Here is a 144,179-nt window from a genome sequence, read left to right on the forward strand (position 1 = left end):
TCATTATCATCATCATCATCCCCTTGATCGTCGAATTTCTCGAGCAGTCTCAGTAATGTCTCCATTTGTCCTAGCCCTGAGATTTGAAAAGCCTCTCTTTACTCATCCTTCTCAATGATGCTGCATTGGAGGCTCTTTCAGGGTCAGGGGAATGAGACCCATCATTGTTACTGGTTTTGGCATATGAATACACCATATTCATATGGGGAGTTTGCGAGTCTCTCCCAGGTGGACAGGGAACTCTCAGTAGCTTGCCAAATTCTCCCAGAGGGAGAACTAGGCTATAAGATGTCTTTCGGGAGCTTGGTTTTAAGTCTCTGGGTGTTGGCCATTGGTGGGATTACACGGTATCAGGGGTGGTCCCTGGGTGTGACCGCCTAGCTGTTGTAAAATGGGAAATCTGGGTGGAAAAGGCCCAGTCCCAATCCGAGCAGCCTTGGAGGTCTCAGCCCTGGGTCCCACACACCTGGGTTCCTCTGCCGGTACCTTCATGCGTGAGGCTCATCCAAACATGTGCAGAGGGGCCTCGAGCATGGCTGTGGCTAGGCTCCAGAGGTCTTCGGAGGTCTGTCCATTTGATAGAGAATTAAAAATATGAAATAAAGAGTTGTACAGTGTTTACAGGGCACTACATGCATTGTAGCACTGTCATCCATTGTTCATGGATTTGTTCGAGCGGGCAACAGTAATGTCTCCATTGTGAGATTTGTTGTTACCATTTTTGGCATATTAAATATGCCATGGGTAGCTTGCCAGGCTCTGCCCTGTAGGTGGGATACTCTTGGTAGCTTGTCGGGCTCCCTGGGAGGGATGGAGGAATAGAACCTGGGTCGGCCGTGTGCAAGGTAAACGCTCTACCCGCTGTGCTATTGCTCCTGTCCTTTAGGGCACTACATATTTAACCAAATCTTTTTCCTTCAGAATCACTCATTCCTTCATTAAACAAATATTCACTGAGCACCTAGTATGCCCTATGTTCTTAGATAAGCAATAAAAGAAGCAAAAGAACCTCTCTACATTACAGTTCTTATTCTGGAGTTACAATACTCTTCGTATTAGTATACTTATCAAAGTACTGATGGACATGTCCAATTAACAGGTGTATGTTGAGGAAAATGTGAAACATTAAATTCAAAACATTCGAGGTATGGCATTTGTCTTGCACACAGCTCACCTGGATTTGATCCCATCTGGTCCCCTGAGCATGCCAGGAGTGATCCATAAATGCAGAAGCAGAAGAAACTCCTGAGCATTGTCAGGTGTGTCCCCAAAACAAAAATAACAACAAAAACTAAAACTTAAAACACTTTTGATAATTGAATTCACTAGGGTTTTCATTACATTGGCATCAAACTATAGAGGAAACTCTAAAATTCACTATAAAATACCCAGAATTGGGGGCTGGAGTGATAGCACAGCGGGTAGGGCGTTTGCCTTGCACACGGCCAACCCGGCTTTGATTCCCAGCATCCCATATGGTCCCCTGAGCACCGCCAGGAGTAATTCCTGAGTGCAGATCCAGCAGTAACCCCTGTGCATTGCTGGATTCAATTTTGACTCAGAAAAAGTATGTTTTATGAGCGTGAATTATAAAATCTGAATTATTTCAGTACAAGTTACATAAAGTATAGATAAGAGATGAATTCATTTTCTTGCCTAGGAGATGGCCCTGTGGCCAAAGTGCCTGCCGGGCAAGTTTGAGTCTGTCGGTTCTGTCCCTGGTGCTGTCCACACTCGTGACCTTGGCAGCTCTGCTGTCTGTGCTGTGATCACGCTGGCCACCCAAACAGTTTCAGGCTGGACCATAGTCAGACGTGTGCATGTACTGGAGCTAAAAAGAGCAACCCCAAGTGAGTACTGCGAAAAAGACATGGACGCACCCCAGCTGGAAGGGCAAGTGCTCTGGCGAGCTCTGCACCCAGAGCACACTTGGGATCACAACTAAAGAAAGCGCCTTTCAGAAGAATTTGTGTGAACTCGGGAACAAGAAGAAACCCAACCGCAGAGGCCACTACAGCCGAATGCAGGAGAATCACAGCTAAGCATATGACCCCTGGCCCCTGCACCAGCATCAACGGAAGGAGGGAAAGGGAAGTCATCCTTTGGGCTCATGGTTTATGGGCATCTTGGTTCTATGTCCATTGACAGACACGTTTTTGAATATTGATAAGAGTAGACGCTATCTTTTATAGGAATGACACCCATATCTAGTTTTCTTTTTGCTCATGTGACATAATGTCACTAGAATGAATTGACTGGAAATAATGAGCATTTTAATTAATTCACAGTGATAGCACAGCGGGTAGGGCATGTGCCTTGCACATGGCCGAACCAAGTTCAATTCCTCCGCCCCTCTCGGAGAACCCGGCAAGGTACTGAGAGTATTTCGCCCGCACAGCAGAGCCTGGCAAACTACCCATGGCATATTCAATATGTCAAAAACAGTAACAACAAGTCTCACAATGGAGACGTTACTGGTGCCCACTCGAGCAAATCGATGAGCAACGGGATGACAGTGATACAGTTCTGTAAGTTGTTGGAAGCATCTTCAGGACTGGCTTGCTGGAGCTCTGTTGAGCGTTTGCTCATGCTGAAGGCTCCTGGAAGAATGACTGGTCATGTGACCCGTGGTCAGTAGAATGATTAGATAACATCCTCCAGCTGGAAGGGGTTAGCTCCTCTCCTGACTGCCTCTCACCTCCAGAGGACTGACCTGCCTTCTTCACATGATAACCTCAAGATTCTGAGGCACAGGAAGCTAGTGCAAGTGATTTCCTTGTGTTTAAAGTCATGTGGATGACACATTTACGTCATGAGTTTGACATACTTAGGTCAGAGAGAGAGTGCTGTGCACACTGGTTTTATACGGGGATTGTCATCATCTGTGGTCCATTAAAGACTTAAATGGACATGACTATCATGGCCATAACTCCTTAGTCTTTGCCAGGAGGTGATCTAGTGGGAGGAGGATGGACATTCTGTAATTATTTCCATTATTTCTTAATTATAACGTGTGTGACCTTGAACCTTAGTCCATGAAAGCCTTGACTTCTGCATTTGTATTTGTCAGCACTCTCCAGGGAGGCTGGTACAGATAGACATGGGGGAAAATCAACAGAGTTGGGTTGATTTTAGGAATTGGCTCACACACTTGTGACGACTGGCGAGTGTGGAAAGTGTAGGACAGGCTGGCAGGCAAGATATTGTAAGAGTTGATGTTGCAGAACCAAATGAGACAAATCAGAGCTCCATGGGACAGCAGGCTAGAAACCCTGGCACAGTTTCTATTTTGCATTCTTGAGGATAATTTTTCTTTCTGTTGGGGGAGAGGTGGAAACGGAAAATTTCAAGAACTTCATTGATTGGATGAGAGGCACCCCAATCAAGGAATATTTATCCAATCTTTAAAAATTAAACTCGAGGGCCAGAGACAATATAGCAGTTAAGATGTTTGTCTTGCTTGTCACTGACCCCAATTCAATTAATCCCCAGTACCACATGGTCTGCTAGAGCACTGCAGGGAGTTCACCCCTCCCCAATACATCCACCAAACCAAACATGCATCAATAAGTAAAAAAACCTTTGCAGCAATATCTATATTAGTGTTTAATCAAACAACTGTGTACCCACTGATAGCCAAGCTGACACATATGAACAATCCCAACAATCCCAACATCCGCTGAAGGGAAGAAAAACAGTGTATGTGTCAGGGCTAGGGATGTGACTCAATGGTAAATTGCATGCTTTGCATGCATGAGACCTGGATTCGATCTCCAGCAATACACACAAAAATAAGAGCCACAAAACTTACACAGGAATGAAAATATTCCAAGCACTGATACTGGAATCATTATTCTTACCCAGATCCTATTGGCACAGCTCAAGCTGGTGGTCATCTGTGTAAATTAGGACTACCCAGTGTGGGGAAGTGGTAAACAGGTTTGATGGATTTATGGAGGCAGGTGGTTGTGTCCCACACAGAATCAGAGCAGGGCGTGGGGGGTGGGGTAATTTTAAATTGATGTTTGTTTTCAAAAAGAAAAGGAATTTAAAGAGCCCTCTGATCCTTGCAGACTAAACCATTGCTTCAGAGACCCGCGACCTAGCCACAGGCAGATAATGCTTTCCTCCAACAGGTAAACCTCTGGCTTATCTAATTGAAATTTCAGGCTTCCTGCCACACTCTGGAAAAACCATCATTTGAAAAGGATCAAACCGTACATGCCAAACAAAAAGTCAGCTTTCAATGTGCTGCCTCTCAAATGGCAGGCTAATGAGATTTTCATTGGGAGCAGAGGTTTGAAGCTTTACAGCTCATCGTTTAAGATGCTTTGTTCCACTGCATTCACTGAATTTCACACGGACCATGGGAGGATTCCATTTTGACTCCTGTCTGGGGATCAAAGATAAGTGTTAGAAAGAGAAACAAAGTCTAAATGGTAAGAAAATAAAGACTTATCTAGACTTCTCACCAGGTTGGGTTATCTTTTATTCCTCCCTCCCTATTCCCTGGCCCTCTCCCTGCAAATTTATTTCAAATGCAATCCATTCTCCTCCCCCAAATGATGCTCATTTGAGGCTCTTTCATTCCACTGACATTGCCCTTTCCAGGGCTCCTAATTGATCTCCCTGACCAGATGGTCCCCATCCTAATCTACTCTGCACACAGCCGGCCAGTTTATTCCCTTTAAGACACAGCCTCTCCTCATTTCACTTTCTTTGCTCAAAATGTCAACGGCTTGTAGGATGGCAGGCCAGTGTGATTTAAAAAAAAAAAAAAAAATCCAGGTATCTGAAAGAAATAGTCAGACTTTCACATAGTGCCAACTAAGAGATGCACTATTGCACATCAGATAGAACAGCTTCTTGGCTGAATTCGATTTCTGCTTGGCTACCCTGACCTGTCAGCCTCGTGGCCAACTGAGGAGAGTTCCGAGTCGGCCTTTCTCCCGACTCGTCTCACCGTTGTGCGGGATGCGTGAACCCCGGTCACCTCGTTGGGAGCTAGCGTGCCGTGGTACTTATTGAGGAAGGGAAAGTAAAATATCTTGCCCTCCCTCCTCCACCATCCCGACCCCCCCTGGCCCCCACTCCCACCCTCCCTGCCATAATTTCACTGTGAAGTAATCGCCGTGAGCTGCCGATACGCTGGGAAGAGCTCTGAGAAACTGGCCAAGATTCATTCAACGCCCTTTGTTGAGAGCAAATGGCAGAGGCCTCCATCGACGATTCACGGCTGGGCGAAGCGCCTGTCTGGAGCTAAAGGACTCTTCGGCCTTCCAACCCATTTGCTTTTTATTTTGTTTATTGTGGGGAAATTTGCATAACATTTCTGTGAGCCACTTGAAGAGTGCTGCTCAGTGGCTTTAGGGACATTCACATTTCCACACAAATATCACCATGATAAATTTCTAGAATGTTCTTCATGGTTCCGAACAGACCCTGGGTAGCCGCCCATGAAACAGTACTCTCCGGGACTCTCCCTCAGTCCCTGGTAAGCTCTGTTCTCCGCCTGTCTCTGTGAATTTGCCTGCTCTTCATCACTCAGAGAAGTGAGTCATTCATTTGGTTCTCCTGGGTCTGGAGTAGCTCATGGGGCATGACCTGTGAAGACCCATCCATGTGTTAGCAAATATCCTAATTACTTTTTGTTTCTATCCTTACTCTGAAGTTTTCTTCAGCCTTTTCTTATTTCCTTTTCAGATTACCAGTATTTGAATCCTGGTGCCACTCTCAAGGAATATTATTAGCCTTTTGGTGTCTTAAAATACTCATCTAAAGATCTGAGATAATAATAATTTACATATATGTTTCTATTTAATGTTACGTGCCACGTATATGCCTGGGCATAGTAATACAGCCATACCCATTTATTCAGTATTCATTTTTTTAACCATTTCATTTTTGTGAAACAGAGCTGATTTTATATCAATATTACTTGTTTGTATTTAAATAATCTAAGTGGTTTATCCTTCAGGAAAAACTCCTTGTCAGTAAGTACAGACACTTGGCTAACTCTGTAACTCCTGGGGACCCAGGGCTACTAATGCCAGGCTAATTTCCTTGTGAAATAGTGACTCCAAACTTCATCTTTACCCTGAAGGTAAGGGGCAGAGAACGCAATGCCCGAGAGACCCAGGGGGACTAAGCTGACAGAAAATTTTGGAAGCAAAAAAGAAAGGAGAAAGGAAGGCGAGAGAAGAAACAGAGCCAATAGGTGTGAAAGGTGCAACCCACACTGGGACCAGAAATCCTGACAAGCCTGGGCTCATTCCCCAGTAGCTCAGCACTACCCCAGGGTACGGGGCAGGGAGCCCTGGCGGGGGAGACTGAGGAACAGCCCCCCACCAGCTGGAGGGAGAGAAGCAGGAGCCCGCTCAGGCTCACACACTCCAGAGCAAAGGGCGCCTCAACAGAGCCCAGTGCAAGAAGAGAAGAAGGCATGATGCTCTGTCCTGCCCCTCCCCTTCTCACCCCTCCAAGGACCACTGACCCCTCTCTTGCAGGGTCAGAAGGACCCCAGGGTGTCCTCAGCAGAGGGGCGTTCTCTGAGAATCATGGTTCTTGAAAAAACACACTAGGTTACCAGGAAGGATCAGGAAGAGATTCAGCCAGAGGCATGAGGATCTCCTGACGGGCATTTAACCCGAGTAGTACGATGAAGGTGTGGAAAAGTGTTCATCCTTACTCTCAGGGACATGCAAAACAACAGTGAGGTGTCGCCCCTCACACCAGTGACAATGGGATAGATATATACCATATATACATATATACATATATATACATATACATATATATATGGTCCTTGTCACTCTCACTCTCACTGTCACCCCATTGCTCATCGGTTTGCTCAAGCAGGCACCAGTAACATCCCCATTGTGAGACTTGTTACTGTTTTTGGCATATTGAATAAGCCACAGGTAGCTTGCCAGGCTCTGCCGCGCAGGCAGGATACTCTCGGTAACTTGTCGGGCTCTCCGAGAGGGCGAAGGTATATTGTATAGATATATATGGGATATATGTGGTATATGTATATACTGTATGTGTATAGATACACACACACACACACACACACACACACACACATCTGGAACAGGCGGGGATGTGCCTAAAAAGGAACTCTCATTTACTGCTTGTGACAGTGTTGTCTGGTCCATCCTCTACAGAAAACAATTTGGAGACTTTCACCCCAAAAAGAGGAGCTCCCGTATGACCCAGGAATCGCACTTCTTGGCATTTACTCCCCAAACATGAAGGCATTAATTTGAAAAGACATATGCATACCTATGTTCATCGCTACACTTGGTACAATAGCCAAGATCCGGAAACAACCCGAATGTCTAGGGGCAGATGAGTGGACCAAGAACTGTGGTCTAGAGGCACCATGAAACACAAGAAAAGATGGAACTGTTAGTTTGTTGCTGCATGGTTGGAATTGGAGGGTCTGTGTGTGGAGCAAAATAAGCCAGCGGCAAAAGGACAAGCACCAGGTGATCCCCCTTGTCTGTAGTATATGGAGCAAAGAAAAGAGGTCTGAGCACTGAACCTTGGCACTGAACTAGTGTATCACGCAGTATCAGGTTGGGTGGAACAATGAGGTTGACCAGAAGGCACACAAAGGCACTAGTAAAGGGCCTGGGGCACATTAGTGGAGGTAAAGTGAGTATACGCATCCAAACCTACAGCTGTCAATCAACAAAACAATGGTGGGGTGGGAGTTGGGGGGCTGAGGGAAAAGGAAGATTAGACCCAAGGTCACCTAAGGATGAGGACAAGGACAGAGGCTCTTGGGCATTTAGGTGCAGTAACTCGGCACTGTAAGCTTAAATACTATTGTAACCGTATTACTTAAACCATAATTTAAGGAAATTAAATAAACCTGGGCAGAAGCCAGGTGCTCCTCTGACTCTTCTCCCACTCTCGTCTCTGCTTTGTTGGGGTGGGGGCGAAGGGGCGGGGCCATGTTTGCACACATGGCCTTGGAGTTCATGCTTTTCCTCACACATATGCTCACCAGGACTCACACCCTGTAGTCGAGGTGCCCAGGCACATTCTAGCTGCAGTGCTCACCAGTGCTGGACTCGAGCTGCAGTGCTCATGCACGCTTGCCTGAGTGCCGGGCCACACAGTCTACACGTGTGGGAGGCCCCAAGGAGCAAACCTGCAGCTTCATGCCTGAAGGCAAGCCCTCTGCACCACAGCGCCCCCCCACCTCACCCCTACCCCACATCCCACCCAACCCCAGCCCTGCTACTCTGACAATTCTTTAGAGTCGTTCATTCCACAGGTACTTAGTGAACCTTCGCTGATTAACTGAAGTATTTCATCCTTAGAGTTCTCCGCTCGGGGAAATATTTGCCCCAGCTTCATTGTCTTGCTTGATCCCAAATGGACTGCAAGGTAGCAAGGGCTTGTTTGTTCGTTCACAATTATTTTTATAGGCGCAGAAACTGGGGTTCAGAGAGGGGAGCGCCTGGGCCCTGCCCCCCACCAGAAGCAGACAGATGAAAGCACAGCCCGGCCCAGCCCGAGCGCGTGCTGACACCGTGTCCGCCCCAGGACACCATCAGCTCCAAACAATTTCCCTATTTATGCTTCTGCAGGAAATGAAAGGCGGCTTGGCTGTGGGGCTGGCCAGAGGGATGGAAAATTTCAAAGAAAGCTCCCACTTTCCGCAGAGTGTTAGATGCTCGGAGTCATTGATCTAGACACAGATGACCCAGGAAATGGGAAGGAATGCGCGGCCGTGTCTGGTTTGTTTTTTAAATAAGCAGCGGATCCACTTATCCACACACAGGGCTCTGGCACAGTGCGCAAGGAGGATGGATGTGGTGCCCGCCAGGAAGCCTGGCCTCCTTCCTGCTGCCAGAGCAGATCTGTACCGTCTGCGCCTTCCTGGGGAGGAGGCTGGCCCCGCCGTGAAGCTCTGTCCTCATCACAAGGCACAAGGGGAGGGAGGGGGAGGGGAGGTGTGGGGCGGGGGGGGGGGAAGCCTTTGGTGACCCATTGAAGCGACCACCACGGTGCTGAGCCTCCTGCCTCCAGAGGCAGCCCGTGAATACATGCAGGTTGTGCACTTTGTGTGGCCTCTCCGCGTGCCTGGTCCCGAATGTGAGTGTCTCCAAAGAGAGGGGCCTCAGCTCCCACCTCTGCTCAGATAACCCCGTCTCCCGCACTTCCTGATTGTAAAACTGTTTTGCTTTGGAGTCAACTCTGGCCGATTCCCCCAGTCTGTTTATCCGCCCGGGTCTGCGTGTAATTGCTGGAAAAAGAGATTAGCCCGCCTGTCGTAATCCTTTCCGTTGCCAGAGCACTCGGGGCCGAGAGACCCACTGAAAGCCACGTTGTCCCGAAGCGGCTGGGACACAATTGGTCGCTGCATCCCATCAACCTTTGATGATCTGGGGAGCGGAGGAGCTAGTGCAAAAGGCCGGAGCTCGTGTGTCTGATGCGGGGGACCAGGTTCATCCCTGGGGGAACGACCTCGTTGTCTGCCCAGCACCCAGCCCCTAAGCCAGGAGTCATCCCCCGGTGTGTCCCTTCCCCGAAAATCTGTAAATCTGACAAATGGTTTTTGGGCACTCTCACCCCACACGCCCCCGGGCGGGGATGGGTCTTACAGAAGAGCCTGAAGCTCCAGGGAAGAGCCCACCAACAGAGCCCCAGGGGAAGGACGGAGGACAGCAGCGGGGCCAGAAGCAGCTCAGCCCTCAGGAGAGGGCAGCTCGGAAGTCCGCTTCCCCCCCAGAGCTGCCTCGGGCAGGCCTCGATACTGCTGCACACAGGTTGGTGCAGCCCCAGTCTTGCCCTACAAGTGAGGCCCTGGAGGGAACATTCTTTAGAAAGCCAAGCACAGAGCATCCTCCTCATTTTCCAGATAAGAAAACCTGAGACAGAGGTCAGTAGAGACGAGGTGACTGGCCCAAAGGCCAGCGGCCAGCGAGCAGCCACGTGGGCATCCCAATGGGGCTGGAGGCTCAGGAGGGACCGGAAGGAAGGAGGGGCCGAGTTGGGTTTTGCTTGCGCTTATGTTTCTATGTCAGGGGGCAGATCTTCGGTTTTGGTTGCTCTCTGCTTTGTTCCTTCCATGTCATGGGAAGTGAGTTCTATTCGCCCTTTTGGAATCCAGGTTGAAACTTCTAGAGAGGTTTCAGAGGCCTTTCCCCTTACTGAATCCTTATATAAAGTGGCCTCTGGAGGGCAAAGGTTAGAACTTTGCAGAGTTTGGGCCCCCCCACCCCCCGCACTGCCCTATACGGGACTCTCTCCGACTCGCCCAGGACCTCCTACTTTTACAGGCAACCAATGAAAAGGCACGTGCTTAGAAAGGAAATGTCCAGATCCAGGAAAACTGCATGCAGGGAGAGAAGGTCCTTCTGATGAATGTGTTTAGGCTGTTCGTTCCCCATCCATCTTTCGCCAGTTCTTGTTTGCCTGTCCCATCTTAATCATTTCGAGGTGCCCACAATGCCTGGGTAATGGGCGTGCGGTAAAAATAAATGGGATAAATAAATTAGTCTCGAAGCTTCACAAATAAATCCAGTTGAATCAGCCTTACCAAAAATCACTCAGTCTTGAAGAGCGAAGTGGAGGTTGTAATGAAATAAGAAATGGATCTTTTGTTTCACAAAAAGCAAGAGGGGGTGAAAAACCTCACTCCGAAGGCATGAAAAAGTTCAAGAAAGAAAAGGGAATCCTATTTGCAGAGAGTTAGTCATTGTTCTTTTCTTGAGGCTTTGTGGCATCTCTTTCTACAGCCTTAATTCACCTTGTATTTTGAGAACTCTCCATCAGTATTGAGCACAGGTCCTTACAAGAGCAGAGCTGGCAACATCCTACTTGACAGCTACTTTATATGCCAAAAGAGATCAGGTGGCTTCAAAAAATTGCCTCTCAGAAAGGAGGAAGTAGCCCAAAATTTCACATTTTTGCTTTTCCTAGTATAAGGTCCGCGGTTGCTACTGGGTTAGGCACGGGCTGAAAACACATACATTTACACACACAATCATACATCTACACATATATGCACACATGCACATATACACAGACCTATAACACACCCTTACACTTCCATACAGTCATCCTCGCACGAGACAGTGCAGTGAAGGAGACGAGGCTTTAAATCCTTCATTTGTGTTCACAGCTTCATGATGCAGTGTACAGGAAACTGCTGGCTGCACACTCTTATAGAGGTCACCTGATAGAACTGTGGGTTTGTTTTTTTTTTAAGAGGCTAGCAGAAGAGAATCTCTCAAGATTTAAATGGATGATACAATTACGGCAAATTGTATTTCAAGTAGACCTTGGACATCTATGCCTGTAAAATGCATCTATTCGGGTTGGCTTATATTGCACGTTTTTGTACCTTCTCATCAGGAAAGCCAGGGGCATCTTGCGACAGGGATTATTTTCTCCAGGGAGAGAGAAGCAGTCTCCTACACATGCAAGATCTCTGGGGATGCTGCTGGGGAAACAGAGGCACATCTAAATCCAAGCTTCAAGACATTCCAGTCCACACACACACACACACACACACACACACACACACACACACACACAGTGATTGGCTCGCAGTTGCACATGCGCTCACACATGGTCATGCTCCCAGAAATTCTCATTGATTTCCATCCTCCGACTCCATCATCCTCTCGGATTTCATCCATGAGCTCCCACACTCACACACACCATTTCGCACACAGGCTCTCACAGACACACCTCACACATGCCCGCTTCCTCACACACCGATGCACACACAGTCGTGCTCACCCTCACCAGCCATAGTCACATCAATTCTGGTAGTGACAACCCACTCACTTACACTCAGGCTCCAGTGCTCGCCCAGACTCCCACTTGCTCACACACGCTCTGATTCATACATGTTCTCACACACGCCAGCTCACATATGCCCTCCCCCCCGCCCACCAGAGCCTGGACAAGGGTTAGGAGAGGGTTAGCTTCTTAAGGATTCCCCCCCTGGATATTCCATTTTTCTCATCCTAATTTGTGGTATACCCCAGACTTACATAACTCTACAATCCAACACAACAATGTGTGTGTGGGAGGGGGTCAATATTCAAACAAATGGCTCTGGGGAAGACACAACACCTGTAGGTGGTCTAGTAGACTTGACATCCGTCCATTCTGATGAACATGCCGAGTTGCCAACTCCATCCACCTTGAGCAGACATTTAGGGGAAAAGGAAATGACTTTATTAGTGGAAGACAGTTGAGTTGGAACAGCTCATTAAAAGGGTTTAGATGGGCAGGAAGGAGAGCACAGAGCCTGTCCCGCAGCAGTCGTAAGAATCTAAGTGCAGACAGCGATGACATCTGCGAAGAAGAGAGCACAGCCACCCACTATTCTGAAACTGTCAGAGCCATCCAAGCAGGAATTACTCAGCAGACATGGTGACTCATCCCCTGATCCATTCAGCAAAGACTGACCAAGCAGCCAGCCCTCCACTAGGCTCTGGGGGATGCCACGGAGAGTGCGAGGCAAGGAGAGCTCACGACCTCTGTCAGTGATACCTCCTCTGGCAAAGTCTCCTGGAAGGGCGGGAGATGGCTCAAAGGCTGCTTTGCACGCAGGAACCCCAGGTTTATTAAGGGCACTGTGGGGTCCCCCAGAATGCAGCCCAAAGTTAGCTCTGTCCCCCCCAATATGACCAGTTGTGGAGAAGAAAGGGAAGGAAGAGAAAGAAGGAAAGAGAAAGGAAGGAATGAAGGAAGAGGGAGAGAGGGAGGGAGGGAGGGAGGGAGGGAGGGAGGGAGGGAGGGAGGGAGGGAGGGAGGGGGAAACAGGGAAGGAGGAAGAAAGCAAGCAAGAAAGTTAAGGAGGAAAAGGAAAAGAGAGAAGGGAGGTAGGGAGAGAGAAAAAAAATCTCTCCTGATTTAGCCCCATGATAGCTAATTATGCTTCTCTTTAAGAGTTACATATTTAGCCCAACCCCTTCTCTCTTTTTATAGCAGAAAACCATTTTTTTCAGAATTGTAATTTACACCATTCTGTAATTAACAGTGGTCTCCAGGAGAGTAAAAACCACCCAATACCTGTCTGGAGAAGATTGGGGAGCAGCACCGGGATTTGGGAGGCAGAGCCTTGGATGAAGGTGCCATCTGCGGAGGGAGGAAGAGTCTCCTGGGGAAGGTCAGGCCGCGTTCTGGACCGCCTGGCATAAAGCAAGGCGGAAGTCACTGGTCCTAGTGCTGGGGTCAGGGGGAGAGTTTAATAGGAAGCTTAGCTGTGCAGTAGGGGACTGACGTGTTTAAAAGACATAAAAACTTTATAGAAATTTATGGAAGTACGGAGAGTCTTTATATTGCCTATATATCGAGTATATTTGAAGGTAGATTTTACAGCTATTGACTTCATTCTGTGAAATTTATATTTCTAGTAAAATAAGGTTTTATGAAATGGAAAATTGATCTATCTTTCATGCGTGTGTTTTGCATATGTTTATAAGATCCTGTCTCTGTCTCTGCAGTTCCCTGCACGGGGGCTCAGGAGGTACTGCCCTCTATCCCTGTGTGACAGCAGCATGCCCCCGTCCGTCCCCAAACTGATTCTGAAATGCCTCGACGAGACCAACTCACTAATAATGGCCATCTATGTTTTTGCTCAATTTGGGCATTTTGGAACTAAAAATCAGTACCACTTAGAGTCCAAAGAGCTTAGACTTGACTCCCATTTAGTATTTTACCAAATGCATGTTTTGCTGACATTGTGAGGCTCCCGGGGTGCTTTTGCATATGCAAATTGTTGAAATTCCCTCAATTTGGAGAAAGGATATTCATGATCAGTACTGCCTTGGATGATCGTGTTTTTGTTAATTGCTGCTCTTCTTGCTTCTTAATAGCAAATTATTGTTAGTTTTGCTCATCATTATCAATTTGGTTTGTTGTGGGTTGTTTTTAACCCCACAGTACGCAGTAATGAATATTTATGAATTTTTAGACTATAATTTTCTCAAACTACTCTGGCTGTGTGCTGTGTTCAAGTATGAATCACCCACAGCCCTGTTGCTGAAACAGATGTATGCATCACCAGGCCCCGGTTTGCTAATTGAGAACATTTCATTGGTAATGTGTGCGGTACAAGGGATTTTAGCATGCAAAGTACTTGCCATGTACCACCAAGGTAAATCTAATTCAAGTACTGGGCAATTTTACAATTCCATGAGATCATTGTAAAACAGAAGACAAACACGTAAGCTAATGCTTTGTTCTTATTACAGAACTAATAAGTGCTCAAGGAATTTTGGGGCATGATATTCTAATTATCTGGGATAAGTCAATTTATCAATTGTTATTCAAAATCATACTTTTCGTGGTTGGTCTCAGTTCTACCCAGTGTTAACAGATATTCCTCACATCATGGGTTATTTAAATATATCGGGAGCGATGTATACTACATTCTGCTTTTGAATGTTTGGAATTGAAAGATGGCTCAAAGGTCAGCTGTGCTCAGGGGTCACTCCTAGTGGCACTTGGGGAACCACACACGGTGCTTGGGATTGAACCCAAGTGGACATCTTCAAAGCAAGCATTCAAGCTGCTCTACTACTTCTCCAGTCCCACAAAAGTGAATTTCTGTGTCAACTAGGATAGGTCATAAGTACCCAGACATTTTAGCAAGCACTGGTCTGGATATGGTGACCACATAATGATGTTAATTTGTGCGAAAAGCAAACTGTTTTGCACTCAGCTGAAGAAGTATCTTAGAAGGCAAAAGAAGAGGGCACTTAGGAAGAGGAAGGTCCACTACAGTCTCACTCGGCCAGGGCCACTCTTCTCTGCTCTGCTGTCCACTGACCTTCCCTGGGGATTTTGGATTTGCCAGGCTCTGGCAAGTACACGCGCTAATGCTTAAAAATAAGCCTTTCTATAGCTGGAGTGGAGATGTCTTTATAGCTATCTGCAAACATACCTAAGGCTTCTGTTTCTCAGAGGATCAATACACGTGGTACAGGCTCCCGAGTTCTACAAAGGAGAAAGCAAAACCTGTTTAACTCAGTGTCTCCCCAGTTTATTTACAAAACAGTCTCTGTATTGTACCTATGAACAGCTCCCCATGAGAGCCTGTGAAACCTTAAACAGAGGTTGATCTGTAGTCCGTGGCACGAACACTGACTCGAAGGGCATCTGGTTCAGGGAATAGTGCAAGTGCTGGAACAAAAGATCCCGTGTGTCCTTTTCTTTGGCACACGGAACAGGCAGAAGGAAATAACCAACAACGGGTTCTGTGAGAGCACGGAGGCAAACACCCTTGGAGCTGGCTGATAGAAATACTGACCCCGCATTTGTGGAAGGTGCCTTGGTGGGTGTTCTTTGGATTGACCAGCCATCCGGCAGGACGGTCAACTGCAGTAACATGGCACAAGGCAATACACACATGATAGGGAGCCTGGCACAAAAGCCAGTGTTGCCCCCTTGGTGTTTCATGGTCCCTTCCTGAATGCTCCCATAAATCGTTCCCACTGACCCCAATTTATGCTTCAGATCCGATCCCAGAAGTCAACTCCTTCCAGAAAGCCTTTCTGAGTTATCTCCTTCCCAGCCCCAGGTCAGCACTTTCCTTGTTGCAAACTATTAAGCACCACCACACAGCTCAGCTCAGCTCTGCTTTGATGGGAAACAGCTTATGTATGAGACGCTTCCAAGCCAGCAGCCACTCTCCTCATCTCCAAGACCCCAGTATCTGGGGCCAGTGGGACAGTAAAGGCACAGTGACTGAGGGATCTTTCTTTGCTCTCCTTTCCCTCCTGAGATCCTTTCTCTGAGGTCTAATCAGAGTCCTTTCCTCTACTCAGATCTCTCTGAAGATAGGTGTGTGTGTGTGTGTGTGTGTGTGTGTGTGTGTGTGTGTGTGTGTGTGTGTGTGAGAGAGAGAGAGAGAGAGAGAGAGAGAGTTTGGGCCTCATCTCACCAGGTTAACCCGTGCCTCTGTGCTCACTCAGGGGTCACTCCCAACGAGGATCAGGGGAACTATATGTGGTTCCGGGAATCAAACCTGGGTCATCTGGATGCAAGGTAAGCACCTTATCCACTGTACTTTCTCCTGGTCCCCTTTATCTGGTGTTTTCTTTTTTCTTTTTTTAGCTTTGAGAGCATACCCAGTGGTGCCAGGGCTTACTCCTGGCTCAGGAAGCACTCCTGGCGGTGCTTGGGGGACCATATGTAGCACTGGGGTAAAACCCAGGTCAGCTATATGTATGCAAGGAAAGTACCTTAACCCCTGTCCTACCTCTCAGGCCCAAGATCTTGACTCTTTAGTGGGGAGATATATGCCAGGAGTCCATGACACACATATACCCATGCCTGAGTACAAACACATGCATGCATCTACAGATTCATTTTTGCAAATAAATCTGTTCTTGTTTTAGGGCTTTTCCTGGCTTTGCACTCAGGAATTACTCCTGGTGGTGCTCGGGGACCATCTGGGGTGTTGGGGAGCAAACCTGGGCCAACTACATGCAAGGCAAACACCCTACCACTGTACTATTGCTCCAGCCCCTGCTTTTGCAAATAATATTAAAGCCATTTTTATTAAGTACTCTAGCATGCAGCGGGGTGAGAAAGCAGGGAGCAGGTTTGGGGAATGAGACTGAATCCAATTACAGCTGCATCGTTTTCTGGGTCAACTAGAATTGTGCAAAAGTTTTCAACCTATAAAAAGAAAAGCAGAGACTCAGTCTAATTCTAGGATCAGTTCCCTTTCCCCCCCAGCTGCCATTTACCCAGCCGAGTGTTGCACTGTGTCCACTGAACATGGGGTTTCATTTCCAAGAATTACCACGGAAAGCAATAACGCATTGACACGTTGATCGGTTTTATTTCAGGAAGTACGGCTGAGGATTTAGGTTCTGCCTTCCCCCCTCAAATCCTTAGGGGGATTCCTTCTCCACAATGCACCCCACTAGGTTGATAGAGTGATTGAGACTATATATTATAGTTACATAGGAACTATATAACTATATAGAGTTATAAGCATTTATAAGACTGTAAATGCAATCTGGTCCTGGGCTGGAGGAGCTAAGATCCAGATACACAAAGACTCTACTGCAAATGCACTTCCCTAGTCGGTGCAAAGCTCCAGACGGAGCAAGGAGGTCTGACAAGAGGGAACCAAATGGAAGGCTGGAGCCATAGCACGGTGGGTAGGGCGTTTGCCTTGCATGCACCTAAACTGGGTTCAAATTCCCAGCATCCCATATCCCCAGCACGGCCAGCAGTGATTCCGGAGTGCAGAGTGAGGAGTAACTCCTGTGCATCTCTGGGCAAGACCCAAAAAGGAAAAAAAAAAAAAAAAAAAGGAGGGAACCAGAGCTCTACCCAGCCCCTTTTTCTTCTTCCTCTCCTTGAGACCAGGGAGATCCTCACCAGAAATTCTAAACTACTGAGTACGGAATCATAGTAACCTCTCTTCCTTTCTTAAATATTGTCTTAATTTCCCCCGAGCAAGCCAGAGCAAGTTTACATTAGCATCCATGCGTGTCAGACCATAGATAACCCCTTCATTAAGAACAGGCCACCTGCTCAACAAAATTGAAATTCGTTTGTGTTATCCAGAGCTATTCGAAACAAAACAGGATGCTTCTATCAGAAAGAAACAAAAACAAAGAGTTTCCAGAACAGCCCACCCGCTGATGAAAACACTTATTGAAGGAAACCTTCCTGGCCTCAGAGGCCATTGTCAGTCTGTCTCTCGTCACATAAGAACTGCATTAAGGACAATGACAAGGTCCACCTGGGCCCTGACTCACTCAGCATCACTGCTAAACAGTGAAGGTCACAAGTAGGGCCACCAGGAGCCAGCAAAGACAAAACATGTTCTGACGTAGTTATTACAAATCGATCCTCTGGCTTTTCAGAGAAGCCACTTGAACATCAACTCCACCTAAAATCCTTGGCTCGGCAGTTTCTTGTCACTTGACCACCCAAATCTGCTCAAATTCGGAGAGAAGCTGATGATAAAGTTTCCCACCCTCCTCTCCCCTCTCCGACACACACCACCCACCACCCAGATGAAGTGAGGGGGAAACAATGACCAACACATGAATCTATTTGAAATCATTTTATGAATTTTAATCATAGCAAATGTGTTTGAACAGTAGTCATAAAATCAACATTACCACATATACAAAGGACAAGACACCAGTTTGGCATACAAAAATACCATATATTAAAATCGGGTTCATTGGAAAAACTCAGGACTTGCTAAGACACCATCTACAACAGAGAGAGCAAGCAAGAATGCTTTAAAGACATTCAGAGTTATAAACAGCAGCTTGATATCCCCCTTACGAAGTCAATATTTGGCAACATTGGGACAATATTTTCTACACAGCCCAGTAGCTCATTAATCTGTAGGGTGGTTTTTGGCCCTTTAAAAAAAGAAAAGCTCCTAAAATCCATAATCCACATAATTGCAAGTGAAACACGTCCAGAACTTGAGTTATCAGCTTGGGAGCAGCATTCATCTAAGTCGTCGGGCTAGAGCACGAGTTACCAATAGGCTCGGGGGGCCACCACAGGAGTCGTAAGAACAGTGGGAACCCCAGGCAGCAGCTGCAGGGCTAAGTGAGGAGTTCCCATCCACTCCAAGGTGACACCAGCCACCAATACCCCAGCCCACCGCCAGCACTTGGGCAACCATCAAGTGAAACAGGAACAAGTGGCAGAATCAACGTATGACCACCACTGGGAGGGGAACAAAAATACTCCACTAGTCTTCCCAACAGTGGCCATGAACTCAAGTGAAGGTCCTTGCCATGGTTCTATGGTTTCGAGGTTGCTAGAATTTGTGGGGGGCTCAGCACCACAACTCCAGAGCTGCCTGTCACATAACCTGGTGTGCTCACAATGACAGAAGGCCTCCCTGGACCCTCTCATCCACTGACCACACTCCTCCTATAACTTTTTAGCATCCCGAATGGAGCGACAGGCCCCAGGGGTGAGAGGACACCCGTGCCAGGCAAAATCATTGCTGGTGGGCCTGTGTGTCTTTTGTGTTTCCATCGTGATTGACCTTCAGCTCCTATTCCATCTTGAAGAAAACAAAAAAATGGTGGTTTGTTTTTTTGTTTTTCATTGTTGTTGTTGTTGTCACACCCAGCTCCGCCCAGGGCTTAGTTCTGCCTCTATGCTCAGGGATCACTCCTGGTGAAGTTCACAGGATCATGTGCTGCTGGGGAATGAACCCGGCTTGGCTGTGGGCAAGGCAAGCACCCTACCCACTGTGTTTGTTCTCCATCCGTTCATCTTGGAACTAAAAGTTCCATGATGGGTTTCCCTCACTTTTTATGGAGGCCTCCTCTCACTCACTGAGACTGTGTGCCGTGCTGTGGCTGTAGAACCAAGGCTGTGTCTACACCTTGCCCCCACAGTAAGAACTGCTTCATGGTTGGGGTGTCCCTCAGGCAGGAAAATCTGCTCAGGAATGTTCTGAAGCACTATTAGTAGATGCCAGCTACTGTGTTCCCCCCGCTTTTTAGACATGGATGATATAGGCAGCAACTAGCTCCTCTTTAATGGGTGTTTTTTTTTTGGGGGGGGGGCAGAGAGATACTACAGCACGTAATGTGTTTCCCTTGAACATGACCAACCTGGGCTCAATACCCAGCACTCAATGTTCCCCTGAGCCCACTAGGAATGATCCCTGAGCATACAGCCAGGAGTAAGCCCTAAGCACTTCTGGGTGTGGCCCAAAAACCAAAACAAATAATCGAAATATTTTAAAGGGTGTATGTGTCACCTCTTTCCTTCTTCTAACTGTGCTCCTTCACCACCATCATATTCAATTGTCTACTTCTGGATTCTCAAAATGCAAATATCAAACTGACAACAAAACATCCCTATGGAAAACTCACCCTTTCTGGAGACTCTAAGAAGCTTTCCTGTAGGTGACTAGCCCTCCTTCCCATGGTGATGACTTTAGAACATGTTCCAGAAAAATAGGGCTAGCAGACTGACAACCACCCCCAGAAAAACAAAGAAAATACCTAGTATTGTAGACTTCAAGATAGCCCTCAGTTCTTTGCCCCAAGTATTACTAATTGTCCCTAAAAAGATCATAATATGAACAGTATCAAAAACCTTAGACTAAAACAACAAAGTCCAGCTAATGAGATGAGAATTTTCAAGCACCACTACATCATAAGTGAGATATACTTAGTGGGATACCCCAGGCAGTGAGTTTGGAAAAACAAAATCATTTGGCCTGAAAGTACAAGGAAATCTGAGCAGAAAATTGGAGCCACATTGCAAGAGTTCAGGATTAATGGTGCTCTATATACAACCACTTCAGCAGTGTCAACCAATAAGCTCTTTTGTAAGCTATCGATAAGCTATTTTGCAAGACAAAAATTAAAACCCCCACCTGCTTGTTTCTCTCAATGATCGGTGCCTTTCTACTGTAATGTATACAGTGGAACAATCTCTGCATATAAATGAAAGTTTAGACAGAGACACACCAAAAGGTGGCTGGCCAGTCCTAACATCCACAGCATTTAAAAAAAGGCGAGCATCTCAAGACAGTGTTACATAACCCCCAAACTGGAAAGCATTAAGTTTTTATACTTGAATTTAACTCCAATTACAATCGTGTATTTGGATTACATAGCTTTCTATACAGATTCACACGGTGAATCAATTATGTCAGAGAAATCAAAAGGTTAAAGTTTCACTTATTTTGTAGATGTGTTTGATGTCGACAAAGTTCAGACCCACAAGACGTCAGCATCTCTGTTGAAATAGACCACTACTTTCAAAACAGTGACTAGGTCATGTTGACATCGCTTTCCTTTTATGGAGTTTCTGTTTGGGTGAGGATTGCCTTACGGGGGCAATATCGGGTTGAAACGGACTAACTGGCAAAAATCAGTTTCTCCGTGTCAGGATGACAATACTCATGTCAAAACTCAATGCTGACTTATCAGCAGCAGCATCTTTGTAAGGAAAAATAGAAATTCAAACCTTTGGCATTTTATCCCTCTCATCTCAATAAACATGAAACCTTCCACTTCCTAGTAAATCTAAAAAAAAAAAAAAAAAAAACTACCAATTTTGCCAAGAAACAAGAACTTTGAAAGATAGGTTAAAAAAAAGAACAGTCAGACTCATTGATGAGTTCAATAGCAAAAAAGAAAAAAAAAAAGCCTACCCAATTCTGCCCAACAAAACACAATGCAAAGCAGTGGTTCACAGAGTGAAACACACTAACCAATTGTGACATGGTTTAGGTCTTCAAATTTAAAAATCTAGACTAGAATAAATACAGGAAGAGTCAAATCTCTAAAAGCAAATCTCAAGCTGAATTCCCTGCTTCCCTTTACTCAATTAAAAAACAATCTTATTACCTTAAATAACCCTCAAGTCTTTAAATTTCAAAGTAATTTTTTTTATGCCTTTGTACAAGGCTCTAAATCTCCAATTCGGTAATAACTTAAATAAAAACCCAATAAGACTAACACAATGTTGAAGCTCACTCTGAAAATAGTACTTTTGTTTTCATCTGGCATCAGAAAAAAGATGTGGACATTTGCCCACACCATATACAAAGACAAGCTGTCTGACTTCAAGGGCAAATGGCAACTCTATGAATATAAGAAACATGCTTTCTCTTGTATATCGCACCTCACCGATGCAGCAATGAAGTTTGGGTCAGATGTCAGATGTGAAGAGGGATTTCATTAGACCTTATTTTTACCTACAACATTTACTTTTTGGCCACAAGACCCTAAACATAATTTCACAGTACAGGTCATGCATAGCTGGCAAGTCAAACATTTTAGAGCGACTGTCTAACTACTAATTTTGGACAACAGGTTCACATGCAGCTAATGATCCAGAGAGAGACAGGGACAAAATAAAGCACTCTTCATCCACTGATCATACGTTGGCCCAAAGTATCTAAGTTACAACCTCAGAGGGCAATCAATGAGTTTTTACTGTCATTCTTGAGATCGTCTATTTTTTAAGCCCAGAAAGGATATATATATATATATATATATTTCGGTCAAGTGCATGTACTAGACCATAAACCGGTCTTTGTAATCTATTACTCCATTAGCACTTTGATGCTAGATCCCATTGCACAACCATCCAGAACTGTGTTGCCCAACATGGTAGCCACTAGCCACTCACCAAGTAGAAGTAAAATTAAATGGAAGTCTAATTCTTCGGTCACAGCGACCCTATTTCAATTGCTTAATAACCAATGTGGCCAGTGGCTACTGTAATGGGCCATATAAGCAAACGGAACATTCCTGGAATCATTTAAGTTCCAAGCAATGCCAACTGACAGATCCTCAGGGCTGCACCAGCACCAGGTTTAGCCCACAAGGGGCCCACTCCTAAGTCATATGTAAGATTAAACGTAAAGAAAATGCCTCATAGCTTTCTCATCATAAAAGTACGACTGGAACTGAGAACTCATTTGTCTTTTCATTACAACTTATGCCCCAGGTCATGATACAAAAATTTTCCAAAGACAACATTTTTGATAGCACACTTGGCTCTACTTAACATATTGAGCATTCCCTTGCTTATGTCAAGATCATTAATAAAGAGGAAGATTCATGCTTCTTATAGTTTACTATTTACACACCTCTCATCGTTCTTTACATTGAGGGGAAGGAGTTGGGAAACTAATGTTTTATACTTTAAAAAAATTCAAATCACGGAGTTTTCGTGAAACATCTGTACAGGACCCTAATCAGCCCTCCTTCCATGCTTTCATTTCCCAGAGAGGTAGATGCTAAAGAAAATGAATATGTAAATCTACCAATGAAATCAAAACCCAAACAATAGCTGAGAGAGGGTATTCCTCCACCCTGAAAAAACATCAGAGCCTGGGAGCGATGTCAAAGTGCGATGTCTCCCTTTCGCTGCAGAATTCCAAGCCGCCTAGTACCTCTGGGGGCCTCGGTGCACTCACGTACAAAATGAAGCCTCCAGAGGGTGCCTTCAGCTCCAGCTTTCTGTGCTTTCAGATGTGATTTTTTTTTTTTCCATCGATGTGCCACTTGTGAGTGCTGGCCAATTGTGTCACTGGATTGGATGAGCTGTTAGTGTCAGGGGTAAATGCCAGAAGAAGCTGGAGCAATGGTATGCAAAATAACATGAAAACATCATAAAGTCTGTAAAAATTCTATCTGGCAGGCTGAGACATCACACACACACGCACGCACACACGCACGCACTCATCAACAAACAGATGCATATTAGTAATGCAGGCAGAACCCACTGAATGTTTCTACATCAGTAAAACTCACACGCAAAAGTTTGATTTAGGTGGCTGTTAACTTAAATTGTAAAGTCAAGAACCTATCATAGACCAATTTAATTTTGCACTGCTTTGTCGCAGCTCTCGCTCGGGATTGTCTTTAAGTTCAAGTTACTTGGACATTTTTACTCTATAGCTTTGCACTAAAAAACAGAGGTTGATGTATGGTGACACACTTAGTGTCTACATATAATGTAATACACACTACACCGCAGAAATGGTCAAATCATCTGCACACTAACACAGCAGATTGCATTCACAAAACTAACTTGAATGTGGCCTGGCTTAAAATGGAAAAGGTGAAATACATTAGAAATACTGAATAAAAAATGCAACATTTCTGTGAGGGTTATTTTTCCCACCAGAAGGAATAAAAATTAGGTCAGACATGCATCAGGGCAGCATGAGAAATTCTGACAAACTGACACTAACCCACCGATCTAGTTTTACAGAATAGAAGATATTATTCAGCTAATACACCAAATTTACTAATACCAGAGAAATTCTAATCATTGGTTGTATAATGCCCAATAGCTTACACAATAAAATAGCACTTTACCTAATTTCTAGTTTGAGCTTTCAAATACATCTCCTAGAGGCCTTATGACAAATTTGAAAGATTTGAAAAACTTGAGCTCATATATTCATATTGAATCCTCATGCCAATAAAACAGCTTTGACTCTACTCATTTGATTGTTGGTTCCCCCACCCCCACCCCAATTAATCCCATTACTCTGATGTGTGCATTTTGTAAGGAAATTAAATTGTTTTGATCTCATAGGGCTCTTTCTAGTCTTGGCTTTTGGAACACGCTACTGCTTATCTTTCCCACCACTGTTTTCAGGGGCTCAGTGGGACAAAACCAGACCTATTTATGAATAGAGTCCTTACAACATACTGCATGCTTCATCAATTGTACAAAAGAAATTAGAAAACTGGAACGCTCATGCCCATTTCCAAACGCACGCATTTAACACGGGCATTTTTTTCACAAGCATCTATCGACCGTGACAGATTTAAGAATATCTGAGGATTTATGGCAAACCAGTCCTCTGAAATTGGAATGTGAATTGTTGGTTTCCCTTGTTGCTTTTCTTCCTACAAAAGTACCTACAAAAGTTTCAAGACCCTTCCTCACGGGTATCAATGATTATCCTGTTGGATTTCTCAAATGATGTAAATCTCATGGAACAGAACTTTCCAGCACGTGACCAGGGGACTAGTTACTGAAACACCCGTCCAGTTGTTAGCAGTGAACAACATTCATGACTTTTAAAATAACCCCAAACTGGAAGGATAAGATAGACGCTTCTGACGCTATCCATTTGCACATCACAGAATACAGGAGCAGAATACAGAGAAGAAGAGACGGGGTGATAAGTTAGTGGCACCAGCACGAAGTGAGTCCCAGGGCACACAGGTTGGCCTCTCGCTCCAGACCCCGGGTGCACTCCTGCCCACAAAGTCTTACTCCCAGGATTCCTCTAAAAAGATTGAGAACCTGAGGTAAATGACACATACACACACACACACACAACACCCAACCCCTTACACAAATACACAATATTTACATTTAAGATTCTTATTTTGTGAGATGGCTTAAGAAAAATTGATATGCAGGTTTCCTGTGGGATTTAGCATTTCCCATTATTACTCAGCATACGGCTCCCCTGTTGGGCTTTCAGTTTAATAAACACGGAGCAAGCTCTAATTACAAGGAAAGAAAAATGAAGGTACATGACAAAACACGGCATATCGCAAACATGGGCTCACATATTTTTCTTTGGAAGGGGAAAAAAAAAAAGAGAACTATCTGTTGAACTAATTTTAATTTGGGTGCCATTTGAGAAGTAGAAAAAGCCTTAGCAATGGAATGAAGAGTTTTCAGTTTAAAAAAAAGAAAGAAGTAAAGACTCAGCACTGCCCGTCTTCCCAAAGCTTCGGGCGGATTCTCAGATCCATCTGAGTCTGCTCCTGGCCCACAGACCAATTTTGTTCTCATCCACAGACGTCCACATCGGATGCTACTTGCAGTTCCACATCTAGGGAGAAAAACGTCGATCTGGAAATGTGATTCTGACAAGCCGTTGAGTTAGAGTCCACGGAGGAGATGAGGAGGAGGAGGAGGAGGAGGATGCATGCAATCAGTGTCGGAGCTGTAGCCGGCAACACAGCAGAGGGGTCTGTCGCCTCTGGCCGACACCTTCCCTTCTGCCCTGTGTGTGTGTGCGTGTGTGTGTCTGTGTGTCTGTGGGTAAATCAAGTGGCAGCCCACAGGCAGTGCCCGGCACCCAATGATCAGCGTTGCCCCCCCCTGTTTCTCACCGCGATCCCCTCAACCAACACCTGCTCCGCCCCTAGTTGGCACCCACAGGAGACGTCCCCGCGGCCGCCCTCAGCCACAGGATATCACCGTGAAGCGCTTGGAGATGCAGGACATGTTGTGGAGCACGATGCCCAGCAGGAAGACCAGCACGCAGGCCACCAGGATGACCGTGCACACGCCCGACCACGTGGAGCTCTTCACCACCCCCGCCCGGCGCTCGGGCTCCTCCTCGGCGGCCTCGGCGGGCGCCCCGCCCTGCAGGGGCTGCTGCTCGGCGGGGATGGTCACCACGGTCACCGACTTCTGCTGGCCCCCGGGCAGCAGGCGGCAGCCCAGGTCCCCGGGCAGCAGCGCGCGCTCCTTGGAGACGGGCAGGGGCAGCATGTAGCACCCGTTGCTGGGCAGTTTGATGAAGACGGGCGTGTGCTCGGACGCGTGCGGGATGGCGATGACGGCCAGGACCTCGGGGTCGTCGGGGAGCTGCGACACGGAGAAGCCGGGGGGCAGCTTGGTGATGCCCCGACACCAGGGGCAGCGCACGTCCTTCTGGCTGGTCCTCATCTGCTGCAGGCACACCGAGCAGCACGTGTGCCGGCAGTCCAGCAGCTTGGGCCGCCGCCGCGGGCTGTAGTAGTTGAAGCAGATCTGGCATTCCAGCAGGGAATCCTGCGACACCGTCTCCATCCTGCAGGGCCCAGGGCAAGGCGCGGGGGCTCGGGCTCCACCGCTCCCGAGGGGGCCTCCTTCCGGGCTTTCCAAAGTGGGCAGGCCTGGTGGGAGCTCAGGCGCATCTACAGGCGTCCGGCCGGGTGTTTTCTGAAGGAGAGAAAAAAGGATGCCCGAGTTAATGCTTTCAAACCAGCGGAGACACCACCATCCACCTATCTGACAGATCTGTCCCCACGGCTCTGGTCTTGGGAAAGTGTGACCACTTCCCACCCACAAATGGCCCGGTGGAGCCTGAGGCATTGCCCGTGGCGATCTGTGCTGGCCAACCCACTACACAGTGCTCCCATGTTTCAGAGCCCCTGCTCTGTGTGCGACCCGGACGCTGGCTGTCTTCTCAGACACACGGAGGAATTCTCTCTGCAGCATCTCCTAAGCGTCCCGCCCTTTTCCTGAGGTGACCTACCCTGCAATCAATGGCCAGCTGCAGGTAACTTGACAAATCAGGTCATTGGCTTACTCATCTTGAGTTAAGATCTTTCCTCACTCAGTGGGTCATTAAAATGCCACCCAAGGAACACAGGAAGACACCTGATGTCTTTCCCACCCAATCCTTTGAAGTTAGTTCTGCCCAATTCTGGCTTGAAAATGAGACAAAGCCCAAACCCAGAGCAGCACTAATCAATCACCCTTCGGGGATCCTGAGGACCCCCAGAGGCCCATAGGGTCAGGAATATTCTGATTTTGGGTGCTTTTTAGTACACTGCTATTTCGCAGCGTACCAAGAAACAGAACTACAAGCAACTAACTACTATTCATTCACTGCTCACGCTCAAGCATTAATTACATAGTGAATGTGGTCCCGGCACGGCAGGCATCTCTTACCAGGAGAAATAAAGAACAGCGTTGGCCTCTTGGAATCAAGGGAAGCCCTTAGTTCCGTCCACCAAGCCGGTGTGAGGAAGCCTTGAGGTTTTAGCAGGGTTTCATTATACACTGTCCCCCTGGGTTTCCCACTGAATGCGCCCAAATTGTGTGTCTCAGCAGACTCTTAAAAGAACTATTCAACTCTATTGTCAAAATAATTACTAGACTTAGGGCTCCACCTACACCCTGAGGCAGGATCTAATAACACAGAGAAGTGCCTTCAGATTTCTCTTAAAACCCTTTTTTTTCTTTCTAGTTCCTTTGTGAAATTAAAAAAGCAGCCCCATGATACATGATTTGTTAAGATCAAAATTCAGAAAGTAGAAAAAAAACCTAAAGTCTAAAAAAAATCTCAACTGACAAAAGTTCCCAGTGACCATCAAATGATTTCAAAGCTGACTAGACCACAGCATAGCTAAATGAAAAAGTAAAATAATATTTAGAAAAATTATATTTAGAAATATTCAAAATGTCCATAGAATCTTTAAGACCCGACACAGCATCATTTTTCAACCAAATCAAGAACAAATCTTACGATTTTATGTTCTGTGCAATAGGAGTCCCTTAGAATTAGATTATTTGACTCAACATCCAATTCTGTCTAAGTGAACTTTACTTTTCAAGAAGAAAATAATTGAAATTTGCAAGTAAGTAGAACTTAAATGACCACACTGCACACCCCCCCAAAAAGAATATGCGAGATTATGTTAAAAAATAGATGGGGGAGAGGGGTCTGGACTGGAGAGATAGTACATTGGGCAAGGCACTTATGCTTCATGTGGCAGACCTAGGTTTAATCTCTGGCACCCCATATGATCCCCTGAGCCCTGCCACAAATGATCCCTGACCTCAGAACCAGGAGTAAACCCCGAATAGAGCCACTGTGGCCCCAAAATCAAAACAAAAAGCTAAATAAGAGGATTCTTTTACCACTCTGTATGTATATCAAACCTCCCCGATGTGTGTACTTTATTTGACCATTAATTGTATTTCACTAAAACTGAATTTTTTTTTAAAGAAACATGTATGAAGTGTTTGTCCTACATATGGCACCATCCTAGAGACAGTAGGGCAGAAAGATGAATCACATCCACTTCCTACTCATGCATAATTCAAAGTCAGGAAAGAATGAACAGAAGAACATATTATCTTCCACTCTGGCTCTTCAAACCAGCACTGAATACCCTATGTCAAGCATTATGATATTTACTTTTGTTTGCTGGAAGACCTCGTCTCAGAATGGGAAAAGACAGCCTGGAGGAACTTAAACGCTGATAAATACCAGGTGGTACATGCTGTCCAGAGGCTCGGGCATCAGGGACGGCTCAGTGGAAAATCTGGATGGATTACTAAAGGATTTAAGTAGGTAAAATCAGGGGACAGATTAGGTTCAGGATAAGAAACCAGCATGAGTGAAGGAAAGGAGGGGAGAAAGGACAGGATACTCCCAACACTCGGCTCTGACAGGCTACAGGAGTGTCAGGCACTTCACTCAGAGTCCAACAGCCTTAGCTCTTAAGCTTCTGTCTTTGACACAGACGCCTTTTAAAGACCCAGAATCCCACAGGGACAGGACAGATGAGCACACCCAGGGGACGCCACAAGCCGCAGACCACAGACCTCGACCGCAGACTGCCCCGAGGGCCGGCCCAGCAGGACACAGAACAAGGCTTGGCATCTGCTTCCTCTCTGGCCAGGGAGGGATGATGGAGTTGACGGAGTTACACAGCTGAAGCGGGAATGCCAGGAGTTCATGCAGGGCCAGGTCCTGACGGGCCCGGCAGTACCGGCTGCCTCCCCAGCCGACACTCGTCCCAGGCGGGATCACCCCACACTCCTCCTCCCCCCTCAGAGCGCTGCCATCTTGAACAGCTTGGGAGGAGGGCTGCAGGCCTTCTCCTTGGCCCTGCCACATCATCATTTTTCAACAAAACCAATGTGCACTTTTATTCACAAATTTATGTTCCAAGTAATGCTCACTTAATTGGTGTTGAGCTCCCTTAAAATTAAATTATACGACTCAATTTCCAATGCTCTCCAAGTGAGTCCTGGGCTGTATAGCACGGGCAGAACTCCAAGGCAGGAAGGAACAGCAGCTCCTATTTTGGGATCGGTCAATTCAAGTGCTCTTGACTCCAGCCCCCTCTGATTGATATTCAGATTTGATCTATATTAAGCCAACCTGCATTCCTGTTTATTTTCTGAAGCCTAATTAGTAATGATGATGATTAGTTAGGTAAAGAGAAGAAAATTTATGAGGCTCTGGACCGAAGCGAATGATGAATCATTCCTTCTCCCTTTCATCATAAACTCGAAAGATGTTGAGTCAACCACAGAAGAAAGAAAGGGAATAGGAACAAGGTTTATGGAGAAGAGAAGCTCGGAATTCCGGGCCTAGGGAATGTGACACAAATACACAGTCACTTGGCGAGTGCTTTAGGACTTGCCAGGATGTCTGGCCTTGCTTGCATTCCTTACAGCAGTGAGATCTGAAGCGAAGATAAAATATTCATTAACTCTAAAAGGGAAGAGGACTTTGGCAGAATGCATAAGAGCAAGTATATACGGAAATATCCTGGAACAATTTTTTTAAATGTCACTACAATTTACTTTGAAAGAACTTACAGCAGCGATCAAAGAGAAAAGCACTATATAAAAAAAAGGAAGAGCCGTGAACGGAGGGCGTTCTTAAAGCAATTATGACATATAAGATAGAATTTATTTTCACACATCTCTTCATAAAATGGCACTTAGATCCATAAATATTATCAACTGCTCAACACAGAGATAAAAGGCCTTGAGTCATCACTGAACTTGATATTTATGCATACTTTGGTTTTTAAAGACCTGAAAAGGAGACGAAGATTTGTGTTTATGGGGGAAAATGTGTTGTGGGGAAAATGTCATAAACCAAAGTGGTGCGCATGTCGGGGTTGGTTGGGGGACACTGGAGATTTGGTACTTTACAACAGCCACATTTTTTCCCACATTAACAAGCTTTCTTTTCAAAAAAAAAAAAAAAAGAAGTTGCAAACACCTTTATAAAAGGAGCGGATGGCAGGGCACACTCCTATAAATTTAGCTGGAGCAAATGGTCTCCAAGACTGTTTATACTCCAAGACTCCTCAGATGCACCTAAAAATTCAGGAATATGTGGATTAAATAAATAAATTGGAATAAATAAAACTCCAGATTTTAATTTTTTTGAAAAATAATTTTCCTCTGTTGAGACTCTTTCTGTATTGTGATTCAGATTTATGATGGTTGCGTAAGTAAGAAAACCTCCCCTTGGAACAACAGAAGACCCTACATTCAATGGTTGTGTTGAGAAAAATTTCAAAGAAAGAGACCAAACTCCACCTTATTCATACTGCTTTCTTAGCCTATTGAAATAATGTCTTTCTGATGCAGGCCATTAACTCAGTTCTTCAAGAAATTGTACACAGTTGAAATGGGAGCAAACAAAATAATTACGATTCCATTTAATTTGGGAGTGCAGTTGGCAACACCACTTGGTTCTACTGAATCTTACCAAGTACTCTGAAAAGTGGCAAGAATTGGACTAGACTGGTGTGGTGGTGAGAGACTTCAGGACCTTTGGTAATTGAGAACAATTCTTTTAGGACACAAGAAGAATGTCTAACACAAGCAGAGTTCAATTGGTATGATTACTATCTTTGTTTTAATAAAAAAGGGCAGCAGACTCCAGGGCCTTGAAAAATCTCAAATGAGAATTTCTTTGGCCTGAGTGCTACGATTTGGGCTGCTTCCTCCATTGCTGCATCCTGTTTGCTGCTTCGGAAAATGAGAAGAATCCAGCCTGTGGGGATGTCACTCATCAGTCCCTGCACCATTGTGAGTGGGGCAGGGGGCAGTGACAGATAGTCCTAGAAGCAAGCAAGGTAGGACAGGGATTGTCTTTGTTAACAGGAAGAGAGCAGCAGATCAGCCAGATGCCAAGGTCAGACGAGGTCAGCCCAGGGACAAGGATGCTCAAGGACTGGCCCTGCCGGCCCTGACCGTTGGAACAACAAAACTCTGGCCTCCGGAAAATGCATTTACTTTAGGAGCATTTCACTGTAGACAAATTAGGAAGAAGATGAATGAATCTGGCCCAACCCTGGTTTGGTGGCACATAAATAAAAATCAAAGTACCTTAGAATCAAGAAATTTTTAGGAAATAAAGTCAAATTCTAGTCTAGTCAGGAGTGATTGTTTTTTGTTGGTTTTACTACCAGAAAACTGCTACTATAAGGTCTTCAGAGATAAAGATTTGGGCTCTAAACCTGCCCCTATGCAGATTCCCTCACTCACACCAAATCACCTGTCCGTGGGTTGTCGTTTCCTCACCTGCCAAGAAATGGAACCAACGGTTCCTAAAACACCTTCTAGTAAAAATCACTGCACGTACTTGCTCACTACACAGCTGGGCTTCCAAGGCATGCGAGGCTGTCAGGCTTTTGTTCCGTGCTTGTAATACCCGACGGATAACTGATAAATAGCACCTGCTAATGATCTTGCAAGATAGAAGCTTTATGGGAGACAACGGGCATCTTCAACAAACGAGAGGCAACTGACTCGAGATATGTCTTCTTTATGCCTCCAGTGTCGTGAAAGAATCTAAATAGTAGCTCCGTCCTATTGGAAACAGCCACATCTTCCATTTTAAACAAGCACAAGAATAACTCTCTGCATCAACAATCTCAAGTCAAGAAGAATATCCCTATGATCCAAAGTCGCTCAAGCAAAGGTGGTCCCAACCGCCCCCTCCCTTGAAAAGAAGCCCACACATCTGTCGAAGTCGAAGAGGCCAAGGTTAACGCATTAATCAGTCACAGCTTCCCCTTCACTCGTTCTGATCACCCAGGTAGGGTGAGGAAGAAGTTATGGATGGTCATAAAATCAGAGAAGAGACATAAAGGCCTGTCAGGGGAATCCCCAGGCTCCCCAGAGAGAGGAGATGATAAAAGATACTATCAGACAGGCAGGCAGAGTGAGGGAAAATGATCAATTACCGCAACTCTTAGAATTCTGAGTAGAGTTGAAGAAACGGATGGGTCAGGTGCCTAAGTAAAGCCAAACAAATGGAAAACAAAAAGTCCAGTCTGACCAATAGTTGGATGTTTACTCAGGCAAAACACACAGAGGTAGGTACACCAGTATATTTACTGGAACCACTGGGGGCCGAGCATTCCCCAAGGCACAGGAAACACCAGTGTGTGCTCAAGAGGCTGGAGCGTGGAGCTGAAGGTAGAAGAACAGGGAAGGGGCAGACTCCAGAGACAGAGACTCTTGAAGCGATCAGAGACATTCAGCTGATCTTGCACAGAACCCTCTCAGAACCCGTGAGCAAAGAACTCTGGCCGCCGATTAGAGGCAGAACGGATATTGGAACTTGAACAGCCAGGGTGTTACCCCACTGTTCTTTTTACTGCAGGAACGCCGGATGACAAGACATTGGAAGGAAGGACACTGAAATTGCCTTTATCTGATTAAGCATCACATATTACCCGGCGTCTTTATCCCGGACAGAGAGGCAGGCTCTGAGCCCAGGAGGCCCAAGTAATATCTCAAGGTTGACTCCGGAGAGAGCCCAGGGCCAGAGAAGCACATTGTGGGGGAGGGGAGAATGACTGTCATGGTTTGGGGGCTAGGAATTATACCTTAAACACTGAGATTTCCCCCCCACCTTGGTCTATGGTATAGCAGGGCTTGCCCCCAATAACTTCCTGTGTGAATGTATACTCCTAATATACATGGCATCAAAGTTCTAATTTCTAATCAACTGACATTGAAAGAAATGACCTTCTTTGATGATCTACTTGATATTACCATGAAGATAACTTTACCTCTCTTCAAACATGCCTGTTGCTCTGATATTATGTGCCTGACCTAGGTTATCTAGCGAGCTATAGAATAAAAAAGGTTTTCCTAGAGATTGGAGGGAGGGGGGGGAGGGGAGAGACATCAGCTTCAGCATTCCCTCCTCTTAATGACTATTTCTAGACAGAAGGAAAGAGACTTTGCACAAAGAACAGTAGCAAGCAACCATCATTTGCTTTTCCCCACTCAAGACCACAAGCGAGAATACCACAAAATATCAAGACCACAAGTGAGAACCCCCCTGTAAGACCCCACACTTGCTTCACAGGTAGCAGTGCCAGAATCATCGGCATAAACGAGCTGATTCTGAAATTCACTATGACAGCTAAGAGGCAACTGCTCCCTGGCTGAGACTGCAGGGACATGATGATAAGGCACCCGGAACCTGTGCTTATCTGCAATGTGACAGTGGCTACCGAGTGTCGGGACAAAGATGTGGCTAAACAGATGGATCTCAGCTCTCAATAGCAGCATGATACTCAAAGGGCACGCGTCCCGAACTACCTTTCTCCCGAGGGCTGCAGAACATGTGTGTTTTAAGACAAGAGCTCTGTTTATCTGAGACACCTTTGGGGCTGAGAAGGGGAATCAGGACAGGAGAGTCTTGTCTCCATCACAAACCAAAGGGACCAGGGTCCGGAGCAATAGTACAGTGGGTGGGGCATCTGCCTTGCCTGCGGCCAAGCTCCAGCCTTCCATATGGTCCTCCGAGCCCGCCAGGAGTAAGCATTGCTGAGCATGCCCCCAAACAACAACAAGTAATAATAAAAACAAGAAAATCAAATTGTTAAGACTCATCTACTTTTATGCTGTTTAAAATATATATACATAATCTCTTCATTCTCGGCAATGGAAAATCTCTTCATTCTCGGCAATGGAAAACAAATTATCAAATGCTTTCTTTTCAGCAGATCGACTTTAGGGGGGAGAAACTCCAAATCAATAATAGTGACTTTTTTGTTGAACTATTGAATGTAATCAAAGTAAAGTGAAAGTAAAGTGAAATTTACCAGTTACACATGCGGGGTGGGGGGCTGGGGAAGTGGGGGGAAGGGGAGAGGTATACTGTGATTCTTGGTGGTGGAATATGTGCACTGGTGAAGGGATGGGTGTCGAGCATTGTATTACTGAGACTTAAACCTGAAATAAAGCCTTGTAACTTTCCACATGGTGATACAATAAAAGAATAAATTAATAAATTAAAATAAATAAATAAAATATATATGCATATATATGTATGTATGTAAGTATATGTACATATGTATCTCAAGTTCTCTTTAACTTACCCAGAGACTATTGTGTATTAAACACTTGACAAGAATGGCACAGTAAAAACTGATCGGATGTTTGACAAATACCTCTGTGTAATATGTCTATTCGGAAGCTCATTTGCACATGATTGTCTTTGAGTAGAGAGTGTTTATGGCCGCAGTCTCCCTACCTAGCCTCGTATCGATGATTCATTGCAGGAGTTAAGCCTGAAAACTGAAGTTGCAAAGAATTCCTAAAGGCATCGATGCTAAAGGGAAATGCCGCGGCGAGGGTGCTGCTGGTCACCCCTCCCCGCGGCTTGTTCTTCCTTCCGGCTGCAGCCGCTCAGCGAGGCTGATTTTCCATGTAGCGAGGTAAGAAGGAGCAAAGAGCAAACCCCCAGAGCAGATACTGCACAGCAACGACGCTATCAACCATGGAGACATCCCGTAAATCCTCATGGGAAATTCACATGATCCCCCCCACTCTAACTTGCTTCCTGATAATTTGGGGTGGGAGGAGGATGAGCCTCACCCAGCTGTGCTCAGGGTTGACTCCGGGGTCTGTGCTCAGGGGAGCACTCCTGGTGATGCCCGGGAGACCCTCTGTAGTGCCAGGTCTCAAACCATGATCAGGCCAGGCAAACTTCTGATCTACTGTGCAATCACTCTGGCCCCTTCTGATACTCATTTTTGAGTCACCATGGAGGTGACACTTATCCACGCACATTTCCTAAGCATTCAGTTGAACAACTTTTGACAAATGGATGCAGCTATATAACCACTAGCTAGTCCAGCCATTTTCTTTATTTTATTCTTTATTTTACTGAATCACCATGTGGAAAGTTACAAAGCTCTCAGGCTTATGTCTCAGTTATACAATGCTCAAACACCCGTCCTTTCACCAGTGCCCATATTCCACCACCAAAAAAAACCCCAGTATACCTCCCACCCCTGCCTGCATAACTGATAAATTTCACTTCATTTTCTCTTTACCTTGATTACATTCCATATTTAAACACAAAACTCACTATTGTTGTTGGAGTTTCAACACACAAATTGTTGTTGGAGTTTAACCCCAGAAAATACGGCCCTACTGACAAGGAAGCATTTGATAATTAGTTTTCCATTGATGAGAATGAAGAGATATGAAGTCTACTGACAAAGAAGCATTTGATAATTAGTTTTTCATTGATGAGAATGAAGATATATGAAACCTAAAACACAGTTTAGGTTTTCTGTATTTTAGTAATTAAGCCCAGGGAGATTTATGTTGGAAATTGCATCATTTCCCTTCCTGGGGCAGCATGGGGCAAAGGCTTAGTTCACAGTCTGGAGACATGGCTGCAAGCACTTGCTGGGACCAGAAGTAGTGTAGCTGGCTCTGGATCTTGGTCGTTCAGCAGCAAAGCGGCCGTGCAAAAGCATGGCCACCCAGGTCGAATCTCGACAGAGCGCGAGCCGGTATCGGCCCCGGCCCAAGACTGCCCAAGCATCCCGCTGTTTCAAGTTCAAAACACATTTTTTTCCTCGTTCCCATGCCACCAAGTTCATACCTGCTTAAAAGTTCCATAATATGGCGTAGTCCAGCCATTTTCATCACCTCAAAAGGTCCCCTGGTGTCTTGTCCTGTCCGTATTTCCAACCCCTACCCTGTCCGCCAGCGGCCAATCTTGTTGTGTGTTTAGAACTGCAAAATAAAGGGGATGTGGCTACATACATTCTGCGTGTCCTCTCAGATCACCTAATACCATGTGGGGTTTTGTTTGTTTGTTTGTCGTTTTGTTTTTGATTCTTGGGTCACACTCGGCTATGCACAGGGGTTAGTCCTGGCTTTTGCACTCAAGAATTATTCCTGGCGGTGCTCAGGGAACCCATACGAGATGCTAGGAATCAAAGCCGGGTCGGCTGCCTGCAAGGTAAACACCCTACCTGCTGTGCTCCAGCCCCTAGTACCGTGATTTGGGCAGTAAGTTCTTTATTCTACCACACATTCTAGAGTAATCAATACCATCCATGCGTGCATTCAAATAAAACTCCTCTGGCGAATGAGGCACAACTCTGGACTGGAACAGTGTGAAGGGGGAAGAAGAGGAATCCACCCCAACAAAGGGAGGGTGGGGAGGGGGTGCGAGGAACTGCAGCTCAGCTAGCCTGCGCCGCACAGGAGCGAGCAGGCAGAAACAGGAGCACCTGTGTGGGTCTGGGGTGCCAGGAAGTAATTTTCAGGAAAAGAAGCAGAGGGAGCCCCCGAAGAAACAGAGAACAGTGGTCGGGAGCCAGGACTGGCATCTGTCATCTAGCAAAGGCCTCAAGTCCCTGTCAAAGGCCACCACAGCGGTGGCTGCCTCCAGGGTGGGGGAGATTAAGCACCTTCACAGGCTACGGCACTTGGAACGGTCCTGGCGCCCGGCTGCCTCTTCTTGGCATGCTGCTGAGGGGCCAAGAGAGATAAGGGCTGCCGTGCCGGGTGGCGGCATTGGACAGGTGTCAACCAAGCCACCGGTTGGGCACGGTCCTTCCTCCAGACTCTGAGCCTGATGGAGAAGCAGCTGGAGGAGCAGGTGGGAGGGGGAACATCCCGGGCTCCTCGGCCCGGGCCAGACTGGAGGGAGCAGCCGGCTCCGAAGCCGACATGGCACTTCCTTCCTCCGCTGGCAGGGCCCAGGGCCGCAGGCTGGGCAAGGTCAGTCATTAGGTGGCAGCAGGACTGGAGAGCAAAACCTGCACCCCGGAGAGGGTGCCCAGGTGTGCCAGGGGCGGGGACCAGGCCGGGTCCTGCCTGATCAAGACTATGATTTGCTTTTGGTTTCTCGTTTTGGCGCTTTGGGCCACATTCGGCCATGCTCAGGGGTTACTCCTGGCTCTGCACTCAGGACAGTGCTCGGAGGACTACAAAGGATGCCAGGGATAGAACCCGGGTTGGCCGCAGGCAGGGCAAACACCCACCCCGCTGTACTATCGCTCCGGCCCTAAAGACTATGGTTTGAACCCCAGGCACCTGGGCTCCCGTGATTAAGCTGTCCCGCTAGCCAGTCTTCAAGTCTTCATTTATGAAGGCCACAGCCAACTTTGGACCGCTTAGCTCAAGGCTGAGCACAAAGCACGAGCAGCAAAAAGGCCTAGTTCCAGGGACCACGCCCTGTGCACCCTTCCTCCTCCCCCTGGTTTCTACGATTCTGACTTTGCCAACGGAGCCAAGAACAGCTTCCTCGTCGCGTGCATATTCCGTAGCTAGCAGAGTCCTAGAGCCACAAGCATGCATTTCCGTGAAAATAGATTTCTCACAATCATTTGATGGTGCAGGTCACTGGAATCAGGTTAAATTGGTTATTTGAGACAGCGGGCCCTCTTTCAGAAAATAAGTCTTTCATGCTCTCCCGTACTTGGGAGGACCTTAAAATAAAACAAGGTCAAATTTAACTAACATGAAAAGGAGGCGAGAGGTCACAATGCCTCAGTGAAACGCAATTCTCAGGTCAGATGGCTGCAAACGCAAAGCCAGAAAACTCAAGACAGGCAGCGAGCAGGGACACAAACCATGCTCCTGACCAGTGGAAGGGCAGGGAGACCACAGAACCACAGACACACAAACACCATTTCCTGCGGAAGTGATAGTCAGCTAACATCACCGCACATGTGGCTCATCATCTATTAGTTTGTTTTGCTTCAGTGGATGGGAAGTTTTCCCAGAGCTCTCTGGGGGGGCCGGAGGGACTGTGCATTTTTCAAATGCCGTCTATGCCTGAAGCTGGGTTTTAATAAAGCAGATAAAGAAACAGAAGCATCCTAACACAATTTAAAGAGATTTTTCCTTCCCATCCATCAATCAAGAATAGGGCCAAACATCCTCCAGATGACCCTTCCCAATTATGGCTATTTCCATAATTTGATTTCCATTTGCATAAATAAAATTCTGTTTCATCAATGAGAAAAATATCAAATACACTGGAAACATGAACTGTTTTCGAATGTGGCTAGCCAAGCGCTACCAGCCAAAGGCTCTCGTCCGTGAATCAGCAAGTCACCATCCGAGCCATCACTGGAACCTGAAATCCCTGGAAAAGGACCAGATCCACATCTGAGGCAAAGAAACTCTGGATCATCCTAGTGAAGCATCGTGTAGGGAAGACAGTGATAGGTCTGACAGCCAAAACAGGCAGCCAGGGGTATGCAGAGCGCCATTAGAAAGCAAAAAAAATCGGGCTAGAGTGATAGCACAGTGGTAGGGCGTTTGCCTTGCACACAGCCAACCCGGGTTCAATACCCAGTATCCCATATGGTCCCCCGAGCACCACCAAGAATAATTCCTGAGTGCATGAGCCAGGAGTAACCCCTGTGCAACACTAGGTGTGACCCAAAAAGCAAAAAAAAAAAAGGCAAAAAAATCATAAAGGCGATACAGACTAAGGTCCTGGGTCTTCCCCAAATTCCTATATTGGATCCATAGTTCCCAGAGTGCTGAATTTTGAGGTGGTAGAGGGGAGCTTTGGAGAGGTAAATAGATTTACATGAGGTTTTTACAGTGAGAGAGAAAGAGAGACAGAGACCAATGAGAAGGCGGCCTTGGCAGCCCAGTCTCCTTCTTTGGTCTTCCCAGCCTCAAGGCAGGAGAAGCAAAGGCTGATTGTTTAAGTCACCCACTCTAGGGTATTTCGTTACGTCAACCCAAGCTGACTCTGGCAGAAGTGGTGTTTTATAAGAAACTGACTGTAAGAGAATTGGTGAGTTCACAATGCTACAGAAAGAGAGAGGAAACGAAAGGGAGGAATGGAGAAAGGGTTTTTCTTCTTTAACTGATGAATTCATTCCTCTGACGATGGACTGGAGCAATAGCACAGTGGGGAGGGCGTTTGCCTTGCACAAGGCTGACCCGGGTTTGATTCCTCTGCCCCTCTCAGAGAGCCCGGCAAGCTACTCAGAGTATCCCGCCTCGCGGCAGAGCCTGGCAAGCTACCCGTGGTGTATTTGATACGCCAAAAATGGTAACAAGTCACACAGTGGAGACGTTACTGGTGTCTGGTTGAGCAAATCGATGAACAACAGGACAACAGTGCTACAGTGCGACAACTGATGAACGCTAGCTTACAGATGAAAACGAATGATTAAATTCCGAATACCACCACTTGAGACTGACTTTGGCCAAGAGTGTCAACAGATGCTAAAATCGTTGTGTGGTTGAAAACCAAGAGACTTACTTGCCTTGGCGGTCAAGCTCACAGCTTGCATACAAAGTGGGAAAGGGAAAAGCCGTAATTACCACAGAGGGCCTGGCAAGGGACCCCCTAACCAATGATCAACTTTCACAGCTCCAGTATTGGAACCAATTGGCACCTCATCCCCATGGCGGGCAGGGACACGGGCAGAACATGGCCTTAGAGATGGGGAGCCCAGCCGGGGAGTGGAGCTTGAATCTGATGGGGAGGGAGTGAGCCGGGGTGGGGGTGGGGTGGGATGGGGAGGGATTCTGAGAGCAGCAACGATGGACAGGACAGCAGAAGCAAAGAAACTGGCCGCAGCGACCAAATCAGGATGCAACCCAGCCTCTGGGGGCGGGAGGGAAGCCCGCCTCAGTGCAGCCACTGCTGGACATGGGTTATTTGAACTGTTGGGACCACCCGGGGGATTCTCGGACATGAGAATGACGTGGCTTCAGGAGCCCTGGACCTCAGGAATGAAGGCTGGAAGAGAGGCTGGTTGCATCCTGGTTTGGTCTCTGCTTCTGCTGTCCTGCAGGGAGGCACCCCAGGTCGGCAAACGTGGCCAAGCTGACATTTACTCTACCCCTTCCTTCCTTCCTTCCTTCCTTCCTTCCTTCCTTCCTTCCTTCCTTCCTTCCTTCCTTCCTTCCTTCCTTCCTTCCTTCCTTCCTTCCTTCCTTCCTTCCTTCCTTCCTCCCTCCCTCCCTCCCTCCCCAAGCTGACATTTACTCTACCCCTTCCTTCCTTCCTTCCTTCCTTCCTTCCTTCCTTCCTTCCTTCCTTCCTTCCTTCCTTCCTTCCTTCCTTCCTTCCTCGGCAAACGTGGCCAAGCTGACATTTACTCTACCCCTTCCTTCCTTCCTTCCTTCCTTCCTTCCTTCCTTCCTTCCTTCCTTCCTTCCTTCCTTCCTTCCTTCCTTCCTTCCTTCCTTCCTTCCTTCCTTGTATGCTTAAGGTTTACTCCTGGCTCTGTGTGCAGGGACAACTCCTGGTGGGGCTTGAGGGACGGTCTCTGGTGCCGGGGACTGAACTCAGGCCAGCCGGATGCAAGGCACATGCCCTATCTCCTGGCTGGACTAGTGCTCCAGCCCCTGATGATTCTGTTTCTGAGCAAGAGGCGGGAGGAAGCCTCAGTTCTGGTCCAGACAGACTCTCCTCTTAGAACTGCTGCTAATTCCCCTGTAACAAACCACAAGAAGACCGCCACCAACAGCCACCACCCCTGCCTCCCGGGCCCCTGCACTGTGAGTCCCCCCAGCCCACGTTGGTGCCCTCACCCTTGTGTCCCTCGGAATGTGGGGATGGGGCACTCTGGGGTGGGAGAACCTTCGAAGGGGCGCCTGTCTGATACGGAAGGTCCTGGGTCCAGGTCCAAGCCCTGAGGACCATGCGCTATCAGAAGGGGGTCTCTGGGCACAGTCACGCAGAGGACACCCCATGAGGTCACCCCAGCAGGCTGGGGAGCTGAGGCCTCGGGGGAACCCACTCACCCCATGCGACTTCCGGCCCAGACCTGCGAGCACACACGTTTCTGTTGTGTAAGCCCCCCAGCTGTGGCCACCGAGCAAACCCCTTTAGGCTGACTTTGTCCTTCGCTTGATTAATTTTCTATCCTGTCAGCAGAGTCCTGCAGTTCCCAGCTCCCTGTCCCGAGTGAACTCTGCCGTCCAGACTCAGCGGGAGCAGGGGGCAGGGGAGGGGGGGGAGGGCGAGGGGCCCCAAAGGTCCTGGGCTCCGACCCCCGTTAATCACAGAGCCTGGGCTCCCCGCCGCAAGCCACACCCCTGCTCGCCTCTGTGTCTGGCTGTAAAGAAACACGCTCGCCCTTCCTTCCTTCTGCAGCCCTCAGGAACCCGGAGCTCCGTGCCTCAGCCCTGCATGAGGACCCTGGGCCGCCGCCCACAAGGCGACAACCTCTGGCCCACACAAGGTCGCACCCGAGCTCAGCCCCTGGGGAGAAAGAAATCGTGTTCTGTATCCCCATAAAACACGCAGCAGATCTGTGATTAATTAGGTGAACAGGAAACACCAGCAAGCCCACCGTTTCCCGTCAGACCCTGGCTTTTCGGGGGCTTGGCCTGTCCGGGACCAGTTGGAGGATCCACAGATGGGCTCCACCACCCCCGAGTCTTGCCCGGCCTGTGCTTCGAACCTGTCAGGTGGGCAGGTGCAGAAACAGTCTCAGAGGACCAGAGCCAAAGGCAACCTCGGGGCGAGGCGAAACCAACTCCCCACTCTAAACCAAACTGCTGCCACGCTTCTGAAGTCCCCCCTCTCTGCCTCCCCAGTCCTGGCCCCAAAGCACCCGCAGACAGCCATGGGTTGGGGGGAGGGTGCCGAGAGAGAGCACTGCCATGCACGGCTGGGAAGCAGAGGAAGATCCACCAGCTACAAGGATGGCCCACAGGATCCAGCACAGGTGAGCACAAAGGTGGGTGCACATCAACTGACCCGCTGCACCCCCCCCAACACCACCAACAGCTAGGCTCCTCCAGGCCCCACCCTGCCCCTCCCTCCCGCCTGAGCGACCTTCGCCCTGGGTTTGGTGCCTGTACCTCGAGCCTGACCTCCTCCACCCAGCTTCATTCTTGCCCCTGGGGGTCCCTGTTTCACTGCTCCACGCTGCATATCTGCCAGGGCGGGCGTTCTAAGGCTTCGCACGGGCTGCCGTTCCAGCTGACCTTTGCCACGACCTTCCCCGCTTGATAAGGAGCAATCACACAGAGCCAGACTGCTGAAGGCGGCCACGGGCCCCGCACCCCCAGACTGAGTACTCAGAGGACTGCGTGCAGCACCCGAGCCCCACAGCGAAGAGTCGGAAGTGGAAACCGCAAGCCTCCCCCTGGCACCCCCCCCTGTCATATGCTTCCCCCCCAAGCCCCCCACTGAGGCCTGGAATCTGGGTCCACGTGCCAGTCCCATGTCAGATTTCTTTTATTCCCTCTCTGTCTTGCCCCTCTGGACTTGGAGCAACTCGCCAGTCTTGAAGATACCAGAAGCTTTTCTGGGTCCCTGGGTCTGAGTTTGTCTGAGGGCCCTTGATCACCCTGGTGACCCTGACACTCCACAATAAACTTCCCAAGATGTTGGTGCTCTGGGGGGGCCGGAGGGCCGGGGGCCACTCGATACTTAATCAACAGGCCCGGCAGTTCCGTGCTGAAGCCACAGCTGCGGAGCTGGTCCAGCTGGGTCACCTCGGTGGTGCTTGGGGATCCTTATTTGTGCCAAGGTTGACACTCAGGTGCCATGGGCCCAACTGCAGTGCATGCCCCCGCCGGACACAGTTTTATAATCGCTCCCGCCGCCACAGTTCTATAATCGCCCCCGCCGCCACAGTTCTATAATCAACAAATGCTTCAGACAAAGATTCTCTGCAGCTATGTAAACATCTTTACCCTGATCAAACTTCTGGTCACTGATTTTTAAATTGTTATCCCATCTCTTGTCTGAATTATGACATTCGAAATATTTGCCAAATGGCTTTGAATCCTACCTTTTCTTCTCCATTTATCAGTTGACATTGCATGGAACAGAGACAAGTTCTCTTTTCCTTATTGCTTTGATGCATTTTCATTCGGACTCATGGAGGTTTCAGTAATAAATTACAACCCATTATTGCTATTTGTCTTGACTGAGGAGACTCCAAGTGTGGCTTGCACAGCCCCTTCCAGCAGGCTGGGTTCTTGACAGGTAGAACAATAATTTGTGGTGGAAAAAAGACATGTTGGGCTTAGCAGACACTTCCCTAAGCCCAAGGCCAGTCATCTCCCAGAAGGCCCGTGCTTTGGGTGCGAAAGAGCAAAGAGAAAACCCAAGATCCAGAAACAAGTGTGCTGGAGACAGGGGTGGCGGGAGGGATACTGGGAATGTTGGTGGAGGAGAATGGGCACTGGTCGGGGGATGGGTACTTGACCATTGTAATACTGGAACAATCACGAGAAAGTTTGCAAGTCTGTAACTGTACCTCCTGGTGATTCATTAAAAAAGAAAAAAGTAAAAAAAAAAAAGTGTGCTGGCGAGTCTCATGGGTCAGTGGACACGACCTGGACATGGCACCTTCCAGGAGACTAAAGGTCTAAAGTCTCTCTAGAAGCAAATAAGGAGAATTTGCTCAACATTCGAAGAATGCCCTAGAATCCTGCCCCTTGGACTGCGACGCCTTTGCTTCATGCCCACAACCTCGAGGAACTGTTACTTTGAGTCTGCGTCTGCCCGTCTGTCCCCGTTCCTCTCCCTCAGCTCCAGTCTGGGGGGGGGGAGAGGGCCCAGCACGGCCTTGCTCTGGGGTCTTCCTCCTTCCCCCTGGGCTTTGCTTCTGATTTCTGCAGCCCAATCAGCATCACCCTGTATCTTTGAGTGTGTACATGCATGTGTCTGTTACATGCATGTGTGTGTGTGTGTGCATGTTACATGTATGTGTCTGGCCCAGCTCCCAGAGGCTGGGACCCTCAGGACATGTTTATCTGTGATGAAAACTCCCACTGGCAACAGCCAACTCAGCCCTATGTGTCTCGAGTCTACTCCTTCACACTCTGCTTAGTGTCTCATGGATTTAAGTGTTTCGAGAGAACAATATTTGGGGCCAAAGGACAGCAAGTCCTACTTTTTTTTTTTTTAAGCCCCCTTCCTTTCTCCACCAGGAACAGTTTTCTAGTCGCACCACTGACTATTCCTCCCCCTTGACTGATCTGCCCACATGGAGCTGGGGCGCAGTTATCCCTCCAAGTAGCTGAGGGGAGCACGACCCAGCGGATGGGGGTAAGAGGACACACAGGAAGTTGTCACACAGGCAAAGGGGACACAAGGCAGCTTCGCTCCTGTCCACATTCCCTCCTCAGTGTTTCTGACCCGAGGAGTGGGCTTTGTGCATGTGTCCGTGTATATACATGCACACACACGCGCACACACGCACGCGCACGCGCTGAATGTTTAATGACGCTGTCAGACTAATCAGCTGTGATTTCTGGGGGGCACAACTAAAGTCTCCCAAAACTAGCCCATCATTTTGGGCCTCTGAGCTCTCGTTTCTCCAAAGTGGGGGAGAGGAGCGTCATAAATATCTCCGGAGCCACAGTGTGACATGACACATTGAGCTATTAAGGCTCAAAGAACCAATATCCATAAAACGGCCCCTTCTCCATTAATAATCATTACAGAATTGTCAGATCCCAGGCAGGGCTGGGCTGCAAATCTTCCGTTCTTTATTTACCGATACATAAGGATGTGGGCCCAATGGCCAGCCCAACTTCCCCGGGAGGGAACCAACCTTTCAGATGGGAACCGATGAATTCTGAGCCAACGCCTCCTTCTTCCAGCCCAAGGATTCTTAACCTTGGGAATTAAAAAGCCCTTGGAGAAAAGGAGACAGGGCAGAGGCACAGAAAAATGCCAACCCTGTCACGCACAGCCTGTTGACTCAAAGAGCTTAACTTCCTTTTCTTTTCTTTTCTTTTGTTCTTGGGGCCACACCCGGCTGGCTCAGGGACTCTGGTTTTAGCTTTAACGCGTGAATGAACCATCCAAAGGCTACTCGGAGCACCAAGTTCAAGAACACACACAACTTCCTTCTGCACAGAGAAAAGAAGGGAATATGTGAGTGTTGGTGGCCATCTCGTACTCTGTCCCTCACGACTGTTAGCAGAAGGCAGTCTCAAACAAAACAACTAAATGTGAAGCCCGCGTTCCAGTACAAGTCTGATTACAAAACCAGGAGGCAGACAGGTCTGGGCCCAAGGACCCATCACTAAGCCACTCCTCGTGACCTTGACAGCCAGTCCCATTCCTTAATTTTTTCCTACTGAGCAACTTCTTAAGAACAAGCCATTGTTCCATTTACCATATTCAGTCACAACGAGGAGCCGGAGAATGCCACCTGACAAAATGGCCTGAAAGTAAGAACCCCGTAATGCGGGGAGAGCTCGAAGGGCTGAGACGCTGTGCAGGTGGGAGCCCAGGGGTCAATTCCCAGGACTTCATGGTACCCCCACCCAATCCCCACCCGAAGCACAGCTGAGTGTTCACTTCCCTCTCCGAAATAAAAAAGAAATAATAATTTTTAAAAAAAACCACTTCTTTGGAGGTCCAAGTGGCCCATTTGTCTTCCAGCTGCTGCTACTATTCATTCTTTCAGGAGCCTGGCCACAGGGATTTGTACCCCATGCATGGCACATGAGCCATTTCCCCAGCCTCAGGAATTAGGGCCAGGAGAGGTTTGTCCTAGCCCCTCCCTCCTGACAAAGCTACAGCCACGGGTCCCAACTTGGCCGACAAAGACTGAGCGCCTTCTTGCGTGAGTTTCAGAGCCATTTCCTGTTTCCATCTCTTCTCCTTCCCACTACCCACCTCCTAGAAGTACACATGGACCACCTGCATTCATAGCATCAGAGCGGCCTGCCTTGGCACACTGCCACGGGCACGCTACTATCAGTGTGCGCATGGGGACACCTCCCCAAAGTACCCCAACAACTGCTCCCGAGAGACGAAAGAATGATTTTCCTCTCAATTCACGGGCACCCTCACCAGCTCTATCATGAAATGACTTAGGCAGACGGGATGTCTCCAGATGCTTTCCTGGGTGTCTCACGTCAAGCCTCCCCCAATTCGAGAATTGTCTTGATGCTTGTTGGCAAAGACTAAAAAACCTGGAATCCAGAGGGGCTGAAAAAGCACAAACTCTGCAAGGCAAAGCGAAGCCTGTCATTCTGGAAGAAGGCCAAAGCCCAGATCCACAGACTTAGGTAAGATCTCATACAATGAGTCTGCAAAAGCCTGAGTATTGAAAAAATAAAATAAAAAACACAGGAAATCAGAGAAATGAGGAAGCCATCCCATTCTTACCAGAGTTTGTGGGCCAGAAACTTGTTCCTAGCAATAGGCTACTCAGGAGCGTTTCTTACCTAGAAGATCATCTTTTTCTGAATTACCAGCACAAGCCATCCAATAGCTTATTTATCCTGCATCTACCCAACAGTGGGTTTAAGAAAGAATAAAAGTAACAATAAGAGGGGTTGATAGGCCAGATGTGTTTAAGACTTATGTTTTCATTGAGCACGGCAGAGCCTGGCAAGCTACCCGTGATGGATCTGACATGCCAAAAAACAGTAACAACAACATTGCTTTTTGTGTTCCTGGAATGAGCAGATGCCACTGGGCTATACTAACACGCAACAGGGACAAATGAAGACGATACTGGTGCCCGCTTGAGCAAATCGAAGAACAACAGGATGACAGTGATACAGTGACTTTCAATGAGGACAGTAAGAAGCAGTGCAGCTTGATTTCTCTGGGGAATGTGTACAACCCTGGATTTTCAAGGCACTCAGATGCCCTTTCTCAGTGGCCTTGCAAAAAGGCATTTATGCACTGATTCAACCCTATAATAAGGAATTTATGTAGAGCAACATAACACCATGCCAACTCCATTTACTTTATGCCCTCTGTCCTCACGAGGGTAAGAAGTAAATCCAAGGGCAGGAATGCAGGTGACAGGGAGCATTCTTACTCTAAAAGAGAGACTAACTTAAGGTGAGTTTCTTACTTCTCGGCGGAGGGAACATTCTGAGCTGTCAGGGCTGGGTACGATGGAAAAGATGCAGGATTTCAGATACAATCTAGTTAAACAATGAAGAATAACTCAGTCGGTCAGATCTCTCGCCAAGCCCACACACCGGTCTACACCAGCTGGGCACCCTTCCCTAACCTACAGAACCACCTGGGCGCTTCTGTGCTGGAAAACATCAACCTTTCTCCTACTTAGGGGCTGAAGCGTGAAGTTCAGAGTCAAAAAGTTTCTTCCCTTGCCCAGCGGATGGTCCCAACCATTTAAACCTCCACTGCAGGGTTCATCAGGAAATTAGGGTTCATCAGGAAATCCACTAATCTGATTGGACTCTCAGCTCTTATCATTCGTTTGCCACAAAACCTCGTACAAGTCATGGAATCTCATTGACTACTGGGTTCCTTATCTGTTCAGTGGGAAGAAACTCAAAATACTGTTTTCAGGGGCCAGGAAAATATTTCATGTGCTAGAGAACATGGCTAGCATGTAGCAAGACCCTGGGGGGTTTGGTCCTTAACATGATTGCATAGTCTCACGTACTATCAGGAATGCCCTGGCAGCCGCAAGAATCTGGTGTGGCCCTGTATGTGAACACAACGCTCCCACCAACAGACCCAGCCAGTAAGTACCATAAAGTCTCCAGCAAGTCTCCAAGCAATCACGTTCACTCTTGTTCCTGGCCATTTGCGAGCCTTAAAACAAATCTCCAAAAACTTCTCTTGCGGAGGAGTGGTGGATCACAAAATAAAAAGGCAAAGGCACAACAGCCTTTTCGATCAAAGGGTGACCCAAGTCTTGGGGCCCTTCTTTCTCTCCGCCCCAACCCACTGATCCCGAACAACCATCGAATCCCATCAGTCCCCCCTCAGACCTTCGGGCACGCTCTTCCTCTTGCAGGAGCCTCCTTCCCATCCCCCCTGGCTGATGACTGTCTGCTTGGGAGGCTGAGATGCAATGCGAGGTGGTGCCCCACAGGGGTGAGCACGAGCCTGTCCCTTCGTTTCCTCTCTCTTCAAAGTCACTGGACTTCAAGTCTGCTGGAGTGTAAGCCCCACAAAGGAGGTGCCCACTGCCACCAGCCGCCCACGTGGCCCTCATCTCCGGAAACACGTGTGCAGCCCACAGAGAGATGCCAGGCACACCTCCTCTTCTCCAGCGGCGAGATGAAAGGCAGCCAGAGGAGCACTGACATCAGAAGCACTGAACTGGCAAAGAGAGGACTTTGCCAGGGCAGAGCCAAGGCCTGGACCTTGGAAATCCACTAATCTGATCGGACTCTCGGCTCTTATCAGTACCGGGCCACGTGGACTCACACAAGTCATGGAGCCTCCCTGGCTGTGGGTTCCTCAGCTGTTCAGCAGGGACAAGCTCAAGAAACTGTTTTCAGGGGCCAGGAAAATATGTCACGTGCCAGAGAAGAGCCGAACATGGAGTGAGACCCTGCATTTGGTCCTTAACATTGCATGGGTCCCCACGCACCGCCAAGAATGGCACTGGTATCACTCTATCACTGTGTCCCTGCCATCCCGTTGTTCATCGATTTGCTCAAGCGGGCACCAGTAACATCTCCATTCATCCCAGCCCTGAGATTTTAGCAGCCTCTCCTTACTCATCTTTCCCAATGATTGGAGGCTTTTTCAGGGTCGAGGGAATGAGACCTGTTATTGTTACTGTATTTGGCATATCAAATATGCCACAGGGAGCTTGCCAGGTTCTGGTAGCCCCCAACAATCTGATTTGACCTTATATATATATATATACACATACATACAGATACATGCACGTATATATATATATATATACACACACACATACACAGATACATGCACGCCCATATATATATATATATACACACACACACACACACATACACACAGATACATGCACACCCATATATATATATATATATATATATATATATATATATATACACATACACACACACACACACACACACACACACACACAAACACAGACAGATACATGCACACCCACATTGTTTTGCTCAGGGACTATTCCAGGAGCCTTTCTTGGAGGTCAATCCCTGTGGTGCTTAGGGGGACCCCATGGTCCAGAAATCAAACTCAGGCCTCTAGCTGGCGGCCTATGCTCAGCCCTTTGAGCTCTCTCCCAGTCCCCGAAATCTCAGCTTCTTCAAAGCCATGAGCCTTGACAGCCTTTTTAGCCATCGCAAGGCCTCCCAGCCTGCCCCACTCTCCCTCGTTCTTTCTTTCCCAGACACATCACTGTGTGACTCACCTACCTCCCCATGAGCAAGAGTTCCCTGTGCGTCTTAGGCCATGCTAAGCACTCAAGAGTCTAAAACGGTGCCTGGGGCTGGAGTGATAGCACAGCGGGTAGAGCATTTGCCTTGCATGTGGCCGACCTGGGTTCCCAGCATCCCATATGAGCACCGCCAGGGGTAATTTCTGAATGCAGGGCCAGGAGTAACCCCTATGCATTGCCGGGTGTGACCCAAAAAAAAAGAATGAATGAATAAATAAATAAATAAATAAATAAATAAATAAATAAATAAATAAATGAAACAAACGGTGCCTGGCGTGCACAAGAGAACACTAGGGCCGAAGAACTTCAGCCATGTCACCCAGAGGGAAGCAGACGCACTTCCAGACTCTGCCCCTGCACAACGGACACGTCCTTCATCAGTCCATCTGAGCTGGCCGAGACACGCCAAGGTATAGAGTGGGATTCAGTCAGGTGAGTCGTGGGAGGACCCGGGCCCCGACACATCCTGGCAGTGACCGCCCTTGTGACCTGAGATAAGATCCCATTTCTCAGCCCCTCAGCGTCCTGTCCCTAAGATGAAATGACACTGCCTCATCCAGCCCTGCCAGGGGCTTTCTGTGGCAAATCAGCGAAAACAACCTTCCTGTCTTGCGATAGCACAGCGGGTAGGGCGTTTGCCTTGCACGCGGACGACCTGGGTTCGATTCCCAGCATCCCATATGGTCCCCTGAGCACCGCCAGGGGTAATTCCTGAGTGCAGAGCCAGGAGTGGCCCCTGTGCATTGCCAGGTGTGACCCAAAAAGCAAAAAAAATAAAATAAAATAAAATAAAAATAAACAACCTTCTCTCTTTCCTCAACTTTCCAACTGTGGGTGTTGCCCAGGGCAGTGACACAGGCGTCCAAAGCTGATCAGAGCCAGACCCATCCGGAGTCCGACGGCAGACCTGCACCGCTGAGCTATTGGATCCCGGCCATTTATCCAAGCTTGTTGTGCCTTAGTGGCCCTCATTTGTCAGATGTGGAAACAAAGGAAGAGCGAGCGACCTCACCCAAGTGCTGGGCGAGCCAGAGAGAGAATGTCTGCATCGCTCACGGGGACGGTGTCTGGCATGGAGTAACCACTCAAAGGCAGAGCACAATCATTATCCTCATTATCCTCATTATCCTCCTCATCATCATTTTTCACACGCAGTTCTAAGTGGAATTGGTGAATGTCTGAACACTCTCGCGGCTTATTCCATGTCTTAAAAATAATTCTCCTTTTTCGGTCTTCAGGACAAAATAAATGGCTGTTACGATTACCATCTAACTTGAACAATAACTCTCATCATTAATAAAATACAAGTTACTAAACGAGGGGGCCAACTCCACAGACTTGTTCAGTGCACAGGAAACTGACACGGGGCACAGCGTGCGGGAGCGCAACGGGCTGACATGCTCGCTCTGTGGGCCCGGGTTGATTCCCAGCTCTATACGGTCCTTTAAGCACTGCCAGAAGCTACCTCTGAGCACAAAACCAGGAGCATCCCTGGAACACTGCCAGGTGCTCTCCACCTACCAAGAAAGAAACTGACAAGAAAACATCTTGGGAATAGAGGGTTTTGTTTTGGACCTCTGGTTTAAAAAAAAATTAGTTAGTGCATAGCAGCAAAGTGAATCCATTTGTAAATAGTATCTCAAAAAAAGAACAGGTTGGGGCTGGAGTGATAGCACAGCGGGTAGGGCGTTTGCCTTGCATGCGGCCAACCTGGGTTCAAATCCCAGCATCCCATACGGTCCCCTGAGCACCGCCAGGGGTAATTCCTGAGTGCATTAGCCAGGAATGACCCCTGTGCATTGCCAGGTGTGACCCAAAAAGCAAAAAAAAAAAAGAACAGGTTAAGAAGGAAACAATTTTATGGACCATGAAATAAATACCCAACGTGGTTCTCTGGCTTCTGGGAGAAGCTTCTGGGAGCCCCGTCCAGGCAGCCGGAGGTACAGAAACGCTGATTGGCTGGCGTCTGCTCCGCACCTGACTGTCTGGTCCTCAGATCAGAGAACCAGGCCCACCCCCTGGGGAGCCCACCCAGCCCATCGCAACAAGCCCACACTGGTAGGAAACACCTTCAGCTCTTTGGTTGGTGCAAATTAACCACAGGGGCCCGTCTGTCTCTGATCTCTCAGACAGGCTTGGCCCGCCCCGTCCTTCTCCACCCGTCACCACTTTGTAGCAATATTTTAAATCAAACTTTGAAAGCATTAAAATTCTTGACAAGAGTGTCTCCTTCGCAAAAACACTGTAACGCCAGTATAGCTCATAGGAACGGTACATACCCATTAAACATTTATTGAAGGCAGGGGAGCAAGGAAGAAGGAAAAAAGGAGAAAACCCCCAAAGCCCCCTGAGCTGCCCCAGGGCAAGGGCAAGGGCTGGCAACATCCCCAAGAAAGGTGCCAAGTTTCCTGCGTGCCCTCACTAAGCGTTAGACAGCCTGATGAAAAAATTTTTACGCGTCCATTTCACAGACACAGAAACCAAGGTACAGACAGATTAAAAAGCTTCCTACTAATCCTCCAGTCAGTAAGTTTCAGAGCCACACTTATTTATTTTTTTTGCGATTTTTTAAAACCATGAGATACAGTTATAAAGCTTTCATGTTTGAATTTCAGTTCATACAATGATCGAACATCCCATCCCTCCACCAGTGTATATTTTTCACCACCAATATCCCCAGTATCCCCCAATCTCGCTCCTCCCCCTGCCTCCATGGCAGACAATTTCCCTCTTACAGAACCAACATTTAAATCAAGACAAAATAATCCAAATCTACATTCAAGTACTGTCCTCTGCCCATCCAAATCCACCCAAGGCTCTGACAGGAATGCCAGTCATTAATGTTTCCCTTGTGGATGAGGACATCAAACCCACTCAGTTCAATCAACACTGAGACGCCACGTGCTGCTACCTTAGCACCCTAGAGAAGAAAGACCCCATCTGTTCTCACCGACAAATACGAAAAGCTGATGCTGCAGGCTATTCCCCCCTTTCTTAGTTCAAACAGAATTGGCCCCGCAAGATCCACCCACGAGTGATCTGAAAGCATATGTGAATGATGAAGTCAATCTGATGTACAATACTCTCCCCATGAGGTAGATGACGTCACCTGTCCTCAGACTAAAACCCAAGGACAGTAGAGACAAGGGCCAGGAGGATGCTCCACTATTTGGAGCCTCATGTGCTGCGGGGAGAAGGCAGTTGGGGTAGAGAAGGGATCACTAAGTCAGGGATGGTTGGAGGGATCGCTCGGAATGGGAGATGCTGAAAGCAGACAAAGGACCAAACATGATGGCCTCTCAGTGTCTCTAATATTTTGGGCAAACAATAATGCCCAAAAGGAAAGAGAGACTGGATTTAGTTACTGAAATACTAAAATACAGAAATCCAAAACCTCTCGGCCGCTATTGTGGCCACTGGACTTCATATCTCTTCATTCTCAGCAATGGAAAACAAATTATCAAATGCTTCCTTTCCAGCAGGTCCGACTTTGGGGGGCGGGGAGGGAAACTCCAAATAATAATAGTGAGTTCTTTGTTGAAATATTGAATGTAATCAAAGTAAAGAGAAAGTAAAGTGAAATTTATCAGCTACACAGGCGGGGGTGAAGTGGGGGTGGAAGGGGAGGTATACTGGGGTTCTTGGTGGTGGAATATGAGCACTGGTGAAGGGATGGGTGTTCGAGCATTGTATAACTGAGACTTAAGACTGAAAGCTTTGTAACTTTCCACATGGTGACTCAATTAAAAAAAATAAAATAAAATAAAATAAAATAAAGGAAAAAAAGAAAAAAAATACCAATTTTCCTATCTACCAAAAAAAAAAAAAAGTAGAGAGAGAGAGAGTAAGAGGGAAGGTGCCTGCCATAGAGACAGGAGGTGAGGTGGGGTGGGGGTGGCGGGAGGGATACTGGGGACACTGGCGGTGGAAATATGCACTGGTGGAGGGGTGGGTGTTCGATCACTGTATGACTGAAACTCAATCATGAAAGCTTTGTAACTATCTCACAGTGATTCTATTTAAAAATATATATTTTCTTAAGCCAGGGTTTGCCCAGTGGTAGGTGTGCCCAGAGACCCCTCGGTGGGACCCAGGACTCAGGGCACTGGCTCCCAGAAGCAGTGGTTCAGAGGAAGGGATTCCAGAGACGGGCAGCGCTCTCTCTCTCTCTCTCTCTCAGTGCTGGGGACACGGTCCCGGTGACAGTGACAGGCACCTAAGGAGAACAGTCCTCAAGGAACGTTTCATTCCCGATCAAGGTTGACCTCTGTCTTCCTCAATGATGTGAATCATGTTACCCGGGGTTGTTTTTCCAGACGGGGAGACAGGACACACAATGCAGGCAGTATTCATCAGCCCCCAGGGCTCGCTCACTGGACCACTCCCCACCCCTTCCTTTCTGCCTCACACCTGCCTTTCTATAAACCTCCAGGCACTAGAGAGAGAGAGTGTTTGCTGACTGAAATTGTGTTTGCCGTCAGGGCAAGTCAAGCTGTTTGCTAAACATCTCCAGAGTGCTTTCTAACGCTTTGTACTCCTTGCCAGAAATCAGCCCGAGCACCTAAGCTGATGTGTTAATATCACTGAAAGAGAATGACAGAGAGCCTTTGGCAAAACATCGTCCCCCAAACTCCAGAGAACATCTAGAGCACCAGAACTCCAAAGAGAAGTGAAATGGAGTCTGACTTGGTAGACACAGCCCTCCGCCTCACCCTCGTCCTGGCCTGCACTTGCTGGGGAAGCTTTAGAAACAGTACACGGTGGGGGCTGGAGCAATAGTGCAGCGGGTAGGGCGTTTGCCTTGCACGCGGCTGACCCGGGTTCGATTCCCAGCATCCCATATGGTCCCCTGAGCACCACCAGAGGTGATTCCTGAGTGCAGAGCCAGGAGTGACCCCTGTGCATCGCCGGATGTGACCCAAAAAGCAAAAAAGAAAAAAAAAAACAGCACATGGGACATGGGGTTGGAGAGATACATAGAGGGTAAGGCGCTTGTCGTGCACATGGCCGGCTTGGGTTCAATCCCGACATCCCAGAGGCTCCCCCAAACTGCGTCAGGAGTGATCTCTGAATGCAGGGTCAGGAGCAAGTCTTGAGCACCACTGGGTATGGCCTCCAAACAAAAATAAATATAAGAACAATACACAAATGGTTGGATATACAGATTCCTACAGCCGAGGTGCTGATGTCACTACTTTGTCCTTCTCTAAACATAGAGGACACTCTCAAGTGGGGCTGGGGATGGGGGCCCAGGGCCATTCCAGGAGATGCCTGGTCCAGCAGTGCAGGCGGGGAGGGTGATCGGGACACCAGTTCAGAGCTGGGTTGGGGGGCGTGGGTGTGGGGAATGGACCCCCCCCCGCTGGGTTTTTCCTCTTTTTGTTTATTTTAAGTTCCCCGAGTGGGTCTGTGTTCATGTAAGGTGCGTATCAGTCTGTCCACCTAAAAAGTGACTCTCAAGTGCGAAAGTGTGAAAGTATGATATCACAGTTAGGAATTGCTGGATACAACTGGGGTTTAAGTTTTTCAGACACAATGTGTTTGCTGCATAAACAAAAAAGTCTCTGGGGAAGATGGAGGAGAGGAAGTTTGGGCCACACCATGTGACATTCAAGGTTCTATTCCTGGTTTAGTGCTCAGAAGAGAGCCCTGGCAGTGCTCATATGAGGGTTGGAGGTTCTAGATGCATGGAGAATGATGAATGTAAGGCAAGCACCCCTGTACTACCTTCCAATCTGTAAACGGGAAGTCAGATGATTACTCTCTAGGTCTTCCTAACTTATCTTGTCCAAAATCACTTGGGAAACTAGATGAATACGTGTGTGTGTGTGTGTGTGTGTGTGTGTGTGTGTGTGTGTAGTTCTTTCCAGGTTGGGTTTGTTTTTGTTTTTCCAGTTTGGAGGCCATACCCAGTGATGCTCGAGGGTTATTTCTTGCTCTGCACTGAGGAATTATTCCTGGCAGTGCTTCAGAGTGCCGGGAATTGAAACCTGGCTGGCCATATACAAGGCAAGCACTCATACCTGCTATACTATACCTCTGGCCCCAAGATGAATATATCTTTTAAATTTATGTTAAAAGTGCTCATGTTGCACTTTGATGTTGAGAAACAGGTAAGTCCACAGGCAACCTACATCTCTGAGGCAGGTAGGCGTATTCCTTTCCCAGTGCTGTTGTAACAGATTGCTATAGACTTAGTGACTTTGAACTGGAACGTAGTTCAAACAACTTGTTCAAGTTCTGGAGAGGAAGGTCCAAGGCCGGGGGCAGGGGGCTTCCTTCCACAGCTCTGGGCCTGCCTTCCTTGCCCTTGTCAGGCCGACACGAGCATCCACGGCTCAGACCGTCAGCTCTTGCTTCTGGAACTCACTCAGATATCTGTCTCCTCTTCCCTCCGAGAGGAGAACCTGTGTCCTCCGCCCTCACCCCGGTGGTCCAGAATAATCTCTCCACTTCCTGGCCCCTGGTCACTTTGCTGTGCAAAGTGCCTTTCAGAGGCCGCAGGGCTGGGGACAAGGCTACCCTCGGGCCCCTGAATCATAACGCCAGGCCTGCCCTCGCCAGCAGCGTCAGGGTTCCACTGCAGAAACTGGTCAGGGTTCCACTGCAGAAACTGGGCTTCAGCCGGGCGCCACGTAGCCAGGACCCACCTCCGGAGCAAGGCTGCCGCTAAACCTGATCTTACAATCGAGTCCCACATTTCTTTCTGTCACTCTTATTATCTCCTCAGAATAAGGTGATATTCGCCTGCTTTCCCCGCCTTCTCCAAAGCTTCATTCTGCCACAAGCATTTAGTGTTTCCACTCGGCCCCAGTCAGGACTCTGCTCCCCGGTCAGAACATGCCATGTGGAAATTTCCAGCTCAAGGCACACTGTGGGGACACTACCTCAGGCCAGGCCTTTCCTCGCCTGACCAACAGCAGCTGCAAGCCCACAGTGGCAGCAATTTATTCAATAGACATGAGGTCACCACTTTGAGAGGTTCAGCTCAAGAAAGTACCTGGGGAAAAACATGCTTCTGGCTTTAAGAGAGCATAACAACCAACTGGAAGACAGATAGAGACAGACAGACAGACAGACACACACACACACACACACACACAGAGACAGAGACAGAGACAGACAGACACACACACACACACACAGAGACAGAGACAGACAGACACACATACACACAGAGACAGACACACACACACAGAGACAGAGACGACAGACAGATAGACACACACATACACACACACAGACAGAGACAGAGACAGAGACAGACAGACACACACACACAGAGACAGACAGACACACACACACAGAGACAGAGACAGAGACGACAGACAGATAGACACACACACACATACACACACACACACACCAGCTACAATAGGTGACTGGAATATGGTGGGGGGCGGGGCATAAGGTTTGCAATATGAGGCGACTCTAACTGGATGGTCACACTTGACTTGGTCCCTCAGGATGCCAAGGCCCCTCCCAAAGGCTGGAGGCTGAAGCTGAATCACAGCCATGGAACAAGGGGAGAAAGTAAGCAAGCCCAGGCGACAGCACTGCCAAGCGTGTTCAATCTAATGTGAAAATAGTCGGGGAGGGAAAAAAAATAGAAAAAAAAGTCAATACTGCGTCGGAAAGCCACTGGCATAATACCAGCAAATTACACGACTTTCCTGGACTAAGATAACTCATCAGCTCCATCCCCCAAATGATAAAGTAAAAGCCAATAGGGCAGAAGAATTCACACACAGAGAGGGCTGTAGTTGAAACAGGTACTGCGGTGGTGACAGTGAGAGTGTGGCGACACAGCTCGTGGCTTGCGTTCATGCCAGGCCCGTGCTTGGAGTTGTGAGTGTGTACAATCACGGCCCGTCTCTGGGACGATTCTGAGGAGAGCAGGATGCCCTGACACCTCCAGCAAGCGTTCGGCAGCATCCTAAGGGTGGAGCTTACCCAGAGTCAACCGTAAACATATCATAAGATCAGAAACGTTCTGGTCCACAGGATTCATTTATTTTGGCACTCTCTTCACCTCCAAGGCAACACAGCTAAGCTGGCAGAGAGCACACCTGCTCGGTGTTCACTGTTCCTGTCTTTTGGGGGGGGAGGGGCAGGGATTGGGCCACTGACACTGCTGGGGTCAGTCCTCAGGGAAGCTATGCATGTGGTGCGGGGACTGAACCAGGGCTGGCCACGTGCAAGCATCACTGCATGGCCAGGGGTGTGGGTCAGTAGCAGGGCACCGACCTTGCAAGCACGGGGCCCTGAGTTGACTCCCGCCACCGCCCAAACAAACAGAACATGTAAATGGCCGTTTCATCCTGCCTCCCTCCATGCGGGCAATTAAACAGTCCTGGCTCCGCCGCTGACCGGCTGAGGGTCACCTGGGGCAGTCACAGAACTTCTCAGGTCTCGAGGTTCTCATCGGTAAGGCCAGACCGGACAAGACGACCTCCACGGGCACCTCTGTCTCTACAGACTCCATTAACAGAATGCCCTGGCTGGCTTCCCCTGGGAATGAGATTCCAAGCGAATTTGGGGAGCAAAGGGAAGACCATGGCGCCGGATGTTCAAGCCTCAAAACTTGGAGCAGACGCAGCAGCCAGGAAACAAGAGGGTGGAGATACATCAGGACCCTCCTCCGGGAAAGCGACAGGGCTGGGGACCCCAGGCCTGATCCAGTGACCCCGAGGGCCCTTCATGCCTCCCCAGCTCTCTCCCAGTCTCCCCCAAGTTCAGCCATGAGCAGAAATAGAAAGAGGGGGCGGGGGCACCCCTGGGGCTTGACTCTCAAGGTTAGTCTGATCCTGGGGGTTAATCCTGGCGGGAGGATTCACCAGGAGCTCGAGCTGGAATCTGGAGAGCCCAGGGCATGTGCCCCTCCCACATCCCGTGAGGAACAGGGCGAGGCTAACCTCCTTTTAGTCTTTATGTTTGGGGGCCACATCAAGGCTTACTCCTGGCGCTATGCTCAGGGATCACCCCTGACAGGGCTCAGGGGACCGGAAGTGGTATTGGGGAGGGAAGCCAGGGTTGACCGCTCCTGAGACAAGGGCCCTTTCCGTACTCTCTCTGGCCCCAGCACCTCACCCTGGGGCCCCAGCACTGAACTCACCCCTGCCCTCTGGAGAGCCTGCCAGAGCAGACTCGGAAAATAAAAAGTGGATTCACCTGCTGTGGAGCTCTTCTGGGATCTCGCCCCTGAGCAAGCGAGCTCTGAGAAACAAATGTACTTGCTTAAGTGGGAGAACCCAGAAAAAAAAAAGTGACAGGAAAATTGAGGGCTCGCTGTAAAACTCATCTTCAAAAAGCCGTAATTATCACAATAGTGTCACCTAAGCATTATTTACAAATATCCTTCTGTGCAATTCTTCCTGTACACACAGCCTGCATCTGAAGACAGAGCCATCACTTTTTCAATTAATTAAGTAGGAAGTAAGACATGGAAAACCCGGTTATTTTTCCATCAAAACTCTGGCATGGATATCATTAAAAATTAAAAGCAAGGGGCCGGAGCGATAGCACAGCGGGTAGGGCGTTTGCCTTGCACGCGGCCGACCCGGGTTCGATCCCCGGCATCCCATATGGTCCCCTGAGCACCACCAGGAGTAATTCCTGAGTGCAAAGCCAGGAGTAACCCCTGAGCATCGCTGGGTGTGACCCAAAAAGCAAAAATAAATAAATAAATAAATAAAAGCAAAGCAATAGGCACCCAGAGAGAGGCGAGGACTTTTTACTCTGTGTCCAGCCTCCCAACCTACCCACTGGGCCCCAGCCGGCTTTCCAACACGGCTTTCAAACCCACGGGCAGTTCTTAATGCCACACTCACCAAGGCTGCCTCCTGCAGCCGGTTTCTATGCAGCAGAGGAGAAATCCGAGCCTCACACAAATGACACTGGTCCGTCCAAAGCGCCAACAAAGCACCCAAATCACCAAATCTCTCATTTCAGTTACCTGTGGATTTGATACTGATTTGATGCTCCAAGGAAACTCAAACTCATTATTTTATTTTTATTTATTTATTTTTTGCTTTTTGGGTCACACCCAGCAATGCACAGGGATTATTCCTGGCTCTTGCACTTAGGAACTACTCTTAGCGGTGCTCAGGGGACCATATGGGATGCTGAGAATCGAACCCGGGTCGGCCACGTGCAATCGCTGTGGTATCGCTCCAGCCCCAACTCAAACTCATTTTGACCCTGAGAGCTGTCCTCTGCTTTGCCTGGGACTTGGTTTTTGAACCTGGACAGTTGCAGAGTACTCTGGTTTGAATCCCCTACAGGAAGCGAACTGCGAACAGCCACAGAGGGATGCTCTCCACAGAGCACGAGGCAAGAGGGTCCATGGCCTCCGGGTGATCCTCCCGGGACCTGGCCACATGCAGAACATGCGGGAGACACAGCAGGAGCAAATAATTCCTCGCCTTCTCGGGCCCTGGCCAGCCCCCAAAAGTAGACCATGATCCTCTGTGCCTTCGATTTTGGTGGACAGCCTGTCACAAAACACCTTGCAGTCTCAGGCTTGCTAATCGATAGTCGCTGAAAGTAACCGGTCCTGGAAGCACATCAACATCTACCTCCAAGCGTGCTTCAAAGTGGGGCTGGAGAGATCAGACAGGATCGAGACTCTGGCCTTGAACGTGGCCGACCCAGGTTCAATCTCCAGTATCCCCCACTGGATCCCCGGAGCCCCGCCAGGATTGACCCCTGAGTGCAGGGACAGGAGAAAGCCCTGGACACTGCCAGGTGTGGCCCCAAAACAAACCAAATACATGTTTTCCCAAGGATGCATTGGTGCCGACTGTAAATAACAGGGCAACAGCACCACTAGCTGCAGCCACAAAAACTGCTCCAGCAGTGGGTCCAGATGAGTTTGTGCCCCGGACCCTCTCCGGACCCTCTCCGGACCCTCTCTGCCGCTTACACCTGCTTGAAAAAGGAAGGAGGGCGGGGCCCTGAGAGTGGCTGGGCGGGGCCCTGTCTCAGGCCCAGACTGGTCTGCTGTGACTCTGTGCTCACAAGGACAACTGTCCCCCGTACCTGGCTGCTTAACCGAGACAAGCCAGGTACCCCTCCCCTCCCCGCAGTGCCCTGCCTGCCGGTGGGACTCGGTGCTTCCTGCCCAGGGCTCTCTGTGACCCGGAAGTCCTCTTCCTGCTCCCACTAGCTCATCTTGCCCCCCACCCCCACCCTGGCAGCTCCCAGGGAGCAGGAGTCATCCGGAAGATCCTGTCCCCTGTGCAAATAAATAGCTCCCGACTAGGCTCCCTGACTTCCCATGGCAAGCAGTCACCCCAGAGGGGACACCGGCTCCTCCGGCCTCCCTGTCGCTGCTGCATTGTAACGCAAATGGGCTGTCAGCGGAGACTCCCACCAGACAAGGCCGAGCCCCTTCTGCCCCGCCTTCGCCCCTTCACTCTCCACCTTCACCTCTGCCCCTTAGGCCTCTCCGTAGCGGAAGCCCCTGCCCGCAGCACGCAGCAGTGAAGAGGCGACGACTCACTGCCACGTCAGCCCAGGGCTCAGCCCAGGCAGCGGAGAAACCTCGGACCCTGTGTGAATCAGAAATGGGCGGGCGAGCTTGCCCTGCGCCCCGTGAGCACAGAGCCAGGAGTAAGCCCTGGGTGCTGCCGGGAGGCCCCTCCCCCCAGAAAAGAACTGTGCCTAAAATTCAGGGGACAAGATTGGGGAGGCTGGGGGGGGGGGAACAGAACCTCGGGGTTCCGTCTCCTGCCTTAGTTCTGACAGCCTGAACCCTACCTGGGAAACTCCTGGGCCAGCGGTTCTGGCCGTTACCCCAGGTGAGAAGCAGGAAGGAGTTTCTGGAGCCGAAGGGGACAGGCCTGAGATCCCGCTGCCAGTCACCTGCACACACAACGGGCAGGCCACAAGCACTAGCTCCACCCCTCGGGACGGGACGGCGTGTGCCTCTGTGCACACTCCCAGCTCAGTGCTCCCGAGAAAGGCGATCGCTTCCAAAGCAACTGAAAGAGAACCGTCCAAGGCCCCCTACCCCTGGCGCCGCACACACTCCCGGCTTGCAGGCTTCTGAGCAGGAGAGGCTGAGGGCTGCCTGGGGGCCACTCAGACGCTCGTGGGCTCACAGAGACTGCCCGGTCGCTCTCCCATCCCCTGCTCCCAGGGGCTCCGAGACACAGGCGTTGGGGACTTCACGTCCCGCCTTTCCGTTCTGGGAAGAGTTGGCAGAACTGCCTCTTGTCCAGCGTGGCCCTGTAGGCCCAAAGGAGCCATGACAGGGGCTGCAAGCCACCTGGTGTGTTTGTGTGTGTGTAGCGGGGGGAGAAGGGGGCCATGCGGAGGGGGTGCCTGAGTTTCCCTCTGTCTCCCCAAAGCAAGCCCTAGGGCCTCCCACAGAATGTGACCTGGCCAGGAAGCAGGGTCTTGGCGGAGGAAATCCGTTGGGATGAGGTCATCCGGGAGGAGGGGGCACTGGTTTCACCAGGCTGGGCTTCTAGGTTCCTTTCTCCCTCCCTGTCTCGTCCCATCCACACAAGCACTCGGTGACAGGGATGAACTTGGAACAGAATTTCCATGGGCAAGGAGGTTTTCCAGAAAAGTGGGGTGTGGGCAGGGATCAAATGCAGTCCTAGGGGGCTGGAATGATAGGACAGCGGGGTAGGGCATTTGTCTGGCACGCGGCCGACCCAGGTTCGATTCCCAGCATCCCATATGGTCCCCTGAGCACCGTCAGGGGTAATTCCTGAGTGCAGGTCACAGGAGTGACCCCTGTGCATCGCCGGGTGTGACCCAAAAAGGAAAAAAAATGCAGTCCTAAATATGGTCTTGAAAGAGTTAAAAGGGTGGGGGGGCCCCAGAAAGATAATACTGGGCTGAAAGCATCTGCCCTGCACACCTTCCCCAGTTTGACCCCCAATCCCACCCACCTGCCCACCCACCACAGCCAGGAGTGATTCCTGAGCACAGAGCAAGGAGCTGCTTCTACGCCGTACCAGGTATGGCTCCAAGTCAAAACCAAAAGAATGAACCATCAAACTGTATCGTTGAGCTGCAGGAAAGTTCTGGAAACCATCCATATCCACAACAAATCAAATCTGTTGCCCTTTCAAAGTAGCTCCTGTTCCTCTCTCAGTCATCGGGGAAGGAAACTGCAGACACAGTCGTCGGGGAATCTCGTCGGAGATTTAAACTATCTTTGGAGGGAAATAACAGAACCCAGTTTCCAGACTCGAGAAGCTGGCACTCTAGACTTTGTGTGCCAGCTCCTCGAGACATCCTCGCACCCCATGTGGCCCTCAGCACCTGCCCCCTGGAAAGTCCCATTTCCAAAGGTTCCTGGGCAAGGCTAGAGGAGGGACCATTTGCAGCTGACCTGTGTGTTCTCAAAAGGAACGGAAGGGTTAAGCTGGAAAGCACAGGAGATAAGAACCTTGGGTGGGGAGCTTGGCTCTAATCAGAGCCTTTTGCATATATTTTAATCTCTCCCTGATTCAGAAAAACACCCGGTCCCAGGTCACCTAGGAAATGTGACTTCCCTCATTCTTGCCCCCAAAGCAGCAGCCAGGACTCTCGTCGGCCAAGCCCAAGACTTCCCAGCCACCTTTCAAGGGGATCTTTCCGGCTGCCCGTTTTTCCCATTTGAAATTATTAAACACCACTGAAAAAAAATTTAGGGTTTCTTTTGCAGATTTAAATGTCTACTTATTTCAAAATGAATTAGTAGCTCTCTGGGTTTCATAATGTTTAATTCATTAATGATAACTACAGCTCGAGAATTTGAAAGGAAATTGCTTCCTGGATAAAATTAAATGCGAAACTCTAAGCAGTGATTCATGGCTGTCCTATCTAAATTACTAATCCATGTGACAAACCTGGTTGGCAGCACAAAAAAGCAATACTATTTCCCCCCATGGCCCGTATATATACTTCGCTGAATTGTTTTGTTTTGTTTTTTTTCTAGCTGCCTAAACCCAAGCCCTGGCTAATCCCCTGCTTGCAGCTTCCATTCCCCGGTGGAATTTAGTACTTAGAGTCCCCGCTGCCACAAAGAGGCTCATAATGGACTTTTGTGCCTCTGAAAAGAGTTTTCTCAACATTTGAGTTTGGAGAGACAGCCCGATAATTTCCACGGAGGGTCATTTTAAATTGATGGCAAATAACCCATGATATGTTCCACACCTCTCCCCCCATCCCCAGAACCTGCAGAAACCTTAAAAACAGCAACTGAAGAGGCCAGAGTGATCGATAGTACAGCAGACAGCGTGCTGGCCTCACATGTGGTCAAGCCGGGTTCTATCCCCGGCATCCTACACCACATCCAAAGCCCTGTCTGGAGTGATCCCTAAGCAGCACTGGGTGTAAACTCCCCCTCCCCCCCCAAAAAAAAAGAACAGGGGCTGGAGCGATAGCACAGCGGGTAGGGCGTTTCCCTTGCATGTGATCGACCTGGGTTCGAGTCCCAGCATCCAATATGGTCCACTGAGCACTGCCAGGAGTGATTCCTGAGTGCAGAGCCAGGAGGAAGCCCTGAGCATCGCCGGGTGTGACCCAAAAAGCAAAAAAAAAAAAAAAGAAGAAGAAGAGAAGTATTTGGGGGGCAAGAGGGTAGATATTTACAGGGAAGGCTGGACAGCTGGGGTTCACTCATGGACTCCCCGTTGGAGTAAGTGGACAGGAGAGCGGCCGTGTTCTCCCCCCGGCAGTGCAAAGTCACAGCACTTCCTGCACCCGCCAGCACTCAAGTCTGCGCCTGGGTTCTCCCTCGTCAAGGGAAGAGAAGCAGCGGGCAGGGACGCTCCTCAGTCCCCACGGGCACAGCCCACTCGGAAGTGTTCGCAGGCCTCCCCCGACCCGCGCTCCGCACCGCCCTGAGGACCCACCTCCCCTCGCTGCCTGGTGCAAAGCTCGGGGCTCTGCTCCTCGGTGATGAGTCAGGTCCCTGCTGGTCCCGGGAGCACTCGCCATATGGAGCTGTACAAATAGCAACTCCTTGATTTCTGGGGCGCCTCCAAGGATTCCCCCGCCCCCACCCGCCCCGCCGCACGCCGCCGTGATCCTCACGGCTGGGAGCAAAGACTGCAGCAAAGGGGGTGCTTCAAGTAAGGATTCACACCGACGTGCCCGGCCCGATCTCTAGGCTTCCCCCCTTCTGGTCGTGCCACCCACTGCTGCCGGGAACTGGGGTGGGGGCCCCACACACTCGCCAGGGTCTGAGGGTCACTCCGGTGTTTCAGGACATCTTCAGCTTCACGAACCGTCACCCTGCACCCCCCTCTCCAGCCACTGCCTGCTGGTGTCGGGGCTGCACCCGTACCTGCCACTTTCTCCAGGCCATCAGCACCGGCTTTGCTATGTCCCTACCAATGCGAATTAATACTAGGAGTTGGAGCAGAGGGGTGGGGTGGGAGAGGGGAAAAAAACAACCCCCACAGCAGACCTAAAAGCTTGCCCAATCACAGTCTGGTGGTCCCCCTAAAAGTGGGGATACGAAAATGGGAAGGGTCTGGGCACCCTTCTGCTAGTTTTGCTCCGGTGTGGGGGCTACAGCTGGTGGCGCTCAGGGGTCGCCCTCTGCAGGGCTCAGGGGACCGTGTGCGGCTGAGAATCCACCCAGGGCCTCCGGCATGCAAAGCACGCACACAAGCCCTTTCCCTGCGTGCTATCTCCCCGGTCCCTCGTGGACACTTTGAGAAATCTCTGCCTGGCAGATTTCTCCCCCCTCCCAAGCATCCAGAGGCTGCAGCCAGGCGAGGGGGCACACCTAGCTACGGGCCGGAACACTCACGGGGGGAGGAAGCCGGCCAGTGAGGGGCCGTCCGTAACCGGGGGGCACAGGCATCAGAGAGCGAAGTGGCAGCCCGAGTCCACAACAGAGCCTGGCTCTGGCTTCCTGGCAGCCAGAGGGGGAAGCAGAGCTTGGGGGAAGAAGTCGGATTTTTCCATTTCAGGGTGGAATTTGCTGTGCTGGAGGGATGGTCGAGCGGGTCGGGCGCTTGCCTGGCACACAGCTGACCTGGGTTCGATGCCCAGCACTTCACAGGGTCCCATGAGCACCTCCAGGAGCAACTCCTGAACACAGGGCCGGGAGGAAGCCCTAAGCTTCACTGGGTGTCGCCCCAAACCAGGGGGCTTGGGGGGGAGGGGGGAAGTGTGCCCGCTCTCTGCGACTCTTCCTGCCCCCCTTCCTCCGAGGCGATGGAAAGCAGGCTGGATTCCCCACCCAGCACCCGTCTTACGGCACTCGGGTACGCATTCGTCCCTGACTGTGGATTTGGCATCCAGTGTGCCCAGATGCCTTCAGCAGCGCAGCACCGAAGCAAAATAACAAGTGTAACTCGGGGCAATCATTTGTAATCTAAAAGAATCCTCCTAACATCCCCATAAAAATGGTCAGAAATGTCTGGTGCAGGAGAATTCTCGGAGGAATCCCACGTACTACCAACCACACAAATGCACATAAAAATACAACTCGGCCGTTACATAAATTTACCCTTAAACGAATAGGCTCGCTGAAACAAGCCGCGGATGAAATCAATTTTGCTAACCTTCTTGGAACTCAGCGAGGCCAGGCGTGGGGGGCAGGGGGGCGAGGGGGGGCTTGGTGGCCTGGCGCCCCTTTCACAAAACCTTCCAAGAAGATTCTCCAGAACTGGGGGGGCCCTGGGCTTGCCCTCTCTCTCCCCATCGGTCTCTCCAGAGCCAGTAGGGGCCTCCAGAACAAGCTGCCGGCTCTAACCCGGCCTTCAAGTGGTGCCGGAGGCTTTCCAGCACAAGCTGGGTTTGTGCAGGGCCGCTGGCCCCGGGAGAAGGAGCACTGTTTAATATTTCCCGTCGTTTCCCTCCTCCTCCCAGCTTACTTCATGCCTCAAGAACAGCTCCAGCTGCTCAGTGCAGCTCAGAGACCACAGATCAGGGTAAAATCCAGCTCAGGGCGACTGGGTACAGAGCGAGGCCGCTTCAGGTCACAGGGTAAGGGCAGAGGCTTCACGAGTCGCCCACGAAGGGAAAGCAAGGCCTAAGCCAGGACTCGGCCTGACTAAGCCAGGACTCGGCCTGAGCCCTCTGCTCAAAGATGCAGAGCAGGAAGTCATGTACGTTCCTTCCAAAGGTCAGCTCTTGAAAAGGTCGACGCCGGGCAGGATTCATCCCCCAGGACTTCCCAGACAGTGGATAAAGAATTGCCGCTACCTGCGTTCTCTGACCCCCGCCTGAAGGTGCCGTAGTTACCAACACACACCTCGGAGCCAGGGGTCTGGGATACAGCAGGCCGGGCATCTGCCTCGCATGCAGCCAATCCCCAGCACCCCAGATGGTCCCCCGAGCCCTGCCCCTGGGCACAGAGCCAGGAGTAAGCCCTGCCTACCGCCAGGGCTGGGCCCAAAACCGAAATACATATATATTAAGAACTCACATCTAAGAAACATTGGAGGCTCTTTTGTAGATTTTTAGAACATTCTAACAAGCTTGCAGGTAATTCTTGTTTGCTCACCAAGTATCTACATCACAGCTCTGTAAGTGGGTTTGCTAAAGCAAATCCCAGTCTCCAGCACTTCAACCATCACCAAACTCTACGGGTGACCGGAAAGAGAATGGAAAATATCGAGTCTCGAGTTTCACCTCCTCACTTGGACAAACAACAGAGATAAAAAAAAAAAATAAAAAAGAACACAAAAAGAGATGTGCAGAGGAGCTCTGGGATCTGAAGCTGGGGCCGTTCATGAAGAGTCAGGATTTAAAACCTGCAGCAGTGTAGACTTAAGGATTCACGCTGAATCGGAAACACGAAGGAAGAGACGCGAAAGTCTCCTGGCACACGGCTGACATCACCCTGTACATTGTGCTTTTCTCCAAACCCCACTCTCTCTTGGAAAGAACCTATTGGAAAGGATGAGGCTGTGACTTCACTGGCCTCATGTTCGGGGGGCATCTCTCGCGCCTATGGAAGGGATGGTGGCTCCGAGTCAGCGGGTGCGGAGAACAGAACAAGAAGCCTGTGGGACCCGAATCTTGCAGCCTCGGTGCCATCATGCAACCTACACATCTCCAAAGAAAAGGGTTTGCCGATGGCGCCCGAGTGACAGTCCGGCGGTAGGACACTTGCCCTTCACACCGCCACGTGGGTTCGGTCCTCAGCATTTCACATGGTCCCCTGAGCCCCTTCAGGTGTAACTCCGAGTATAGAGCCAGGATTAACCCCATCAGGTGTGGTCCAAAAGCCAAAACCAAACAGTAACAGCAAAAGAAAAGGGTTTGCTGAGCCTGAAGTCTGAGGTTAGACTTACTGCAAATGCACAAACACAGCGTTCAAAAGAAATTTTGGGGGCTGGAGCAACAGCAGAGCGGTTAAGGTGTTTGCCTTGCACGCAGCCGACCCAGGTTCAATTCCCAGCATCCCATATGGTTCCCTGAGTAATTCCTGAGTGCATGAGCCAGAAGTAACCCCTGAGCATTGCTGGGTGTGACCCAAAAGGAAAAAGAAAAAGAAAAAAAAAGAAACTTCTTGTCAGCCATTTCTGTCTCCTCATCTCTCCCTCGCTTCTTACGCTCTCTGCTCTAAGGATCTGTGCTGGTTTGCTGCCACTCAAGGAAGAAAGGGTGGAGTGTGGAGGTCACCCTTTCTCGGGGCTCCACCAGGCGCCCTCTACTCGTCCCCTGGCTCTTCCCACTGCTTCACTCTCTGGTGAGGAAAAGCCTCCGGCCCCTGCCAACTTGTAGCACCATCATCCATGCGGCCCCCGTGTCCAGGCCAAACCCCCCACTTTAGGTTTGGCTCCACTGATCTCTCTCTCCCTCTGGTTTGGTTTCAGTGGAAGAGCGGAGATGTTAAGATGAAGGGAGAAAGAGAAAGGACCCAAGCAGGCTGGTGTGGCATGGACCGGCCTTCCTCAGATCCAAGAACAAGAGAAGTGAGGCCAAAGGGAAGGGCTGGCTCCCGCCAGAGCCCATCAGTCCCATGGCCGAGAGGGAGTGCCCCGCGTGTCCAGGCTCCTGCCCAGTTGGTCACTCCACCACTTCTTCCACCTCAGGACAACCCCAAGTCATAGTAGATCAGACAAGAGGACAACTCGCAAGACTCATCTTCCTCTCCTCATTTCCTGTCAGAACAGCACCTCCATCTTTACCCACTCACAAGAGAAGCCGACTCCACTCTGTGAAGGCTACCTCCTCTCTGAGAGGAGCCCGGTCTCATGGGCTCCATGACAAAGAGGAAAGAATTAAGGGATACTCAACTGTGTCTCTGCCGAGGAGCTCAGACTTCTCTGAACTTCTCTGGGATTGCCTCAGGTGCCTACCTCAGACTACGGTTCTGAGAACCACATGAGAAAACGCGTCCATCACCCTGAAACCAGCGCCTGGCAAGGGCCCTACGCCTTCAGTTATCACCCCCCCCCCCCACACACACACACACACACACCTTAACCGTGACCACCAAGCTAGCAACTGCTGGTCTGGTGAATCCGTAGCAGGAGGGAGGTAACCCCCAGTCACCAGCTGACCCTAATTCCTGCAGTTATCAGCACCCCACCAGGGTGACACATGGCGAAGTATGAAAACCTTTGAGGGTCTGAGTGCGGAGAACGGCCTAAAGTCACCAGATGTATTTTCTCTCAAACTCGCCTAAGACTCACCTCAAACCTGTACTTAGTCTCAGGTTCTCTCAACTCTAAGAAGGGAAGGAAGTCTTCTCAGGAAGTGGCACGCTCCTGAGCCCAACAAGTACTCAAGGCAAGTGAGAAAAACTCTTGGGAAAGAAAGAAAAAAGGCAGAGTTGCTGAGGGAAGTGAGTCCAACACCGAGAGTGGAGATGTCCTCCTTCCCCAAGCTCCAGATGAAAGGTTCGTCCTGAACAACTGACTCACACGGCCCCGAATATGCTAACGCCCCTGACCGTGTCTGGGAAGAAACTCTGAATGAATTCTGCACAGTCTAACTTTTTAACTCCCCATAATATTCCTGAAAATGTGCCCACTTTCATTATCCACCACCAAATCCATAATTAGGCCTCCTTCCTTTCTGGCTTGTCCTGCATTTGAAAAGCTTTCACTCTTTCACTAAAGAGGGTTTCCTTCAACATCACCTCATTATTCTATGCTGCCACAATTATGTCATGAGCATAATTGCCACCATCATGATTTCAGCGGCGATTTGTTGCACTGTAATTTCCAGATGAATTTCTGGTGCAGAAACAAAATAGCCACCATAAGATAATTAATTACAACTCTATTATGGCTTGAACAGAGTGACTAAACCCAAAATTTTTTGTATTCCATTTTTAATATCATGTTCATCTTTGGAGTGAGCAAAAGAATAACAGTCAAGGCACTTATTGTTAGTATGTTTTGTTTCTGATAGCATCTTCATTTTACTGGTATTTTTAAATTATTAGCACTGCAAAGTTTTAACAGACTGGTGGATTAACCACTGCTGGGCAGATCTGGGGTCTCCATCCTGGTTCTGCCACATGAGTAGTATAACATGATCTTGAGCCAACCACTGAACTTTTCAGTAGGCTAATCTAAAAAACGAAGTCCAAAATTATCATGAAAACTAAATTGGCAATTCATACAAAGCCTCATGAGAGCCATGGCTGAAAGAACTGTCAACAACAGATAGGCAATCATTCTTTGGCATTTTTTAAATTTTATTTATTTTCTCTTTTGAGATATGAGTCTCTGGTGTAAGATGAGTAGATGAGCTTATGTGGCATCGGAGGTGGTTAGTGGGCATGACTTCCTAAGCTTCCTAAATAACAGAGAGCTGGGTGAAGGTAGCCTATTTGGACTCTGAAGAAGTCAGGAGATTTCCATCACAAAGACTTCCACACCTGAATTTTCAGCAGGTTAATTTCTGGACAAAGCTCAGTCCTGAGACAATGACAGCATGGAGGTGACTTTGCAGTGTGGGAGCAAGTGGCTCTGTTTGGGCCAGCCCTGGGCTGACCTGACTCCCCCTCTAGGGTGCCCCAATGTCTCAGCTTGAGCAGTTGTTCAATAAAATTTTTTGCAGCTTCTTTGCCTTTTCTTTTTTTCACACAAAAAACTGCAAGTTCAATTCAAAACATGCAGCATTTTTTAATTTACTCAAAATTGTCTAGGGCTGGAGAGATGCTACAAGAGTTAAGCTGTTTGCCTTGCACGCAACTGACCCCCGTTTCATCCTGGCATATGGTCCCTCAAGCACTGCCACGTAACCTCTGAGAACCACCAGGTATGACCCAAACACGCGGACTCCCAAAGAAAGCTGTGCAGCTTTCACACGTGAGCCCTAGCAAGCTGGTGTCTCCTGTCCCCATCGCTCACTCCTTTTTCTACCAAGATCCTACATCCTGATAACACCAGAGGCAGGTATGATCAAGAGTCCACAAAACACATCCTCTGAAGGAATACGGTCCTTCTTCATCACCCAAAGAAAGCAAGCTCGTTTTCTGAGAAAGTGGCACAGGGCAGGACTCTAAGCTGCAGATTCAAACTCACTGGTACTAATTGCTGGGCATTTTTTTTTTTTTTGAGGCTGGTAGATCATATTAGTAAACAAACTTCATGAAAGGAAAATGAAAGCAGCTGCACTCCCCAAAGTATTTTCCTAATCTATTTTATTAGTGTAGTTTCACTCTGTTTATTCACGACCATTCCTCATGCCATACTAAGTGAATTTCATCTGATTAAATTAATTCTAGAAATGGAAAAACTAATTTCAGGTTTCTACTACTCTTTTATTGATTTGGGCTCTAAGTATATTTTAGTTCCTAAAAACCTATATCCCCGCACATTACGATTTGAAACCAAAGGCAAACCCACACAGCAATTTGCCCACTGTGACTGCTTCACTGTTTTAACTGCACACGCAGTGCAGTTAACGGGCCCATCCAGAGAGCCAGTAAGTCTCCAGAATGGTGGGCAAACAGCAGCAGAGCCCAACCTTGGCAGTAACCCACACATTGGACTTCTCATCCTAGACACGAAAATTCAGCTACCAGGATGTGGCCCAAAGAGACGGGAAGACCCTTGATAAGACAGACCCTAACCACCCAGTAGCAAGAAGAGTCGACACCCTAGGCTGGGGGGGAGGTGGGGGATCAGAAAGGAAGCGTTAGGTCACTGCAATCCTTAAAGAGATCAAGAGCCAGACAAAGATGCCAGATGAGTAACTGCTCATGCTAATATTTACGGATGAAAGAAACAAGAGTAAGCTGGGTGTCTGGGGCGCCCTCGCAAGTGTCCCCGTCTACACCATCAGCGGTCAGCCAGCCCAGGACTTAGACTCAAGTCTATGAGATGGAGGCGGCAGCAAAGGGCATTTTCAGCCAAAACCGCCAGGAGTTCCAAGAAGGGCTGGGAAAGGGAACAGTTAGGGACTGAACGGGAGGGTAGGTGAGGGATGATGAGTTAGGCAAGTAGGGGAAGAGAAGGGCTTCCCGCCAGCTTCCCGATATTCCACCGGGCAGCAGGGGCAGGGGCGGTGGTGGTGGTGGGGGGGTCTATAAAATAGTTTAACTCTAAGAGAATTCAGAACCAATTTGGGGATACAATATAAATGGAGCTACATTGTCACATGAAGTCAAAGGTCACTCTTTCAATACATCAGAGATATCGCCCCCTCCAGAAAACACGTTGTTCTCTTTGCTGCTGCCATTCTCTTCACCTATGTCCTCATGCAGGCCTGCTTGTGAGTCTCTCTCTCTCTCTCTCTCTCTCTCTCTCTCTCTCTCTCTCTCTGCCTGCTTTTCCCTCTCCTCTCTCCCTCTCCCTCTCCCTCTCAGACACACACAGTTTTCACCTCTCTCCTACATTTCCAATTGTAGTCAACTCTCAATTCTCCCACATCTCATCTTTTGCTGGCAATTTTGCATTTGTTACTATTTTTCACCTTCAAACCTCAGACCTAAAAAACTATTTCCCTCTCACTGTTCATTCCGTAATCTCCAAACCCAACTAAGTTTGTCTCTGCAAGGTGTTTGCTTCATGCATCCTTCCCATTGCAACCTCCCTGCCATAAAACCCGGTCTCCTGGGCCTCCTCTCTCCCGTCTTCCTGAGGAGTCAGGTCTAGCCTCTTTGGATCCCAAGGGGCTCCTGTCTTTATGCCTTTATGCTCCAATCCATCTTAATTACTAGCAGATGAAGCGCCTGGAAACAGTTCCCTACCCAAGATCTTCCCAGCCCTGGAACCTCCCATGGCTTCCGACCAAATATATCCCAAAATCTCCATTCCTGCCACCTTCTCTAATCCTTTTCCTACTAGGTGGGCTCACAATACTCATTAAACATTAGCTGCTGGACAAAAGACAAGAGCCACCCTCCCCTACCACCTGGCAGCTGCTGAAATGTCCTTCCACAGGCCCCTGTGTCCACATGACCACCTCCCCTCCAAAGGCAGCCTCACAAGCTCTTTTTCCTACGCACCCCTTCTAAATACCTGAGCAGATCTTTAGTAGCACTCAGAATCTCTTCCTCTGAACACCAATTTTACTGCATCCAGTACCACCTCCTATTTGAGTTCCTTGTTTAGGTACCCTCATTCCTACATGAATAACCTCATGAAGGTACAGACCTATGAAAATAATCAGGCTAACACGCTAACTTAGTCCTTTGTAATAAGGAAGCATTGTGCCAAGAGTTATGGAAGACACGAGTGTGACAGCTGACATTGAAAATGATGTCCAACTCATGTAAAATAAAGCAAGCATATCAATAACTCCATTGAATGACCATATAAGATGTTAGCTGAAGTCACAAAAATACTGCACATCTCAGAAATTGAGTCTTTGGGTGCTGTGTGTGTGTGTGTGTGTGTGTGTGTGTGTGTGTGTGTGTGTATGAAGGATAGGATACAGAACCTCATACAAAGCATGCACTTTTCCACTAAGACACATCCCCAGCCAGAACAGAATTTTCAAAGAATGAACATTCCAAGGTGGCATACTGTAATGACATAGTGTAAACACTGAAGTCAATCTGCCTGGGATTTTTTTTTTTAATTGAATCGTGTGAGATATGCAATAACAAAGTTGTTCATGGTTGAGTTTTAGTCAAACTGCCTAGGTTCTAAGCCCAGCTCTGGAATTGCAATCCTATTAAGTAAATGTCAAGAAATATGAGACCAGACAGATTGTATAGTAGAGAAGGCATTTGCCTTGCATGTGGGTGACCTGGGTTCAATCCCCAGCATCACATAGGGTCCCCCAACCTGCCAGGAGTGATCCCGGGGCACAACCAAGAGTGGACCAATATCCAATTCCCCCAGAAAAGATAGTACCCAAAAAAAATTGATAATTATGAATATACCATATGGCAAACACTTTCAGTGCTGGAAACTAATTAGCACATTCATATTCAAGGTCTTATTACTGTAAAAATGTTCTACAAGGGGAAAACCCAGAAGAATCAGATATATTTAGTTAAGATGCCTGGCAGAGGTTTTACTCAAAGAAAAACCTGACCCCCTTGAAGGGATCAAGCCAGATTTTCCGTTTCTGACAGGGAGAATCTGGAGGCAGGCAGGGTGGAAGCCAGCAGCAATGGCTCTGCTCAGCAGACTGAACGGAGGGCAGGGGAAGCAGGCACCAGGGCCACTGAGTCAAACACAAACCCTTCAGCTGTCCAGGCTCCCCCACAGATAACCATTGTCTCCCACAAACAACCCTACTCTTGTCATCCAGACGGGGACTGAATGAGAAGCACTTTGCATCAACACGACCACAGATACAACTGATTGCTGCAAAAAAAAAAAAAAAAAATCTACAACCACACACCAGACTTTGATAAACAAGCTTCTGGGTTCAGCTTTTTAAAAGGCTTACCCACCATATTCAACTGGACCTAGCATACAGGAATCTATTTCAAGGCCCATCACTTCACATGGTGATTTATTTATTAATGGTGCAGGGAACAGCTGTGATTGCAGGATATCAACATCTGTCATACCCATCCCCCCACACACACACACAAATGTGAAAACACATTACACACAAATTGCCATAAATACCTTATCTTAGTGGTGTAGAAAGAGTCAAACCCAGTGAAATGCAAAGTGCTAGACACTTGATGTTTCATTACTTTTGACTAAAATTATTTATGGCTCAAAGCTGCTCGTTATTCACGTGTCAGAATTATTAAAGTGGTCGGAATAACAAATGCACATTTATCATCATCTTATTTTCTGATCAACTATAAAAGGTAAAGGAAGCCTTGAGACTGGGAGGTAATAGTACAGTGAGGAGGGCGCCTGCCTTGTAGGCAGCCGACCTGCACTCTATCCCTGGCACCAGTGATCCCTGCGCACAGCAAGGAATAAGCCCAGGTGTGGCCAAAAAAAAAGACTGATGGCCAGTGGACTGAGAATAAATACCCAAGAACTACGGGAGACCTCCCTTTCCTGTGGCTGGAATTGTCCATCCTCACTGCTTGGCACACTGGAATGACAGCTTCAATATAAGGTCAGAAAAAAAAGTAGGTCAGGAAGGTGAGCGGGCTCCGAGTAAGTGCCCCACCACGTCACTGGCCTGGCCTAATGATGGTCTGAGGTCTTCACCGTGCACGCCCATGCAGTGGGAAAAGGCAGCTCTTCTGCAGACTGTCCCCCAGAAGCCAGGCTCCATCCTCCTGTGGCTCTACCTCACCCTAAGGCCGGGGTGGGGGAACTTTTTCCTGCCAGGGCACAACTTCACTCAAAGGCAGAGCATATGGGCAGGTGGACCGAGGGCAGCTGACAGGAAGCACCCGGATCCGTCCCGCCCCGCACCACAGCCAGATCACGTGTTGAGCAGGCCTTCAGCCGCCTGTGGGCTGACGTTCCCCCAGCCCTGCCTCCCTGCCTCAAGCTCCAGAGTGGCTCCCGCTGGTGTCCCCTGCAGCTGGCCGGGAGATCAGAGAGAGGGAGGAAAAGCAGGCATCTCGACTTCTGAAGCGTTGCCGCTGTTTTTCTCATTTTCATCATTTTGTGGGCAAATGGTTTACCATATTACGGAATTTGGGGGTTCAGCTTCACACTCCACGCATGTGTAACTGTTGCCACCAAAGGTCGAGCATCACCCAAGAGACCCCTCGAACCATTCCTCTTTCCCCGTCCCCTTTCCGTCGAGCAACCACTGTCGTTTTCACTGAGAGCAGGAGTTACTATCATTGTTTCTTGTCCATCCGTTTCCTTTAGTAACTTGTATTCCTCACGTGTGAAACCAACCAATAAATGTCTTCCACTCCCTAACTTATTTCACGAGTGAAGTTACATCCATCTATTTTAAGTCCCACCCATGTTTGTCCCCAAAGACACAAATGCATCCCTTTTCATGACAGGTTAGCATTCCGTTGAGGACACAGACCATAGCGGCCCTACCCAGTCATCCGTACAGATGTGTAAGCAATTCCATGGTTTGGCTTTTGTGAATAATGCTGCTGTACATACATGGTGCAAAACTCCTTTCCAATTAGTACTTTCACAGACAAATACCTTTAGATCAATGCTTTGGAGTCGTATTACTGAATTATATAGAATTGGCTTTAAAAAAAAAAAAAAGCTCAAGCACCCCTATACCTCCTTATTTCCAAACACGCCCCATGGGTGAGAACCAGTCACATGACCCCAGGGAACTTTCCCAACCAGACAATTGTTCTGGAGCACAGGCAGAGAGGAGGGGTGCCACTAAGAAGCCCAAAGCAACCAACTCTCACCCCTGGTATCAATAATGCTGAGATCATTAGTAGCATCTAGTCAGTTGCCACCGTCATGTAACGAGTCGATGCTCAGGTGTGCCACCATTTGTCACTCACATACACGCTGATTAATCATTCCCAACAAATGCAATCAATCTAATCAATCCTAACAAGAGCTTGTTTATTCACTGGCTTGCTCATTCATTCATCCGAGTGCCCAGCGGAGGTTCCTAAGGAAAGAAAATCCACAATGGACTGGGGAAAGCCACGATACGGAGCATTTTCACGCACAACATAAGTGGAAACAAAAAGAACATAGGCGGGGCTGAAGCGTTTGCCTTACACTACAGCTGGCCTGGGTTCAATATCTCCAGCACCCCACATGGTCCTCTGGGCCTTCCAGGAGTGATCCCTGAGCACAGAGCCAGGAGTAAGCCCTAAGCATCACTGGGCATGCCCCCAAAGCAACAACAACAAAACCTTAGAAAGAACAAAGGCCTCTGGGAGGTAGCTCAGAGGTAGACTGTGCTTCCGGTGTATGAGGATCTGAGAGGGTTGCAAAGAGGAGGGCAGATAATTATGCTTGAGAGTCGGGGGAGCATTCACTGACCAAGTCAACAGGGATTAAGTCTTCAAGAAAATGTAAGGCCGAGAGCTAGCACAGTGGGTAGGGTTCTTGTCTTGATGCGGCTCATACCAGTTCAATCCCCAGCACCCCATATGGTCTCCTGAGCCCCACCGGAGTGATCCCTGAACACCAATGGGCATGCAGAACCCCCCCGCCCCCGCCAGAAGAAACACAGGTCAACTTCATCATAATGATGGGACAGGGGTCGGGGATTAGGGAGTGGGTGCAGAAATAGGGGAAGAGGAGAAGAATGAGAAGTGTTCCAGGGAAGAGGGCACCACACAAACAAAGGCAGAGGCGGTGGGAGAGGATGTGAGTTCTGGTGCAGAGAAAACAATAGCTAGAGGAAGCCGGTTTGTGAAACGCATTTCCGTTCAAACACACTTAGAGTCGTAGATTCAAGAATGTGAGCTCCCAGCCTCTGACTGGATCTCTCACACAGCCACATACACTGGCATTCCGTCAAGCAGTCCTTGGAGAAAACAATTCACACCACCAGACTTCAGAGAAACTTGTTAGTGCAGGGCAAAGCTCAGGTAATCGACGGAAATCTCACTGCAAAATTTCCCAAGAGAACCATCTCCAACTTTCAAAAACACTGCCTTCAAAAGTCTACATCAAACGGATCCGGGCACATGGTTGACCCAGAACATCCATCTCTGTTCCCCCAAATGGGGCAGTGCAGAAGTCAGCTCGCTCCTGAATGGTGGAGCACAGAACTGAGTTTTTCAAAGAAGGATTTTTGCTTCTCCCAATGCCTGCTCCCAACTGTGAATTGGCAAAGGGACTGCAGCTCAGGCTTCAGGCTGCCCGGTTTTGTCCGTGGCCTTGTGGCCCTAAATAAGTCACCTACACTTTAGCTTCTACTTACCCAGGTAATTATCCAGTGTGTGGAAAGCACTCCTAAAGAGCACAGTAAACACTATTGTACTATCGTGATCTCATGGAATGTGCCAGAATCCAAGATAGAGGGGAAAGAAAACTAACCTGGTAAGTTTCCATGTCAATGTGTAGCAAATAGAATGACTTCAGGAACAACAGTACAATAGGAAGAATGCTTGCTTCACACGGCTGGCCTAGGTTAGACCTTTGGCACCCCAAATGGTCCCCAGAGTGGGCCAGGAGTAATACCTGAGCAGAGTAAGGAGTAAGCCCTGAGCATCACGGGGTGTGGCCCCCAAACAAAGCAAAACAGAAAAAGAATGATCTCAAGATGCTTTGGGTGAGACGCTTTTCACGGGCAGAGCCAACATCAACCATGTAAACTGCTCTTGATTTTGAAGCTAAAGTTAAATTTTGAAAATAGATCGTGCTCCTACGCAAGTTATCTATCCTCCTTTTTTGTTGTTCTGTTTTTGTTTGGGGGTCAGATACAGTTGTGCACTAGGAAGGCTGACTCCTGGCTCTGTGCTCAGGGAAATCACTCCTTGCTTAGGGGATCAAGTGCAGAGCCGGGAAATCAAACCCAGACCGACCGGTCGTTTTGATCAACCCGCTGGACTGTCCCTGCAATTTGTCTTTACCTTCTTCTTCTCCTTTTCACTCAGCCTAAAACGGTTGTGTCTCCCCTTATTTTCACTGCGATCAACTTTGGGAAAACAAAGTGCATTTAGCTGTTAAGTACTATAGATTATATCGAACACCACCAGTCACCGAGCACTAAAAGGCCTCATAAAAGAAAGAAATTTGTCTCTTTACAAGTCAGAATCTAAAGGAGAAGATAAAAGGTGAGAAATGCTTCCAGAATCTAGAGACAGCCTCCCCTGGCACCAGCCCCTTCTCAGAAAGGCCAGATCCAGCTACAGGCCAACAGCCCATTTCTAGGATTTCCAACTATGTGAAACGGACGACCAGAATCTAGTCCATTTAGTAAGGAAATCTAGGCCTGCTGCCCTAAGCCGAAAATCCAAGGCAAGGAATAAATCAGGCGCTGAAGTAATGCAGAGGAGAAGGAAGTGGCCGGGTCATGGCTAGTCATCAACACTGACCCTCATTGCCCTGGGTCATGGCTGACCATCAACACTGACCCTCACTGCCCTCCCAGCAGGCCAGATTCGACAGTGCCTGAACGGAGCTCTTTTCCCAAGCGCGTTCTTGTAAGCAGCATATTAAAAGGATGGTTTGGCATCTTCATGGACAGATACCACACATAAATCTGTAGGAAATGCTCACATGCTCTGCAACTTCCTATAAATCAAACAAATTCTTCTAAGGTGTAAACCCATAGGAAAAGATGTAGGAAAAGATTCATGTTTTGATGGATCTGACTTTACTTATTAAAAAAAAAACTGTACATAACAGACTCTGCCAAGAAACATTAACCCTTTGGGCATGCAGTTAGCATTTCGTGTACAGAAATGAAAGTAACCTATCACATGAATTATTTGCCTCCAAAGATTTCCCTCCTATGTATGCAATATTTGCTGGGGTGTTTTTGTTGTTTTTGTAAGGTAAAGTAGCAGGCCATGAAGAGGTCTGGCTTGTCGTCAGAAACCCCAGTGAACATGGTATTCCAGCTTCCAGAATGAGCTCCTGGGAATCTGACTCAAAGGGTGACGTAAACGTCTGGCAATTGCCTTCAGGTGCTATGTGCACGGGCTTCACAGAACTGGTAACCAACAAACTAATTACTGTTTCTGGCAATTTCTGCAAGTCCAGCCTGCACCAACCTAACATCCCCAGATAAACAATTACACTTCTCAAGAAGAAAAAGAACAAATACAAAAGGCTATCATTTGAGGCATCAGCTCAAGACTCCAAAAGGCTGCAGTTTACTTAAGAGCCTTATCGGGTGTCATCAAAGCCACAGGCTGGGAGGACAGAGAGGGGCATGGACAGTCCCACTGGGGTGAGACCTGGGTCCTTTCACAGTCGGCGCAGACACAAAGGGATGTGTCAGGAACATGTCTCTAAGAAATCAAGGGGACCATGGACACATGCATGCCCATCCCGGTCAAACCCATCACGGTCTGGTTCCCAAACCACGCTAGATGCAAACAAAACCCAAGCAACTCACGCGCTGGCGTTCCCCCACAAAGAACAAAGCACTCAAGATGCGCTTAAGCTCACAGCCTTCCAAGGATCAGAGCCGCGCACAACCAGAGTGGGACCAGATTTAAGCATTTTCAAACAGAACCCAAAAGAAAATCCTATAATCATCAACAACACAGCCTCAGCAAAAACTCAGCCCTCAAAGTTGCTTCGCAGAGAACACTGATTCCACCACTTTTCCAACAAATCTGGACTGAGCACCAACGAAGGAGCAGCCCCACCAAGCTCAACCAACACCACTGCTACGCTATTTAAAGGGAATATTTTTCAAAACCTACTAATGATATGCACTGTAGCATTGTCACCCCATTGTTCATCGATTTGCTCGAGCAGGCACCAGTAACGTCTCCACTGTGAGACTTGTTACTATTTTTGGCATATCAAATACGCCACAGGTATCTTGCCAGGCTCCGCCGTATGGGCGAGATACTCTTTAGTAGTTTGCCAGGCTCTCCAAGAGGGACAAAGGAATCGAACCTGGGTTGGCCGCATGCAAGGCAAACGCCCTACCCGCTGTGCTATTGCTCCAGTCCATTAATGTTATATGTGCAGCCTTTAGTACAGAGCTCTCTTTCTTTAAAAAAGTAAATAAATAAAAACCCTTCCACTCTAAAAAGCAGACCCATAGCAAAAGGTTTGTCAAGGTCATACTGTCTTCTCCGTGTGACTGAGATTGCTCACAAGACCTGCTCCAGGGTGGAAACAAGAGTCACAGGACAAGAAGACAACACTCAGGAGAGTCACCTATTTGTTCAGGGTCCCAAGATTTTAAGATCCCCCACCCCCACTCACCTCGTCACCAGGTATCCTCTTGCCCAACTAGCTGCATCAGTGCATCACCCAACCCCCAAGAAGTCAGTTCCTAGGAAAAAGAGCTCCATGACCAGACGACCATGGCTTTACCTGGGAAGAGTGGGGAGGCCACGGAGAAAAGAGGAGAAAAGAGAACATGTGCTTACATGTGCTTTAGAAGGTGGGTCCCACCACCTGACAGCTATTTCTTCTCTCCTCCCTCTCTCTCTCTCTCTCTCTCCCCCCCCCTCTTTTTTTGGCTTGGGGCCGGGGGCCACATCCAGCAATGCTCAGGGATTACTCCTTGCTGGTTTGGGGGGACCATATGGAATGCCAGGAATTGAACCCAGGTTGGCTGCATGCAAAGCCAGCGCCCTACTCACTGTGCTGTGTCTCATCCCTACACAGCTATTTTGGAATCTTTTCCATCCCCGGGAGCCTCCTGAGGTACCATTTCAACCAAGCTTTACAAAGACTTTTTTTTTTTTTTTTGGGTCACGCCTGGTGATGCACAGGGGTTACTCCTGGCTCTGCACTCAGGAATCACCCCTGGCGGTGCTCCGGGGACCATATAGGATGCTGGGAATTGAACCCTGGTCGGCTGCGTGCAAGGCAAATCCGCAAATGCCCTACCCGCTGTGCTATCACTCCAGCCCTACAAAGACTTTTTAAAGACAATGACATACACAAGAATTCCTTGTGCTAAGAAAAAGAAAAATCACATGATCATATAAATAGATGCAGAGAAAGCTTTTGACAAGACCCAGTATGCATTCATGATAAAAGCTCTCCATAAAATAGGAATCAAAGGGATTTTCCTCAACACCATTAAAGCCACTGGCCACTATTCCACAGCAAACATTATATTCAGTGGTGAAAAACTGGAAGACTTCCCTTTTAAGATTAAGCACAGGACAGGATTGTCCAATCTCAACACTACTATTCAATGTTGTATTGGCAGTACTGGCCACAGCAATTAGGCAAGAAAGCAATATTAAGGACAGTCAGAGAAGAAAAGAAGTCAAGCTCTCACTATCTGCTGATAACATGACATTATATTATATTTAGAAAGCCATAAAGATTTGACAAAAGATCTCCTAGAAACAATGTATTTATAAAGCTGCAGCCTACAAAATCTATGGCTTTCCTATGTGCAGGTAACAAAATATAAGAATATTTTTTTTAAATCTCATTCAAAATTATGCCTAAGAAAATCAAGTACTAGGATTCAGTTTAACAATAGAGGATCTATACAAAGACAACTACAAAACACTACTAAAAGGAAAAAGAGGACAGGAGAAAATGGAAACGCATTCCCTATTCATGGATCAGAAGAATAAACACTGTCAAAATGGCCATACTGCCCAGACATTACAGAGACTCAATGCACTCCCTAGAAGAATGCCCATGACATTTTTCAAAGAAATAGATCAAACACCCCTGAAATTCATATGAAATAATAACTCGCCTTCCCTGCAAGTTCAAGGAGTAGGTGCCTGACACGTGCATTCGGTGGCTGAGAACTGCCTCTTCCCGCCGGCCCACAGCAGGCAAGGAAGGGCCAGGGCCACAGGCTGGTTGGTAATCAGTGATGTGTATACTCCCTCCCTACTTGTCTACTGTAGCATAGTTACATAGAAAATGTGAAGGCTGGGGGTACGAACAGGTGGGGTTGAACATTATCACAACAATACACATGTAAAGCCCCTCCTTCAAACTGTCTGCCATAAAGGCAGGGGTGTGTCGGGTGGGGGTGGCGGGAGGGATACTGGGGACACTGGTGGTGGAAAATGTGCGCTGGAGGAGGGATGGGTGTTTGATCATTTTATGACTGAAACTAAATCATGACTTAAACAGTCCCTCCTTCCTTTCAGGGGAAGTTCTTCTAGGAGATTAACTCAAGGACAAAATCTCCTATCTCACCTGGGGGTTCAGCACTCCAGATTACTAGGAGATCCGCTCAAGGGTGGGATTCCCATTTAGGGTGTATTGCTTTATCCTTTCTTCAACTAGTAATCCATTTAAACAATCATAGTAAATTTACTTCTTACTAATATTTCTAGTCATATTGTATGAACACAGTAAGAGCTATATTAAGCTTAGAGTGGCTCTTCCTGGGGACATCTCCCTATATATCAGACTAAAGTCCTCGGGCCAGGTTAGTCTTTCCTAACCCCATCAGGATTATTTCTCAGTTACTTCTTTTTGGGTCATGACAGAGTTTGCTCCATGACTGTGCTCTTACCTTACTATACTTCTTTTTTTTTTTTTTTTTTTTTGCTTTTTGGGTCACACCTGGCTCTGCACAGGGGTTACTCCTGGCTCTGCACTCAGGAATTACCCCTGGCGGTGCTCAGGGGACCATATGGGATGCTGGGATTTGAACCCGGGTCGGCCGCGTGCAAGGCAAACGCCCTACCCGCTGTGCTATCTCTCCAGCCCCACCTTACTATACTTCTTATGGTACTTAGCTTGTCCCTTTTTAATGCCAGGGTAGCTTACAGTTTGCCCTGGGTTCATCCATGTCCCTCACTAGGACCCTCCTTTTTTTCATTTTTTTCTTTTTGGGTCACACCTGGAGATGCACAGGGGTTACTCCTGGCTTTGCACTCAGGAATTACTCCTGGCGGTGCTCAGGGGACCATATGGGATGCTGGGAATCAAACCCGGGTTGGCCACATGCTCCAGTCCTGACCCTCCTTTTGAGGGTGTTAGGAAGTAAAGTAAAGATAACTGAGGCTTAAGTCAATAAAAATTGTGGAAGTTGATGTGGAGGTCTCATTCTGTTCAGCAGGGAGAACCCTTCCTGGGGCTGAGAAGGGGACATAGTGAATGAACAGATGCAGAGCCCGGAGGAGGGAGGAGGGAGAAAAGGCGTTTATTCTATGGCAGTTACAGTATTTATACCTCCCTGCTGGGAGGAGGTGGTATTGTATGTACGCAGGACCCCCCCAATAGAAATGCAGGGTGTGGCACGGGCTTTAGCTAGTAATAAACAAATGTTGATAGGATAAGATCAATAAGATTAGGAGTGGCAACCTTTGCTAGGTGTGGCATGGGGTTAGCTAGTGATAAACAAATAAACAAATAGTGACAGGATAAGATCAGTAAGGTAAAATGGCTCCCTACAAAAAATGATGGATGCCCAGGAATAAATATTATTTGGAGTCAATTAACTCTCATGTTACAAAAGCGTAGCATCAACTGTCTTCTTGTGTCTGTACAAAAAAGGACATTACTAAACCACGGAAAGGACATAAAGGAAAGAGAAAAGTGATATAGGACCATTAGTGCCTGATGGAACTGGGTGTGCCTCTGGAGCACTGTGAAGGGAGTAACTCAATAAACCTAAGCTGTCTGCAGGAGGAGCAAAGGCAAACCAATGTTATCCAATACTTCACATTATAGCCAAAACAATCCTTGGGGTTAAAAAAAATAGAGAGAGATGAAAGGCATTGCTTTCCCCAGCATCAAGAAATACTATAAAGCTGTGCTAATAACAGTGTGGTTCTGGAATAAGGACAGACTCTCTGATCAGAATAATAGAATCTATAATACAGAAACAGATCTCTGGGCATGTGGACAGTTAAAAGTTTGATAAAGAAGCAAAAAGCATGCAGTGGAGCAAGGAAGACCAGTTCAACAAGTGGTGTAGGGAAAACTGATTGTACACACAAATAAATGAATACAGACCCCTTTCTCACACCAGGCAGAAGAGTCAAATCAAACTGGATTAAAGATTTAATATCAAACCTGAATGCGTAAGTTGCACTTAGGAAATCACAGGCAGAATTCTCCAGGATATGGAAGGCAGATGACGCATCCCTAAGGGATTCAACGCCACTGGCCAAGTGAGTGGAAGCAAAGCACTGGGCCTACATTAAATGATCAGCTTCTGAGCCTTAAAGGACATGGTGACCAGAATACAAAGACACACACAGACGGAGAGAAAATATTTACCTACCACTCATCTGAGAATGGTTAATATCTAAGAAACATAAAGCAGTGGTAGAATTTTACAAGAAAATTAATCCAACCCCACCTAAAAAAGGGAAAATCTGAACAGAAACTTTCTCAAAAAAAGACAAATGGGTCAAAGGAATATGAAAAATAAAAAATGCTATGTATCGCTAATCTGAGGGAAATGAAAACCAAAACAACAATGCGCTATCACCTCACACTAGAGAGGTTAGCACACATCTAAAAGGACAACAACAACAATAACAACAACAACCAGGGTTGGTGTTGGAGGCCGGGATAGAGATCCTCATTCACTGCTGGTGGGAATGTGGACAGGTCCAACTTTTTTGGAAAATAATATGGGAACTCCTCAAAAAAAACAGGAATTGAACTTCCATATGACCCAGCAGTTCCACTTCTTGGATACACCCCCGAAGGCCCAAAAACACAATGCAGAAAAGACATTTGCACGTCTATGTTTATTGCAGCGCTACTCATGATGGCCCCAATATGGAAATAACCCAAGTGCTCCAGTGCCCCACAGATGACTGGATAAAGAAACTGTGGTATATATACACTATGGAGTACTACTTGGCCCTAAAAAAAGATTAAATTATGCAACTTGCTATTACGCGGATGGATCTGGAGAGTAACATGCTGAGTGAAGGGAATCGGGAGAGAACAGACACAAAAGATCTCGCTCATTTGTGGGACACGAAGAAACATAGTGGGAGGGGGGTGCAAAACAGGAATGTATGAGCAGGAATAAGACCAGGAAGGGAACACAGGTGAAGGAAAGTGCTTACTCTGGAGCAGCGTGGGTGCTGGAAGGCGGTAAGGTGATACGCACCTGCCTAAAAGGGAAAAAGAAAAAGGTGCCTGCCACAGAGGCAGGTAGGGGGCAGGAGGGAAACTGAGGATATCGGTGGAGAAAAGCAGACACTGGTGAAGAGACTGGCGCTGGGACACGGAAACTCAATCACAAATAACTCAGTAAATCATGGTGTCTCGATTGAAAAGGAAAAACAAAATCCTCATGCTGAGCCTTAGTGCTTGGATGTGGTTCTCTCTTTGGTCGATTTTTTTTATTTTTATTTATTTATTTATTTATTTATTTATTTTGGCTTTTTGGGTCACACCTGGCGATGCACAGGAGTCACTCCTGGCTCTGCACTCAGGAATTACCCCTGGTGGAGCTCAGGGGACCATATGGGATGCTGGGAATCGAACCCAGGTCGGCCACGTGCAAGGCCCATACCCGCTGAGCTGTCGCTCCAGCCCCTCTCTTTGGATGCTTTGAGCCGTGGCTCAGCGGAGACCGTAACTGTTCACCCTGAGAGTTCCTGACTCCATCCCCAAGGCTGGTGACTGGGCAATGTGGAATAAAATGGCGATGATGAACAGCATCCATTAGAATGCATTATTTTTTGTCACTGGAAAAATGCAGGAAGCTAAATTACGAGTTTGTTCAGATGTTAAACTATGCCAAGGTAGGAATTTTATTCGTAATTGTGCAGAACGAGGGCCTGGCAAATAGTAAGCATCTAATGTTCAGATAAATGAAGAAGTGCCTTCATATGCATAACCTGGGGTATGTATTCAATCCTCAAGTACCTTGAGTGCAATTATACTCACCACCATAGGCCAACAGGTAGATTTCAGTTGGCTTTCTGCCATGTGGGTGTAGTGGGACGGGATTGGATACAGATCCTTAGCTCAGTTAAGGATGGTTCTCTACCTGCATGGCTGAATCCGCTATTATTCACTTCAAGGACTGTAATTCTGAGGTCTCATAGAATCAAGGGACAATTTTCAAGACAAAGTTTAACTCTCAAAACAAAGTCCCTGTTCTCCAATTACTTTTACTCTTCTATTAAACCCTGTAAGGAAGCAATTTGCAAACCTACCCTAGAGTAACACAACTGCAAAATATATATATATATATATATATATATATATATATATATATATCACACCCACCCACCCACCCACCCCACCCCCATACTTGTTTTTGAGACATATATCTCAGGTCCATTCACTCTTCCTCAAACTGAGAACATTATTTTGATGTTAATGTATTCTTGGTCATTTTCTCCAAGCAGCTGAACACATTTCCTCTTTCATAATACCATCCATAACGATCAAGCATTCGAGTGCTAAGGAAGAGTTTCTATCCTGTGAATGAGCATTCAAAGAGTGAGGTAAACCAGATGTCTGTCACAGAGGTGTTTATGGCCACAAGCTAATTATGAAGGGACATGTGGTGGCTTGTTGTGGGCACTTGTCCCCTACTTAGGGCAAACCTAACCAGCACAGAATGCTCCCACAGAATGCTCCCTTCGATTGTGGGGTAGAGCCTGATGGAAACTTCAAATGCTGCTTCCTCTGTGTCACCAGGAGGAGGGGGCTCTGGTTTGTTTTCGTTGTTTTGAACGCAGGGGCACTGAATGCACAGAGGGGAGCACCGATACCAATTCACCTGTTAGAACGATGCCCCTCCATGAACACACCGCGCTCCCGACCAACGACCAACGCCGAACGCTGTGTGCACTGCAGCCAGGCAGCTCTAATTTCATTCAACATTTAATCGTTCTTCATGCGAGTAGGTGAAGCTCAGGAAAGTAAGTCACTCCCCTTCTCAAATCCCTTCAGGTCTTCCTTTCAGGGCAAAAGCACCTTTAATTCCTTTATCGCTGTAGGTCAAAATCATTTCTGTGTTATCAAAGATTCATCAGTGATGGAGTATTTACTGAGCCCCGTGCAAGAAAAGAGCCTGGTGGAGAATACAAAGCGGGTCGACGCTCGCTCGTGCAGCCTCTATCTTTAAGGAGTTTGCAGAAAACCTGTTAGCCTATTGTTCTCCTTCTCCACCGTACCCGTGGCCAGCACCAAAGGGCAAGGAGCTGAATCACTTCGTTCACTGGGGACCTTGTGGTTTCCGGCTCGCCAACAGAAACAGCAAAGATGGACATCTATCCCACACACCCCCAGAGTTGATGTGGACTAGCTTGATTAGGCTTTGCGAAGGAAGAAAAAAAAAAAAAAAAGACACTGGAGCCAGAAGAGAGAGCACAGCAGGTAGCGTGTTTGCTCTGAACACGTCTGACCCAGGCTCGGTCCCCAGCATCCCATTTGGTCCCCTGAGCACCATCAGGAGTGCAACCTGAGCCCAGAGCAAGAAGGAAGCTCTGGGAGCTGACACTAGGGGAGGGGGTATACTGGAACGGTTTTTGCATGAAACCTATTAATAACAGTACTGTAAGTCATGGTGTAGAATAAAATTAATTTTTTTTAAAAAAAGAAAAAAAGACACTCAATTTCAGGCAATAGAAGACAGTCCACGGTGACAGTCTTTGAAGAATGCTGTAATGAATGTTGAATGAAATGAGAGATGAAAGCAATTTTGCCGGAGATCTTTGGAGGAGTGAAGGATTGCTATGGGCTAACGTGATGGGGTGAAATGTTTTTTAAGAGCTCAGAGCTGAGTTGCACCTTTAACCACGCCTTGTAAGGCACAGAATTATCCAGAATTTAAGAAGAGGTTTTGCAAAGAAACTGAGAATGGTGGGCTCACCAGCTCCCAGCTCTCACAGGAGTTCCCAAGTCAGGCAAAGTGAAAATAAAAGTGACGGTTAGAAAGGACACCTAATGTCAAGTTGAGGACAACTGTAGAGGAACAAAGTGGAGTAGAAATTGCATCCCCCAAACAGGAGCTGCGATGGTTTCTCAGGCAAGCCAAACAAATGAACCATTTTAGGAGCCCATTATCCTAACAGTGATAGTATTTTGTAATACAAAGTAGGGGTGGGAATGCCAGGAGGTGAAGTAACCACTTAATAGCCTAGGGGAAAATCAGGCTCTGGGCTAGGATGTGGCAATGGGATGGAAATGAAGGAAGGTGGGGAAAGGCTACAGAGAAGGGCCAGTTCCTCTACAAAGTAGCAGAATCCCAGGGAGGAACACAGCCGCATCCAATGGGATTGTGAGATGCTGGAAGGACCCAGACAGGAGGCAGCAAGTCCTGGGTAGACAGGAAGAAAAGGGAGAAGTTGATGATGAAGAAAGGGGCAAAGAGGCTCCACTCCAGGGCTCTGCCTGGCTCCTCTGGCCTCCGCCATCCCTGGGGCACGACTGCACTGGACCCAGCCCGGCCCCTTCCGGTCTGTGAAAGGAAGTCTTAGACTCAGAAGCCCGTGACACACGCAAAATCTTGACCTCCACTCCCAGAGCTGCTCGCCCCACCCGCCTACACACACACACACACACACGCACGCACGCACGCACGCACGCACGCACGCACGCACGCACGCCGTCTAACTGTGCCACCGCCATGGAAGAGCTGGGCCAGGAAATGCCAGGCCTGCAGAGCCACCCACAGGAAACCCAGCTGCCACCCAGCTGGTGGGTTCCTTTAAATCTCAGGTGACAGTACATCAACCAGTAGGAAAAGCCCTAAATGGAAAACAAACCCTAGTTCCGTCCAAAAGTTGATTTCAAACACTTAGTCTGGCTCCTGGGAATACGCAGGGTCTCTCCTGGAGCCCCGGGAAGGAGCAGAAGAGCCACAGCCTCCCCTTCCAGCCTCCCTTGCCTTCCGGCCTCCCTTCCTTTCCGGCCTCCCTTCCCTTCCGGCTTCTCTTCCCTTCCAGCTTCCGGGGGCAGAGGCAGAGCCTCCCTCCCTCCCAGTGCTCTGCCTCTACCTGCACACTCACTTCCTTAAGTCCATAGGACCCAAGCAAAGACTCCAGTGCCATGAGCAGTGCCTCGTCCCCCGGGGTTCATCCTCCCCCGTCTGGGTCACCCCAAAGCCCAACTCCCAGGTACCTGTACTGGCCTGCTGGGCTCTGGCTTGGACAGGCCTTGGATGACGGCCGCTGTTTTCTCCTGGTGCTCTCAGCTGTTCCCCTGGTCTGAGTGTTCTCTGCCACTCCGGAACCCCTGAGCACCGGCTCCCCAAGACACCCCCAAATCCTGTGAGCGTAAGTAATACCAGTTCTCTCAAGGAAAGCTGGACCAGACCGCCTCCTTGCTTCCTCAGACCAACACCAACGTCCTGTGGTGGCTGTGACTCGGGAGTCACAGACACCTTCACATGTCACCTGTTTTTATAGGGCTTCAGCAAGGTCACCAGTGACGCTGGAACCAACAGCAGCAAGTAAGCGACACAATCAGAAACAATACCATACGGTTCAAGTCCAAAATTGCTGAAACACCTAATCCAACCCCAAACCTTCCGAGCCAAGCACGCCCTGATCAGCATTGGCACCATGACATTGGCGGAACCAGCAATACCCACAGCAAATCTTTCTACAAGTCACAAACTGCTTGACCCAGAGTTCGTCTACACGGCTCTCGGTAGGACAAACGTCCTGGGAAGGCCGGAAAGCTTCCTCCGGGGAGCCAACACGGCAGCTCATGGAATGCCCCAGAACTCTGCCCTCGCTCACTAGTCCGGTGACCAGAAAGGTCTCTCCTTCAAACTGCTTTTGCTTCTCCAAACATCAAAGTAACAAAACTCCCCTGCACGCAGTCCTGTCCTCCTTCCCCGCCATCTCGGCCTTACCTGTTGCCCAGAGGCCCCCACCCGAGTGACTTGCAGCCCAAAGGAGCCGAGCCACCCTTCCTGGGCCCCGAGCTGCTCCTGACAAGAGGCAGATGGCGAGGGAGAGAGAGTCTCTCAGTCAGGCCTCTCTATTACATAACGCCAAAAAGCAAAGAACCTGCTAGATCAGCCTTGAACGCTCTCCTGGAATAAACAGCTACTCAAACAGAGACAGAAAACCATCCGCTGATCTTTGACGGCCAGGGCACGGTCATCCTAGCAAACAAAACTTCACACAGAATATTAGGCAACTACAGGTTGGGATGGTTCCAGCTCTGAAGAGATCACTTTCATTCATTCATTCATTCTTTCTTTCTTTCTTTCTTTCTTTCTTTCTTTCTTTCTTTCTTTCTTTCTTTCTTTCTTTCTTTCAGGCAATACTCCTCCAACACCCAGTGCCTCCACAGCGCCTGGTTAGGCCGGTGGCCACGTACTTTCTGACCTCATCTGGGCCATGTCGCTGGCAGCAATGCCTAGTGCTCTTCACCTCGCTCTGGCTTACCCGTTTTCAGCATAAGAAATATTGAATTGTGGTTAAATGGGGTCATATGACGGGCTCTGGCAGAAGCAGCATAAGTCATTTCTGGGTCAGGTCATGGAACTGAGAGCCGAGCCTCCCCAGTGGCCCCATCAGCACTGCAGTGACCCCACGTCCAGAGCGGCACCTCCATCCACATGCAATCCTTAGAGGCAACGCACAGCCGGGCCAGAGGACAGCCGCCCTGGCGGCCGGAGATTGGGTAACGCCTGGTTTTTGCAGCAGAAACTCATCTACCTGGCTCACGGTTGTTCCAAGAAATCTGCCCCAAGTCCCGGCTCCTCCCACTCTGCCCTCTGAATCAGATGAAACAAGAACCCAGAGTCCAGCACAACGGGGGCCGCCAGCAGACAGGTCCAGTCCCAGGAACTCCACCAGCAGACGCACAGATACAACGGGTGCATCCCTCCATGCACGCGGAACTCAGGGGAAGAGCTTCACGGCCACCGAGCCCAGGTCACGGGCTGACCGCAGGAACGGCCAGTCACAAAGCCTGGTGAGCTCCCTGGCCTCGGAGGCATTCTAGGGCAGGTCACAAGCTCCAAGACCACTCCTTGCTCCTCAACCTGGCTTCCACCAAAGCAAATGACAATCCGCTCATTTGCCCAGAGCCCCAGACACTCCCTGGAGTTCTCTCCTCACACGTCCCTGCCCCCCACCCGCCATACCTCTGTCCCTATCACAGAGCCTCTTGATACAGGCGCTTGCTAAACAGTTGCTGAATGAATCCCGGGAAGGTTGGGGAAAGCAGGCAGATACCAAAGGCAAAGGTTGGCTTAATAACCTCCAGGCCTCCTCCGAGCACTACCGCAGACTCCTGGGGGCGGGGACTCTCCACCTTGGGGGGGGGGGGGGAAATGAAACCTCCATCCAATGCTCTGTATTATGATTTATTACTATACACAACCCAGCGCAAGGCAACCTTGCACTGTGGCTATCTTTGTTCTTGGACGTGCGTTTACATGTGTAGGCAGCTGTCTTCCCATGTGGAATTTTGTGCATGAGGTATTTATTTTCTATTGAAACAAAAAAAAAAACCACACACCTTTGTTTCTATTGCATTATAACACACCCTATTATCCCATCACGTGGCTTGACCTCCTGCAGAAACACAGCCCACGCCCAGCGTTATTGCTGACATAAAAATGACTTGTCAAAATACATCTATCCCAGCACCGGGACGAATCCCATGTTTGCAAAGCATTGGCCTTTGTCTCCGCTGGAACCAGATAACGCTCCCCTTCTAGCCAGTCTTGAAGGCTCCAGGCGGAAGGCAGGGCCTGTGCAGCTGACACTCCAGCCACCTTGCCACAATTAGCGGGGAGGTGGAAAGGCAAATCTTTCCAGTTTTTCTCATCCCAATTTTCAAGGGATTGGGGTGGGGGTGGGGTGGGGCCAAACAGGACGGGTGGGGAGCGGGAATCGGCCCTTCCTGCCAGGGAACTGGAGCTGCCGAGTGAAGTCGAGTGCTGGGTGGGTCTGGGGGAAATCCTCGTCCCTTCCCAGCCCCTGGTCCTTGGCTCTTGCCCTCTAGGAGACAAGGCCAAGGTGTTTCTGTAGGCCTGAAGGTTACGCTGCTTCCCGCCGAGCTCCATCAAGATAAGCCCAGGTCTGGACAGGCTGACACCCAGACAGAACTATCCTTGGAAAGAAGAGCACGGGCCAGGGATTTTGGAAAGGAGCCAACAACCGAAAAGATCAGATGCAGACCGGCAGCCCGGTCCAGGGCGGCACACGCAGAAACTTAACTCAAGCTCAGTTTCCTCCCTGGTCTCTGCCCTCCCTTCCAGCCCTCTCCCCAGCCCACCCCCGAGACGCTTCCCGAGGGCACACCCCTGTTGAAGATCGCACAAGCATTAAGGCCACCCAAGCATGTGGGGGCGACAACAGGATGCCCGGAGAAGGTCACCACACTCCACCAAAGACCTTTTCGAGCCCCCGCTCAAATCTCAAATGGGCAGCCACCTCACAGCCAGACCTTCCCCGCACACTCCAGCCAGGGTTACACTGAATCAGGAGCAGGCAGCGGGCATTGTCAGTCAGAGGCGAACCCTGCGAGCAGACACCGCTGTCTCCGGGTTGGTTCTATCCAAATCCCCATCCGAGCAGATCCGCTAGAACTTACACCACCCCGGGCACGCCCTGCGCCCCAAGACTTCTTCCATGGCAAGGATTAAAGTCATCTGTGGGTTCTTGCTCTGCCCCCGGAGTTGGGAACCGCTCCTCGTCCGTCAGTCCGTCCGCTCAGAATCCTTATCCGGGTGCGGATTCACCCCTGCCGGGCCCGCGCCAACGCGGCGGCTGCCCGAATGACCCAGACACAGTCCGGCAGACGCCGGGATGCGGGAGGGGAGGGAGGGGGGTTACCTGAATCTGTCACCGAGTCCCCTTCACCCCCCGTGCGCGCGGTGACATCCAGTGGAAATGGGACGCGTTTAAGGAGGCAAGAGGCTGACAAGCAGGAAGCACAATTGAGCCCGAGCTTTGTTCAGCCTGCAGTGAGACACACGCAGTCAGGGTTAGATAGGCGCGCAGCGGGGAACCCGCGCGCCCCCGCCAGCGGCGCAGGGGTGCGGGCCGAGCGCGGCGGGGCAGGTGCGGAGGGCGGGCGGCGGCGGAGGGGGGCGTAACGCTCCCTAATTGTCTCGACCGGATAAATATGCCCCCCGCCCCCCACTCCTCCGCAGTCTCCCCCGCCCCCCAAGTTCTCGTCGGGTGGTGGTGCTCGGGCGAGCGACTGTCAGCCCGCCGCCAGGAAGGCGCGGGGGCCGGCGGGGGCGCGTGTCCTGGGGCAGAGACACACACGCCGGTCCCGGGGCCCGGCGGGGGGTGCGGGGCGGCGTCTGCGAGCATCCTTCCCCGCGCGCCCCGCGCCCCCCGCGCCGCGGGCCCCCGCTCTGGTCCATTTCCCTCCTCTTTGCCCCACGCACGCACCCCGGGCCGGGCCAGCCGGCGTCCGGCCGCTCCGGCCGGCTTTTGTCCTGCCGCTGCCCTTTCCAGGAGCGGGGCGCGCGGGGCCGCACAAAGACCCCCCCCCCAACACCGCGCACGCCGCGGCGCCCTCCCCTCCCGGGCGGGGTCCCCGGGGCCGCAGAGGGGCGCGCGGGGGCAACTTCGGCGGGTGCGGGGGTCCCCGGCGGAGAGGGACGCGGGGCGGGGGCGCACGCGGCGCGGGCCCGGGCGGCCAGGGGGCATCCGAGGACTCGGCCGAGGCGCCCGGGGTCCGGTCCAACTCCACCGGGGCCCGGGAGGAGCCCAACTCCCCCAGGCCACCTCGCCGGCGGCCCTCCCCGGGACCCCCGCGCCCCCCGATCCGCCGGGCCGGCAGCTCCCCGTTTCCCGCGCCCCCCGGGTCCGGGTGCGGCGCGGGCATCCCCCTCCTTCGCGCCCGTCTCCCCGCCGCCGCCCCCCCGGCCCCGGGAGCAGAGAAACAAACCGAAACTCACCGACCTCGGGCGGCGGGCTCTGCGCTGCCTACAGCATCGCTGGGGTGGGGGGTCCCGGCTGCCCCCGGCCACCGCGGCCACACAGCGGCGGGCGCGCGGCTCCCGGCGTTCAGTGTCACCGCCCAGACCACGGCACCGAACCCGACTGAGCCTCCGAGGGGGCGGGAGGCCGAGTCCCCGCCGCGCCGCCCCGCCTTCCCCGAGGCTCCACCCCGCGCTGCCCCCGGGCCCGGCCCAGCGGTCAGTCGGCGGGGAGAAGCTGCCCACCCGGCCGCGTGCGCGCGCGCGTGCCCCGGGCCTGCGCCCCCTCGAGTGCTGCTCCTCGGCCAGGCCCGCGACGGGGGTCGTCCCCGCCCCCCACCAGCCCCCGGCCCCCCGCCCCGCGCGGCGATCAGGTGCGAACCGGGGCGGACCGCGCGCGCTCTGCACGTTGCGACCCCGCCACCCACCGAGCGAGCCGGAATTCCGTCTCCTTGCCTGCAAAGGCCCTGGGGCCGGTCTCCGCAGACACTTTCTAACTGGCAAGTTTCAGCGGGGGCCAAGCCCGAGCCGTGATGAGAAGATGCATCCCCAAAGGCCAGAAAGGACACCCCCACCGGCTGGGTCCCTCGAATCAGTTGTGTGCGGGAAGAAGGGAGATGCAGGCCTGGTGTGCCAACCCTGGTACCACGCAGGGCTCCGCAGCTTAAACCTAACTTGTGTGAGGGCGTGACTGGATCTGCCGAGAAAATCCCAAATCTTGCTCTCTCAGCACTTTGGTCAGTGGAAGAGGGTGACTTTCTTTGGTGACATATCCCCCCACACACCTTGTCCCCCCACCCCACTCCTTTCTGTTTTTGCAGTTGGTGCTAGGGATCCAACCCAGGACCTCATATACGCAAGGGATGATATCAACCCCCAAACCATATCCACAGCCCGCAGATGCCTTGTAAGCCTGTTTCTGTGCAAAACGAAAGCCCAAAACTTTTTTTTTTCTTTTTGGGTCACACACGGGGTAGCACAAGGGTTTCTCCTGGCTTTTGCACTCAGGAATTACTCCTGGCGGTGCTCAGGGGACCCTATGGAATGCTGGGGATCCGGCATGCAAGGCAAACGCCCTACCCGCTGTGCTATCTCTCCAGCAAAACTCCTAAATCTCTGAGCCTGGTTAAACTCCAGGTTTCCTGGATCTCCAACACACTGGTTCAAGCGCATGTTCAAGTGCATGTTCCCTAAATTACTCATCTGAGCTCCTGGCCTCCTGGGACGTTGCCGCTGCTGACCCACCTTCTTGACCTCCAGAGAGAACTTGTTACAACTTCTCCCCCCAGCTCCTTGAAGGGCTTCTGCCAAGATGATCTCAAGGGAACTCAAGGGCCAGTGGGGACCCTGAGTCACCAAGCCTCAATTCAGGAAGCACTCAACTGACCCGCCTTGTCTTCTTCCACAGGGAAAACCTGTGTGTCGTGTTTCCAAAGGAACTGTCAAGAACCACATGGAGAAACCTGCCCCCTGGAGACGCCTAAAGCTTGCAGGTGGCAGATCTCTTCAATCCCTATTAAAGCATTCGCCAGGCTGACCCAGGTCCTTCCAACTCACATCCGCTGGGGCACATCTGTCATGAGAGATGTGTTTAAAGGCTTCTTGGACGGGGCAGCTTCAAGAGTCTTTATCTCCAGGGCTAACCTTGCAGCAGGAAAGGAAAATTTGTTCTCCATGGAAGCTGATGGAAGTTTTGAAAGAACCGAGACTGACCAGGAGCTTGCGGAGGGCACTGAGTTCTAACACCCCAAGGTTTTACTAGGAAACTTTAGCCTAGAATTATTATGATTATACACAGGTGACTTTAAAGACTACTTTTAAGAAGCTAATTTCAGGGATCAGTAATTATTCCAAAATGTTTCAACTTCTTCTTTTTTTTTTAAGTTGCTTTCAAAGCAATTCTTGGGGAGGATTCAAGCGTTCGGACTTGGTGTGGGGTAAGTACTTCCACCCTTAGTCATTCATTTCCCCTGGCTGGTATTTTAATTCACATAGCATCATGGGTGTTCCGCCTTCTGTCCAGTCTTGTAAGGCTGTCACCCAGAGAAGGCTAATTAACCAGGGCAGACTGGGATAGGCCAGTTCTTAAGACACGTCGGGGGCCAGCACCCAGGGCGGGCGGCAACAGTTTGAGTCAGGGAAGGAACGGGCAATAACATGTTGGAAGGGGTTCTCCGGGGTTGCAGCTCCAGGAACAAGGCATCGAGGAGCGGGTGGTACTCAGAGCCTCCTGACCCGTCTGCAGGCCTCGTGGCCACTCCGAGGCCCCACAGCACAGTCCACCTGGTGCCCCCGCTCAGGAGCGGGAGGGGATGGGCTCTCTCTCCTGGTAGAAGCAGGGTTGTCAGTATTGGGGACCGAGCACTGGGGAACCACAGAAGGATCAGGGGATCAGGAATTCATTCAACAAACAGTCCCTGCCTATGAACTGTGGGGCCACCAACCTGAATCCTGGGGTCAGGACTGAGGAAATGAACGGAAGGTACAAATCCCTGCCTCTACAGAACCTACGTGCCCAAGGAGGAAGTAGAGGGTCAGCAACGCAGACAACAAATTGTGTGTGGCAGGGTCAAAGAGGGGAGGGGAGAAAGCCAAACCCGGAAGGGATTTCTTGGTGCCTGTTGGAGGAGGGCTGGCGTTTTTCTCTCCAAGGCCAGGGCAGGCCTTACTGGTGCAAGAAATGGGGCAGAAGGAAGGACGTCATGCTTGCAGGGAGGGCAAGACAGCCCTGGCTCAGAATGGTCCGGGTACAAATGGGATTGCCCAGGGCCAAAGATCAGGAGACAAGGAAGGGTCAAAGGGTCAAGCACGGTGCCACTTGGTCTCTGAGCCGCTTCGATCCAGACAGGGATGACTATCATTCATCTTTGTGGAATACAGGTACACAATAAATGTTTATTGAGCCCTAGTCTCAGGGCACCTAAGGGAGGCCTGAGATCCACGGGACCCTACAATTTCCCAGGCTGCCCTTCTAGCAGGGATGATGGGGCCTTTCGTGGAGGAAGGTCATCGTCTCTCCCATAGTTTATCATAACTGCCTTTTTGATGGACTGGAGCAATAGCACAACGGGTAGGCATTTGCCTTGCATGCCACCAACCCACGTTCGATTCCTCCGCCCCTCTTGGAGAGCCCCGGCAAGGTACCAAGAGTATCCCGCCCACACAGCAGAGCCTGGAGAGCTACCCATCGCATATTTGATATGCCAAAAACAGTAACAAGTCTCATAATGGGACGTTACTGGTCAAGCAAATCAATAAACAAGGGGACAACAGTGCTATCGTGCTATAGTGCCTTTCTGATCTTTCAAGGCAGGGGGGAACTTTTTGTACCCTGAGCACTGAATATACCAAGAAGAACTGGATGATAATCTAGCTGGATAAAGCATTCTTGTTCGGATGCCTGTTTCATTCAGTGTGTTAGATAGGCATATCATTCGCTTCTAGTCTGTTGAGTTTCATTAGAAAGATCTGCTGTGATATTTGTTTTCCTTTTAGGCGTTTGTTTGTTTGTCTGTTTGTTTGTTTTGCTTTACTCTCCCTGCCCTTGAGACAGTATCTCTCTTTGGATCTTGCCAGTTTAATTACTATGTGTCTTGGTGTTTTGTTGTTTGGGTTTTATTCCATCCAATTGGCACCCTTTGAGCTTCTTGTATTTGGGAGTCTAAGTTGATCTTCAAATTGGGGAAGTTTTTTGACTATCAATATTCTCCTCGAAACTTCACCATCTCTCTAATCTCTCTTACCTGTCTTTTTTGAGTCTCTATCATTTGTATATTAGTTCTCTTCAGCTGCCCCTTCGCTTTCTGAGATTTTTCTTATTCTTTTCTTTCTGTTTCCTCCTTTTGTTTTGTTTGGGTGGGTTCCTGTACCTTGTCTTCTGTCTCACTCATTCCCCTGCTTCCATCACTCTGCTACATATTTCTTCTATTGTATTTTTCTAATGTTCTGCTACCAAGTTTTTCAGATCACTGACTTATGACTGAAGTATTCTCATATTTTCCTTTCCTTTGTTTGAATGCTCCTCTACTATTTTCTTCAGTTCTGTGCTTGGAGTACTTCCATGGGGTCTGGAGCCCTCTGGGGAAGAGCCAGACGCCTCCTTGCAGAGACAGGTCGTAGCCAAGAAGGAGAATTAGGACTCAGGAACAAACCAGGTTCCTCAAGACCTAGAAGTCTAAATTCAAATTCACCCACAATAAGGGTGAGTTTCTTACTTAATATGTTTGAGTTATGTACCTGTCTTGAATCTGAATTCCAACAAATGCACAATGCAGCAACTCTACTGAAATTTGACTTCTAGATCATAAAATTAGTGGATTTTATGATTTATAAATTATATCTCAATCCTCCGTGAGTTGTATAATGGATTCACCACCAGGATCTCACCATTCTACAAGGAAGTGATCATCGACCTAAGGGTTCAGCAGGGTGATACCATGTCACTGAAACTCTTCAGTGCCACCCTTGAGAATGTCAGGCACAACTGGAATGGGAAGGAATGGGAGTGAAGATAGAAGGTTGGCTGTGTGTTCACAAAAGAGGGCAGTGGGGCTCTATCTCTCCCGCCGCCCACGTTTGGTAGTCTCACGCCGCTTCCCCCACCCCAGGGAGGCTGATGGTGATGGGCAGGCGAAGGAAGGAATGAGTGCCAGGCAGGTCGGTATCAACTGCAGTTTATTCCAATCTCCGTTCCCGTTCTGCTCTGTCTCTCGCCCCTCTGCTTCTCTCTCTCCCAAGCCCCTCTCGCTCGCACTTCTTTCACCTTGTGCTCTGCTTCTGTGTCTTTTCCTCTCTTCTGTGTCTTCTCCCCCTACTTCTCCTACAGTCTTAGTTTATCACATAGGGTGATAACACAAAGGTGGGTCAGAACATTAACACATCAACAAACAGAGGTAAGACCACTCCTCAAGGAGATTACTCCAGATTACTAGGAGATCTGCTCAAGGGTGGGATCCAAACAAGGGTGTGTCGCTTTCTTCTTTCCTCAGCTAGTAATCCACTTAAATGGTTGTAGTAAATCTACTTCTAATATTTCTAGCAATGTCATTCTGTATGAGCACAGTAAGAGATATAAACTTAAAGTTTGGTTCTTCCTGGGGACATCTCACTATACATTCCAGATCACAGTCCTCAAGCAGGTTGATCTTCCTAACCCCAGCAGGGTCCTAGTCTTGTCGTTACCTTTGGATCATGACAGCATTTGTTCATGATCATGCCCTCAACTTATAGTTGAGTATTGTGGCACTTTGGCCAGGCCCATTTCGATGCCAGGGTAGCTCACAGCTTGCCCTGGGTCCATTCTGTCCCTCGTCAGGACCCTGCTTTTGGGGTGCTAGGAACTAAGGGCAACTGAGTCAAGAAAGCAGATGCCCAGGAGTAAATATTATTGGAGTCAATCAACTCCCAAGTTACAAAGCATAATATTAACTGTCTTCCTGTGTCCATACAGAAAGGACATTGCTTGAAAGTAAACTATGCAAAAGACATTAACTTACAATACAAGTTCAGAGTCCTTAGAAGAATCTGATCTTACAAGCTAACAGAATCTGATTAGGGAAAAGGTGATTAACTAGTTGGGAAGGAGGGTGCAGAGAAGAGTTTACAGATAAACAAAGGAATGGGATTGTCTTGGGAGCACTGTGATGGGTGTAACCAAACCTAAATTCCCTGCAGCAAGGCTGAAAGGACAAACCCAATGTTATACTACAGTCGGCAACTACACCACCACCTCTGCTTCACTGATGACATCATTCTAATACCAAACATTATCCAAGTGGCACAAATGCTGGCCAACTTCAACCGTGAGTGTGGAAAGGACGGACTGCAGCTGAATCTCACCAAGACAATGTTCATGAAAAACTGACTAGTTCCTGACATTCCATTTGTTCTCAACGGAATGAATATTTCCAAATGCAGCAGTTATGTATACCTTGGTCGAGAACTCAACCTGACAAACGACCTGGCACCTGAGCTGCGCAAGAGGAAGAGAGCAGCATGGAACGCCTTCAAGAGTGTTGAAGAAGTGGTTACAAGAACAAAGAACCTCCGGCTCCGGGCATATCTTTTTGACTCCACTGTTCTTCCTGCACTAACTCAGAGACCTGAGCCCTACGAAAACAGGATGAGAACACTATTTGAGTCTCCCAAAGAGAATCGAAAGAGCTATGGTTGGAATATCACGTTTCACTCAAGTGAGAGAAGGAATCCAGAGTTCTGACCTCTGTTGATGATCAAGAATCAGCGGCGCTGTCTCATTTGCCAAGGCATTGAAAATTTGATGGGCCGGGCATGTAATGTAATTCAGAGACGACCTCTAAACTAGAGCTGTTACTGACTGGATTCCACAGGACATCAAAAGAACGCTTGGCCGTCCACCTACGAGATGGTCAGACCTCTTCATCAAGACCCTGAACGAACGGTTTGAGGCTCTTCATGTTCCCGGAACGAGCAGATGCCATTGGGCTACATTAGCATGTGACAGGGATGAATGAAGACGTTACTGATGCCCGCTCAAGCAAATCGATGAGCAACAGGATGACAAGCGATACAAGTGATCTCAGTAAAGGTGGTTAGGGCCAAAGAGAGAACTTAGAAGAACTGGAGTATGCGGTTTGCCTACATTTGCCTAAGTGTCAATCCTTGACAACACTTTGGCCTCTGAGCACCACCAGAAGAGATCTAGCACTGAGCCGAGAGTGACTCCTAAGTACTACGAGGTGTGGTCCAAACACCTAAATTAAAGTTGTTTGAAAGCATTGAGGGGGAGCCAGAAAGACAGTTCAAAGGTCTATTTTCTATCACATAGACTCCTATGGTCCCCCAAGCACCACCAGGAATACGTGCACACCAGAAAGAGCTCTGTGCTCACTATACTCACTATAGTACAGGGGTCACTATTGTGCATAGAACCAGGAACACTGGACATCATGTGTGACCCAAACCCACACTCAAAAAAAAAAAAAATTGAAGGAAGACAGTTCAGACAGTTTCCACACATCACTTTCATAAACCAAGGGGTTGTATATCTTAGCACTAGGGATTGAACCCAGGGCCTCACACGTGTAGGACAAGTGCTCTATTGGTCCAAAGAACTGAATTTTCAGGGGGAGGTTGAAAGGCAGGCGGGTACTTTGGTATTGACTACGGTGTTGGAAGCATGTACACAGAAATCATTAAAAGTATTGTAAATCACTAATTAAGGAATCAATAAAGATAAAATAATTTTTTTAAGGAAAAAGACAGGTACTCTACATTGAGCCACAGGCCTGGCAGCAAAGAGACATATTTAACCAACCACATAATCATCCTTTCTAATGGATGTTCAGACTAAATTGATTTTTGTGAAATAATTGAAATATATGTTTATAAAGCTATCCCTGCTTCTGTTTCCTATTTGGTACAGAGCTCCTAAAACCCTTCTAATTCCCCAGTAAGAACACGAGGAACATCTTTGATTCTATTTGTTTTTTTTTACACTTCCTCATAGAGTTTCTAAATCCCTTGCATTTCCTGGTTGATAGTGGTGTCTTTCACTCGAATGGGGTGGCTCTTGGTGGCTCCTGGACTGGAACTCTTTCCCAAAAGACTACGCTGGGTAACTTGGAAATTTCAATGCCACTCTTCACTCCTCTCCCTGCCCCCACCAGAGAAGGCAGAAGGCCCGGCGGTGGCGGTAAGATCTGTAGTGCTGACACCATGAAGCCACCATCCATTTCCCAGTGCGGGTTTGGAGAAACATCCAGGTGGGTGGTCGTAGGGAGAGGCAGGGAAAGTGCCTCCAGTGTTGGGGGCAAACACAGCGGCTCCATGCCCCTTCCTTCATTCCTTGTCTTGGGCATTGCCTCCTTCTGGGTCTTTATCACATTTTTCATAAGTAACTGGTAAAACTCAAGTCAACTCTGTTCCTGAGTTCTGAGGGCAGCTGTCACAAATAACTGAGCCCAAGGAGAGGTCATGGGAATTTCTGATTTATAGCCCGTTGCTCTGAAGGCCAGGCAACCTGGACATGGAATTGGCCTCTGAAGCAGGATGGGACAGTCTTGTGCAGGATGGGACAGTCTCGTGGGGCTGTGCCCTTTACACCTGGGAGCTGATGCGATCCCCAGCTAGAGAGAAATGAGTTAAGTTGGAGGCCACCCCGCTGATGCCCGGGAAAATTGCCTGCTGTGGGCGGGAGCTCCCCACCCCCACCCCACGCTACCAGCCTTTGGTGAGCAGAAGTGACAGAAGTGAAGTTTCCTGAGCTAAAGTAAATGAGAAATACTCCGGAGGAAGAGGTTTTCTTAACTTGCAAATTTACTTTTCCCTTATGGGATATTTGCTTCTTAAAGTTTATATCGTCTTTTTGAGAGTCTAAAAAACAGTCTCAAAGTAGATACCATCTAGATAGTTAGGAATCCTGATTACTAAAGATAGTGCCCATTTCAAAACTGCTTTCTACTTTGGGGCCCTACTTAAACCAATCCCAGCAGACTAATTATTCTGATAAGGTGTTCTAAGCGAGAGAAGTGCTAGATTCACACAGTGTCTAATCTCTTACCTATTTAAAGCCAGGTACTATCTAAGGACAGCGAAACCTCAGCAGGAACAAAATTCCAAAGTATTCTAAAAACCCCAAAGGATTTTTAGAGGAACTCTATCCACATTGCTTCTTCTTAAAACTGCTGATGAACTTAACAGAGATGTGGTTTAAAATAGACATCTCGTATTTAAAAATCTTCTCATTAATATGGGCGGCACGCGCTTCCCACAGCTGGTGAGTTATGTGCCTGGAGTCAGGAACTACTCAACATGCTTTCGTAGGCTGGAGGCCAGGGCGCCCATCACAGTGGATGCTGCCCGTGAACAATATGGACATCTGATTAAGCCCGGGCTCCGGCGGAGGCTTCCAGAAACCCTCCTCAGTTCCAGGGAGCTGTTGTGTACTTGTCACGTTTGTACAGTTTGGGGTTGAGTAATGTAGCTGGATGAGTATTGTAGATGGGGGGGAAGGTTCTCCAGGACTGCCAAGAGTGATCCCCAAACTCAGAGCCAGGATTAAGCCTGAACACTGCAAGATGTGGCCCAAAACTATTTAAAAAAGAAAAGCGGGATTGCCTATGAAGAGACCATGAGTAGTGCAGGGGCTGAGAGTCTTAGGAGAGCATCAACCACACAAGGCTGTCCGGCGACAGTGCCCAGATGAACTTTTGTGTGTGCAAAAACTCCATAAACCATTTGGGAAAAGTGTACAAGCTATACATTTCAGGCTTGTCCGTGTTCTCCCTTGAACAGGTATCTCTCTTGCTTGCCGATTTCTCTCTCTCTCTCTCTCTCTCTTTCTCTCTCTCTCTCTCTCTCTCTCTTTCTCTCCCTCTCTCTCTCTCTCTCTCTTTTTGCTTTTTGGGTCACACCTGGTGGTGCCCAGGGGTCATTCCTGGCTCTGCACTCAGGAATTACTCCTGGCGGTGCTCAGGGGACCATATGGGATGCTGGGAATCGAACCCGGGTTGGCAGTGTGCAAGGCAAACACCCTCCCCGCTGTGCTATCGCTCCAGTCCCTGATTTCTCTCTTGAACACATTTCTTCTCTTTCTCTCCTCTCCCATCTTTTTTTTTTTTCCTTTTTGGGTCACACCTGGCAATGCACAGGGGTTACTCCTGGGTCTGCACTCAGGAATCACCCCTGGCAGTGCTCAGAGGACCATATGGGATGCTGGGAATCAAACCCGGGTCGGCCGAGTGCAAACGCCCTACCCGCTCTACTATCATTCCAGCCCCTCCTCTCCCATCTTTCTACAAGGTATGTTCAATTAAAAACCACCTTGCAAGGCAAGCGCCCTAAACACTGTTGCCATCTCTCTGGATTCCTGAGTGCAGAGCCAGGAAGAAGCCCTGAGCACAGCTGCGTGTACCCAAGTCCAGGCCCCCCCCCCAGTACCTGGACTGGGGTCATCTCCCACGCAGGCCAAGAACAAGTGGACTCCAGGCCCCGCTTAACAGCTGCCCCATGAAGCAGTAGGGATGTGAGTGACCAGACCGAGCAGAGCTTACCAGCCCTGACCTGAGCCAGGCATTCTCCTGAGCACTGGTGGCTGCAAAGGGCTCGGCAGGGAGCCGGAAGCACGCCTTTCTCGAGCTAACCTCCCTTGCTTCCCACTTCACGAGTCATGAAAACAGAAAGATCCTCACAACTGCCAGTGAGTCATTTGCGCTAAGTGTAGTATAGTGTGGTTCAGAAAAATCATTAAAGCTCGGGGTGGGTTTTTTTTGTTTGTTTTTGTTTTTGTTCCTGTTTTTGTTTTTTTGCTTTTTGGGTCACACCCGGCGATGCACAGGGGTTACTCCTGGCTCTGCACTCAAGAATTGCTCCTGGCGGTGCTCAGGGGACCATATAGGATGCTGGGAATCGAACCCGGGTCAGCCGCGTGCAAGGCAAATGCCTCACCCGCTGTGCTATCGCTCCAGCCCAAAGCTTGTTTTTTTGTGTTTTGTTTTTCAATAGCCTCCCCAACAGAGTCACCTATGCTAAGTCCCCTCCCCCAACCAAGACTTAATTACAAGGGCTGGGGGCCGGAGTGCAAGAGTTGTGCAGTGGGCAGGGCGCTTGCTTGCCTTGCCCACGTGGCCAACGCAGGTTCGATCCCTGCCACCCCAGATGGTTTCTCAAACCCTCCAGGAGTGATCCCTGAGTGCAGAGCTAGGGGTAAGCTGGATGGGTCCCCAGACAAAACAGGCTACAATTTCCCATGTCTGTTTCTCTTCTTACATCATGGCTCCTGTTTGTTCCTGGCAAGATGCTGAGCACTGTCTTCACCCTGTCACGAGCTCAGGTTGACCGCACTGACCAGCGGGGTCGTCCCTTCATCACTGTCCGTCACCTCCATCACCTACCCCAGTCTCTCCCCTGATCTCCTCTCTCCGCCCAGGTCATTCTTCCCTTCCCTTTCCATTAAGTGTCCACTCACTAGCACCCACGAATCTCCTCTGTTAGCCGCTAATCCTGCTGCTCAGCTGCAGATAACGCAACAAGCAAGCTTAGAGGGAAGAGAAAAGGAACAACAACAAAAATAAACAGCGAGTTCCCGTCATTTCTCAAGACCCAAGCCTGCACCAAGGGTCTTTGCTACTGGTCTCCAGAATCTGACTCCATCCCTCCAGAATCTATGCCTCTGTCCTGCATTGCTAGACTGCCCTTGCCCAAGCTGGCCTGATACCCATGACCCTGCTCCAGGTGCAGCCCCGCCTCACCTGCTCCTCCCTCTGCAGGTGTGCCCCCATCCATTCCACCACAAGGGAAGCAAACCCGGTCCTGGCATTTCTGCATCCACAGGATCAAGTCAGGGCACCCTCTAGTGGTCAGGAGGAGAAATGGCAGTCTCATCGCAGTCCGCCCCCAGAGGTCAGCCCCTTAAGACGTGGGTGCAGGGCTGTGCTGATCGAACACTGTCCTCCGACCTCTTTAGGCTTCAGTGTCTTTCCTCTGCTCTTACTCCCCTCCCTTTCCGAGGGTGGAACGTGCTGGGAGGAGGGCTGGAGAAAAGCGTCCTCTTCAATTCTATTCTCAAACTTTCCTCCCCCTCCTCCTCTCACTCCCCTCCCACTGTCTAGGGTGGCTGGACCTGTTGCCCCCAGCTGGCTGTTAACGGACACAGCAGCCCCTTCTGCAGGGCAAGCCCCGGAGCCATGCACAATGCGGCTCAACCTGGATCCGGGCCTTCCAAGAGGTCGTTGTTCACGTGAGCTTCTCAGAGTGGCCCCTGATCCAACCAACCAGTGTCCTTCTAGCAGGGGGCTCTGAGCACAGATGCACACCAGGCAGGGTGCTGTGGGACCACTGCCTGCCCCTCCCCCTGCAGCCGCCAGAACTTGGGGGGGGGGGGGGATCTCAATGGGACACGGAGAGCCCTGACTCTGTGGCGCTCTTTGTGTCAGTTCTCGGCAATGAGCACAGCTGAGGACTCCAGTTCCCAGGCACTGGATGCCACACGATACCTGGGGGTCTCTCGGCACCATGGAGAACTTTCCTCTGCTGTGTCAGCTGCATAAAAGCCAGGGAACAATTGCTTCCTAGCTTTCCTAGCAGAAGCTGGGAATGGCAGCCACTAGGCAGGAAGCTCTTACTGTGTCTGGTGGTAACAAAATAACCTTCCAGACAGAATCACATTGTACCATGGTGCCTTCCCAGTAGCCCCTGGGAAGTGGGTATTTTTTCTTTTTTCTTGCTTTTTGGGTCACACCTGGCAATACACAGGGGTTACTCCTGGCTCATGCATTCAGGAATCACTCCTGGCGGTGCTCAGGGGACCATATGGGATGCTGGGAATCAAACCAGGTCGGCCGCGTGCAAGGCAAACGCCCTACCCGCTGTGCTATCGCTCCAGCCCCAGGAAGTGGGTACTGTTACCCTGAGTTCTCAGTTATGGAAACTGGGGCTCAGAGCTGTGGACGCCACTTCCTCAGGCTTATACTCTCCCAAGATTCGAAGCCTGACTGGGATCTGTCTCGCTCTCCTCCCAGGCCTCTTCTCCCTTCTCCTCTTCCAGCACCCACCCAGACCCCAGGACTCTGTCCCATGGTCACTCAGAGCTGGGTGACCTGTTTTCCTCCAGAGGTCGGTGTGAGTAGCTGTGTGCTTCTGGGCAGTGAGACACAAGCAAAAGTCAGTTGGGAGCCTTCCAGAAAAGGGTCCTTTAGGGAAGTGGCGACTCCTCTGCAGCAAGGGGTTGATCTTGGCATGGTGGCAGGTGAGGGCAGCCATCTTGGGGCGAGGAGAGCTTTTCCCGGGTGACGGGAGAGCTGATCCGGCTGATGACCGATGACGTCGCTGCCTGTGCGCTGGCCTCCCTTGATTCCTGCCTTGATTCCCCTCCACCGCTTGCATTCTGCGGCAGTAAGTCCCCTCGCTGTCTAAGCCCCTCACAGCCGAAACCATCCTGACACGCCTCTTCTACAAATGCACTTTGATTTTTCATAGTAAGAGCTGTCTTTATGTCCTATTATTAGATGCTAATAACCCAAAATTCACTGCCGTGCAGAGTTTGAAAGTCCCAACAGAGAGAAAGGCAGCACTTTTTCTTATTGAGGTAAAAGAGACAGAACATCAATTTTACCATTATAGCCAGTTTTAAGGGTGCAATTTGGTGGCTCTAAGTACACTGACAAGAGCGCTCTCCACACATCTCCACCCCCCCCAAATTCTAACTCTGTTTCCCTTAAACAAGAGCCCCCCTTGTCCCCTTCTCCCAGACCCTGCCAACCTCCACCCTCTCCCCTGAATCTACCGTCTCTGGGGCCGCACTCGATCCTGCCCTACTGCCCTTCGCGTCTGGATTGTTTCCTTGGCAGACTGTCTCATCACCCAGCTCTTCGTTGCAGGATCCTGCAAAGGCACCATCATGCGCCATTGCATGAATAAACCACATTGTCTATATCGACATGCGGGTCGTTTTCATCTATCGGCCGTTGTGGTTAGTGGTCTGAAAAAATGCCGGGCGCAAATATCTTGAGTCCTGCTTTCCATTCTTTTGGATGTACACCCAGACCTGGGGTGGCTAGATCAGCTGAGAGATCTATTTCCAACAGCTTTCTGTGACAGATGCGAGGTTTTATAGTCCTATCGACAACGTAGCTGGCTTCCGGTTTCTCTGTATCCTTATCAACACTGGTATCTGTTTCATTTCTTTTTTTTTTCCTTCACCTTTTGGGGTTACACCCAGCGATGCTCAGGGGTTACTTCTGGCTCTGCACTCAGGAATTACTCCTGCTAGTGCTCAGGGGCCCATATGGGATGCTGGAGATCAAACCGGGCCAGCAGCCTACAAGGCAAATGCCATGCCCACTGCTTCAGCCCCCATTTTTATTTTTTAATGACCGACATTACAGGGGCTAAGAGAGAGTTCGGTGGGCAGGAGCCTTGGACAGGGCATGCAGGGGCCCCAAGTTCCATCCCCAGGATCACATGATTCCCCAAACACTACCAGGAGTAACCCCCAAAATGGGAATAATTCTTGAGGATCACCAGATGTGGCCTTAGTTTTTTTAATTGTCGTTTTAAAAATAAGCATTATAATGAGTGTGATGTGCTTATAATTTCATAATTTTGATTTGCGTGTCTTCAACATTAAAGATACTGTTTTTTCGAGCACTTATTGACCACTGTAGATCTCCTTAGGAGGTATTCAACGCATTTGTCCACTTTTCATTGAAACGTCTATAATTGTTATTCAGTTTTTTTATTTAGAAGATTCACCCCTGGTGGTTTTTGGAGCCTACTTCTGGTGAGGTGATTAGGAGTCACTCCTGGCGGAGGTCATCAGACCACATGGTTCTGGGGACCAAACCTGGGGCCCCCGGTGCAAAGCACATGCTCAGCCCTTGATCTCTCCTCCTCTCCACAGACCCTTTGCCTATTTTTCTTCCTCCCTCCCTCCCTCCCTCCCTCCCTCCCTCCCTCCCTCCCTCCCTCCCTCCCTCCCTCCCTCCCTCCCTTCTTTCCTTCCTCCCTCCCTCCCTCCCTTCCTTCCTCCCTCCCTCCCTCCCTTCCTTCCTTCCTTCCTTCCTTCCTTCCTTCCTTCCTTCCTTCCTTCCTTCCTTCCTTCCTTCCTTCCTTCCTTCCTTCCTTCCTTCCTTCCTTCCTTCCTACCTTCCTTCCTTCACTTTTGTTTCTGTTTTTGGACATACCCAGCTGTGCTCAGGGCCTAGACCTGGCTCTGTGCTGAGGGATGTGTCCTGGGGGACTCAGGGAATCCTATGCAGTGCCAGGATGGAAACTGGATCAGCCACGTGCAAGACATGCATGCCTTCCAGCTGTACAATCTTTCCAGCCCCTCACTGACCCATTTTTCCTTTTCTTGGTTGCTGTTGTTGTTTGCTTGCTCGCTTTGGGGCCACACCAGCAGTGCTCAGACACTACTCCTGGCTCTTTGCTCAGACTTAACCCCCGAAGGTTCAAACTCGGATCAGCTGCATGCAAAATGTGTGCCCTCCATGTTATACTATCTCTCCTATGCCCACCCCTCCCCCTTCTTTGCCCATTTTCCAATTGGGTTGTTGGTTGTGTCATTTCTGTTAAGTTTGTATTATATATATTCTCACTTTCAATCTCTTATCAAATCTATGGTTTGCAAACATTTTTACTTTGTCAGTGGTGTTGCTTAATCTACAAGAGAGAGGTCGTATTCTTTGGGGAGAATTTTTCTAGCTATGGAGCTTTCTTTTCTTCAAACTGCTTTAAAGTTTAGCCCTGAACTGAGCCAGACTGCCAGCTGGAGCCCGTTTCCGTCCCTCGTCTCCCCTTCCTCTCATGCCTTCAGTCAGCACATATATGTGTCTTCTCAGGATGCCTGGCACCGTGTGAGGAGACTGGAAAGAACCAGCCCTGACCAGTGTCGCGGGGCTCACTGTGTGGGCGTTTCCTTTATGTTTCTTCCCAGAGACACCATGTCCAGATTAGAGAGAAATTCCTGCACCCCCCACCTGCTTCTTCCTCAGCCACGGATCACAAACACCAGGACACTCAGGACACTCCTTTCTCCTCCCAGTGACTCCTGGACAGTTTCAAACCACCTTGGTGGGAATTCCCAGCAAGGGAACTGGAGACTCGAAGATCCTTCTAGTAATATCGTCAGTCCGTCTCCATGTTAACTCCCCTTTTTCAAAAGCTGCTTTCGACTTTCACCCTCTCCCATTCTTAGTCCTTTATGGTGCTGCCTCAAATCCCTTTCAGAGCAGCGGGTGCAACTCAGCAGCTGAGCGCAGTACTTGCGTGTGAGGCTGTTGGTTGGGTCCCCAGCACCGCCCAAACAATAACAAAACAAGTCAATAATAAAATACCACCACTGTCAGGATCGCCTGTATAATTTTGGGGGCCCAGTATCAAATGAAGACGTGGCATCCCCACCCAGCAGTTACTGAGAAGCCACAGACACAGGCAGCAGAGAAATACATGGGGGCCTGGGGCTTTGTGAGGGGGTCACACATGTGTCTGCAGAGGTCACCCACTCGTGAAGCCAGGCCTGCCAACCTCTGAAATCCTCCAAAACACAGGGAATAAACATCAGCGATTCCGATAATGGCACTAGGTTTACTCACTCCTCATCTACCCCCAAACCAGTTATTCTTCCCTGGAGAACACAGAGATGGGGAAATCAGAAGTGAATCTGAGAGGACGTGTAACGAAGACCAGTCATTGAAAACAAGCTTCAAGGTGGTCAGTGTCTTAGTTCCACTACCTCTGGCTCCTGATCACGGACACCAGGACACTGGTGCTTGTCCCCAAGACTCGGGTTCCATTGCACTCACACAACTCTGCATTCGCAGACTGGCCGGTTGGTAGGATAGGTGGGTACAGGTTGGGTGCGAGTGACCCATACTTGGGAACTAGAAGATGAGGTTGGAACAAATTCCAGGCAATGGGTTTGAGTGAAGGGCTTTGCTAGGTGAGGAATGAGACTGACTTAGGACGCAGAGTCGGCCGAGCTGTGAGGCTGGGCACACCAGCAAGTGGAGATGCGGCTTCCTCAGGTGGCAGGCCTGCAGCACAGCGCCAGGAAGCCCATGGCCCGGTGGCCACCAGGTGCTGAGGACTAATTGGCCGGCAACACTCTCAGTGGGACAGTATTCAGTTATTATCCAATATCCGCCAGGCGTGGTAACGGTATCCAGGTCCAGCTACCCGACCTCCCCTCTCCCACTCGCTCCCTCGGTAATCCCACTGGCAAATCACATTTTCTACATTTTGCAAATTGATTCTCTGGAGGTGTGAAGCATTACCCTTGGTCCCAGTAATTAAAGGACAGGTCGGCGGTGGGTCTGTGGAGCAAAGCTTTTTCACACCCGTCAGTGGACGCCACCTGAGGCTGCATTCCAATTGCAAGACAGACTTCTGGGCACTATGATGATCTCCCCGCCCCATGAAGCTGCTTATTCTGATTTCATTGCTCTTAAGCAAGGCCAACCAAGGAATTTTCTTTTTTAAAGACTCACTTTACTTTTTTTTTTTTTTGTAATCAGTTACCATTTATTCTAGTCTCATAGCCTTAGTTTTATAGAAATCGTGAAGAGTGGAGGGGTACATAGGTGTGGTTGTATGTTTATCATAACAATAAACAAATGTAAAGCCCTTCCTTCAGGGGAACTTCTTCTAGATTAACTCAAGGACAAAATCTTATCTAGTGGGGCTGGAGTGATAGCACAGTGGGTAGGGCATTTGCCTTGCACGAGGCCGACCCGGGTTCGATTCCCAGTATCCCATATGGTCCCCTGAGCACCGCCAGGGGTAATTACTGAGTACAGAGCCAGGAGTGACCCCTGTGCATCACCAGGTGTGACCCAAAAAAGAAAAAAAAAATCTCATCTAGGGGTTCAGCACTCTAGATTAGCAGGAGATTCACTCACAGGCGTGATTCCATCAAAAGGCATATTGCTTTTTCCTTCCTTAGCTAGTAATCCATTTTAACAAGCATATTAAATTTATTTCTTACTAATATTTCTAGTCATTTTGTATGAATAGAGCAAGAGAGACATTAAGCTTAAAGGGTGGCTCTCTCTGGGGACATCTTGTGATATAGCTCATCACTTTTTTTAAGGAGGAGACAAGACTCTTCACTGCTCACAGACTTGTGGCGACAAGCGTTTTAGCCTTAGGACACACCCCTCAACAGCCTCGTCCTGAACTCCACCTGACCAGGTGCAGAGTAAGAAGAGCAGGGCTGCTTTCAGGAGACCTAGTTGGTCACAGGTGAAGGGAGGACAGCTGTGTGTAGAGGGCAGAGGGATGGGTGGCTAGTGACTCATCTACGGGCAGGACATGGGCGCTGCCTTCTGGGGATTGGCACACAGACACTAACTCATACCCTTGAAAGCATCTGTCAGTGTTATTCAAGAGCACCAGTTGCAGCATAGCATGACGCTCGCCATAGCCATGCCGCTGGACCCTGCGCCAGGCTGTTGCGCTCGGGGGGCCCCCAAGGGACCCAGCCCCAGCAGCCGAAAACCTCCAGAACCCAACCGCCACCAAGCTCAGGCTGAGCCTCACACGTGAGTGGAGTGAACCTTGAGCGACATATCATAAGACACACCCTACCCATTCTCCAAGAGTACCACACCACATTTGATGGCGGTCAAATAGTAGGCAACCAATCATAATATATATGTGTATGTATATATATATATGTATATATATAGATATGAAAGTTCACAAGGCTCAACTCTTAACAACATGTTAATGATATCTTATAGACGGTGTTAATGGCCCTGCCAAAATAGAATAATCTTCACACTCTTTCCTCTATATATACTTTCTTGTAGCATTTTCAACAGTTTTTCATGACAAAAAATACAAAAGACATTACTTTGGTTCTGCTTCGGGCCAGGGATTGGGGTTTGGGATGGGAGCATCCCAAATATGGTGGTGGGAAGGTGTCATGGTGGTGGGATGGGTGTTTGAATATTAAATGTAATCAAATATTGTGAACTACCTTATAAAACAATTAATAAAAATAAATAAATTGACAAAAAGAGAACCAATTGCTGGAGGAGTGATGTGGAGTAATCTCTTGTGGGCTGTGTGGAGCCCCCCCCAACTGTGTCCAGGGACCTGGCCGGGCTCAGGGGACCCAGAGGTGGTGCTGGGAATTGAACAGGGTTGGGCTGCGTGCCGGGCAAGTGCCTTAACTATCTCTCTGGCCCTGTGGGGCAGAGGGAGACTGTTGGGAGAAAGGAACAATGAATCCAGGGGCATGTGCTCAAGCCCACAGGAGCTGCAGCCTGGCAGGAGCAAAGGTGCCCAGGGGGGAGAGGGCAGAGGGAAGACCCACACACCTCGATGGCGAGAAACCTTGAGCTGAGCAGGGTGGGGCACTCGAGAGAGGAGAAGTTCCACTTTCTAATTTTCTAATGATCCACTTAAGAATTCGGAAATAATCCAGCAGGGGGTTGTTGTCTTGACTGATTTTGAGAAAGCTCCTCTCTGCATTACCCTGAGCAGAGACAGGCAGAAGCGCCTTCACAGCCTGGAGCCGTGCCAGGCTGAGCTAGGGAAAGCTTATCTGGAACACAGATAAGAACTGTCTCTCCAGGCGGGCGATAGAGTACGAAGAAACGCCCCCTCGCACCAGGAATGAACGGCTTTCCAGCTACAAATTACCGATGACTGGTCCAACCTGTCTCCCAGAGACCCAACTGCACCCAGTCGAGGATACTGGGCCGGGTAGCCCTGGGCAGCTCTCTAGGGTGGACCTCGCTTGTCCTTCTCCCAGAAATACTCAAGTCTTCCAGGTGGTCCTCAGCCCACACCAGCTCCCCCCGAAAAGACAAAAAAGTAAAAGCCCTTCTGCCCATTGTCCTCCTCTCTTCCTGAAAGTGTAGGCCAGGAAGTGACTCCAGGGGGTCAAAGAGAAGCTGAGTAAAGAGGTGACTTGGTGCTGACCCCAGGACCCAGGTGAGGCTGTGCTCCTATTGGCAGGTAAGTTGTGTGGTGGTAGGTCATCTTCAGGGGCTGTGGTCTCCAGGGGAAATGGAGAACTAGCCACTTTCTAGTCACTTCCTGGGTTTTGACATTCTTCACTCAGCATGGAAGAAAGTGTCATCATACCTGGGAAGCCATCTCTCCATCTTCAGGGTCAATTCCACCTGAGCCCCCTGGGAAGAGGTCACTTGACCTCTCATTCCTGTTAGGTGGGGGCTTAGACTGATTCTAGTCCTGCCTCTTCTTGCAGTACCTCCGCACGTCTCAGGGCTGCATCCAGACAGGGGCTTCCCAACGTTCCCATGACTAAAACAAAACAAAAAAGAAGGAAATGAAAAGAATATAAGAATATTAAGTCTAGGGGCCGGAGCGATAGCACAGCGGGTAGGGCGTTTGCCTTGCACGCGGCCGACCCGGGTTCAATCCCCAGCATCCCATATGGTCCCCCAAGCACCGCCAGGAGTAATTCCTGAGTGCAAAGCCAGGAGTAACCCCTGAGCATCGCTGGGTGTGACCCAAAAAGCAAAAAAAAAAAGAAAATTAAGTCTATAAACATTCCTGGAAAACATACATGTAGGAATATGTAGATATAGTTAGATCAAGAGATGACAATGTATGTGTGCATATGAAGTTAAATACGTAAGTGTGAAAACATATCGCTTCAGTACAGTCCGGAGAGGGGTCAGAGCAATAATAGCAGAACACGGAGGGCTCTTGCCTTGCATGCAGCTAGCCCAGGTTCAATCCCGGGCATCCCCTAGGGTTCCCTGAGCATCACCAGGAACAATTCCTGAACAACAGAGCCAACCCCAGAGCATCACCAGGTGTGATCCAAGAAACTATATAGAAGGAACAGAAATTAGAATTGAAGTGGTTATTTAGCAAAAATTGTACCTAGAAACAAATTTAGAGATTTAAATGCTTTCACAGTTATTCAAGAATTCTACCCCCCCCCCCGCCCGACGCAGAAAATAAAGAAAATCTAACCATTGGAATGAGGAAGCTAAAAAAACTGGCAATCCTATGTATCTAAAATGAAGAAAATGAGAAAGTAATAAGAATAAAAATCCCCAAACAATTAAGATGAGGGTTGCTGAACAAACTCAAGAGCTTCATATTTGCAGAACACAGGCCATGTTTGAAAAGTTAAATGAGAAGAATAGAAATGATAGCAATTTAGAAATGCTAGCTTCTGTGGAAAGGAATTTCAGTAGATTAACATGGAATAGCATATGCAATAACACACCAGGCTCCACTCGTGCAAATAAGTTTCAAAATCTGGCATTTTTCTGGAAAATGTAAGTTTCCAAATTTAAAACCAGAAATATATCATGTGCTACAGCAATAACATTAAAATAAACTGAAAAAATATTGAAGAAAGATTTCTCCCTGAAAGACTTGAACCAGATAATTTTCTAATAGATTCTTTTAAATTCACAACTAATAAAATTTACATTCTCCATCATTTGTTCCAGAGCATGTAAAAAAATTGGAAATGACTCCATTCATTTTGTAATTCTTCCCTTCAGTTTGTTTTGTGTCTATCTTCCACCATTTATTTATTTTATTGGTCCTTTACACTCAGTTAACCTCATATTCTATCAAACTTGCTGCTTCACAAAAATGGTTTTAAAAGTTTCTGCCTCTGAGGAGCTTTTTAATAGGCTGTGAAACATGTTTGTAGATAAAAAAGTAAACAGGAAGATGGTTTTCTCATCCTTTCAGAATCTAAAACTTCAAGAATAAATATCTCTAATGAGGGTGACTCCTCCGCTGCTTCTTTTTTAAACAAAGACAAATGGTTTGTGATTATTGTCCTGTCTTTATGTATTATAACTTGAATACGTAACGCCTGGAGGCCTGCTTTTATTTCTTTAATGACCATTTGAAAGCATCTGCTAATACAAGTCTAGGGTGACGTGCTAATTTTCCAATTCTCACATTTCTACTGACCCTAGACGCCTGAATACTGCCCCTGACCTCGTGTTTACCCCCTCTCTGCTGTTCAGTATTTGGAGATCAACTCTCCGGAAACCAGCGTGGTTATGAGCAAGTGAAGAAAACTGCCGGGCTATGGGAACAAGGTGATCATCAGACTTGGCATGAGCGCTGGAAACTGGAACAGCCTGGATTCCTTGGAAATCTTTCCAAATCGGAGGACTGTGCTCAGCAAGTTCAAGGGCACAGGCGAGGAAAGGAGCAACTTGCTTTCACAGTTCTCTTCTCTTCTTCCAGGACTAGCGGGAGTACTTTTTCCATGCATCTGCAAAGAATCAGGCTTTCCGAAAGGGAGAGCTGTTTTCAGCATCGTTTGCGGAAAGCCTTCACCATTGATTCCAGGAAACCCAAATCATTCATTTTCGAACTCTTGAGCACCCGCAACACTGAGAGATGTTCCCTTCCCTCTGTCCCCTTTGAATTTGGTCCTTAGCCTGGGACGAAGAGCATTAAAACTCACACATATGCCAACACACTCACACCATATGCACTTCATGCTCTCTGGGCCCGTGATGGAAAGGACCTCTCCACTTTTCGTTTCTCGAGGCCTAACGCAATAGCTAGCCCACAGTTTACCCTTAATAAATGTTATTTGAAGCAAAATCAAATTGCATTGAATTGAATCTTGCTAAAATTAGAGGTATAAAGGAAAAAGCTATGGGAGCAACCGAGGAAAGCAGTTTCTAATTCTGCCTGGGGGAATTGGGAGAAAGCAAAATGAAAATAACGCAAAATGTGTTTTGAGGAGTTATACACACCATTTTGACAATGCAATCTAATGGCACAGAGCAAACATTTATTTAATTTTAATAATAAATGCTTACACGTTTTTACGCAGCATTTTAATCTTTGAAACCCTTCCAGGCACTGAATAATTGAATTTTCTAGATGATATTCTTCAAAAATCATCCACATTGATTTAATGTTCCCAACTGAGCAGTTAGATGGAAATATAAACAAATTAAAGCAGAGACAATAGAAGGCCGAGGCCTCCGCTTCACATTTCTCAGGCCACTCTGAGGCCACCCAGGAGGTGGGTCCAATAAAACGGTCCAGCTGGGGAACAGGCCTCCCAGATGAGCCGCTTGGGATGTGAACTTCTTCCAGCTGTGGTCAGAGGAGACTCTAAGCTCTCAGAAACCTACACCATCCCCCATAACATCCTAGAAGAATGGAAACTGCGGGGGGAGGGGCTGGAGCGATAGCACAGTGGGTAGGGTGTTTGCCTTGCACGTGGCCAACCCGGGTTTGATTCCCAGCATCCCATATGGTCCCCGGAGCACCACCAGGGGTAATTCCTGAGTGTAAATCCAGGAGTAACCTCTGTGCATTTCCGAGTGTGACCCAAAAAAGCAAAAATAAAAAATAAAAGAATGGAAACTGGGGGTCTTATCTGGAATTAGGGTTTGTACCTGAACTAACTTTTCTAGCAGAGAAAACTGGCGCGGCGAGCATCTCCTGACCAAGAGCATCTCCTGTGGGTCCTGTCCTCTGTCGTCATCCTGGGTCCCTCCTCTCATTCTCTTTGCTCAGGTTATATACCTTCATGTTTCTTCACTGGCTTCAGAATCCACATCTATGTAGGTTGTCCTTAGGTGTGTCATGAAGTGTGTTCTTTTGTCCTACTAATCTGTCTGATGTCCCTTTGGTTAATTATAGAGGAACCCAGAGGGGTGGTGGACATGTTTCTCCACAGTAGTACCAAGAGAAGACAGATGGCCTTGGCTTGTTTTTTGACAAGCGGGAGCCACAGGTGACCCATAGATACCAATGTCACCTTATTGCGGAGAAAACCTAAGGCATTTAGATCTTCCAATTCTGGGGGTGCAAAATGACAGATTCCAAATTCAGTATTGGCTTTTTTTCATACATGCCCTTCCTAGTAAACAGGAGAAATAGACGACTTGGGTTTGTCATTGAAGAGCTCCCTGGTGGTCTGATGTGTGAACATCAACACTCAGTTCCCTCTGTACATAAGATTGGGAGGCTCAAGATCAAGGCCTAATCAGCTTCTTCCAGGCCCCAGCACTGGAGCAATCTCCACGTGCACCTGTCACGGAAGTGAAGAAGGGGGCGGGGTCTTTGAAGGCTACTAAAGGGCTTGGATTTACACACAGCCTTGACCATTGTACTATTTGCCTTCTTCTCAGTCCAAATACAGCATTTTGTTCTTGAAAGAATTGCTTAAGTTTAAGGTGAATACAAGTGAAATTTCTGCACTGTCACACACACACATGTGTGCACACACATTTGTGTAGCAAAATATTTAATGGGCTCTTTTTTTTTTTTTTTTTTTTTTTTTTTTGCTTTTTGGGTCACACCTGGCGATGCACAGGGGTTACTCCTGGCTCTGCACTCAGGAATTACCCCTGGCCGTGCTCAGGGGACCATATGGGATGCTGGGATTTGAACCTGGGTCGGCCACGTGCAAGGCAAACGCCCTACCCGCTGTGCTATCTCTCCAGCCCCCTCTTTTTTTTTTTTTTTTGAGGGGGTAGGAGGCACATCCAGCAATGCGCATGGGTTACTCGTGGCTCCACACTCAGGAATTTCTCCCGGTGGTGCTCAGGAGATGATATAGCATGCCAGGGATTGAACCCAGGTCGACCTCATGCAAGGCAAGCCTTCTCTCCACTGTACTGTATCTCCAGCCTCTAATGGTTCTTTCTTGTGATAATATTTGTGAGTTCAAATCCAACACAGCAGGAGAAAGTACTCTTAAGTTCTAGTTAAGCAAAACTAGAAACAGGGAAGAACAATTGAAGAAAGTTTTCGAGTGTCAGAGTGAGACAACTGCCCACCAAAGACCCTTCTAGAAGGCTGGGAACTTCAAGAAAGAAGAGAAGCGTGTTCCACGGCTGGGGCAGAAGTACTGCACTGAACAGGGGACCCAAGTCCTTTTGTACATTTTGTTTTGGAGCCATGCCTGGAAATGCCCAGAGCTTCCTCCCGGCTCTGCACTCAGGGATCACTTCTGGTGGTGCTTAGGGGACCGATGGGGTGCTGGGTCAGAAGCATGCAAGGCAAGCATCCTTCCCACTCTACTATGCCCGGCAGTGGGGGTCGGGGGGCAAGGTGAGGAGGAGAGAAACCACCAAGTCTTAATTTCCACTCGAGGAGATATTTCATCTCTGGAAAGTGAGTCACAGTTTCCCAAACGAAATTGTTTTTGTAATGAAAGTCATTCAAAAGAAGATCTTCTCGGGTCAGGGAAAAAGAGATCTGACCCAACCCCCAAGGTAATACAAGGTAAGTAATACCCTGTCCTGTTTGTGGTCGTTGTAATCATTCCGTTCAAGAAACTGGTTACGTAGCCCTAAATCAGCACCTCATTTGCCCTCACGGCCAAAATAAACATGCTGTTACATGGTGGAGTCAAAGTACAGCTGTAATGACCCAGTTGGCTTAACTGCCTGGTCATCCAAAGAATTGTGCAAAAATCACACCCAATAAACAGTGCCCCAGAAGCTGGGCCGGACGGCACACAGCTGCCGCTTGGGCTCATCTCTGTCTTTTCTCAAAATATCCCTCCCAATAAAACTGAATAATGAAATTTAGATCGAGCCGTCATTAACATGGCATTATGACTTGTCTAAGATAATCAAAACCTGGCAGACATTCAGTGTAATCATTGTTTTAAACAAACACTTGCTTTTCCACTCGGAGAGAAGCCAAGAGACTAACCTCAAAGATTATTAAGGACAAAGTTTAACTGGAGGCACGCATTTCAGCCAAGTCTTCAGAGGTTCTTAGCTTTAACTGCTCTTAAAAGAATAAGACACTCGAGTGACCGAGGAATTACACGCCCCCCACAACCCCTACCCCCAGCTCATCCTCCTGGGACGGTGAAAGTGGCCTCTTGACTAGGAATCAATGAGGTCCTAGGTTTTCCTCTTCACCCTTGAGCAACCCGGAAGTGGTTTCTCTCATGATGACCTGCTTACATGGTCAGCTGCTAGAAGGGTCTGTGGTCCAAAACAGACCCAAAGGGAAAAATAAACACATCAGGAGATGGCTAAATAGATGAAGTAATAAACGTTGAAATGTTCGGCAATTGGATGATAACAACAGGATCTATGATATTAAAATGACTCCCACTTTGAATATACAACTCCGCCTTATTCCACAAAGCCCTCATCTTTAAGAGGAGACCACCCATTCACAAAGCTTCCATCCAACACATGGAAGAGGATTCTGTTGTGGATAAACTGAAGTTAAAGTGGGACTTTTAATATGATTACAGGTCAGTGATTTTTGAATTGTTAATGTTCAAAAGGCCCAAGAGGCATATACTGAATATATAGCCCGTGAAAGACAAAATTAAATAAACAAAAAAGCAATTTACAAGCTGGAAAACATTTTTAGTTCTCATGAAGCGTTTGAACACATGTCCTCTGGCATCCAACTTAACAGGGCCAAGCTAACGCCATGGAAAGTCAAGAGACAAGAACATTTGTTTCACTTCAGGGCCCCAAACCTGGGAGAAATGGGTGGTGAGAAAGCATTTCAGAGTTGAAAACATGACCCATAGGCATACACACTATGGACATGGAGGTCCTCCGGGCATAATGGGACTCCTGGGAAAGTGCTCCATCCTGGTACAATTACAAGACAATGAGGATGAGATCTGCTTATTTATGGTTGCTGGATCTTGAACCCTGTGCAGAAAAGATTTAAAGCAAATGAGAAAATCCTGGGGTGCAGAAGGGACCTTTCCAGTGGATTTCACTAGCGTTTTAAACAAAGCTGTAAGACTGTCAGACAAAGCGTGGCACCATGAGGGAGTTAAGACTCAATCTCCTCCTCTAAAGTTGAGGAATGACCCCACCCTCCAAGTGAGATTAATCTCACCACCTTTTCGGAACCAGTGGCCAATGTCCCTCCCTTCCAGCTCAGCTCCACATCTCCAGGACTTCTGCCAGTTGCCCCACCCCTCGGTGAACTTTCACACAGCTTACAAAGTTCCTTACCAAACTCCGCACTGCTCACGTTTATACTTCCTGTCACTGGGTGAAGAAGGGCAGGGGAGGAAAAGAGAAATTCCCTGTCTAATTTCTCATCGAATCCCAAGGGTTTAACCACGGAGATTCAGTTTTGGGGGAACAGGAGTACAGTAAACTCTCGGGAGGACACAAAAAAGCCCACCAAGTTCGATAAGTGAAAACAACAACCCAGACGGCTCAGTCAGCACTAACCAGTACAGAAAATCCTCAGCCATGGTGCTGAGTGTTCCTGTGGGGAGACTGTTAAATGAGCTCAAAGAAATGATGGCACAGGCAGTCATCAAAGCACAGGAAGTTAGGAGAGTCGAAACAAGATATAAGCAGAAATGACAGAAATAAAGAGTATTGTCTTAGAGGATAGAGAAAGTTAATAGAAACTCTCAGCAAAATCACAACAGCTGAGGAAATGGTTGTGACATTCCAAAAGGAGGTAGAAGAAATCTCTAGAAAACATCAAAAGGTGGGGAGAATTCTGAAAAGAAGTGAGGAGCGTACAGAGAAGCAGGGATGAGCACAAGAAGAATAGAAGAACCATCAGAGTCCCTGAAGAACATGAAGGTGGGTTTGGTGAAGAAACAATGCTTAAAGAGAAAGAAAGAAAGAAAGAAAGAAAGAAAGAAAGAAAGAAAGAAAGAAAGAAAGAAAGAAAGAAAGAAAGAAAGAAAGAAAGAAAGAAAGAAAGAAAGAAAGAAAGAAAGAAAGAAAGAAAGAAAGAAAGAAAGAAAGAAAGAAAGAAATCACAGATATGAATTCCCAGAATTGAGGAATACAAGCAACCAGATACAAGAGACCCAAAGGGTCCCAGTGAAAATAAACTCAAATAGGAAAACTCTAAGACACATTGTACTGGAAAGCAACAAAGTCCAAAGATAGAGACAGACTAATAAAAGCAATAAGATCAAGAAAATGATTTTTATACAAAGGAAAGCCCATAAAATTCACTGCAGATCTATTAAATGAGACTCTCCAAGTCAGAAGAAAGTGGAGGGCTATAGTACAAAAACTCAATGAAGCAAACACCTGACCAAGAATCCTCTATCCAGCTAGATTATCATTCAGACTCGAAAGGATGATTTAGAGCTTCAGGGATAAGCAACAGTTTAGGGAATTCATAACTTTGAAACCAGTCTTGTAAGAAGCACTAAAGGAGCTTCTTTGAAAGGAAGATAAACTTTCCTCAGCCTTGAGTGTGGCATTCACTCATGGTGCTTATGGTCTCCAGCTCCTAGCCTGGTAAGGAATTCTATACATTTGCAATAACAAATTAACGTTTTATTTATATTGAATGTTCTATATCTGCTCAGGTACCTTTTTACATCCATAGAGGTTTTTTTTATTATGCTTTACATATTAATGCTTTATTTTTAAAATGAACTGGAGCGATAGCACAGCAGGTAGGGTATTTGCCTTGCACGCAGCCAACCTGGGTTGACTCCTCTGTCCCTCTCGGAGAGCCAAGCAAGCTACAGAGAGTATCCCACCCACACAGCAGAGCCTAGCAAGCTACCCGTGGTGTATTTGATATGCCAAAAAAGTAACAACAAGTCTCACAATGGAGACGTTACTGGTGCCCGCTTGAGCAAATCAATGAATAATGGGACAACAGTGCTACAGTACTGTTTTTAAAATGTTTTACATATTAATGCATATATTTACACAGTATTGAACATAATATTTTCTAACATAAAGCCAATAGTTCCGGACATTTAAGCAGAGAGCCATGTGGGGACGCTCCTTTGCGGCCCCGCGCGAGATCAACCCCGGAGGCAACTGAACCACTTTGGACACGAGCGGCGCCCCCAAAATGCCTCCAAACTGTGTGCTGGGAGCTTCTGGCCCAGGCGTTGCCAGCGAGTGATGCAATTACCAAAAGAATCTTCCTTGGACTTCATATAGAAATCCAAAACCGCGCGGCTGCGATAACAGCCGCGCGACCTAATATCTTTTGATTGTTTGATTGTCAGCAACGTGTAAATGTTCCTTTTTGGCAGGGCTTAACGTGGGGGGAAACTCCAAACAATAGTACTAAGTTTTTTGTTAAAGGGTAAAAGATTGTAGCGATAGAATTTTAGGCAGAATTTTCCCTGGACTTTAACGGGTCGGACTTTGGTGGGAAATCCTAACAAGAATAGTAAGTCTTTTGCTGAAATATTGAAGGCCACCAAAGTGGTAGCCATCTCTATAGACTGAACTAAGCCATATCCCCATGCCGGCTGAGAAGAAATATCCTTCTTTCTCAGGAAAAAACGCGGCGTGGCGTTAACCATAGTATGATGTCCATTAAGCTGACACGGACCTGGTGGCGTGGGAATCGGATGCAAGGGAATAAATTATTATGTACTTGGAACAGCGGGACGCTGGTGGAACCTTGAGCCGGGGCCAATACCAGCGTATTACTTTTGGTTCCAGAAACTGCTTGCAGACATTATACCAGACTATCAACTAAGCTAGAGCCCCACGCCGGCTGATGACGAGAAATAACCATCTCTTTTGGTTTGTTTCCCTTTGTCAGGCAGCATGGTGATTACTAAACAGGCGTGATCTCGGTGGCGCGGGACGAGGGGGGAAAAAAATAGAAAAGTTATGTAACAAACAGCGGGACTTAATATCTCTACATTCTCAGCAATGGAGAGCCATCAAATGCTTCCTTGACAGTGGGACTGTCTTCTCTTTTTTGGGGGGAAACCCTAGCAACAATAGTGAATTATGTGTTGAAACATGGACTGTAACCAAGATAAAGCGTAAACGAAGTGAAACTTATCACTTACAAGGGCGGGGACTGGGGGGGCGGGAGGGGGCGGGAGGTATAATGGGGTGGTTGGTGATGGAATATGGGCACAGGTGAAGGGAAGGGTGTTTGAGTACTGTATAACTGACATAATCATGAGAACTTTGTAACCCTCCACATGGTGATTCAATAAAATTTAAATTTAAAAAAAAATAAATAAAATAAAATAAAATACTTTAAAAAAAAATAAAGCCAATAGTTCCTTTCTTATGATAAGACACACTTTTGTACTTTTATAGGCCTACTTATATTTCCTTTTCATTTTTCTTAATTCTTGTCATTCTTACTTATCACTGATTTAAATTTTGTGAAATTCCAGATTAGCTCTATTCATTCCAAATGTGTCACCACCTCCACAATAAAGAGAAAGAGAGAGAAAGAGAGAGTGAGAGAGAAAGAAAAAGAAAGAAAGAAAGAAAGAAAGAAAGAAAGAAAGAAAGAAAGAAAGAAAGAAAGAAAGAAAGAAGGAAGGAAGGAAAGAAAGAAAGAAAGAAAGAAAGAAAGAAAGAAAGAAAGAAAGAAAGAAAGAAAGAAAGAAAGAAAGAAAGAAAGAAAGAAAGAAAGAAAGAAAGAAAGGAAGGAAGGAAGGAAGGAAGGAAAGAAAGAGAGAAAGAAAGAAAGAGAGAGAGAAAGAAAGAAAGAGAGAAAGAAGGAAAGAGAGAAAGAAAGAGAGAGAGAAAGAAAGAGAGAGAGATTTCCCATATGTGAGATTAAAAGAAGCATAGTAAGGGAACAACTAATGGTCACCTGGTCTAGTTGGTGGCTCAGAAACAAGAGGCACAGGTGGATTGGGTGGCAGGACCGGTCAAAAATGGCCCCTCTGGGGCTGGAGAGATAGCACAGAGGGTAGGGCACTTGTACATGGCAGATCCGGGTTCAATCCCTGGTGCCCCATCTGGTCCCCCAAGCCCTGCCAGGAGCGAGTCCCACAACTGAGAGTGTGAAGTAGTAACAGTGAAAAGGAACATTAAACAGAGCCCTGACCTCCGTCCGTCCATCTGCTCACTTGCCTGTGAAGGAGACCCACTTCGCACAGGTAGAATCTGACACATGCCCCCCCAAAAAAGAACCCATGCCAAAAGTCATAGAAATGTCATTTGACAGACATAGAATGACTTCACTCTTTTGTGGAATATAAAGTAACATAATAGGAGACTCACACCTAAGGACAGTAGAAATAAGGGTCAGGAGGATGCCCCGGGCTTGGAAACCAATCTCATGGGCTGGGGGAGACCAATCTCATCTCCATGCGATGGAGAGAGGAGCGCTTAATAAATGATGGCTGGAGGGCCCGCTCGGGGTAGTAGATGCGTGCTGAAAGTAGACTATGGACCGAACAGGATGGCCGCTTAGTACCTGTATGCAAACCACAACACCCAACAGGACAGAGAGAGTAAGAGGGAGTGTGCCTGCCACAGAGGCGGGAGGTGGGAAGGGGTGGGTCGGGGGAGGATACTGGGAACATTGGGGGTGGGGAATGGGCGCTGGTGGAGGGGTGGAGACTTGAACACTGTTTGACTGGAACGCAATCATGAAAGTTTGTAAGTCTGTAACTGTATCTCACAGTGAGTTATTAAAATAAAATTTAAAAAGAAAGAAAGAATGGGATTTGAGGGCTGTGAAATTGAGCAGTGAGTGAGGCTCCTGACTTGCTGCCCTGACCCGGGTTCAATCCCCAGCACCACACATGGTCCCCCCGAGTGATGCTGAGCACGGAACCAGGAGTCAGACCTAAGCACAACCAGCTGTGGACCCCAAACCAGATAAACCTATTAATGAAAATAAAATAAAATAAAATGAAAAAAAATTAAAAGAAATGAACACTTTAAAAGAATGAAAGGAATGTCCTGTGAGCTCAGTTCTGTGTGACCCCAGGAATTTTCTCTAGGTCCTCCTCTGCCTTGGGCCACCCTGACTGCCTGCTGTCTCAGGGTTTGCACCGCTGCAATGACAACTAAAATACAAGAACCAGGCCTAGCTTCCGAAATGCTGGCCTCGAGGGTCCCAGCTTTACTTGGCTCCTGGGAGTGGGCACTTTCAATTATTGAAAATGTCATGCATACACACACACACACACACACACACACACACCACTCTCACACTCATACACACAGACTCACACACACACACCACTCTCACACACTCACACACACACCATTCTCACACTCACACACAGACTCACACACACACATACACTCTCTCACAACATAATTCTCACACACACACCACTCTCACACACATACCATTCTCACACTCACACACACCACTCACACACACCATTCTCACACTCACACACACATACCACTCTCACACTCTCAGACACACTCACACACAGACTCATACACATACCACTCTCACACATTCAAACACTCACACACACCACACCCACACACCATTCACACACATACACTCACACACATCGACACACACATACCACTCACACAGACACCACTAACACACATTCACACACAGAGAATCACACTCATACTCATACACACTCACAGATCCATTACATAATGGAAGTGAATTTTTGAAAGAGTACATTTGCATTCAGAGCAAAACTTCATTAATTCAGATGCCACTAATTCATAATCAGTGTTATATTAATAGGAACCTGGCTGAATTTTACATATCAAACCCTTTCCTAATAAATGAAGAAATTAATTATATAGCTGTCTGATATTTATATTCATTATTGGGTTCCAAAATACTTTATTATTCGCAATTAAAATTCTGCATTTCTATTCACTATATCACCATCATTATTATTCTTAAGTAATACTTGCCGAACTTCGGAAGGCAAGATAGAGTTTTCAGTATATGTCAGAGTATAGATATTAGAACTAGCTGACAGCAAGTATTTGCTTATTTTTCCAAAATGTCCATGCTGACTTCTGTAACATGGTGTTGTTGAATGCATCTACACAGAAAAATCTATGCTTTAGTGCTTCAGTCAATGTAAACCTTACAAAGTGTTTTTCAGGTGGTTATTTCCGAGGTAATGACATCATTTATAATGAAAACCTGCAATAAGACTCCAACAGAAGGGGAGTTCAAAGTTATTTAACAATGAAACTGAGCAGGCAGTCTTCTGTGTAGAGAATTTGCTAGACTGAAGGGTCCCACTTATTTCTAGTTGCATTTCCAAGCTCCCCACCGTTTTTTGTTAGTTTTGTTTTGTGTTTATTGGGCCACACCAGCTGAGCTCAGGGCTTACTCCTGACTCTGCACTCAGGGATCACTCCTGGCATTGCATATTCCCAGGGACCATACGGGATGGCAGGGATCAAACCTGGGTCGGTCACATGCAAGGCAAACCCCCTACCCATGGTACTATCACTCCAGCCCCCAAACTGAAGCCACATCCTCAACTCAATCCAGTAAAGCCTAATCTGCATCCAGGGATCACTCCTGGCAGTGCTCAGAGGACTATGTGGGATGCTGGAGAGTAAAACTAGGTCAGCCTTGTGCAAGGCAAATGCCTTAACCACTGTTAAGGGCCCATTTTTAACCAATGAACCAGATGATCATCAGCTGCCACGTGGGAAGAGATGAACCTCTACACACAGCAGATGAAGGCAAACACACTGCAAGTCCCCAGAGTGCGGGCTTTCCTGTTTAAAAAAAATCTGTATGGGGGCTGGAGCGATAGCACAGTGGGTAGGGAATTTGCCTTGCACGAGGTCGACCCGGGTTCGATTCCAAGCATCCCATATGGTCCCCTGAGCACCGCCAGGAGTGATTCCTGAGTGCATGAGCCAGGAGTAACCCCTGTGCATCGCCAGGTGTGACCCCAAAAAAGCAAAAAAAAAAAAAATCTGTATGTTTGGGGTCAGAGAGATAGTACAGTGGGTTAAGCTCTTGCCTTGCACGTGGCTGACTTGGGTTCAATCTCCAGTTAATACAGGGGGTTAGGTTCTTGCCTTGCACATGACTGACTTGGGTCCAACCCCCAGATAATACAGGGGGTTAGGTTCTTGCCTTGCACATGGCCGACCTATGGTCCCCCAAGTACTGCCAGGAGTGACCTTTGAGCACAGAGCCAAGATTGTAAACCCTGAATACCACTGGGTGTGGCTCAAAAGAAAAAAAATCTGCACGCTTTGCTCTAGTTCTTAGTGGGGGTCCAAAGTTGCTAACAGTGGAGACTAAAATGAAGCCAGACCCTGTAGCAACCTACTAATATGGAGACATATTTTTCTTAAGATAGAAAGAAAATGTAATGCCAGCATTTAGGGATGAAAGAAGTGAATAGAGAATAAATTTTGGTGGAGAGGGGGCCCCGCCATTTGAAGTCCGTTATGGGGCATTGCCCTTGCTCGGAGCCAGGAAGATAGATGAGTGTGGCCGTAGGGCAGACGAGCTCCCTGACAGTGCTCGGGGAGAGTAAAGGAGTAAAGTGTACTTCCTCTCCCATCTCCAGCCCCACCGACAGCAAGCCCGCCTGGAGTCAGGAGCAGCAAGTTTGAAATTTGAGAAATTCCATGAAAAAATTCCTAAAATCGCATAAAAAATCTAAACTATGAACACTCCAAGACTGGAACCAGCCCGCAATCGAAGCGCCTGTCGCCTGTCGTTATTGAGGGGACAAGAGGGGAACCGGGACGAGAGCCATTCAGGGGCTTGTCGAAAGTTGCCCAGGAACCTCTATTTCCTGCACCACCCAAACTGCATACTTTGGCCTGCTAGGTGGGTTGAATTGTGTCACAGCCACAGGAATGAAACACAGGTTCCGACGCAAAGCCCCATCGACTGTGACTCTGGCCTTATTTGGAAATCGGCTTCGGAGAGATAATCATAAGAAGATCGGGGCCGGAGCGATAGCACAGCGGGGAGGGCGTTTGCCTTGCACGCGGCCGACCCGGGTTCGATCCCCGGCATCCCATATGGTCCCCCAAGCACTGCCAGGAGCAATTCCTGAGTGCAGAGCCAGGAGTAACCCCTGAGCATCACTGGGTGTGACCCAAAAAGCAAAAAAAAATAAAAAAGAAGATGGCGGTGGGCCTGGGTCCTGCTGGGAGGAGGGTCATCTGAACACAGACAGAGGGAAGAGGCTCGTGGGGTGCAGAGGCAGATTCTGAAATGAAGGACTTGCAGGCCCGCAACCCCAAGGAAGATGGGCACCTCCCGCCCCTGGAGGGGGGAGAGGAAGGTGCTGTCAGAGGCTCGGAGGGAGTCCCCAGCTCAGCCATGCTTTGCTCCCCAATTTCTAGCCTCCAGCAGCAGGAGCAAGAGGAGATAGGTCTGCCGGCATGTCACATTGTGTCCTGAGCCATTCTGGGAAGGTCCCTCCATCCCACGGGAAGGTCCCTCCGTCCCACTCATGCCCACAGCCAGGCCCAGCTCAGAGCAGCTCATTCCTGAAAGTAAACCCAGAGAATTCAAGATCCCAACCCACAGAGGAACTGACCACAGGCGGCCCTTCTGCGGGCACTGAAGCGATTGCCATTGATCAAGCATCCGTCACGCCTTCCTACGTGGGGGAGAGTCCCGCAGGTCACATGGGGGGACACAGGCGCCCGGGCACATGCAGTCCCCCGGGGCTGCACCCAGCAGTGGCGGGAGCCACGTGGTGCCAGGGATGGGGCTGGGCTCTGCACACGCGTAGCCGATCCCCTTGCTGTCCCCCCAGCCCCTCAGTGCCCACCGCACCCCCCTGAATTGTCCCAGTGTTATCCGAGTCTCTCTGCTTTCAAGGTGATGGCAGTGTGGCTGCGGCTTCCTTGAGGAACTCACAGACTCACTCCTCAGGACCACGCCGCCAGTGGAAACCGACACTAGGACTGTGGCCCTTGAAACACAGGCTTCTTGGGGTGGCCATGAGTGACAGCCACGGGGGTCTGCACCCTGGACACCTGCACCCAGGTGGTGGCTGAGGCCCCAGGTCCTAGTTTCACTCTGGCCGTGTTGGCTGCGGGCTGGGAGGAAATGTTGCCACACCAGCCTCGTTTTTTGTGGCACCAGGCGCCAGCCGGCAACCTGACAGAACAGCCCCCGTCCCACAAGCCTCCAGTGTTTCTCACAAGAAATCGACACCCAGGCCTCTACACACTGGGACTCCCCGCGACACGCAGAGGAGCAAACGCAAGCTTGGCCCCGGCCCAGCTGAGAGATACATCTTCCCGCCCACAGGAGAGTCAGGAAACTCCCTCTGTGGTTGGCCTTTAGGGACTCTAGGGTTTTCCTGGAAGGACTGAAAAATGAAAAACATGTTGCTCTTGAGCACCCCAGATGTGGCACATGCATGGGAGCCTGCGACTGTCTCTTCCCCGCTCACGGGCAGGGTCCGAAAGCTCAGAAACACACACATTCACCATCTGCTCCTGGGACCAGCCAACCAAGTAGCCTCGTGTTCGTCACGTCTAGATCAGGGACAAACTCATGAGAGACTAGATAGGGCAGGCACAAGCCGTTGGTATGTACAGCTATGGGCTTATTGTAAACCATAGGGGTGTGTGTGTGTGTGTGTGTGTGTGTGTGTGTGTGTGAACTCACATACTCCTGAGCCCCGGAGTTCACCAGAAGCCACCCAGGATATGAAGTTTGGCAAGGAGCAATTCAGAAGGGTGAGTCCTAACCCACAAGGAGTCTTGCGTTTTATTACTTATTTATTTATTGGGGGGTTGGGGTACACTGTGGTGCTCAGGGGCTATTGATGACCAGGTTGCTCCGGGGACTATAAGGTGCTGGGGATGGACCCTGAGCCTCCCACAGGAGAAACCGGGTCTGAGGCCCTTTGAGGTATCTCCCGGCCACAGTTCCTGCATGTTAAATAAAACCAGCCCTGGGCTGGGGAGGGAGGGCAGGGTGGAGGGGAGGGAGGGGGGAATGAGGAAGCTGTTTCTTCACTGCAGCTTCAATAAAGAAACCAGAGGCTTCCCTGGGAAGCAAACACCTGCTGTCAGTTAATATCTATCGTTTTTTCAAACCTGATCATGCCGTTGTTTGCTGTCCTCACGAACAGCCTGAGCTGAATAAGGAGAGGCTTCTCACAAAATTACTGAGAACATTTTCCTACAGGAGGAAATTAAGATCCCTTTTACTGAGGATTGGGTTTATTTTTTTAATTAAAAAAAAAGGGGGGGTTATTTTCTCTTCTACCTACCCATGTTGCAAACTTCCAGAGGGAGAAATCTTGCCCAGCATAAAGATTATCTCCAGAGGCTGGCAAACCTTACTATAAAGCTAGTAAAATATTTTAAGCTTGTGTGCTCAGGTTCTGTTGGACCAAATTTCCAATTTGTAGTCGTGAAGCACGCCAGTGAACATGGCTGGGTTTCAATAAAACTTTATTTATTTATGGAAGTAAATAAAGAACAGGAGCTCTCTAAAGCTTGGGGTTGTGTTTTAAGGCTTTGTTAAAGCCATAACTAGAAATGTCCTCTGTGTTTTGGGGCTAGAGGTTCACACATGGTGCAATTCTCCTTCAGTGTCTGTTCAGCCTACAGGTAGGGAAGAGTTCCTGACTTGGACCAAGCCTCCGAATCAGTCCTTCCAACACGGGGCGGTCTCAGTGATCTGAGAACCCTATTAAGTAAAGATAGGGGCCGTCCTAAATGCAAACTAGGTACACAAGTGACTATTTGGATGAGGAAGGAAGTTTCAACAGATGCAAACTTTAGAAAGCAAATAGTACCATCATTTTATCCCAGATTACCTTTCGAGCTTCTGCTAAGGAACAGCCTTTCTGTCAATTATACATTTGGCCTATGAGTGACTGTGAAAACATATTTCAAGTGAACATTGTGAATACCCTTATAGTTGTTGTTTCATCCTACCCAATAATATGCTGTGTTCTCAAATTAACCATGAGTATAAATTTTCTCACTTGGAACTTCAGGGGCGAAGGGGCACTGTTGCTTAGATATTTTTAGGCTATTTTTGGTATGTGGGGGCAATTTTGTCTGCCTTTTATTTGGGACCACCTTGGGTATTTTTTTTCTGGACAAGAGCTATTAAATATCTAAAAATTAGTCTGATAACATTGAGATAGAAACATTCAACTTTACCCAGAATTATACTACTTTCTAAGTCTTCATGTGTGTACACTCTACAAGCTCTGAAATTCTGATAAAGTTTAGAAATAGTGGTCTTAGTCAGTTGTGGCCCAAGAGTCTGCACCCTTATAGCCAAGTTTGGCTGTGTAAGCACATTGTAAGGGCGAGGGGAGCTGGACCTTTAGGCTCTGTTAGCTTCCCCATCAGTCTTGGGCACCGGAGCTTGAGGTCCCTTGTTTAGGCCTGGTATCAGTCACACATTCCTGGGGGTTAACCAGCCTCTGAAGAGATACTCCCCTGACAAGGGTTTTATTACCTCCCAAGGCAATTCATTCCTTTCTTGTTATTCAGAGTTCTCCAACACACAGAACCTAAAGGAGCTAAGTGATACATAGATAGATAGATAGACAGACAGACATATAGATAGATAGATAATAGATAGATAGATAATAGATAGATAGATAGATAATAGATAGATAGATAGATAGATAGATAATAGATAGATAGATAGATAGATAATAGATAGATAGATAGATAGATAGATAGATAGATAGATAGATAGATAGATAGATAGATAGATAGATAGATAGATAGATAGATAGAGATAAGAGGTTTCTTATGAGAACTGGCCTACATGATTTCAGTCTCCAAAGAGGCTGAAAATCTCCATCATTCTGCTGTCTGCAAGCAGGAAACCCAGGAAGACTGTTGTGGTTCAGTCCTCATCCCAGTGCTGAAGTTTCAAGAGTACAGGAACAGGAAAGGGGGGTCTCCAGGTCAAAGAGAGAGGGACAGTTTGCCCTCCTTCTCTATTTTTGCTCCATCTGGGTCCTCAGTGGATTGGACAATACTTATTCACATCAGTAAAAGGAATCTTTGGTCACTCAATCGAGCCAATCAAATGCTACTTTGGGAGGTAGGAGGGACCACACCTGACGATGCTCAGGGGTTGCTTCTAGCTTGGCACTCAGGAATTATTCCTAGTGGTGTTTTAGAGGACCAGATGGGATCAAATACAGGTCAGCCACATGCAAGGCAAATGCCCTGTGCACTGGACTATCTCCTACCCCAAAAGCTTTTCTGGAGACTTCCTCCCAGACACCTCTGGAAATACACCCTTCCAGAGTGGGCTGTACTTGGATCGTAACAAAGAGAATGTGTCAGAAGGAACCGCATGAGACTCCTGAGTCCTGGAAAGCAGGTGGCGACCTTCTTGTAGCATGCTCTGAAGGGCCGGAGCAGCCCCTGGAGGGGAACTGAGGACTCTCGACAAGAACAACGGAGGGAGGCATCACGGAAGCAGGTCACGATGCCACTGGAGCCTTCGAATGGTGGCAGCTGTGTCTGACGTCTGACCACCAGGTGAGATCCCAGGCCCCAGGCCCCGACTCAGCCAGCCCTGGACTCCCAATCCTCTGAAACTGTGGGAGAGAACACAGACTTGGGCTTTTGGGAAAACTGCTGTGTGTGTGTATGGGGGGGGGCATCTGTCACCCAGAAATAGAGGACAGATGCATGAGAAATGCGCGCATGGCCCGTTGGTCTTGTTAGCTAATCACAGCTTGCCAGCTCTTGACCTGAAAGGGGCAATTCTTTCTTGTGGCTCTTTCATCATGAAACCCCCATTTTTCCTCCAGTTCTGAATGAATGCTACATCATTTATCAAGAACTTTCCATTACCTTCTCTTCCTTGTGTGTTTGCTTGTCGGTGCTCAAAGCTTCCTTCTGGCTCTGGGCTCAGGCAGCATCATTCCTGGCATTGTTTGGGAGACTATCTGGGGTGCTAGGGATTGAACCCAGGTCAGCCATGTGCAAGGCAAGCACCCAGCCTACTGTACTATCTCTCCAGCTCCCTCTTTACCATTTCTTGAACTGCACATGTCTTTACTCATCCCACCCCACCCACCCTATTCCAGTGAATGCTACCAAAGATGCTTCTAGCTCCTGCAGACCTTCGGTCCTAATGCCTACCACCTTGCACTTCCAAATAGGACAAATATCTTTTTCTTTTTATGTGGAAGGAGGCAGAGACCATAGGTATTGAAGTGAGGCCCTAATTTCATACATTTTCTTATTTATTTTGGTTTTGGGTCCACAACTGGCTGTGCTCAGGTCTGACTCCTGACTCTGCACTCAGGGATCATTCCTGGAGGGTCTCAGGGAGACTCGGTGTGGTGCCGGGGATCAAACCTGGGTCAGCTGCGTCCAAGGCAACTACCCTGCCCACTATACCCTCTAGTCCTTTTAATTGAACATGTTTTCATGAACGACATTTTTATCTTTCTAGACCTGATTCCAAATGATCTTTTAATAGCAATGTGTAGCAGCCAACATGATTTGTCTCCAGCCCATTTTTAAAATGCCCCTATAATTTTGGGACCTTATGAGCAAAACAGAAAGAACCCAGCCTAGCGATGCTGGTCAATTAGTGTTTCAGCAGAAACAGTTTTTTTTTTTCTACATAAGGCAAGGGTCTTCGGTGCCTGCCAGGCGGCAGTGGGAAAGTAATAAAGCAGTGAATTATGACTGGATGGGAAATGAGCCTTTGCTGCTTGATGTTATTTCATCGGTAAGAGCCAAAGGGTTTCTCCTCATGGGAGATTGCTTTTACCACATTCTCTTGCCACCCCCACCCAAACAGATGCAAGTTAACGCTTGCCAGAGCTGACTGTTACCCCTGTTCAAACATCTAGGCGTGAGGACAGAGGAAGGGAAAGGAGGCCCCAAATATAGGCGAGTGCAGAATTGGATTCACACTGGCATCAAGAGAGAAGCAAGGAAAAAATGTCCCTACCATTAGGCCAGAAGGCTGGTCGTGGGTCAAGTGCTCTACATCTTTTAAAATGGTCTGCTTTGCTTGGAACTGCCTGGTTGATTAGGCTGCAGACCATCAGCATTACTGCACAGCGATCATTCTTCAAGAGAAATGCATATTTTGCCTGGTGAGAAAATTTCTCAGGTTGAGTTTTTGAGTTCCTGACCCAGCGTCCCTGCTGGTGGATTTGCAACTTTGGTCCTGATCCCTCAGTGGACCAGAAGCTGATAAAGTATCTTTGGGCTCCAGATGTCCAGACCCCCGCCCCTGCCCAGTGAGAGCAGTTTCCAGTCGGAGGTTCCTTCATGCATCTGACTTGCCTCCCCAGCACACATTTCCAATTGTGATATTTTTTTTCTCCAAGTTTGGTTGGTTGGTTTCGGGGCTCTACCCAGTGATGCTCAGGACAGACTTCTGGCTCTCTCTGCTCAGCGGTCACTCCTGGTGTTGCTTTGGGGACCACATGTGGTGCCAGGGATGGAACCTGTGTCAGGGTCGTACCAGGCAAGTGCTTTTCCCACTGTACTCTCTGGCCCTCCAACTGATGTCTTAGAAGCCAAAGCAAATTGGTTTATTTCAAGTATTTGTTCCAAACTGTTTTATTGTTCTGTAATTATGAGTTAAGTCTGAGATGTCAATCCTGGAGTTGCTCCAAGCTGCTTATTTGGGGGTGAGCACTAGAAGGTCTGGCACAAAATAGGCATTCTATAAAAGCCCTGGTTTATGGTCTTTTGAAAAAGTCAATTTTCAATTATCAGAAGTAAGATGACCCTGGCATGTAACATGAGGATTGGTGGTTGCTCTGATATCAGTGAGTACTAATTTTTAAGGGTATAATTTGACAGTTTCTTTACCATCATTTCATCCCTCACTCTTTGTGTGTGTGAGGTGGGGGAACCCCAATAGTCCTTGGGATTACTCCTGACTCTGTGCTCAGAGATCAAGCAAGATGGTGCTCAAGGGACCATATGTGGTGTCAGAATCAAACTGAGGCTAGAGCAAGCAAGACAAGTGCCTTACCCAATGATGCTATCTCTGCAGCTCCCTAAAAGACACCCTTCTCTATAGACTCAGGAACTACAAAGACCCCACTACCTGAGCCACTTTAAAAGAAAAAGTTGCTTTGTTTTGTTTTGGTATTTTGGGTCACACCTGGTTGTGTTCAGGGCTTATTCCTGGCTCTGGAATAAGGAATCATTCCCAGCAGTGCTCAGGGGACCATATAGAATGCCAGGGATCAAAACTGGGCAAACTGCCTCTCTGGCCCCAACATATTTTTTTTAAGTAAAATTATTTTAGAAAGAGGAAGGAGAGAAAATAATGTGCATGTGAGTATTTGGGGTGGCAGGGGGCTGTGGGAGGGATGGGGGGGATTTTCAACCACCAAAACCAGAATATTCATATAAGCATATAAGAATAACAGGATGCAATACCAGAATTAAACTGTTTAAAACCCCGTCCTCAGAATGGTCTTTCTCCCTCTGCCCCATAGAATAAAACCTCTCATCTCCTCATTCTGATGAAAGCAGGAGAAAGAGAAAGATTTCAAAACCTCTCTGTCACTTCAGAATGAGGAAAATTTAAATAACAAATTCATTCACCGTGATAAGCCTCTTGTCTCCTTTTCATCTTATTTCTACTTCCCAGATTATCTCCTACTTACCTTGTTTCTACTCTGTCTGATGGGAAATGGTTTTATGATACTGAATATTAAGCTGTTCAGTACTGTTGTGATAGCTAAAAATATTGGTGCTTTACTCTTGAATCTCAGAGTTTACTCATAATTTACTCAGAGTCTCTTGCCCCTGCACCCGGCTGTCTTTACCGGGCCCCTCGGAGGGGGTGGGTTGAGTTTCCCTCCCCGCCCCGAGCAAAGCCCATGCAGCGGAAGATCTCCAGAACCCAGCCACAGTCATGCTCAAGGTCCCTCTCAACACATTTGGACGAGTCTCACACATGAGAACCAGCAGAGGAACCCAGGTATGTGGGACCTGGGGCTGAGATCTCCAAGCTTGTTCTTATTGGTACTGGGCCTCTTCCACCCAGATTCCCCATTTTCCAGTAGCTAGGCAGTCACACCCAGAAACTTCCCCCAGTGCTGTGTAATCCCATCAATGGCCAACATCCAGAGACTATAAAATCAAGCTCCCAGACATCTTATAGCCTAGTTCTCCCTCTCAGAGAACCTGTCAAGCTACCAAAGTTGTTGTTTTTTTTTTTTAATATTCATTTTTATTTATTTATTTTCTTTTTGGGTCACACCTGGCGATGCTCAGGAGTTATTCCTGGTTCTGCACTCAGGAATCACTCCTGGTGGTGCTCGGGGGACCATATAGGATGCCAGGGATTGAACCCGGGTCGGCCACGTGCAAGGCAAACACCCTCCTTGTTGTGCTATTGCTCCGGTCCCTACCAAAGTTTCTTGCCCACATAGAAGAGCCTGGCAAACTCCCCATGGTGTATTCATATGCCAAAACCAGTAATAATGATGAAACCCATCATTCCTCTGACCCAAAAAGAGCCTCTAATGCAGCACCGTTGGGAAGGATGAGTAAAGAGAGGCTGCTAAAATCTCAGGGCGAGGGCAATTGGAGACATTACTGAGACCACTCGAGAAAATCAACAATCAATGGGATGATGATGACTCTTGAATATTTTCCATACAGGTAGAATCTCAAAGAATGTCACAAAGATGAATTAGGTATCTCGAGCTATCTAAGTATTAAAATAGATAAGGAAAGAAAACCAAAATGAAGGCTGGAGAGACAGTCCAGTGGGTAAAGCATTTGCCTTGCATGCAGCTGATCCAGTACCACAAAGCACCCCCTAAGCTCTTCCAGGAGTGATCCCTGAGCTCAGAGCTGGAAGTTCTGAGTGTGGCCCCTAAACCACAACCCAACCAAATAAAAACATAAAACTAAAAGGATAACTATTGTCTCCAGTAAAAACTTGGAGATTTCATCTGGACACTGAATATTGATGATCAGGTCTAACCCTTGGCCATATGACCTTTGGCAAAAGTATTAGTCTGTGTAAAGCAGATTACGCTGCAGTAACAAATGCCCTCCCGCCTCCCGCCAATCCTAGGCTTATGTCTAGGATTGCAGCATCCAAGGCTTATGTCCCCACTCTCACCAGTGTCCTTCAAAGGGAAGTTTTGTGTCACATCACCCTGGCTTTCAGATGCAGACTGAAGACACAGTTGCAATCCAAGATCTGATTAAGCTGGAGATGGAAAGGGAAAGAAGGCATGGAGAGAACATGCTGGTCCGCAAGCTATCCCCCAGACGTGACCCTGGGCATGTCCACTCGTAGGCTTTCCGGCAGAGCCTGTCCAACAGCCCTGTGGATGGGGATCATTGATCTCTCACGAAGCAGAGCAGCAAATACTGGAAATGGTTTACAATCAGTGCCTTGAAATGCTTCTGTTTTCTCACTTGTGAAAAAGTCTGACTCCCTGGTACAGTTTAGGATGCTACAACTCTGAAAGCCACTTGGTATGAGAGTAGGGCAGTATTTTAATGATTGTTCACACCTGCCTCCTATGAGCCCTCAGAATGCTGTGGTTCCTCATAAAAGCAATAGGCCAGCGTGGGAAAGATTTTCCTTCAAAGCCATGGTTGGTCCAGTGTGGTGATCGGGCCTTCAGCTTGCGATCAAACATTTGCATATACAGGTGGAGAAAGCCATTTTACAAGAACCGGAGGACTGGGACATTTTTACAAGAGCAGGATGGTTAGCCAACAGGAACAGACAGATCAGCCTTCTGGATATCTACTGTTATCTCCCCTAGTTGCCCCCCGTGCCATTAGTTCCTCCTAGTTTTACCTTAAGGCCATGACACAAGGAGATTGAAGCCTAAGCATACATAAGCTACGTGGAGTTACAATAAAGTAGCTTTTGCTCACCCCTCTGTGTGTGTGTGTGTGTGTGTGTGTGTGTGTGTGTGTGTTTGCCCTCTCCCTATCATTTTCACACCCTCTCCTCGTGAACCCCGTTATCCGGTTCCATGGATGGGACAGTCCAGTCCTTCTGGAAAACGCAACCTATCTCAGAATTCTGTGAAACTAACATGTAGGGGCCAACACAGCCTCAGAATGTTGTGAAAACACTCTAGCCGGGATTTTCTTTAGAAATGTATCTGCTTCATAATTACACTTGACATTTCTATATACTAATGGTGAAGGATGTCCGAGCCTCTCCCCAAAATCTTTCCCTACAACTGCTCTAGCTACAGGGAGTCGGCAACCCCTCAGAAGCACCAAGGGGCCTGGGTTTCCTCCATGTGGACCGAAAGGATAGTGGTTTCCCTCAACACAGTGAACTGGGAGTCAGTCTGTGTATCATCATTAGAATTCTTTAAGACGAAAATCCAAAATACATGCACTGGGAGAAGGAACAAAAATTATGAATACTAATTTCTATATTACAGGCTCGGAGAGCCTTACCTGAACTCCTTAAAGGCAGATATATGTTGTAGAATTCACAATTTTCAGGTTTCAGAGAAGCAATATAGTGTTCATTCCATGCATTATTTAACATCTCCATGGAGATCTGAGGCTGGACCCATAATCAAATATTAACTATTCCAGCATCAAGAAGGTATCAATAGGCACATAAGTATAAAAAATAAAGACAATAATTAGGTTTATGAATGTACAAATCTAATTTTCTTTTCCAAATGAGTTTGCTACAGGTTGTAATATAATTTTGCATTTTTAGAGTTTCAAGGATTTGGGAATTGTGGATAAAGATCTGTGGACCTGTGATTTATTTAGTGCTTTACTTATTCCTTTTCTGTGATCTGTTATACATATGAAGTGAAGGCAAGGAGAAAACCCTGTGTGGTATGCTGCCTTTATCTCAAAGGGAAAGAGGAAATGAATCTGCTTACATTTTACAATTTGCTTATAAAGGGAAAAGAAAAAAAGTAAACCTAGCCTGAAAACTAAAAAATGGGAGCAGAGGGAATATATTAGAACAAAAGTTAGACTTCCCCAAATTTACCTTGATTATAAAGACATATAAATATAGTACACAATCCTTAAAAGTCAAAAGCAGGGGCTAGAGCAATAATAGCACAGCGGGTAGGGTGTTTGCCATGCATGTGGCCGACCCGGGTTCGATTCCCAGCTTCCCATATGGTCCCCTAAGTATCACCAGGAATAATTTTGGAGTGCAAAGCCAGGAGTAACCCCTGTGCATCACCGGGTGTGACTCCCCCCCCAAAAAAAAAGAGTAACGTGCTCAAGAGAGAACGCAGGCTTCTCCAAGGGTGGAAGAAGCCCTTACACATAACTGAGCTTTAGACACAAAAGTATGATAACATGAAAGTACACATCTTAAGAGGGGAGATGCGGGCGACACATGTGCTCAGGCGACACATGTGTTCGGCCACGTAGGGACAAGCAGCACCTGTGCTCAGATAGCATATGCTTGCCCTTCCTTTGTTCAAGGTGTTTTTTATAGGGTTTCTTCAACCTGCCCCCACGTGGGGTTTCTTTCCAGATAAAAATTCGTTGCTAAGGTTACCAGGGAGGTTGGGAGTGGTGATGGTCTTCTTTGGGGAACTTCCTGGGGAGGGGTCCATTATCCTCAGGGTCTGCTGATGGGTTCCTTGGGGTCTTTTGTTTTCTTGAATCTGCAAGTCTTAAGATTCTCCTTCCCAGAGACTCTGTTAAATCTAAATTTTCATTGTCCAGGGCCTTTCCCTATCTACCTGCCTACATCAAACTGAAAACCAAGATTTTCAACCACAAAAATGGTGATGAAGATACATTATTGAGAAACTTGGTGGGGGGAGGGGGGAAGCCCTGAGTACCTGAATCTGAGTCAGACATATCAGCAGAAATAGCTGATTTGTTGACAGCAATAACAAAGCTGAAAGGAGAGGATACCTAAGAATTAAAAATGAAAAAGAATACCAATGCATAAAAGAGGCTAAATAGACCACATTACCTAATTATCTCTGCATGAATTTCCCCACCTGGTCCATTGAGAAGACCTAGAAAAGATTGACAAATGAACCTATGATCATTGAAAAGCAGTGAAATTATGGTCTCCAATTACAACCTCACATTAAATAAATACGTTTCCTTGGAAATACGGACGGCCACGGTCTGGGGCAGGAAATGTATGGCATACGCCTGGAACTGTCCCCATTCCAAGACAGACAGCTCTCAGGACTTTCATATCATGAGTCACGGATCAACTCGAAGAAGCTTCCAGAGGCCAAATCTAGGACAATTTCAGCATCAGTGAAAATAGACACAATGGGACCAGAGAGAAAGAAATGTAGGTAGCGCATTTGCCTTGCACGTGGCTGACCAGGTTCAAGTTCCAGCTCCACATACGGTCTCTCAAGCACTGCCATGAGTGACCCTGAGCACAGAGCCAGGATTAAGCCCTGAGCACAGCAAGATATGCCCAAAACAAAGATGAGCCCAAAACAAAACTACAATGAATATGATGTAGGCAGGTAGATAGGGAAAGGCCCTTGGCAATGAAAATTGAGATTTAACAGTCTCTGGGAAGGAGACTCTTAAGACTTGCAGATTTAAGAAAACAAAAGACCCCCAGGAAACCAGGAAACCATCAGCAGACCCTGAGGATAATGGACCCCCTCCCCAGGAGGTTCCCCAAAGAAGGCCATCACCATTCCCAACCTCCCTGGTAACCTCCTTAGCAACGAACTTTTACCTGGAAAGAAGCCCCACGTGGGGGCAGGTTGATGAAACCCTATAAAAGACACCTTGAACAGAGGAAGGACTCATATGCTGCCTGAGCCCATGTGCTGCTTGTGCCCACCTGGCCGAGCACATGCGGTGCCTGAGCACATGTGTCGCCCGCATCTCCCCCCTTGAGATGTGTACTCTCTTACTTTCGTGTCCAGTGCTAGGATTGTGTAGAGCTTCCTCCACCCTTGGAGAAGCCCGCATTCTCTCTTGAGTGCGTTATTCTTACTAGTCTCTCTCCCACTTATCCCTTCCTCCTTCCCTCAGAAACCTCTGAATAAAATCTTTTTACTTCACTGCTTGTCTACTCCTGAAATTCTTTTCCTCGAGCGAGACAAGAACCCAGTAACCCTGGGTCCCGGATGGTAGAGGCAGCTGGGGAGAAAGTGACCGTCTTTCTCCCCCCTTCACCCGGGGCCCACCGACATCAGATTGGAACCATTTATTCAAACAAGTTCAAGTTAACTATATGTAAATATATGAAACAAGTTCACCGTTCACACTCATCACCTTCATTATCATTATTGTGGCATATTGTTTATTATTATTATTATCAATTATAAACCCAGGGGCTCACGCATGCAAGGTCTGTGCTCTACCATTGACGCACATTCCTAGCTCCAATAGATTATTTTTGAAAATAGGTAAATAAAGAGAAAGGATCAAGCACATTGCACAATTTACCAAATAGTTGATGGGGAGACATTTCTGCTTACCAAAAAAAAAAAAAATTAAATTAAACAAAAAAAGACTGGCAGAATGAAATCTCTCTCTGCAATTCCTAATTAAATAAGGAATCTAACCATTGCTCATCAGTGGCTGCTAGCATAACAAAAAGAGATGATTGGGCATTATATTCTTTGTAATGAGAGTCAGAAAGAAAATAGAACTTGAATCCAATCAAGCCTCCAGATTTCATTATCAATTAATTACGAATGCAGGGAACAGAGGAAGATTCAAAATGACGTCAAGGAGCTGCAATTGGCGAAATCTTATGCGTGAAGCAGATCTTTTTATTCTGATGTTTTGACACCTGGGGTCTATAGGTGGGAGACCGCCCCTCCCAGAGACAGTGAACAACTTGCCATAGTCTTTCAAATGCAAAGGACCCAGCTCAGTGCCCACAGTCCCCTCCTCCATCGGCTGGGTGGGCATTCCCTTGCTTTGACTAGTCACTCCCCCGCCAGGTACCTGAGAACTAGGGGCAATGGGTAGGCACCAGCCCTGCTAGCGTCATTCAAATTAGCTCAGCCTAAGCTGATTTCCCTGCCCTCTCTCACATTTGCCCCAGAACCACAGTGAAGAGTCTTGTCCATTTATTTTCTTACTCCCTCTATTTCCTGGCTGTCCTGGTACTTCCTCTTGTGACCCTGTGTGGCTTCTGGTGTGTTCCCTCCTCTTGAGAAACAGCTAGTTATATCCTCTTTGTTTTTAATTCTGAATAACAAATCATCTTTTCTGTGTCAGGACTATTGTTGGCTTTAGTACACTCTAACAACAAAACCTACATTTCTAAAACACTATGGGACAGGAGAGACAGAACAGTGGGCAGGGAGCTTGCCTTGCATGCAACCAAACTGGTTCAATCCCCACAGGAATTGATCCTTAAGCAGTCAGGAGTATACCCTGAGTACCTCTGGGTATTGGCCCCAAGGCCAAAAACTTGAAAATGAAGAAATAATAAATTAAAACATTTGACTGCAGAAATTCTTTGTAAGACAAAAGACAAATGAGTCATTTCAAGGGGATTCACCCTGATTTAGAAAAAGGAAAAATAGCAGGGGATAAAATAAGAAAGAAAGAGAAGCTTTGGTTCAAAGAGCTGTTATAATAGATGTGCCATATTTTACTCCTAATTTGATCCAATTCCAAGTGAGAGGGAAAAGGGGACCAGGTGGCTCCAAGGAGGGGACTGCTGGTCTGGAATGTCACAAAGAAGGGCCCAGGCTGAATAGGTTAGATGTCACCAGAAAAAAATCATCAACAGCCTCACCCCTGTTTTTACTGACCTGCCTGTTTCAAAATCAATGAAAAATGCTCACCCACCCGCTCTGATAGAAAGGTCTCGAGGGAGACAGGTTTCTGCCTTTGTCCGGAATCCTGCTTCAGGAGATTCTTCCTGTAATCCTGTAATTCAGGAGCGTCCCGACCTTCGACCTTCGTTTCCCTTCCTTTCCCTTCTCTTCAATTCTTCAATAGTCTTTTCTGACCTCTTGTCTCTTGCTTTCAACTTGAACTGCTTGAGGACAAGAACCTGTTCTCGGGAGCCTGCCGCGATTCTCAGACCTTCTGAGTTCCCTGGGGAGCTCTGAGCAGGGCGGGGTGGGGGGGCCTGGGTGGCTCGTAGCTACTCTTGTGCAATTACTCATATACTCTTTTGGAAGGTGTCGTCATCTTTGGGACCATGCCTGGGGGTATCAGGGGCTACTCCTTGCTCTGTGCTCAGGACTCCCTCAGGTGGTGGTCAGGAGACTCTGGGATCAAGTCCAGCTCTCAGAGGCAAAGCAGGCACTCGCTCCTTTGACTGTGTCTCTGTCTCTTGGTCTCTGTCTCTGTCTCTGCTTCTGTCTCTCTCTTTCTCTGTCTCTCTCTTTCTCTGTCTCTCTGTCTCTGTCTGTCTCTGTCTCTCTGTCTGTCTCTGTCTTTCTCTCCCCGCCCCTTCCCTCTCTCTCTTTCCCTCGTAGGAATTGTTAGAGTCTTAAGGAGAGACTTTTTTTCTCTCTTAAGGAGAGATTTTTCTTTTTAGAGTCACACTGAAATATTTATGGTTTAAAAGGCAGGATGTCTGTGATTTACTTTACAATGCTCTGGAGCCGAGAATGATGGGTAAGAGTAGAAAAGGAAAAGGAAGAACAGGGTTAGGAATGGGTTTGTTGTGTACACTTGATTCTTTTTGACTTTGATTTTTCATAATAAAAAACCATTTGAAGAAATGCCTTTGAAGGACATTTGAATATGACTTGGCAGGGGGAATGCACACCCAGCGGTGCTCAGGGCCTACTCCTTGCTCTGTGCTCTGGGGTCATTCCCAGTGGCACACAGGGGATCATGCAGTATCAGGGACCTGACCCAGGGCTCCTATCTCCAGAGGATGTACTTCAGCCCTGTGAGCGATCTTTCTGGCCATCAGTGCCTCTTACAAAGCGAAAAACATAAAAAAATAATCTGAGAACAAGGTTAAGTGAACTCAGAAGACGGAACAATGAGCCCAGTAGCTTATCCATGGCGGACCCTGCATCCCAACCCAGGTACATCTGACCATTTAGACTTCTTGTCCTGCAGAGTCTGAATGCAAGGTTCCGTCCCAGTGGAAAACCAGAAGGACCATTCTGTTGTACAAGAAGGGAGCCAT

The 144,179-nt window shown here is 48.3% G+C and overlaps 1 protein-coding gene across 5 annotated transcripts; it reads right to left on the bottom strand.

Moving 5' to 3' along the window:
• Positions 1-18,058: 18,058 nt before the first annotated feature.
• On the bottom strand, positions 18,059-94,158 carry RNF152 (ring finger protein 152). Of its 5 annotated transcripts, XR_008628608.1 has the most exons (3): positions 94,030-94,158; positions 23,893-26,427; positions 18,059-23,860 (listed from the first exon to the last, which is right to left on the bottom strand). XR_008628608.1 is itself a non-coding variant. In XM_055128112.1 (2 exons), the coding sequence occupies exon 2, from the start codon at positions 26,293-26,295 to the stop codon at positions 25,681-25,683; it is 615 nt and encodes a 204-aa protein (XP_054984087.1). In that variant the 5' UTR covers positions 26,296-26,427; positions 94,030-94,158; the 3' UTR covers positions 18,059-25,680. The 5 variants fall into 5 exon arrangements, 4 of the variants coding, with proteins under 4 accessions (XP_054984087.1, XP_054984088.1, XP_054984089.1 ...); XM_055128112.1 differs by having other exon boundaries at positions 18,059-26,427; XM_055128113.1 differs by having other exon boundaries at positions 18,059-26,427; positions 94,026-94,145.
• Between the last annotated feature and the right edge of the window lie 50,021 nt (positions 94,159-144,179).

Source organism: Sorex araneus, chromosome 2 (assembly GCF_027595985.1).
Source record: "Sorex araneus isolate mSorAra2 chromosome 2, mSorAra2.pri, whole genome shotgun sequence".
Lineage (NCBI taxonomy): Eukaryota > Metazoa > Chordata > Mammalia > Eulipotyphla > Soricidae > Sorex > Sorex araneus.

Bases quoted from the DNA above. Each gene is read 5' to 3' on its own strand.
- RNF152 (XM_055128112.1), bottom strand. From the start codon at position 26,295: ATGGAGACGGTGTCGCAGGATTCCCTGCTGGAATGCCAGATCTGCTTC.